The following is a 144,179-nucleotide window of genomic DNA, read 5'->3' on the forward strand; positions in this document are numbered from 1 at the left end:
AATGTGCAATATAAATAAAACTGTATTGTATTGTATTGTATTATTAACTTCACTTTTGACCTTTATAAAAATGCTTTCTGAAAACGATCCTGACTGTTATTTTCTGTTAAGATACAGATAGTTTGCTTTATATTGGTCACCCTGTTGTTCTCTTTGAAAAAGAAAACTACTGAGCAATCAGATATATTACTCTGACATAATAGTGTATGGTTGAACTCACTTAAATATACTGAATTTGACTTTATAATGGTCATTTGTCACTTCATCATTAATAAATAAATAATTCTCTACTGAATACCTGAGAACACTTCCCTATAATGTTAATTGCTAAGTCATGGATATATTCCTTTAGATCATTGAAAAAAAAATCAGATGAGTACTTACTGATTAAGATTCTTGTTGCGATACTGGCATATCTGTGGTCATATCTGACCTGAACGTCTATGGCATCTGCCCACTGTTCCTTTTCAGTTCCACAGTAATAGAGGCCCTCATCAGAATCAGAAATATTCATGATCAGCAGATCATAGGATCCAGAGGACTGATTCTTTATAAAGTGGAAGCGTAATAGAGAATTCACTGAAATTGCTCGGTCACTGATTTTTTTCCATGCATCTTCTTTTAGTTTCAGAACAAGAGGAGGCTGATTTTCATGGGTACAATTTCTGTACCACACAATATATTCCTCAGATAATGCTTCACAGTCACAATTCAGAGTGACGTTCTGTCCTGTTGTCACTGTCAAATCCACCACTGATCCAGAAATCAAATGACCTCCTGAAATACAAACACAAAACCATGCCAAATGCTTTTAACTGTTAAATACAAAATTTTATTTTGATTGTAAATATAATCAATTAAATAATGTATTGTTTAATACCTAAAAGCAGGACAAGAACAATGTGAAGTCTATCCATGTTTGATGATGATCTGCAGTAAAAAGACACTAAAGCTTGCCTGACTCTTGAATGTCATGGTCTGCGCAGACTTTTCCATTAAAGGTAATGCTTGCTGTGATTGGCTCGTTGAGTGGAACCTTTTGTTCTGTGGTTGTTTTCTGTTGACGTTACTGTTGTAACAGTATACAATTTTTTTTGTGTTCAAGATGACAGTGTGTCAGATATGTACTTTTCAGTCTTAACCGTTAGAGCATGAACAGTCTGATAACAAATTGGCAAAGAAAACATGCAAACATCTTTTAAATTCCTGATGCTGATCAACAATAAGATTAATCCACCCAATATTCAGTCTAGGAAAGAGCAAGCAAAATATATTTGTTTAGCACTGCTCAATGACATGACTCACAAAATCTTTTACCAATTCATAGTACAATTACAGATTTAAAAGCAACACAAAATTAAAAATAGAACAAATACAACATGACAAATTGTCAGTTTTTCCACTAGGGAAAAGCAGAAATCAATCAATGACATGTGATTTCATTGAGCAGTGATAATCCCAGCTCCCAGTAATTCATCTCCCAAGAGCGATTATGTGCAAAGGCCAATGCTCTCTCTCCAAAATTGCTCCACAGTTTTCCTAAACAGAAAGGAGAATGAAAGGTAAGTTTCTACCAAGGGTTGCTAAGACAAACCTTTACTCATGAACCAGGATTTTACTGAATATTGGACATTTAATGATCCAACATTGACTGAAGCTCAGCCACTCCTCTAAATATGGTTTGATGCATGCTCAATCATCCAGGTAAGGAAATCCCAAATAGTTCATTCTTTTTATCTGCAAATAGTGTTTTCATGGAAGAAATGTTTTGTCACTCATCCAAGTGGCTTCTTCAGTCTCAGCTGACTGCAGGTTTCCACAGCCTTTGTTGTAAACAGTGCATTTGCACAATGACTGAAACTACCACTGAATGAACAACTTCACCACTGAATGAACAATGGGCCATGAGGTCAGTTTCATGATCAGTAATATGCAAATTGTCATGACCACTAATCAACAACCACTGATCAAAGACTACTGATTAATGACAATTGATCAGTGGCCATGAATACCATTCATAGAGAGTTGGGGAATGGATGCAGTCAAAGCATTGTAAAATGGTGAAACAAGTAACCTTAGGTCCTCTACTCAACTCATTCGTTTTGCAGATAAGTGATCCCCTTGTTCTATGCTCAAACCAGCATTCCTCGTTGTGCAGGATGTGCACATTGTCATTACTGAAAGAGTGGCTTGTAGGTGTAAATAGACTGATAGGCTAGGACAGGATAGACTAGATGACCCCCATTACTTATAGAAATCTCATAGTCTCAGAAGGCTAACCTGCCACTTTTCATAGCCTCTCTGGTGAATTTGACGTGCTGGTTCACCGAGTTAATGTGATTAGTGAATTGCGGTATGTCCTGCGATTTGATTTTCACCCAGGTGTCATCCACATACCTGAACCAATGACCAGTGGTTTTTCAGGGTAGGATAACAGAGCCTTCTTTTCCACATCTTCCATGTACAAGTTGGCCACAATGTGTGAAACTGGGGAACCCATGGCACAACGTGCAATGCTACAGTAACTTTTATACAAGATGATTTCAAGCAGGCAACCGAAAACAGCAATCCATGTAAGCCTCTGACTCCAACAGCTATGACATCAGTAGTTTGTCAAAAAAAAGAAGAAAAAAAAAAGAACAGAGCTTATATTGCAAACAGTGCTAACCATTACATAAGATGCAATATATCTATACCTGGTGTTTAAATATGTTATACAACAGGAGGTATTTTAGTATGTACAGTATGTGTTAATTCTCAAAAACTCTGGGGCCTGTGTGTTGTAAAGTCTCATGTTAAAATGCCCAAGGTTACTGCAGAAATGACTAAGTTCTGCAGTAATATTTTTGTTTCTGTGTTGAAAGCTTTTACAAATCCAATTACCAATTTAAAATGTTTTTGTTGTCAATTCATGAACATTAGTCAACTAATTAGTGATGAAAGAAACACTGTAAATGAGACTCATTCAGAGGGAAGTGCAACCTCATTAGGTCTAATGTCTGTTTTTTCTGTATAAGCATTCAAGGCTTCATGCTTGGATAATAGTTAACTCTTGAAGAAAGTGATTTTCATGAGCCTAGTTTTTGTTTGTAGCCACAAGTGGATCTGTTTGTCAGGTAACTGATACTCATGTCGGTGTGGAATTCCTGTATAGCTTAATGATCACACAGACTACATTTCATGATGGCTGAGGTCTTTGTCGAACTTAATTTCAAATATTATTAATAATACAATATTAACAATTAAAAAAAGAAAAAAAAATATATATAGCAAAATGTATATATAATTACTATCTTGTGTAGTTAGTTCATGATTTTAATGCTAAGAAATGCTTGATACAGAGTGCCAAAGACCCTGCACCAACTGACAGAAGGAATTTTGTTATAAATAAGAACAAAAAATTCTTAAGTGTAGCATATATTTCATGTACGTGTTCCTTTTCATGTTTATTACTTATACTACTAATTATACCACAAAACAACAGACACTGCAAACAGTGTCACATCACAAATAAAATCACATTTTAGTATTCAATTCAAATTTATTTACATGGTGCCAAACAAAACAACTGTCACCTCAGGGCACTTTACATTGTAAGGTAAAGACGCTTCTATAATGCAGAGAAAACACAAAAAAATCAGATCACCTTCAATGAGCAAGCACTAATGTAGGCAGGCGAAATTCCCCTAACAGGGAAAAAGCTCCAGCAGAACCAGGTTCAGGGATGGGGAGCAATCTGGCACAACCAGTAGGATACAAGGTGAGGAAGACAGGAAAAAAGATTAATAATAACAAACGACTAAATGCAAAGTACAAACACAGAGAGTGAAAAAAGTTTAGTTAAGAAGAAACACTCCAGCAGCACAGGCCTATTGCAATGTTGCAAATAATCAAGTTCCTTCATCTTTCAGTGAGGTAACTTCTCCATAACGGCAAAAGGCCAGCGCTTGTCAATTCTTGTGGTAAAGCTAAGAATGCTGACAAATTCACAACATGAAATACTGTTAAATCTATATGCCAGAGGTGTTGATAGCAGAATAGGTGCAGATGTCAGAACTATAGGTTATCTTCTTTGATTTGTGTGCTGCTTGACGGGTTTCCACTGTAGCATAAAACACATCTTCATCCTGTGAGGGGACATTTGTTGTTTACAGTCATAATCAGATGCTTAGCACTCACTCACATTTTTCTGGTCAGAATTACGAAGGTGAAGCCTCACGTTTGTAACAACCAGCATTTTCCCTTTTAATAACAAAACCCTCGCTAGATCCCATCATTTAAAAAAATCTTGAGATCACTCTTCTATCGTTCCTTCTCTTGGATCGGTTAAGGAAAACAATATTTAATAAATTCCAATCTGGGTACTGAAAACACTGAAACAATATTACTAAAAATTACTGACAATATTCTTTTGAGTTTGGATAAAGTCAAATATTCCATTTGACTCAGGTGCACAGTTTTTCACCAATAGTCATGCTATTTTGATTGACAGATTATAAAACTGGGTTGGCATCTCTGACACTGCTCTCAAATGCTATTCATACTGATTTGATAGACATTACCAAATTTAAATAAATAGCTGTATGTTATTAATATAAACCACCCTGTATAGATGTGGTCCCTCAAGGCTCAATCCTTAGATCGCTTCTGTGCTCAGTTTATAAGTTACCCCTGTGTCATTTTCCTATCATTGCTATGCTGACGACCCTAACCCTAACCCAGACAGCTGTACTTTTCTGTTATGCTTAATAATCTCCTCCCTCCTTCCTCAGTGAGTACTTGGCTACCATTTCTAGCAGGTAGCTTTAAAGTAATCTTAACCACCTAAAATTATTCACTGTAGTTCACATCTTATGTGTGTATATAAGTATTTATGTATCATTGCTGGATTTTGTTGCTCACAGTCTAATTTCATGGCACTATACCAGGGAAGATTTTTTTAATGTCTACACAGGGTATGATGTATAGGTAAGTAGGTACAGAAGTTAATATAATGTCAAATTATTATTTGCGATTGTTGCTGCAGAAAATACATAGAATGCTGTTTATGATGAGTAATTATCAGAGATACAAAGTCTGCATATATTGCATATACATATAACTCACTGCAGACATTATACAGGGTGGGCCATTTATATGGATACACTGTAATAAAATGGGAATGGTTGGTGATATTAAAGTCCTGTTTGTGGCACATTAGTATATGTGAGGGGGCAAACTCCTCAAGATGGGTGGTGACCATGGTGGCCATTTAGAAGTCGGCCATCTTGGATACAACTTTTGTTTATTCAATAGGAAGAGGGCCATGTGACACATCAAACTTATTGGTAATGTCACAAGAAAAACAATGGTGTGCTTGGTTTCAAAGTAGCTTTATTCTTTCATGAGTTATTTACAAGTTTCTCTTTGTTTGGACTTTAATATCACCAACCATTCCCATGTTATTACGGTGTATCCATATAAATGGCCCACCCTGTACATTTGGTTTGTTTAGGGAAAGAAAAAATTGAGAGGGAATGAATTATGAAAGTGACTAAAACATAATCTAAAACAATACACATATAAAAATCAAATTTGATACTGATGTAATTTACCTGATTCCTTCTTGTTTGCCCACTGGTTTCAAATCTGGGCTGATCATCTTTTAGCCACAAAAAGGAATAAAACATTATTAAACAATAACATCTAACATTACAAATGACTTTAGTAGCAATTGTATGTGAAGCTTTATTGTGTAATTAAAAGTCCTTTTAGACTTCACAAAAAAACAATTGATATTGCATATAGAACCAATCACAAAACTAAGTCATGGAATTAAGTAAAGGATCCAGTGAATAAAACTACTTCATTTAGTATTTACCTGTTTTCTGGCAGAGGCGATGAACAAGAAGGGAGATAAGTAGAGAGGACAGAACAGCAAAAGTTGGACACAGGATGAACAGCAGCTTCCAACATATGCTGCAGTCTTGTAGAGTTGGGTGATCAGTTGAAATTTGTTCACTGGCCTCTAAATTGTTCACAAACTGTTTCAGTTAGCTCTGTGTATATTTTTATACTTCTCTTTTACACAAATCTCATACATCAGTACCAGATAACAGCTATTTAAAGAGATTAAACACATAGCAACCATTTTTTCTGCTTTTATACCACAAAGGTGTTTTTCATAAAAAGCTCTTCTTTGCTAATAATGAGTCAACATTGCCATTATGTGCACAATGCACAGCAGTGCAGCTATCCGTGGGGTATTTAACCTGCACATGTGTATAAAATTTATTTAAAATTTTAGTATTTGATGGCTTTTTAAAATTAAAATAGCAAAAATAATAAAATAATCACATAATTAGCATCGGCATTTTTCCTTCTAGCCTCCTTCATTTTATTGTCTAGCACAAGTCGTTTTGCTTTTGACTTTCAACTTGTTCAAATAAACCATATTTATATACATATTCTATTACTGTATATGTAGTTTAAGCTCGGTGCAACCTCAAGAGGGTTATGTTGCACCATCGAATATAATTTCCACTAAATACAAGAGCACACTCTCTTATTTGTCATAGGCAAAGGCATTATTTTAAAAAAAATTGAAGAATAGAAGAGTACTTACTGAATCGGATCCGTGTTGTAGCATTGCTATATCCGTAAATATATTTGTGTTTATTTCCACCAACTGATTGTGACCGCTCAGTTCCACAGTAATAGAGGCCCTCATCAGAATCAGAAGTATTCATGATCAGTAGATCATAGGAACTAGAGGACTGGTTTTCTACAAAATGGAAGCGAGGTAGCAAATTCACTAGAGTTGCACGGCCACTGGTGGGTTTGAATGGATCCTTTTCTTTTTTTAGAACAAGAGGAGGCTGATTTTCATGTGTACAGTTTCTGTACCACATAATAATTTCATCAGTCAATATTTTACAGTCACAGTACAGAGTAATGTTTTCTCCTGATCCCACTGTCACATTCACTACTGATCCAAAAATCCAACGATGTCCTGAAATACAAACACAACAGCAAATGTCGGTAGTGTTTTTTTATCATACTAAATGCTTGTAGCTGTTGAGTACAGAAGTGAATGTAGATTGCCAAATAGAATCAGTATAATAAATAGTTTATTAAAAGTACTAAAGTATTACCTAAAAGAAGGACAAGAAGGGTGTTAAGCCTCTCCATGTTTGATGACTTGCAGCAAAAAGACACTAAAACTGGCATCTTTCTTGACTCTTGGGTGTTGCCTGCACAAACTTTTCCATTTAAGGAAATGCAAGTCGTGATTGGCTAGTTGAATGAAACCTTTCATTCTGTGGTTGTTTTCTATTGGTGTGATGTTTTGTGACTGTCTAGACATCAAGAGCAAAGTTTTTTTTCCAGATGATACTTAAGTAGAGTGTCAGTCAAAAACGTCTCTGTATTAAGTTACTAGGAACATAGCGTTACCCTTGGTTGTGTTTTTTGCAGTCTTGACAGTTTCACACTTCAATTGTCTGATGTGTATTATGAAAAAATACACAACTGTAAATTTATAGCTTTCAAAAAGAATGTAGCAAGTGTAGTGTTTGGGACTTACCTGCTCACCTTTGGCATGCAGCACCTAAAAAATGCACCCTCCAAGAAATACTTGAAACTTGGGCCATTTCTCCAGCCACAACAAAGCTAGCTTTCAGTGTTGCATTATTTTGGGCTGTAGCTTTCATGAAAGTATTCTGCTGATGTTGCAGTCTACCTTTTATTTATTTATTTATTTTTTAATTAATTCACCCCCCCCCCCCCCCCCCCCCGCCTTCTACTTTCTTTAAAAGTAACACATCATCCGCATAAAGGCTGATTTTATGTTCCACGTTCTTGCATTTTATGCCCTTAATTACTGTATTCTGTCTAATTGCTGCTGCTAGTGGTTCAATAAAAATTGCAAACAGTCAAGGGGAGAGTGGGCATCCCTGCCTGGTGCCCCTCAGGAGACAGAAGCTGGAGGATGTCTGGTCATTTGTTTTGTAGTGATGGGATTTCCGGCTCTTTCGGCTCGGATCACTAAAAAGAACCGGCTCTTCAGGTTGTTTTGTTGCTTTAATTAATTTATTATTAACAATAATATAAAATTATGCACAAAAGGAATTACTAATGTAAAAAAAAGTGGTTTTATTTATATATGTTTATATATAAATATATACAGTGGCCCCTAGAGACAAAGCACGTACAAACTCCAAAACACATTTCTAGCGTTAACTGAACTTCCAAAGCAGAGCTACCTAGATCACTTATATTACAAGATTGAAAGCATATGTGTATTGTTTGTGTATTTATACACAAGCACTCATATATATATTCAAAAAATTAAAAAAAAAATTTCATTTACCTGTTACTACCACACACCAAATCCGGTCGTTGGTACTTGCTGGCTTGTGTAGCCTCTAGGTAACAAAAGCTCAACACTGGGCCTAGCATCCTGGAGCACTTCTGTTGTGTTTTGTACGTGCTTCAGGGTTTGTACGTGTTTTGAAGTTTTTACGTGTTTTGTTTCTAGGGGCCACCATAAATATACATTTATTTATTCACTCCACATAAAATGTAATAAAATAATCATATAACACAAAAACCAACTAGTCACAGTTCAACTTTCAACTATTTAAATTTTCAGCTTTTTCCTTTTAAAATGAAATAACACAAAACACTGCAAACCACAACACAATTAAATATAAATTAAAATATGAAAACAAAAAGAAGATTCATATTCTCTGTCATATGGACCTGCATGAATAAACTTTCTGAATCCTTTATCATCCGCAACTGAAAATAGTTGTGGATGATTACTATACCTTTCTAATGTGACGTTGTTGTCCCTGGCTCTCTTTCTCTCTCTCTCCCTCCTGTTCTGTTCCTGTGCTACTGAGAGTGTAACTACCGCCCCTCCCCCCTCTGCCCAGCACAAAGCACAAGGCTCGCATGTGGAGTGAAGTGGGAAAAAAGTGCGAGAGAGAGGGTGAGAGAAAGAAAAAAAACAAACCATGGCTCGCGATAAGGAGCCGGCTCGCGTCGTTCATGTCAAAGACCCGGCTCTAAGAGCCATTTCGTTTGCAACCGACACATCACTATTGTTTTGACACAAGCTGTTGGGGAATTGTATAGCCCCGTCCACCAAAACCACATTTGTGTAAAGTTGCAAATAGAAATTTCCAGTTAACTCCGTCAAACGCTTTTTCTGAATCTAAAGAAAATATTGTAGTTTCGATGTTTTTACTGTATGAGTAGTCCATCAAATTAAGTAATCTACGTGTATTTGTTGATGAGTGCCTACCTTTTATGAAACCAGTTTGGTCAGGATGAATTAATGAATTAATTACAATTCTTTGTAGAATTCTGCAGGAAAGCCGTCTGGACCTGGAGCTTTATTATTGGGCACACTTATCAAGGCTTCCTGGAGTTCACCTGGCGTCAGTGGCGAATCCAGTGCCATTGCTTGAGTGTCTAATAATTTTGGAAGCGTTATGTTGTTCAAAAACTGATCAGTTTCGTTTTTAGATGGGTTTATTTGTGGTGAATAAATGTCAAGAGATTTATTCTAAATGACACTTCTTCAGCTGAGAGTCTAAGAGTGAAGACACACACAGACGCTGCAGCTTTTACTTGCAAGGGCGATCACAGAACGCTCACACCAGAGTGGGGGACCTGTGATGTGTGTGTACACACGATCACACTCCCCAAGCGTACTCTACGAACCGGGTCTACGTACCCTTGCCCCTGGAGGGGGGAACTGCACCCAGACCCAGGTGGTGTTACCCTTTTCCCTGCGGTGGGGAGAGGCAGACCACCCCGACTCCGCAGCAGCAGGGAGGCCCCACACTCCAGACCGCAGTCGGACGGCCAACTCCTCCTAGCCCCCCCGCTCCAGCAGGCCGCAGAGAACGCGGGTGAGAGAAGAGTCCAAACCTCCCTCCACCCGCTCATTGTAGTGTTGATGCATGTGTGTTCTAAGGTGCAATTAAAACCCAGGAGGGCAGAGAGCAGCAGGTAAGCGCATAGTCCCTCCTGCTAGCCCTCAATGTCTACGTGTATTCAAAATTGAGAGGTGGGCAACGACGCCAGGGGTGAGGTGTACACCCTGATGGTAATTTGGATCATGCTTACCCCCAAGATCCTATATGTATGTGTAATGAGAGTGTGAGTAATGTGAATGTTTTAGTTGTTGGATAAAATTGAGGCAGAGGCAGCCAGAAGGGGACAGAGGGGGGGTAGCCTCCTCTGCACCCTGGTGACATACCCCTACTCCAAGGCCCTGCATGTGTGGGTGGTTGTGGTGGAGCGGGAAGAGGGAGGCAGCTGGAGATGGGGAGGGAAGGAAGGGAGGGGCAGGTGACCCCTCCCTGGGGCCAGCTCCCCCGCTGACCCCAGTAGGCACTCCCATACTCCGCGACCCGCAAGGGAAAGGGGGCCCAGGCCCATCCAGACCGGGGGCCAGCGCAGCAGCGCCCCCCGGCCCCACAGAGCCCGGGACAGTCCACCCAACCCCACCACAGAGAAAACTGCACCCACCCCACCATCCACTCATCTTCCAGACTACATAAGACAATAAACGCCCAGGCTGAGATCTTCCTCCACCTCTCCTGTATCTCCCCCTCCTGCAGAGAGAGTTCCTGAAGAGAGGAAAGTTCCTGCAAGATGTGACAATCTCCCCCACCAGTTGAAGAGCCCCCAGGTGGCTCGATGCACCGGCGGCACCCTGCTCCAGGGCTGGGTCCCCATGCACCCACCCGCCCACAACCCCGGCAACACACCAACCAGGGCCCCAGCCCAGAGATGGAGCGCCCCCAGAACCTCACGCCCATCCCGGACCCACCCAGGGGCAGACAGGCTACCAGGTCAGTAACCCACGTCCATGAGCACAGACCCTCCCCTAGCCCCGCTGCACGCAGCCACGAGGAAACAGTCACCTGAGAGCCAACAGAGCCCCCAACCGGACATGACCGCTACCCCGGGTTGAGCCCCCAAAGGAAGATGCCTCCGGGGAACCCCCCGACGCCCTAAGCCTGTCCCTACCCCCACACCAATCACAACAGTGAAGGCGGGACCAAACTATGACCCCCCACCCCCACTAGGTGATGGAGCTGATCAAAGGAGCCCAGAGCAATTGATCTGATGTGGTGGCAGAGGCTGTATCAAGACTAATGTAATCTAATAGATAATTTCTATATTGGTTAGAATTAAGATTGTTTTTATTTTTCCAGTTCATGAGGACTGTTTTCTTGGCTATGCATAGGGCAGTGAAAACCATATGGGCTATATTCTTTTCTGAAGTGACATTATCTAAGCTGCCCAACAAACACACTAAGGGGGAAGTTGGAATGTTACATTTCAGACACTTTGATAAGTCTTCACATATCTTGCGCCAAAACTGCTGCAATGGTGGACAGAACCAAAGAGCGTGAATGTAATTGTCTGGTGTATTGCCTTGACAGTGTGAGCAGTTGTTGGAAGATGTGAAGCCCATCTTGAACATCCGATGACCTGTATAGTGCACTCTATGTAGTATTTTGTATTGTATTAATTGCAGACTGGGATTTTTTACTCCTCCTTGAATCGCTACCTTATCGTGGTGGAGGGGTTTGTGTGTCACAGGGATCCCAGGGGCTATGTTGTCTGGGGGCTTTTGCCCCCTGGTAGGGTCTCCCATGGCAAATTGGCCCTGGGTGAGGGACCAGACAAAGAGCGATTCATAAGACCCTTATGAAAAGGACACCGAGGGAACAGTTTACCCTGCCCGGGATAGGGTTACCGGGGCCTCGCCCTGGAGCCAGGCCCGGGGAGGGTGCCCGAGGGCGAGCGTCTGGTGGCCGGGCCTTAGTACATGGGGCCCGGCCGGGCACAGCCCGAAGAGGAGACATGGGCCCATCCTCCCGCAGGCCCACCACCCGCAGGAGGCGCCATAGGGGTCGGGTGCATTGTGTGCCGGGTGGCGGCCAGGAGCGGAGGCCCTGGCGGACTGACCCCCGGCTGCCAAGACTGGCAATAGGGACATGGAATGTCACCTCTCTGGTGGGGAAGGAGCCTGAGTTAGTGCGTGAGGTTGAGAGGTACCGGCTAGATATAGTCGGGCTCACCTCTACACATGGCTTGGGCTCTGGAACCAGTCTCCTGGAGAGGGGCTGGACTCTGTCTCAGTCTGGAGTTGCCCTTGGTGAGAGGCGGCGGGCTGGGGTGGGTACCCTAATATCCCCTCAGCTTGCTGCCGGTACGTTGGGGTTTTTCCCGGTGGACGAGAGGGTTTGTTCCCTGCGCCTTATGGTCGGGGAACGGGTCCTGACTGTCATCTGCGCTTATGCGCCGAGTGGCAGTTCAGAGTACCCGGCCTTCTTAGAGTCCCTGGGGGGGGGGGGGGGGGGGGTGCTGGAGGATGCTCCACCTGGAGACTCTGTTGTCCTGCTGGGAGACTTCAATGCTCACGTGGGTAACGACAGCGAGACCTGGAGGGGCGTGATTGGGAGGAACGGCCTCCCTGATCTGAACCCGAGAGGTGCTCTGTTATTGGACTTCTGTGCTAATCACAGTTTGGCCATAACGAACACCCTGTTCGAACACAAGAGTGTCCATAAGTGCACGTGGCACCAGGACGCTCTAGGCCGTAGGTCGATGATCGATTTTGTAATCGTATCAGCAGACCTGCGACCATATGTTCTGGACACTCGGGTAAAGAGAGGGGCTGAGCTGTCAACTGATCACCACCTGGTGGTGAGTTGGATCAGGTGGCGGGGGAAGACGCTGGACAGACCTGGTGCACCTAAACGCGTAGTGAGGGTGTGCTGGGAACGTCTAGCAGAGGCCCCAGTCCGCGAGATCTTCAACGCACACCTCCGGCAGAGCTTCAACAGCATTCCGAGGGAGACTGGGGACATTGAGTCCGAATGGACCATGTTCAGCGTCTCCATTGCCGAAGCTGCTCATTGAGCTGCGGCCGCAAGGTGGTTGGTGCCTGCCGTGGTGGTAATCCCCGAACCAAATGGTGGACACCAGGTGAAGGGAGCCACTAGGCTGAAGAAGGAGTCCTATCGGGCTTGGTTAGCCTGTGGGACTCCGGAGGCAGCCGACAGGTATCGACAGGCCAAGCGGAATGCGGCTCGGGCAGTGGCTGAAGCAAAAACTCGGGTGTGGGAGGAGTTCGGAGAGGCCATGGAAAAAGACTTTCGGACTGCCTCGAAGAGATTCTGGCAAACCGTCAGACGTCTCAGGAGGGGAAAGCGGTGCTCTACCTGCACTGTGTATAGTGCTGGCGGAGCGCTGCTGACGTCGACTGAGAAAATTGTCAGGCGGTGGAAGGAATACTTCGAGGACCTCCTTAATCCCACTGACACGTCTTCCGAGGAGGAAGCAGAGTCTGGGGATGAGGGGAATGACCCGCCAATTTCCGGGGGCGAGGTCACTGAGGCAGTTAAACAACTCCTTGGTGGCAGAGCCCCTGGTGTTGATGAGGTCCGCCCCGAGTTCCTGAAGGCTCTGGACGTTGTAGGGCTGTCCTGGTTGACACGCCTCTGCAATGTTGCGTGGAGATCAGGGGCAGTACCTGTGGACTGGCAGACCGGGGTGGTGGTCCCCATCTTTAAGAAAGGGGACCGGAGGGTGTGTTCCAACTATAGGGGGATCACACTCCTCAGCCTCCCTGGGAAAGTCTATGCCAGGGTGCTGGAAAGGAGAGTTCGTCCGTTAGTCGAACCTCGGATACAGGAGGAACAATGCGGTTTTCGTCCTGGTCGCGGAACACTGGACCAGCTCTTTATCCTCTCCAGGATACTTGAGGGTGCATGGGAGTTTGCCCAACCAGTCTACATGTGTTTTGTGGACTTGGAGAAGGCATTCGACCGTGTCCCTCGGGGTGTCCTGTGGGAGGTGTTGCGGGAATATGGGGTGTCTGGCCCATTGCTACGGGCCATTCGATCCCTATACAACCGTTGCAAGAGCTTGGTTCGCATTGCCGGCAATAAGTCGGACTCGTTCCCGGTGGGTGATGGGCTCCGCCAGGGCTGCCCTTTGTCACCGGTTCTGTTCATAATTTTTATGGACAGGATTTCTAGGCGCAGCCAAGTGGCGGAGGGCTTTCGCTTTGGTGGCCTCAGAATCTCATCTCTGATTTTTGCAGATGATGTGGTTCTGTTGGCTTCATCGGGTGAGGGCCTCCAGCTCGCACTGGAACGGTTCGCAGCCGAGTGTGAAGCAGCGGGAATGAGGATCAGCACCTCCAAATCTGAGGCCATGGTTCTCAGCCGGAAAAGGGTGGAGTGCCCACTCCGGGTCGGGGATGAGTTCCTGCCCCAAGTGGAGGAGTTCAAGTATCTCGGGGTCTTGTTCGCGAGTGATGGGAGAAGGGAGCCGGAGATCGACAGACGGATTGTGGCTGCAGCTGCAGTAATGCGGACGCTGCACCGGTCCATCGTGGTGAAGAGGGAGCTGAGTGTAAAAGCGAAGCTCTCAATTTACCGGTCGGTCTACGTCCCTACCCTCACCTATGGCCACGAGCTGTGGGTAGTGACCGAAAGAACGAGATCGCGGATACAAGCGGCAGAAATGAGCTTCCTCCGAAGGGTGGCTGGCCTCTCCCTTAGAGATAGGGTGAGAAGTTCGGCCATCCGGGAGGGGCTCAGAGTAGAGCAGCTGCTGCTCCACATCGAAAGGAGCCAGCTGAGGTGGTTCGGGCATCTGACAAGGATGCCCCCTGCACTGCAAAAAACGATTTTCAAGAAATTAAAAAAACCCTTGTTTATGGACATTTTTTCTTATTTTTTGTCTAAAAAGAAAATATATTCTTAATAAGCAAGTTTTGCACAAGAAAATAAATCTTATTCTAGGAAAATATGTCTAACTTTTCCTTAAAAGGATATTTCAGCTCATCTTGAGCTTTATTTACCAGTTACAAGGTATGAAAACCGTTTGGTTGAAATTCCCTAATAAAAACAAGATTATTTTTCTCATTTCAAGAGTAAGGCCACTTAAACAGCTGCTCAGTTTAAGAAATGTATTTATTGACACTAAAGTGTAATAAAACTGCTGTCAAGTTTGACAAAACATGCACAAAAGCTGGAACTAAAAGCACATGATAAACATGAAATACAGGCCCATTTGAAAAACAGAAACGGCATAACTCATTCACTTTAGGCCATGTCAAACAGATTAATAGATCAGCATCAGACAAGTATCAGTACACATATCTTCACTGTGGCAATGCTACAATCGCATTCAACTGTCAGATTTGATAGAAAACCCAACAACAAAACTGTCCAAAACAATAACCTGATAATACAGTTCATGCATGTAAAGCAGTGTGCCTTTTATAAAACATCTGTTGAACTCATGTGTAGTCCAATTACATCACACAGGTAATATTTCATGACTGCATATGTCATATCTTTGTGTGTGAAACTGTAATATGGAGTGAAATCCATAAGATTATCAGCGGATATCAGCTCCGTTGCTTGTGCCATGTTTGGAATCTCTATCTTATATGACATGTAATCTTTGTCATAACAAATGGTATTGTGCTGCTGGAATTCAAAACAGTACAATGATGAATTGATCACATAGATATTTTTCACAAGCCCAAATATAGGTAAACCACTAGAACCAACAGCACAAACAATTAATGACCTATCCCTTATGTATTTGTTACCATTTAGATTAAGCCATTTAACAGTCACTGCATGGTTTACTTCATCATTTCCAAGGAAGGCCCTCATTTTTTCTTTTAAGTATGACATTATGCTTACTTCTGAGGTTGGTCCTAATGTGCATTCATTGGAAAAAATGGGGTGATCAAAACTATCCACATTCTGACAACATTCATACATTTGATTATGCTTTATTAAAGATTTGCAAATATTTTTAAAATTTATTTTTGACGCCCATTGTTTGAAAAAGCAATGTTTCGATTCAAATCTCATGCACATATGACGGACCATTGGTCCCAAACGTTTAATTTGGCTTGGTGTATGAATCAAATAATGTTGTTTTGGTGTGATGTTGTTATATGGGAATAGGGCTTTCATGTGCTTCAAGTGCTGTTCAATTAGGATTTTCAACTTGTTAATAGTCTGCAGACTGATGACAGGAGCAAGTAAAATCTGAACTATCTCAATGAGTTCAAGAATGAATGCGTAGTGTTCAGTACCTTTGGCTGCATCAATCAGAAATGGCAAAATTTTCAGAAGAACAATCATTTGCCCCGAGGACTGCTTCAACTTATTGTCACTGGAAGCTAATGTACTGTAGGTAATAACACTTGGTTTATCTCTAATATCAACTGGAGAGTATGGGAAACCAGTCACTGCAGCATTGAAGAGATCTAAGTCTAGCTCTCCCATGAGAACTAAGTGTTTCAACACACACTTTATTTCTAATGGAGCAATCCCTTCAAAAATTACATGCATCATGTCTTGGGGTGTTTGTTGGATCAAGTTGAATGCTGGGAAATTAATAAGTTTGCTTCTTCTGTTTATTCCATATGTTGTTTTTAAGCTGCTTCTTAGATACTCTGTGTTGGCCTTCTCAATTTCGCTACATTGCCGGACATGTCGTTCAAATGTCCGTTCCTCAAAGTTATCCTCATCAAAATAAATTTGCATGTCCTCAAATGAACATTCACACTGCCTGCATTTACTATGAGCAAACCCAACACCCTCTTTAAACCCGCAAAGCTCATGTTGCGCCAAAGTGTCTCCACATAATGAAACGAATGCTCCAAATATTTCACGTTCACCATTTCCAGTTTGAATTTTAACTCCATTATATAGCTTCACTAAGTCCTCATGCAGCCTTTGCAAGATTCCATCTACACCACATTCAGAAAGCGCACTCTTTTTTGCAATGGCAAGTAGACGAATAGCAGCTAGTTTTGATCGATATTTAGGATTAATGTTTCCCAAAGTATAATAGAACATTACCAACTTATTTTTGGAGGCATGAGACCCAAGTGGGTTACAAATTTCAATTTCATCTGAGTAAAGGATAATCTCTAAGGCAGAGGGGTGTGCAGAAAATAAACGGTGAGACTTCATGAGTTCTCCATCTATGATATCATATAAATACTCATTTCTGTAATTTTTCTGCTCATCTATCAATGCCAAAACTCTTGGATGGGACAATAACTGCTCCAAACTTCTGACAAGCGGAACATAATGAAAACATTTGGGCACAGTAGTGAGGAATCTTTTTTTCCCTTTTTTTCCCATGACAGCAGTATACCCAACACAAACCTCCTCGGAATCCACAAAATTGAAATTTCTCTTTATCACATCATCCTGCCTGTATGTTGTTGAAACAGAGGCAAATGGATCCTCAATCTGGTCGAAGACTGCCAAAACATCTTTTTCAAGTCCACTTCCATGATGCTGCTGGAAAACCTTTTGTACCTGACTTCTCAGATTATTGACCAACGATGCCTGATACTGTTGTAATGCTGCAACGACATCATTCACACCACTCTGAAAAACAGACAGAAAGGACAAACGACATCTTAGTTGTAAAAAAAATTTAAATTCCTTCTCGGATTTCTTGCAAAACTCAAATTTTTAGTTTAATTAAGATTACAATTTTCCTTTTTAAACTGAGACTAAGAGCTGTGGGTAGTGACCGAAAGAACGAGATCGCGGATACAAGCGGCAGAAATGAGCTTCCTCCGAAGGGTGGCTGGCCTCTCCCTTAGAGATAGGGTGAGAAGTTCGGCCATCCGGGAGGGGCTCAGAGTAGAGCAGCTGCTGCTCCACATCGAAAGGAGCCAGCTGAGGTGGTTCGGGCATCTGACAAGGATGCCCCCTGGGCGCCTCCTGGGTGAGGTGTTCCAGGCATGTCCCACCGGGAGGAGGCCCCGGGGCAGACCCAGGACACGCTGGAGAGATTATATCTCTCGGCTGGCCTGGGAACGCCTTGGTATTCCCCCGGATAAGCTGGAGGAGGTGGCTGGGGAGAGGGAGGTCTGGGCCTCTTTGCTTAGGCTGCTGCCCCCGCGACCCGGCCCCGGACAAAGCGGATGAGGATGGATGGATTTTTAATCAATTTAAAGGTTTTTAAGCAAACCTGAGACCAGAAGTTTTGGTCTAAGCTGACTGATAAATCTGCTTCCCACTTTGCAATAGGAAGGGATATTGATTCATCTAATTTAGAAAGTGTTCTGTATATTTTAGATAATAATTTGGGGGATTTAAGAGTAAGGAAATGTGCCGCACTTGGTGGTGTTTGTAATTCAACTTGACTGAGGTTAAATTTCTTTTTTACTATGGATTTAATTTGTTGATATTCTAAAAATCTTTTCTTGTTGATCCCATATTGTGCAACTAGTCTGTCAAATGGAATAAATTCTGTTCCCTCTAATATATGTTCTAAGTATTCATCTTTAAGCAGTGATGTATTCAATCTCCAGTTTTTACCTGGCGTAGTGTTATTCTTATGCATTAGTGTTAAAGATACAGGAGCATGATCGCTGACAGCTATAGGGTGAATCTCAGTGTCTGAAATGTCGCTCAGCAGTGAGCTGCTGACCAAAAAATAATCCAGACGAGAGTAGGAGTGATGGACATGTGAGAAAAAAGTATATTCCTTACTGGTGGGGTGAAGGGAGTGCCATACATCGCAAAGGCCAAAGTTGCTCATATACTGTTTGATTATATTTGTGGACTGCCAATTACGCTGAGTTCCTGCTGTATTGAGCCTATCCATTTCTTCATTTAGTCCAAGGTTGAGGTCGCCTCCAAGAACAAGTGCTCTAAGTGTTCAGAGAGTGCACTGAAAAAAACGTGAAAGAATGAGGGATCATCAACATTTGGACCATATACACTTACAATACATAGCTTTTTATCAAGTATAGATATTTTAATGATTAAGAATCTGCCCTCTGCATCTATAACTGTATCGAGTACTGTGAAATTAAAATTTTTATGTATTAAAATTGCTACTCCCCTTTGTCTAGAAGTATAACAAGCTGAGAACACATTAGATTTCTGATTTACAGAAATTGTGCAATAATTGTTTAAACAAAATCAGGCAGGTGCATAAATTTGGGCACTGTTGTCATTTTATTGATTCCAAAACCTTTAGAACTAATTATTGGAACTCAAATTAGCTTGGTAAGCTCAGTGACCCCTGACTTACATACACAGGTGAATCCAATCATGAGAAAGAGTATTTAAGGGGGTCAATTTTAAGTTTCCCTCCTCTTTTAATTTTCTCTGAAGAGTAGCAACATGGGGGTCTCAAAACAACTCTCAAATGACCTGAAGACAAAGATTGTTCACCATTATAGTTTAGGGGAAGGATACAGAAAGCTGTCTCAGAGATTCAAGCTGTCTGTTTCCACAGTTAGGAACATATTGAGGAAATGGAAGACCACAGGCTCAGTTCAAGTTAAGGCTCAAAGTGGCAGACCAAGAAAAATCTCGGATAGACAGAAGTGACGAATGGTGAGAACAGTCAGAGTCAACCCACAGACCAGCACCAAAGACCTACAACATCATCTTGCAGCAGATGGAGTCACTGTGCATCGTTCAACCATTCGGTGCACTTTACACAAGGAAATGCTGTACGTGAGAGTGATGCAGAGGAAGCCTTTTCTCCGCCTACAGCACAAACAGAGCCTCTTGAGGTATACTAAAGCACATTTGGACAAGCCAGCATCATTCTGGAATAAGGTGCTGTGGACTGATGAAACTAAGATTGAGTTATCTGGGCATAACAAGGGGCGTTATGCATGGAGGAAAAAGAACACAGCATTCCAAGAAAAACATCTGCTACCTACAGTAAAATATGGTGGTGGTTCCATCATGCTGTGGGGCTGTGTGGCCAGTGCAGGGACTGGGAATCTTGTCAAAGTTGGGGGATACATGGATTCCATTCAGTATCAGCAAATTCTGGAGACCAATGTCCAGGAATCAGTGACAAAGCTGAAGCTGCACCGGGGCTGGATCTTTCAACAAGACAACGCCCCAAAAACACTGCTCAAAATCCACTAAGGCATTCATGCAGAGGAACAAGTACAACGTTCTGGAATGGCCATCTCAGCCCAGACCTGAATATTATTGAAAACCTGTGGTGTGAGTTAAAGAGAGCTGTCCATGCTCGGAAGCCATCAAACCTGAATGAACTGGAGATGTTTTGTAAAGAGGAATGGCCCAAAATACCTTCAACCACAATCCAGACTCTCATTGAAACCTACAGGAAGCGTTTAGAGGCTGTAATTTCTGCAAAAGGCGGATCTACTAAATACTGATTTCATTTCTTTTTTTGTTGTGCCCAAATTTATGCACCTGCCTGATTTTGTTTAAACAATTATTGCACACTTTCTGTAAATCCAATAAACTTCATTTCACTTCTCAAATATCACTGTGTGTATCTCCTATATGATATATTTAACTGACATTTTTTATTGTAACAGCCAACGATTTATATAAGAAAATAATGACTATTAACAAGGTTGCCCAAACTTTTGCATCCCACTGTAATTAATACATAGTGGGCTTGGATTTACAACATTATGAATTAAATGTGCATGGGAAGCAGCCCACTCCCTCCCCTTTGTGTTGTGTATGAGCAGCAGCAGCAAGCAGGCGCACCAAATATCTGTATTTGAAACAACTGACTGCATCCCTCTGCTCGGAAATCAGTTTTGTGTGTGTTTTCGGCATCATATGCATGTGGCTTCTAAAAATAAAGAATGAAGACTGAAAAAAAGAGGGGTGCACAAATGCATTGGACCACCACCACTGGTCTGTTGTATTCGTTGTTTGGGTTGTTTGTTTCTGTGGTTTTGCTGTAAGCCTGCTGCTCACATACAAAATGGTTGTGGTTTGTGAGCTCTATTATCTTGTGACATGAAAGTGAATGTAATGTAGCTGTTTGAAATACGCACAAGAAGAAATCAACAAGAGAAAAGAATGAGATGTAAATGTATATCATGTTAAACACTGTGGATTTATGTTACCAAAATCAGGGTAGAAATATCAGATATTTTGAAAATAGATTGTAAGTGTTAAGTGGTGGTACCAGCAGTGTCTAAATAGTTAAACTAATGTTGGATGGGAAACATGCAGTGTAACTGCCAGACTACATAAAGTGGACAGGCAACCAACTTTGATAAGGTAGCATTTGGCTTCAGTCACACAATTTGATGCATCAACCCCAGTGTGTACGTGGTGGGGTTAGAAGATCAGTGTGAACTTGTTGGGAGGAGAATTAGCACATCCATGCTATGCTTCTCAGCCAGTAAAAGGTGGAGTACCTAATGTGGGTCAGGAACAAATTGTGGAGTTTAAGTATTATTGGGTCTTGTTCATATTTCAAAGGAGAGTTGATCAGGAAATTAACATACTGATTGGTGCAGTGTTAACAGTGATACAGAAAGTGTCCTGTCTGTTGTGGTAACAGAGAGCTGAGCTTAGTAATGATACTGTCGAGTTACTGGTCAATCTACATTCTTAACCTCATAACCACAAACTTTGGGACCAAAGTTGCAAGTTTTGTTAAGGAAAAGTATTGATTTTTCATCTTTAAAATATGCTATTTTTATTGTATAGTTGCAATAACAATTCAATTTGAGTAAATGAATTACATAACTAGTAATGAAGAAAGATGTTTTGATATCCATGTGGACCTGCCAATTTCCTTTTTTTTTCACTCCACCTTATAGTTTTCTGCCTCTCCTCTTTTGGTATCTGTGTGTGTGTATACAGTGGGTGATCGTGGCTTAAGAGTTGGGTGTTTGTTTTGTAATCGGAAGGTTGCCGGTTTGAGCCCTGGCTCGGACAGTCTCGGTCGTTGTGTCCTTGGGCAAGACACTTCACCTACCGCCTACTGGTGATGGCCAGAGGGGCCGATGGCGCAATATGGCAGCCTCGCCTCTGTCAGTCTGCCTTCACCAGTGTGTGAATGTGTGAGTGAATGAATAGTGGTATTGTAAAGCGCTTTGAGGGGTCCTGAAAAGCACTATATAAATGCAATCCATTATATTATTTGTGTAGTGGCAGGACTCTGCCTAGGCTGCCCAGAGTTGCAGAAAAGCAACCTGTTGTAGAGAAACAGTCTAGGAAACCTCGGTGAGAGGATTTGAGGAAACATGAGAGTCCCCTGAGGTTTAAAAGACAAAAAAAAAAACATACAAAGAAAGAAAACAATGGACGACAAAGAAAATTTATTTTGTAATGACATTTCATTAATACATATTCTGACCAGAAAAATACTTATCTGACAGGCAGACATTTTTTTGTAATTTGTAAAGGTTTTTTCCCCAAATATTAAGTACTGCAGTCCATTACAATCAATATGCAAGAGTATACAATAAAAAAAACAGACTATATTATAGTTTCTGGATGTGTGAACATTAACAACTACAACTATTTTTTTAACACTTCACAACTCATCCATCCATCCGCATCCGCTTATCCTTTTCAGGTTCGCGGGGGGTGCTGGAGCCTATCCCAGCTGTCATAGGGCGAGAGGCGGGGTACACCCTGGACAGGTTGCAGTCGCAGGTTTCTGTCGCAGGGCCAACACACAGGGACAGACAACCATTCGCACTCACATTCACTCGCACATTCACACCTATGGGCAATTTGGATTAACCAATTAACCTATCCCCACTAAGTGCATGTCTTTGGACAGTGGGAGGAAGCTGGAGTACCCGGAGAGAACCCACGCAAACACGGGGAGAACATGCAAACTCCTCACAGAAAGACCCCGGCCTGATGGTGGAATTGAACTCAGGACCTTCTTGCTGTGCGGCAACAGTGCTAACCACTGTGCCACCGTGCTGCCACTTCACAATTCATTGAAATGAAAAGCAGCAAAAAAGAAGATAGAAGCTAAAACTGCAAAACCGTCACGTGCGGCTGTGTGGCAGGCAGGATGAGGACCCAAACACAGGACTCAAGCAAAAGTTTGAACTCAAAATGGCAGCTTTATTTGCTGGGGATAACTCAGACATCTAATACAAAGACTAACTGGGAACTAGAAACAAGAAACTCAAAACTAGAAAACAAACCAAGAGCAGAAAACTAGGAATTGTCAGGTGCACAGAGGAGACACACAGCAACGAGGGTGTTCAACACAACAAAGGACAGAAGAAAACACATGGTTTAAATACACAAGGGAGTAATGAGGGAATGGGAAACAGGAGGGAAACACAATTGGGACTAATCTGTCATAATGAGACAAGGGGGAATCAGAACTCAAAACACTGAACACAGGACACAAGACTATCAAAGTAAAATAGGAAAGACAAGTCAGGCATGGAAAAACAGACTTGACAAGAAAACCATGAGAAGCACAAACATGAAAACATAACTTGACAAGACGTGAGACACAAGAGAGGCACAATGACAAAACCTAAGATCTTAAAATCATTAAAGAAAACCAGAAACTAACTAAAGAATATTAATAATCAAAAAACACAAACATGGAATCACCAGACTCCGGACCATGACAATAAGACTGGCAAGTCACAACTATTAAGTAATACACTGGGATTTTAATTTTTCTGTGAAAATGTGGAAAATTCCCACTGTTTTCTTCATCTTGTTTATTGATGTTTATATCCATCCTGAGCCCAGAACAACACTTGTGTTAAACATAAGTCTTCATCCTAAAAAAAACAATACGACATTTGTTATTTAGAATTATCACTGCTATTACAATCAATTAGTTCATGAAATTTCAAAATAGTTTTTTTTATTTAGTTAAGAAAACTTAATAGTGAGTACTAGTTAAAAATGATTTTAAAACAATTTTTAAAATAGACACGTTCTGCTTGAGTAGCATATATCATTAAAAGAATGGGGATAGACATGATACATCCATATGCGCTCATGTTAAAAAATCTAATGCTAATTAACAGATGAAGAAGAATTCATACATAAGGCGCACCGGATTATAAGGCGCACTGTCGATTTTTGAGAAAATTAGGATTTTAAGTGCGCCTTATAGTGCAGAAAATACGGTATTATAAATATTAAATATCAGTACATATAAAGACTGATGAAAGTTCTTAATTACCTCATTCCATCTTTTCTGTACTCTTTTGCTGTATCTTTTCTCATCATCCTGAGGTGTCTTAGCTATAGAAATTAACATAGTGTTATTATAATTCAGTACACCAAAAGAAAACAACTATAACCAGATCAAAGGAAAAATCATAGTAAAATTATAATATCAGAATTATAGAGAAAGTGAAAATATTTCAATTTTAGAGACAAAAACTTAATTTAATCATGATGGCAAAATGAGCACGGAAATAAAGAGATGAAAAATAATTTGGTAGACAAATTAAACGTTGAGGACTTACTTGTCTTCTGACAGTAATAAATCAAAAGAGAAGAGAGAAGTGATGAGATAACAGCAAAAGCTGGACACAAGGAATAAAGTAGAATCCAACAAGTTTCATGATGGTGCTCACTTGAAGCTGTAAAACAGCGGTTCTCACTTGAACCTGAAAAACAGAAGTTATCGAGGTTAGCTCATTGTGTAGACTGATGATACAAGAAACTGTGACAATTTTGAAACTCTGGAATGAAACAATTAAAATTCTTGATCCATGCATATGGCATCACATGTAAGAAATAGTGCACACTGTCCAGTTCTGTTTGTGAATATGTCACATAAACCTAATGATTCTGACGTGTAGAGGGATATACTTTCTACAGTTGTGGTTCACATAAACTCATCATAGGCAGCTGCATATGTCAGTCGAGCTTGAAGATGTCGATTTTGGAGCAGGGACTTCTTTACTGGTCAACACCCTCTCAGTCCATGGCAATGTAAAACTCAATTCACTGTGGGAAGTGATGCTGGCATTTGAGGAGTTTTCAGTTCATGGCATGTTTGAGCACTGAATTGCCCCTGAACATCTTAACCAGATTCCTCTTATTTCAGGGTTTGTCTGGGTCTTCTTCCTTGGCAAAATGGCAACATCCAAATAAGTTGCACTTATTTATAATTGTCTCAACTGATAATCTTGGACTCTACAGTCATTTAGAAAGGTCTCCAAGAGACCTTCCCAACTTATACAATTCTCTTTCTTAGGTCTTCACTTAGTTCCTTGGACTTTCCCATTGTTCTGAGTTTGGTCAATCCAAAGATTGCTAACAAATAAATTATTATGGTTATAATTATTGTACAAATTGTTATGTTTGCAAAAAGAAACTACCAAATGTAGTCAGTTGTGATCACTAATGAGACATTAATATGCCTTGACTTTATCGGGTTCAAAGACATTGTAGAACCTTCAGCACCTCTTTTTAATACATTACTTGTTACTTTACTTAAAAGTAATGCTATGCTTTGCATAATTACTTGCCAGGAAAAATTATTTGTTACACTACTCATATGTTACATTAAGTTAGTCATTACTCCATAAAATGACCTGAAACACATCGTTTGATAATAACCAGCTAATGTAGGCTACAGCCTCATGTACCAACACAAATCTCGATCTTAATGGGGACACAGGTACAATATTTCTTTCAGTTTTTAGATAGGAACACTAACCTGACAACACAAAGCAAAGATTAAAACCAGCTCAAAGAAACTTGAAAATGATCAACACAGTCATTCTACTTTAGAAACATGAACAGGTAGAAATGGTGACTATTAGCCTCAATGCTCATCACTGTTTTTTGTCCCTGTTGAAGATCAGTCAGTTTGTTCTCAGCTTTAAAATTTCTCTCAGTTCTTGTCTAGCTTTGTGTTAGCATGTTGTGTATGTAGATGCTTGCAAAGAGTTAATGTTGTGTTAGCAGTATAATGTGGTTGTTTCTGTCCTGGAAGCTGTTTCCGCTTGACCATCGTGCTTGTGTCCTTTTGTGCAATAAAAATGTAATTAATGTCCACTCCTCAAAAGCTGTATTGCTGTACTGCTCCACCAATTTTCTCCTCTCAGACATGAACTGAAATCACCTGATTTTAAAAATGTGCAAATTGTTTCTGTCTGCCGCACAGCAAATGAATGAACCTTTGTAACGCAAGTGACAACATAATTGTAACTGTAATGTGCTGCATTATTGAATTTGTACAGTAAAATGTTACTGGAAAATATAATGTGATTACAGTAATGTGTTATTTTTTAATGTGTCACAGCCACCACTATACATATTTGAACCTGTACATATAATTTTGACCCTGTGTGAATGAGTGAAAATCCAAACAAATGCAGGAACCCTCTGTGAATTTTTGCATCAGACCTCACCAAAATCTCAACTGCTTTCAGCTCAGATTAAGCCAAATGCTATTTAGGTTGTGGACAGTGAATCACAACACAAAATACAACTTTTAAATATAGGAGCAAGTGATATAAAATTTTTATGTTCGAAATAAACATATTAGCTCCTCTAAAAAATTGCAACCAAAGTTGCAAGAAAAACAGTTTTTAAGTAATCTCAAAATCTGAAGCTCAAGTTTATTTTTTATTCTATTGCTCTAATGCCAGCATTGAACATTACTATATATGATAGTTTCAATAGTAAAACTAATTGTCTATGAATTATCATAACAAAGTAGAAATTAGAGTACAAAAGATCATATAACCTTGCAAGATATGTGCTTTAAAACTTCAGACGAAGTTGTACAGTATAAATGTTCTCATTTTTACCTACATTCTGACACCAGGCTCATCTTTTAGCCACAAAGATGAGGGCTTTTTACAGATGTAGTTGATATTATAGAGGATAACCCAGAATGTGCTGTAACAGCATCTAGCTTGTTTTAAAGAAGTAAAATGAATAAATAAATAAATAAAATATTTAGTAACGGCCACGTCATTGACTTGATTTCAGTTTAGAATGCAGTTTGCTTACTGGCAAAAGCTTAAGACAGCTTTATTTAAGGCCAAGCAAAGCATTCTGAGGGACGGAAAGTGTTAAAACACCACAAAGAAAACATAAAAAATTTGCATTTCATTTACAACTCCGTTTGTCAAAAAATTAAAAAAAATTGCATCTTTCTTGTTTCATTTTAAATTTATTCTGGTGGCATGCAAATCATCATAATCATTCACCTACTATCTACTAAACAATCAAACTGTCCATTTTAAAATGCATCATAATGTAGGATCATATCTTCTTACTGTGGTTAGTTTTTCAAAGGGCTAAAAAACAGTGCACAGATAATGCAAGACTCACCAGAATCCTTATGAAGCAGGATCTTTGTTGTGATATTACTATATGTGCGCACATATCTTTGGATAATTATCTCTTCATCCTTAACCTTGAGCTCTTCAGTTCTGCAGTAGTAAAGGCCTTCATCAGTCTCAGTGATGTTTGTGATCAGCAGGTCATAAGATTGAGAGAAATTGTTCTTTACCAGATGAAAATCAGGAAATGGATTCAGGAGATGGAAGAAAGTAGACTCATAATCTGAGTGTGGGGCACCATATCTCCAATCCAGCCTGGTTTTTAATACCAGGGAAGGCTGCTTCTCATGAGAACAATTCCTGTACCACACTATGTATACTCCAACTGATGATTTACAATCACAGTAGAGAGTGATGTTTTCTCCTGGTCTCACTCTCATCTCTATCACTGATTCATTTCTCAGATCTTGACTCGAAGATAAAGCTCCTGGAAGATAGAAACAAAAAAATGTTCACATATGCACATTTTAAAAAAAAAAAATTCAGAATGAAAAAATGTTCATTGTTAAAATGGGACCAAAATGGATATCTTCAAAATGTTTAGACGATTTACCGAAAAGAACAACCAGAAATGCATGCACCCCGTCCATGTCTAATGACGATAACTTGGAGTTAGAAGACAGCAACACGTCCTATTAACAGATGTCATGACACATGAACATTTTCCGTTAAAGGAAATGTGAGTTGTGATTGGCCTGCTGAATGGAACATTTCTTCGTGGTTGTTTTCTATAGGTGCAACACCAAGTGAAGTTATGATGGTAACCTGAAAGCTAATTTTCCAAAAACAAAGAAAATGAAAAAACAAAACAAAAACAAAAGAAAGAAAGAAAACAACAAAACACACACAACCTATAAAATAAAATGAATAAGCCTTACCCTTTATTGAAAACTTTTATTGAAATCAATTTATAAATGCATTTTAAATATTTATACAAACCTAAACTTTCTGGTCATGCAAGAATATTATTTAACCTTGTTTTATATCAATGAAATCTGAAGAAGTTGCTCTCTATTGGGTTATAAATAAGGGAAATTTTTCCACATTAGCAAAGCTGGAGAGCACAAACAGAATGAAAAAATGAATATTACATTTTTGCTTTAAGAGCCTCCCTGAAACAGAGTGTCTATCACTATGTTATTGGTTCCCTTTAGGCGGTAACTCAGTGTTAAAATTTGGCAGCAATAATGACCAGTGCATAAGCCTTTGATTGATATTATCTATGCAAGATAGGAATATCAGGGGACTATGGGCAGTGTGAATAACTTGGGCGGTGCCTGAATCAAAATACCCTTCAAAACACTGCAGTATGAAAAGTAATGCTGAGGTTTCTTGATGCTCCTGTAATTCACTTGGTGTTGATTACGTTTCTTTGAATAACACTACACTGGATGATCTCTGTCATTCTGCAGCATGAGACAGAGCCTGTATGATGGTCAATCTTGACTTTAAGGACACAAGGAAAATGTTTACAACTTCTTTCAAATATCATTTCTTGGAAAAATAAAAAAGGTAATCTTGAAAGTGCTGGTACAAAAAATACTTCCTAATTAAGCCGTCATCACGATTAATGCGATAAAAAAAATGTAACGCTATTAACGTATCTCGAGTGCAGAATGACTCAAAATATCCCTGAAATGTTTCTGTCAACGCATTTCGGGCAGTTTGTCCAAGTAGAGTTACCTTCGCACATGTGCAAATGGGCAGTTGATCTGGTGGTGACGGACAGCTGAACCAATCAACTCAATTTGGAAGATGATAAACGCACATTGGCCCTCTCAATGGGAAATTTGAGTATTAAAAAAATAACAAAATGGAGCAGTCGACTGACGTAAAGTATTATGCACAAAGGTAAGGACAAACCACTCACGGAGCACCGGGGACTCAGTAAGACTACCTCGGAGATATTGACTCACACAGTGCCAAGTGGATTGCAACAAATTGCAGACCATATCGTTGAGAACACGCACTTTAAATAGCTTTAATTAGTTAGTGTAGGAATGTTTAGCTTATTTTAGAGTTTAGAAATGTGTTATCATAGAATGTAGAACTATTGTAGAGATACTGACACTGCCCTCAATATAATAAAGGCCTCACTGTGTCGTGAACTTAGGAGTAGATTGTAGGAGACCCCTCCCCCACTTGAACTGTGAAAGTAAAACAGAGAGGAATTAATGCTGAGTGAAAATTCCCCAGAGAATGTTTGGGTGGGGGTCTCAACATTTGTAACTGGATAACTGTGGTCTGGAAGGGAGATGGGTTTTATGACCTAGGGAGTCACCTACACCCATAGTGTTTTAACTGTCATGCACACACATCCACGCGCACACACACTCATGTGCACACACATACACACAGGTATGCGTACACAGTCACACACGAGCACTCACATAGACACGTGGGAATGCGCACATGTAGACATTCATGTGCTCGTGCACATAAACACAGACAGAGTTTGCAGCACACCGTGAGGGGTTTTATGATAGGCTCGCCCCTACAAAACTGTGTTTCACAGACAAAGGAGTGAAGATTTTTTGCAGAGGGACACACCAGCCTTGTCTTCTCTTCTAGAAGTGCATGCTTAAATGAAGATGAATAAAGATGAATAAAGGTTTTGTGAAATGACTACTGAGTTCCGGTGGCATCTCTGGAAGTTTCGACGAATAAAAGAAACGGGGTAAAACTGATTTCGTAACATTAGTTATTGACACATTTACTTATTTATTGATGTATTTATTTAATTCATTTGGCACTCCTGGCCCTGCGGCTGTGTTCATGAGTTGTGTTTATCTGTCACTCCCACCGATCAAAGGGGGAAGGGTTAAAACCTGATCGAGTGAAAACCACTGTTTCAGTGGGCATTTCTCAACACCAACAATGGACATATGAAAATCAACTAAACTATAATTTGAAATACCCTGTTTGTGTGTCACCAAATACACTTTTAATATTTCTTTAGCAGAATTTAGTGGTTTAATCTTCAGATATCTGGTCGGTTTGTCAAGAAAGAGCCTATTTGCCAAAGTGCTTACATGATTTCGGAGAGGTCTGCCCAGCCCGGTATCACAGCAAAGCATGTAATAGACTAGTTTGCTTCACAAACAGTCGAGTTGTTATACCGCTGAAAAAGCGCAGCTCCCAGAAGACAACTTGCATAAACCCCCGCTGACTGCCACCTCTCAGAGGTAGAACACTGACTTTATTTACTGAGGTTATAACTGTCAGGTCTTTGTCTCCTGACGTTCGTATGTGTCATAGTTGTTTCAGTCCAAATTTTGAATTAAAACTAACATTAAAAACATGTTTAAGGGAGAGAGCAAATACATCCTATTAATATCTCATCTTTGTTTTTGTTTTTTTGTTCAATAATCAGCATGAACTGTGTATACACGCATAATCTTTAATAAAAGAGATAACATTGGTTTTCTGTCATGTACTAACTGTTAGGTTTAATTGTACCTGACTTGGTAGATGCTACTTTAGAGCCCTGTATACCAAGTAGGAAATTCAGCATATCCAGGATATCTTTCTGTTATCTGGAATCACTGACCCTAACACTGGGACCAGGATAAATGGTCACACAAAGCTCGTTATCGGCTCTCTAAATTAACCCATGGTTTCCCAGCACAGGCGTATGAAACTCATCTATGATTGATCCGCGGATCTAATTCTTGGGTCATATCTGTCACATAACTCCTATCAACACATTATCCATGTTCTTCCACAGAAAATTATGCTTGTAGGTTAAAATGAAAGGGCATAAAAATATACCAGTCAAATGCAACAATGTCATAAAACAGGACAAGAGACGAATGGTTTGCCACAGATCAAAGTCGATTTATCGTGATGTGTGTTCTGTGCTATCTGCATTTTCATCAGTGTAAGAGACTCAGCAGCAGATTAGAATCAAGTATAATAACATTTATACATCTAATAAATCACCAAATGAATACACGCATATTCCTGTGACAATGCAACACAATGGTTGCTCTTCATTCAGTGATTTAGGTACAGCAGGCGTCACATGCTGCTCATATAAAAACAGATGCCCTCATCATATCAAATGAAATTAGGAATTGGATTCAGAAAGTGACTGAAAAACATGGTCATCATTTAAATGTTGGCCAGGAGTCCAGTCAAGCCAGGTTTTCAGTACAAGGGAAAGCTGCTTATCATGAGAGCAATTTCTGTATCACACTATGTAGCTTCCAACTGATGATTTACAGTCACAGTAGAGAGTGATGTTTTCTCCTGGTCTTACTCCTGTCTTACTCAACAAACAAAACAAAAATCGTCTGGCAAGCAGAGTTGCAAAACATTGCAAAACACCAGCTGCGGCTCCAGCAGCAGTGTCACAACAGTCCCCCAAACAAAGTTCAGGCAGCCTACCTCGGGTCCAGTGACCACAGTAACATGGAACTGGCAGCGGTGTTGCAGCTCTGGTGGGCGGCCACAGGTCCAGCGGCAGCAGCATGGCAGCTCCGTCGGTCTGCTATGGGTCCGGTGGCAACGTTGTTGCGGCTCAGGTGGCCTCCCACGGGCCCAGTGGCGGCGACGATGTTGCGGCTCTGGCGGTCTGCCACGGGTCTGGCGGCGGTGCAGCTCTGGTGAGTGAGAGTGTAGAATGGCCCATGATCCCCGATGTGCTGGCCGTGGAGGGCATGCTAGACGCGTTGGACGTGCTGGACATGGACGATGTGGAGGGCGCGCTGGACGTGGACGAAGTGGAGGGCGCATGGACGCGGGGGTCCCTTTGGCTTGCTGACCTCCAGCTTGGTTTAAGCAGGTCCACGTGGCACTGCAGCTGCAGGTGGAGGAGACGATTGTGGTGTAGTGGTTGCAGGTAGGTGAAAGGGCCGTGGTGTAGCAGCTGCAGACAGATGAGATGATGGCAGAAGCAGCCCCTCTGACCCTCCAGCGGTGACTGATGTGGGACCAGCAGGTGTATCGACCTCTGGCTGAGGGTGTAGATGAGTGGCTCACTGGACTAAAGACTGGTCTACAGGTAGCGGGGCTAGGGTTGCCAACTCCCTGAAAAATAAATAAGGGACACCTCGTGGCCAGGGCCGGGCGACCCAGTTGTCTTCACCCTTCCCAGTGTGGTGAATTTTCTAGCTCTTTTTTTGTGTGTGAAATTATTTTTTTTAACCCTTTGACTTGAATTTGATTTAAGTAGATGTGTATTCTTTGTGATATGAACACATGTGAAACAAATGATCATTTAGCCATTTATTTTTAGCTCAAAATGACAACATTAACACATAAAACAGGTCTCTTTCTTAAACAGAAGCCTGTCATGCTTAACTTTTGAGAATATAAGTAAATCTTTCTTTAAAAGAACTCTGTCCTGCTTAACTTAAAATAATAGAAAACAATAGAAAGAAAAATATTCTTGTAACAGTGCACATTTAGTGCATTTAGTACAATTGGCTTCAGCTGAGGTATTATTTCAGCTTTTCTAATGCTAATCAGCTGCTCCCGTTTGAAAACCCGCTTGTTCCCATGATTACGCATCTTAACTCATCATCATTATTCATCTATGTATTACTTTTATGTATTAGTCATCTATTTGTTGTAATCATCTATCCTTGCAGTCGTTTATTACACAAAATAAATTATATTATCACACTTCTGGCCACATAGCGCTGATATTCACTGCACATGCCCATATTAACTTTTTCCAGCCAGGTGTTTTCCTTTTCCCATTCTTTCCTTTCTCTGAGGGGAACAAACATTGCTGCTCTAATGCTGGGCTCACACTGTGCGGTTTTAGGCCCATTTTGAGCCGATTTTTGAGTGATCGGACCGATTTTGGCCTTCATCGTGCGTCGTGTAGTATACGTGGGGTAACGAGAAGTGATTAACACCTCACGACCAGCTCCCGATCATCAATCGCTCGTGAGGGTGTCACCACAGCCGCTCACACTGCACACGCGCAAACACGTAAACGCCGTGAAAAAGACGGAGCAGCACTGCTGTGCAGCGTGTGATCTGGACACAAGCGATGGAGGCACAACTTGTAGAACTTTGAAAAGCTCATCCGAGCCTTTTCGATGTGGCCTCACAAAATTATCACGACCACAACAACCGTGAAAATAGTTGGATCTACATCGCTGCTAAATCACAGCTGCCTGATCATGTTTTTCATTAGCAATTTAGCAAAGTTGATGGTGGTGGTGTGTCTGTGTGAGTGAGAGACAGAGAGAGCGAGCGACAGATTTTCTGTTATAACCTTAATTTTATGGACGCACAGTGTGAGCACTCAGGTCGCATCAGAGCATCGGGCGGTATAGTGTGAGACCTGCATCGTGACCTACCAACGTCTAACCCCTGCGAGTCAATCGTGCAGTTTGAGCAGGAGCTGAATAACGCGACTGAAAAAATCGCAGTGTCTGCCCAGCTTTAGGTGTACTGTCGTCCGAGACTTGCACCGCAGTGACAGCGTTTGTTTCCCTGTTGGCCGTGCTTCTTGTTGTGGTCATCTGTTGTCTTCCGGTATTTTCTCCGTAAGCGACCTTTCCTCGACCAATGAGATGAGCGGTAATCTGAATTGTCATACTCGAATTGTCATAAGTGTGCTGTCAGCTCATTGGTCACAAAGCAGGAGAGGGGCTGGGAATTATGTTTTCAAACAAAGCGTTAATTCCATAAACATTTATAGACTACTTTTGATTCTCACTGTATTACGGGACAAAGTGCGTCCCTTATTAGCTCAATACGGGACGTGTGCTTTTGTTTCTAAATACGGGACGATTCCGTATTTTAAGGGACGGTTGGCAACCCTAAGCGGGGCTGAAGACTGAGCTACATGCTGGACAGCTGACTGAGCTACGGCTACGGGGTTAGCATTCACACAGTCAGTGGTCGAATACCCAGATAAGGTTAGTGAAGAAGAATTGTCCATATTACTCTCCACAGCCGGCTGATAAAAGGTCTGGGATTCCGGTGAGGAGCACCGGCGGCGCGAGCGTCGCTTCTTTAACGATGCCGGGGCTGGCGTGTCAGGCTGAGGATCCACCAGCTGGTCGGGATGGAGAGCAGCTGTGTAGTTCTGTGCTGCCGGTCTTTTGTCTACTGACTCAGCAGATGCCGCGGGAGTGGAGATGTGGTGGAGTGCCGATGGCGTGGGAATGTCTCCCCCGCAATGGAGGGTCCAACAAGTGAGTCACAAGCGACGGTGGGGAAATCGTCTGCCTATGAAGAAAAAAACAGGCGGCAAGGGCTCCCAGGGAGGCAGCCGCGTCCTCCTTGCCCAGACCGCCCAAACCAAACAGCTCAAAGCTGGAGCTTGCCCTCAGCATGGTTACAATTTGAATTAGGTTGTTAATGTCCAAAAAGCTCGCCAAAAAGGTAGTGGATGACAGGAAAGTATCAAAAAACACTACCTGTATGTGTCTCTGATGCTGATTGGCAGCCTGGATTACGTTCCGGCAGTAACTCCAGAGCTGGTCGGGCAACTCCTCCTCTGAGGCGACATTTGAGTCCGCTGGGTCCATTATGTGGCTGGATCATTCTGTCATGGTCCGTGGGTGTGTGGGGAAGGAGTACCCAAAATGCAGAACTCTGTGTAATGAATGCAGTGCGTTTATTTACAGTGAAGTAAATAACACACAACAACAAAATCCCGGGCCATGTCTCCTTCTCAGTGCTCGTGCTCCGTGTCTCTGCTCCTGTGAAACTTGTGCTCGCTGCTCTCCGGTTCCCGCACTCCTGCTGGAAAATCCACAGAGGCAGCCATTAACATACAATTACAAAGCAACACACTAGCTGATTTTGCTGGAAACACTGACGGGTAGTCACTCAACGATCCAGCGTCGAGGAGCTCTCAGCCACACTGCTTTGTAGCTCCTCCGACGGTCCAAGGGGAACGTCCAGCCTTTGTCTGCCTCCGCTGGAGGGTCTAAGCCACCCAATCAGCCTTTGCTTGTTTCCAACAGTAACAAACAAAAATAACCGACAGTTATTGTTGATGGAAAGAATGTAGTACCATGAGTGAGTTCAGGCATGTAGTTATTGACCCTTTCATACACAGTGTAGTGCAGATGAAGTGTTCAATAAAGAGCTCTCGCTATCAGTTTGGGGTAGAACAGCAAGCTCGAGCTCTGTGTGGGTGCTTTGTTGTTAAGATTACTCAGCTTGCCACAATATGGTAACTTCTACCTTCCTTTTAACATGTTTACTACCGCAGGTGCCTTTGACGGTGCAACACGTTTTGTCGACATTGTTGTGTTTGTTGGAGAGAAAACTTACAATGATACACTACAGCACTTCAGAGTCACACTGCTAGCAATCAAAGATTTATGTAAATGTAACAAGCTGAAGGCATTCTGTACTGTACAGGAGACACGGAGATTGGCTGTAGACCATTGTCAATCAATCAGGACGCAGTAGAAAATGCGCTGTAAGAACCCCCAAAACAAAACAAAAAGCACGCAAGATTGAACAAAAAAATCAGCGATAATATGGATAATTTAGCGTAGACTGATCATCCAAAGCATGACCACTCATAGAAGGAATCAATAACAATGGACTTTGGGGTCAGGATAAATAAGCTTTTATAGAGGCAACAGAGGGAACCATCTTAATGGATATACTATTTACATGTATGTGTTTAAAAGAAAATATATTTCTCAAAATTATGATATCAAACCTTCTGAAGTATTTGACATAGGTGGTGGGTTTTGTATCACAGACTACATAACTTTCTGCACCGACTCCATTGTTCCAGCTCAGACTGTTCATTGTTACCCAAATAACAAGCCGTGGGTGACTAAGGACATCAAAGCCCTCCTCAACAACAAGAAGAGGGCTTTCAGAGGGGGCAACAAAGAGGAGGTGAGGAAGATCCAGGTGTTACTAAAGGACAAGATCAGAGAGGCTAAGGACAATTACAGGAGGAAGCTGGAGTGGAAACTCCAGCAGAACAGCATGAGAGAGGTGTGGAGGGGCATGAAGACCATCACTGGATTCAGGCCAACCAACAGCAGGGGAACTGAGGGAGGTGAGAATAGAGCCAATGAGTTGAATCTGTTTTTCAATAGATTCGACACCACAGTGTCTGCTCCTACCCCCACAACCTCACCTGTAGTCAGCCTGGAATCCAGAGCCACACCACTGTGCCAGCCTCTCTCTTCACATGGCGCTGTTGCCTCCTGTGAGATTCCTGACACCCCTCCCCCACCCATCACCTTCACTCAATACCAGGTTGAGATGCAAATGAGGAGACTTCACTCAGGCAAGTCTGCTGGACCAGACGGAGTGAGTCCCCTTGTCCTCAAGACCTGTGCCCCCCAGCTGTGTGGAGTCTTTCATAAACTGTTTATGCTGAGTCTGAGTCTGCAGAGGGTCCCGGTGATGTGGAAGACATCATGCCTCGTCCCTGTACCAAAGACGCCACGTCCCAGTGGCCCCCAGGATTACAGGCCCGTGGCATTGACCTCCCACATCATGAAGACCCTGGAAAGGCTCATCCTGGACCAGCTGCGACCCATAGTAACACCACACCTGGATCCCCTTCAGTTCGCTTATCAGCCTCGTCTCGGAACTGAGGACGCCATCATCTACCTGCTCAATCGTGTCTACACCCATCTGGACCAGCCGGCGAGCACTGTGAGGGTCATGTTTTTTGACTTTTCCAGTGCTTTCAACACCATCAGGCCGACCCTCCTGGGTGATAAGTTAGCAGCGATGCAGGTGGATGCTTCTCTGGTGTCCTGGATTGTTGATTACCTGACAGGAAGACCACAATATGTACGTCTCCCACAGTGTGTGTCTGACAAGGTGATCAGCAACACAGGGGCACCACAGGGGACTGTCCTCTCCCCCTTCCTCTTCACCCTCTACACCACAGACTTCAGCCACTGCACAGAGACATGCCATCTTCAGAAGTTTTCTGATGACTCTGCGGTGGTTGGATGCATCAGCAGGGATGATGAGACAGAGTACCGGGCTGTGGTCGACTCCTTTGTCACGTGGTGTGAGCAGAATCATCTGCAGCTCAACGTGGCAAAGACCAAGGAACTGATCGTGGACTTCAGGAAGACCAGGAAACACTTGACCCCTGTTTCAATTCAGGGGGTCAGTGTTGACATTGTGGAGGACTATAAATACCTTGGAGTACACATTGACAATAAACTGGACTGGGCTAAAAACACCACAGCACTTTACAGGAAGGGCCAGAGTCGTCTCTATTTTTTGAGGCGACTGAGGTCCTTCAACATCTGCCAGAAAATGCTGAGGATTTTCTATGAGTCTGTTGTGGCCAGTGCGATCCTCTATGCTGTTGCATGCTGGGGGAGCAGGCTGAGGGTCGCAGATGCCAACAGACTTAATAAACTAATCCGTAAGGCCAGCAATGTTGTGGGGATGGAGCTGGACTCCCTCAAGGTGGTGTCGGAGAGGCGGATGCTGTCCAAGATAAAGACAATGTTGGATAACACCTCCCACCCACTCCATGACATGCTGGTCAGTCACAGGAGCACGTTCAGTGAGAGACTGAGATTACCGAAAAGCACCACTGAACGACACAGGAAATCATTCCTGCCTGTGGCCATCTCCCTGTACAACGCATCCACTTAACACACTGTTTGCTGCTACAACTACACATGTTTCTTTTCCAACTATTTATTTATGAGTGACTTATGTATGTATGTATGTATATATATGTATATATTGTACTATTCTTAGTTAGTGTATTGTCTGTCTTGTCTTAATGTTGGTTTAAAAAAAATTTTAATGGAGCACTGTAACAAAAAATAATTTCCCCCAGGGATCAATAAAGTATTCTGATTCTGATTCTGATTTTAACTCTAGACTGACACAGATGTTCATGTTGAATGGACATTAATTGTTTGAAATTATCTTTATAAAGTTTAAAACACTATTCTTTATATTGGCATAAATATAGTAAGTAAAAAAAATCCTAAAAAAAAAACAGTAATATTCCGGCAGCTGGGGCACCAAAATAATACCAGAAAATAACAGAAAATAACTTTCTCATGAAAATACGGTTATTTTCAGTAATGACAATACAGTTTGTTGCCCTAATTTTACATGGGATTTTGCCTTTTTCAAGTGCTTTTAAACATTAAATTAGGTACATTTTAATGTGATCAAACAATGAAATTACCTATAAACAAGGTCAATGAATGCAGCAATATGAATAATAATACTTAAATGTACAGAAATATACAGTTAACAGTTGGTTTAAATAATAATGGATTGTATTCATATAGTGCTTTTTGAGACCCTCAAAGTGCTTTACAATTCCCCTCTGGCCATCACCAGTAGGTGAAGTGTCTTGCCCAAAGAACGTCCGAGCTGGGGCACGAACCGGCAACCTTCTGATTACAAGGCGAACTGCCAACGCTTGAGCCACGATCGCCCTAGACAACAATAATAATTGTTTATGAGAATCATTTTATATATTTTTCCATAGCATTACATTTGAATTTAACAGTTCAATCTTTCAAATAATGGACAAATATTTGTGAAATTATGATACATTTGTGAATGTGTTTTAACAATCTAAATATGCATTTGTACAGACAAATACATTTAAAAAACAAGAAAATGATGTTTTATTACATTTACAGTGATTTTACGTTAATTTACATTTGAAATGTAAAATCACAGTCTATTTATGTAAATTTAATGATATTCTAGAAGAACAGTACAAAACTGTAAAATACACAGTAAAATACTTTTATATCACTTTTTTTTTTTTACAGTGTATGGCACTTGACACTATTCACAAGGATTAAATATTAGAGGTTATCCATATGCATCTCCTACAAACAAAATCTACACACAAGAATGTCATCATACACAATCACCAATGGACTGCTGTCATTATAAATGCCATTTGTTCAATTAAAACAACTGAAAATATAATACAAATTGGATACTAATCTAATTTATCTGAGTTTTTCTCTTTTGCCCGCTGATTTCAGGTGCAGTAACAAATGCACTAAGGTTTTCACATTATACCAAATTCTTGTAAATGCTGAGTTCAGTTTGTTGGAGAAATTTTATTAAAAGTTGTTGTTGTGCTTAAAATTTGTAAACCTTGCCTTAAACTGCAGGCACACTTGCATGTAAGATTCTGGTTTCCTTATTTGCTAAGGAATGTTCACTTCCTGGCCTTTATGGGCTCACCTGTGCTTGTATATGGTTGACCATTAAAGGGTTTAAGCCATATATTGGGTGAGGGGACATGACCCTTTTATGACTAGGGATGTCGTTAAACGGTTGTAACCAGGAAGTCACATATACAGACACACATGCGCACACACATACACACACACATTCACTCACATGCTCGCATGTGCATGCACATACACACACAGTGCCGTAGCTTTTATGACACATCATATGGGTTTTTACAGTGGGGTGTTTGTGTAACTGTTTTCACTGAATAAAAGGCTGCGAGGGAAGACTGGATTTGAAGTTGGCTGGGATCAGGTGAGAAGCTTGCAGCTCTGGATCCTGACCGGACCAGCTTCCCTTGCAAGTTCAAATGGACTGAGCTCTGAGTGTCTTGCTTTGTTCATGGTGATAAGTCTCTGAGCTAGCAAGGCCTGCGGGTGCAGACCTAACACGGTTAGATGTTTAACGTTTAATAAATATACCCAAAAAATATTACCTAAAAGAAGGACAAGAACAATGTGAAATCTGACCACTTTTACTGTTTGAACTGCAGGCCATCGTCAAACATGGAGTCTCAGATGTCATGACTTGGGTAGACATTTCCATGAAAGAAAAAGTGATTTGCTTGCTAAATGCAACCTTTATTCTGTGTTGTTTTTCTATTGGTGTAATGTTATAAGATGGTCTAGTGGGTCTAGCTAGGTTTTTTTCAAGCTTACCATTTGTGATTATTACAATAAAAAAGTCTACTTTTCATTTTACAGTGACCTACCTTTTACACTCATTTGTCTCAGTCTTAGTCTTGACTGTTATAGGCTTGAAAACTGTCACATATTGTCACAAGTTTTGAAAATTGTTTAATATTTCAATGACAATTTCAATGAATTACAGAAGAATGGCTTAGCTTGTTTTGTCTGGTAAGACAATTAACTTGGAAACTACATCTGAATTTAGACTATTGTGACATATATATCTACATGTACGGTTCCACTAGAGGTCAGAAAAGCTTTGTTCTCATTTGGTTGTTCCCATTTCCGTCTCTCAATGACAAATAGTAAGATGTCCAAATTTTATGGAGGTTTTCTTGAGTGATATAAAGCACAGTATTTAGTCTGATATTTACTTGTCGCGACCACTGTCGCTCCCGACCCTTTGATTCTGACCTGTAAAGACACACACGACTCGAGACAGAATACCTCACTTCCAATGTTACTTTATTAACCCATGTGCATGCAGAGAGCACCGTGCACGGTGAAGCCTCCTGCAGATCTGAAGGGTGCACCTTCAGTCTGTTACATTTGTAACCTATGTCGCACAATACATTTACACACTTTGAACTGACCCCTCACATGTGACTATGATTATTGAATCCATATACTCCATCCCGTGTATAACTGTGTTGTCTCTTACCCTCACATGTCCTAGCTCCATACTCCTGCTATTCTTAGAAATGAAAATGTCCCTTGTCACGGCCTTTGGTCTTGCAATTTTTAGTGTTAATGTAAATGGCTGTTTCTGGTTTGTGCCACAAATTTATTGTTACGCTCTTGAAGAAAGGGCAGAAATCATCTTTAGCATCGCAAAATGGTGTCTCCTCACTGAGAATTTCTATTCAAAAGACATTATTCAAAAATATACAGAGTATTCAAATGACCCTATAAAATGCAAGTATGTATACATCTCTGAATTATATTGTTGTTACCTAAGTCTAATAATGAATGAAGTGTTGAGTCTGTTTAAAAAAAACAAACAATCAAATAAACCAACTTCATTTTAATAGACTTAAATGCAGAATTAGATAAAAAGTTTGAGAAATCAGAAATAAAATCTGGTAAACAGGCTAAGAGGAAGCAAAACCATTAAACACTGAGAATGATAAGGACCAGTCTAGGAAAATAAGTTCAAATGTCAACTTTGCTTTAGAAAAGATCAATTCATTAGTGGTACAAATGCAAGAAGTTTAATCACTTTCAGAATTAATCATCTCTTATCACAACCTACATAAATGCTTCCAAAGCAGTGGGGCCCCATCATGCCAAACAAGGCAAGCAGTGGTTGTCTAGTGAAATCTAAAAATAGACATAAATTAAAAATGTACAAAAGTGAAAGCAAACTCTTTCCTTTCATCTCCAACAGTGTTCTGTCAGAAAAACTTCTCGCCTATTTGCACCATGCTCTAAATGAGTGCCCCTGCTTGACAGCAAACCACTGAAATCTGTTTGCGGTTAGCATTTTTAATGGGCATTTCCATGTATTGTCAACAGTGGCTTAAGCTTTTCAAGCTGAGACTACTGGTCTTGAGTAAACCTTCTGGTCTTTGATGGGACACTGTTGGGAAACTAGAGTGCTAGACAAGCTCCCATTAGCTCTGATTTAACTTCTCTGAGATAAGTACCATTGGTTTATGGAAACAGAGGTAGTATTAGCAAGCCCCCCTGCATTTATCACAAACTGATAAGTTTCTTTGTACTGTATGCTCTTCACTTGAAATAGAGACGTGAAGTGATCTTGAAGACGTGAAGTTGTTGGGGGTGGGGATGGGTAGATGTCTTTTCTGATAATGCTGCAGAAAACTTATGTAGGCACCATTTACCAGCATGTCTACCACAATGATTTGCAGTGGCATTCAGTTGTGGTATGCAGCTAGTGTGATACTAAACAACATGTCAAGGCCTAATCTAAGTGGGACATCAGAGTGCTACAACCTGTTAGCCAATAAATGTTTTCATTTAAATTTTTGAATTTTTATTAACAGTGTCTAAACCTGAGAGTAAACTTCTATAAAATAGGTTTGGATTTAGGTGTTTTAGGTCACTTATTGACAATATTCAAGAAAACAGAAACTTTTTTTTCCAGCTTCAGTTTGTCAGCATTCTGCACTTTGTAATGTACGAATGCCTGTTGCTGCTGTGGATTTGGTGTACGCTTTACAGGTTATTAAAGGGTACCCTTCTCAGGCTCAAGACTCATTTTAAACACAAGTCCTCACCCTGAGAAGCATACCCTGCTTTATCGTCCATTTTAGACAGACAGTCCTATATTAGTAAATTTTGAATATTTGCACCGGCAAATAGGTAGCAGCATAAGCAAAAGCATAAAAAGCCATGTGTAAAAAAACATAGCAGTAAAAAATAATTAGAAGAAAACTCACAGTATTAAAGGTAGACAAAACGTCTTATCACAATGGTTTACGTTATTTAGGCCTAGAGACTCAAGCAACCAAAAAAGGTAAAAAAAACATACGTATTCTGTCACCAGTTGGCGAGTGGTTTCTGGAGGTTAATGGCAACTGCTAGTTTGAAATTGTGCCAATGTGGTGCTGTACTAAAAAAAAAACCTCCTTCTGATTGCTCTACTAGTTTGACACTGTAGTTTGCGCCACAAATTTGTGTCAGATTTCCAAGCTGGGATTCTATGGGGATCGACTTTTTTTTGGAGTCAGTTCTCCACTGGCTTCATGCTTTTTTGGCAAAACAGATCACTATTAACACATGCACACAGAAACTTAAAGGTGAAACTAAATTACTTTTTGCTGTGTAGTTCTATTATCTTATTTCAGTTGCAGTCATTATATTGATTCTATCTGGGCAACAAATGTATATCTACATTATCTGTTTTGTATTGAGCAGGGTGGAGTCAACATATGTATTTGCTTGGTTGTCATATTGATTTAGTAGGTGTTTCTTGCAGTACAAATGAGTTTCTGGATCAGTGCCGAAAGTGACAATAAGACCAAGAGACGACAGAATTCTTTATTTGAACTGCAAATATCAGCTAGGATGATGTGGTTATGATGTGGCACAAAAATTGTGCTAAAAAAATAGCTCAACTTTTTGATCATCTCAAAGAAAGACCAATAGGTTCATCCAGATATTCAAGTACTTGCTGGCATGATATGGAGTAAAAACTTACCTTTAATGGAGTCTAAGCAAATCTCCAAGTGGTGCAAAAATCACAGGAAACAATCGCAGACTTGACACATAGGAGACAGGATAACGCAGACAAGGAAAATAAATTAAATGAACAGAAACTAGATTGGAAAAGTAATTGAATTTCAACTGCAAGATTGGAAATCCACAACTCAAAAACACTGGGTTAAAAACTGCTGGACCAGGAGATAAATAAAGATTCAAATAAAACAAGAAAAAAGCTTAAACATAAAGTTATTCATTTTCAAAAGGAAATTAATAGAATAGAATAGAATAGAATAGAATAGAATTCAACTTTATTGTCATTGCACATGCACAGGTACAGGGCAACGAAATGCAGTAAGAAAATGTGTGATACTTGGACGGACTGTGACATTTGGATTTTCAATGTCCCATCATATTTTTGTAACCTTGTTACAATGAGAAACACTTCTCTTGTTCTAACACTGACCTTTGTTGCATGGTGGCAAATCCTACAAAAATATATACAAAAGGTTAACATATCCTTTAACCCTTTAGAGCCGGTCGGAGCGGGCACGCTCTGATTTGCGTAACTATTTTTAAATCCCGGTAGCTCTGCAACCACGTAAGCTAGCGCAATAATTTTTTTTGCATATGAAACTGGAGGAGTTGTACTTACATCTTATGCCATCAGCTTGTCCTCGGTCACAGTTTCCTTCCACATAAAGCTTTGCAAAAACTGCATAAAAAGCACTTGCAGCAACAAAAACATAATATTCCAGAAACACGCTTTGCCGATCCGATCAGCTGTTCATAACACTTCCTACGTTGGAATAGACATCAGCACGAACTTTTGCATGTCCGCCATTACGTGCCCGAAACCGGAAGTGACGTCATTTTCGCGGAAATGTAGTCTTTTTACCATCAGGGCCTGAGGGCCTATACTGGTCTTTTTAAAAGTTATCTTTGACTTTATGACTTTCTGTGTCGTTTCTGGGATGCTTAGGACTCATATTGCACTGCTGGAAATAGTTTATTTTGATGCATATGCTGCTTTTTTTGCAAATTTGCAGTATAATATTTATTTTCGTTTTTCCTGCAGTATATAAAAATTGGTATATTTCAAAAATAAAACTATGAAGACACTCAAAATAAATTTCCTGTGGTAGGAAACTATTTTGTGCAACTTTTTTGTATTTACAGTTTTGAGGGATAAGCCTCTTAAATTTCTCTAACTAGAAATATATGTTAAAAAAGCGAAAACGATTTTCAGTTTTTTTGTACTTTATTGCACTTTTTTGCAATTTATGTAATTACTATGCACTTAATGAATACATATTATTAAAATCTGGGCTATAATTGTTGTATTGATGTATAGCAACTTGAAATGCTCCCAAAAATGGCACCACACCATGTAAAAATATAATATAAGCTCTGGCGGACTTGGTTCTATGGTAGGTCTTAAAGGGTTAAACCAGAGGAGTGTAAGTGCGTTAAACCTCCAGTTATTCTATTGGTCAGCATGGGGTGACTACTCTGGCTGCAAAAAAGCCTGAATTTTCAAAAGTATATTAATGGTTTCAGTCCTCTGAGAGGAGATTGATGGCTAGGCTATCAACTCTCATGGAAATCCCACACCATGTACAAAACAGTGACAACGCTGGGCAGTTCCTTCAGTGACAGACTGATTCACCTGCAAAATCCAAAAAAGGTACAGTCCCGATCAAAAAGTTTAAGATATTTTGCATGGATCTTAACAAGGTTACAAGTAGAGTTTCAACATGCAACGAGAAGAAATGGGAGTGAAAACATTTTCTGAGCACACAATTTATTGGAAACAACACTGAAACTGAACAAAAGGTTTTGACTGTATGCCAAAAGGCCAAATCTGTGCAAAAATGTGGATTCATTGTCATTTTCGTTCAGGTAGTTACACTGTCATGATGTCCTGATGGCAAAGGCAAAAAAACGTTCCCTTTTTGAACGTGTTGGGTTGTTGAACTGCATAAGCAGGGTCTCTTGCAGCGTGCCTTTGCTGCTGAGGTGGGATGCAGTAAGCGAGTCATTTGGAATTTCTTAAAAGATCCTGAGGGTTGTGGAACAAAAAAGTCAAGTGGAAGACCCCCAAAAAATTCACCAGCACTCAGCTGGAGCTCAAGATACTGGACGATCCTCGACTTAAATTAAGACCATTACTGGTGCCGACTGCAGCCCCATAACCATCGGATGGCATCTGAGACTGAAAGGCTTCAAAAATAAAATTGTCTTCAAAGGCCTCGTCTCCATGAACGCCAGAGAACTGACCGTTTGGACTTTGCAAGAGAGCACCAAACATGCAACACTGAAAGGTGGAAGAAAGTTTTATTCTCTGATAAGAAAAAAAAGTAACCTTGATGGTCATGATGGTTCCCAACTTTATTGGCATGACAATCAGATCCCACCTGAGATGTTTTCTACATGCCACAGTGGAGGCGGGGCCTTAATGGTCTGGGGTGCCTTTTCCTTCAGTGGAACAATGGAGCTTCAGGAGGTGCCGGGGCATCAAACGACCGCTGGCTATGTCCAGATGTTGCAGAGACCATCCCTCACGACTGAAGGCCTTCGTCTGGATTTTTCAACAGGACAGTGCTACAGTATTCAATGCCTGCAGGACAAGGGACTTCTTCCTAGAGAATAACATCATTTGGACCATCCTGCTTGTTCCCCTGATCTAAATTGAATTGAGAACCTTTGGGGATGGATGGCAAGAGAAGTTTACAAAAATGGACAACAGTTCCAGAAAGTAGATGCCCTTCGTGCGGCCGTCTTTACCACTTGGAGAAATGTTCCCACTCACCTCATGGAAATGCTTGCATCAAGCGTGCCACAATGAACTTTTGAAGTGATCAGCAATAACGGTGGAGCTACTCATTACAGAGTTCATGTTTGGAACTTTGAATTCTGTTTTGGGGGAGTTTATGGGTTTTTTTTGGAGGTGTAGCCCATAGAATCCTAGCTTGAACCAATCTGGCCATTCTCCTTTGACCTCCAGCAGTATGGTTTTTTTTTGTTCTGTCTGCCTCCAGAAACTATATGCAGCATGGATTTTGATAAATACCACTCTACTGCTTATTGCTTGCTTAATTACACTTTATTTATTACAATACTAAACAAAGAAACAAAAGAAAACAAACAGTTAAACATTTTACACAGGAAGAAGCAGATATGTAATTTATAAGGCAGTAGAAATAGACCTGTGTAAGTGTAAAGAGCATTACAGCTGGGTTTTATATCAGAAGGCACCATCAGAGGACGTGAACAGCCAACGATTCATCACTAAGGTATTTGTGATGTAATTGACACTGATGTTATTGGTATTTACTCAGTTTTACTTTGTATAATATCAGTATAGATTTATGTATCAAATGGAAAGATATTTAATCATGCCATGAGACATACATTAGTACTTAGTACTGAAGACGTAAACCATAGAGATGGGAAAATCCTAATGAAATAAGTGAGTGTCTACTTCCATTGTGTTATATGCAGTTATAGGGGCTGCATAGTGAATTGGTTTAAACAGTCATGTAACAACCAAGATCCCTGGGTTTGAGACCTAAACGAGAAAGCAGGCAACTTCAGTATCACTGGTGCCAGTGTTTACTTTCTCTTTATCCCAGTGTTGGTCATGTTGTCTCTTTTCTTTGTGTATTTGCTTCTTTGATGAATGGGACCCCTACTCAAATGAAAAAACACAGACATGATGAAACAAGCCGAAATTGAAATTTGTCTCCACACAAATGCCTGTGAGGTGTCCTGTCTTCTGTTTTTGGCATACAGGATATGAGACCAGTCTCTAGCCACATACATAAAATGTGATTAGGCAGAAAGGTGATTTTCATCACAGGCACTATTCATGATGGCAGGGCAACATGGGAGCTTTCACAAGCACTCATGTATTTTCATATGTATTTTTAATGGATTAATGATGATACATCAGTCTGTCGGAAATTACAAGAACAATATTTTTTGCATAAAATAATAAAAAAAAATGTCTGACTATATACCTTTAAATATCATCTAAACCAAGCAGCTCACTGAAGAAGAAATAGACGATTATAATTATTACTAAGCTTGATAGGTAGAGGAAAAATGGCAAAAGCAAAAAACTTAATGACTTCTGATTAATTCATAATGCACTTTTGAATGTAAAATCTAGACCCCAGAGGTCTTGACAGTAGAATAGGTGCATAAGTCAGAACTATAGGTTATCTTCTTCTTGGATCGCTCTGTTGCTTGACGTGTTTCCACTGTAGCATAAAGCACATCTTCATCCTGTGAATGAATTTGTTTGTAATTATGAATATGATTGGTTTTCTATAAATAATTCATTTTGTTAGAATTAATTATTAATTATGACAAGCGCTGAAAAAATACGGATTGAATATTAATGTAATTTACCTGAGTTCTTCTTGTTTTCCCACTGGTTTCTGGTCTTTGTTGATCAACTTCTGGCCACAGAAATGAATACATCATTAAAAAATAAAATCCACCATTATACTGACTTAGATGTAGTAACCTCATTGCCTGGAATTTTCTTATGTTAGCAAAATGCTTTTAAATTTTGCACAAATTGTTAAGTTTACAAATTGAGCTGATGAAAAAACTAAGTAATATACTAATTTGATGATAAGAGGATTGATTGAAAAAAGTACCATATTTAGCAATTACCTGTTTTCTGGCAGAGGTAATGAACAAGAAGAGAGACAAGAAGAGAGGAGAGAGCTGCAAAAGTTGGACACAGGATGAAGAGCAGTTTCCAACACAAGCCGCAGTCTTGTGGAGATGTTTGACCAGTTAAAATTGAAGAATGTGGATCACTGAAATCTAAATTGTTCACAAACATGTTTCAGTTAGGTCTCTGTGTATATTTTTTTTTTATCATTCTAATGTTTGAGATGTTGAATCTCAGTCATCAGAAAACTAGAAAAACTCATTTGAAAAGAAAACATGCATGGCAATCAAAATATTTGTTTCGTTTAAAAATAGTTAATCTTGCTTTTCATTATTAATGGTCTGACACTTCATATTAAATATGTCAGCAATGCACAATGTTACTGATAGAATATTTAAACTGCAATTCATATAAAATGCATTTTGACAATTTTAACCTAAAAAGTTTCAAATAATTGTGTAATCATGTAATGGTTTCAGAATATGTCATTTTTAAAATTGTTTTTGACAATTAACCTGAGTCTAAGTTACAGTTACATTTTTTAAATATTGATACTAATGTTTAATGTTAAAAAAAAAATCACATGAGCACTTACTGATTTTAATCCTTGTCACCACACTGCCATAACTCTGAACAAATTCAAGGTTAATATCCTTTTTATCCTGTAGCTGTTTCTGCTCAGTTCCACAGTAATAGAGGCCCTCATCAGAATCAGAAATATTCACAATCAGCAGGTCATACGATCCAGAGGACTGGTTGTTTACAAAGTGGAAGCGAGGTAGAGAATTCACTAAAGTTGCTCGGTTACAGATGGGTTTCCACGAATCCTTTGTTAGTTTTAGGACAAGAGGAGGCTGATTTTCATGGGTACAATTTCTGTACCACACAATATATTCCTCAGGTGGTTTTGTAGAGTCACAATACAGAGTTATGTTTTCACCCAATCTCACTGTCAGATCCACCACTGATCCAGAAATCCAATCACCTCCTGAAATACAAAACACAATAACACATTTTGCCAGTGTTTCACATTGTACAACATAGTTGTAAGTGTTGACTAAAGAAGTAGATTTAGATGATGTCAAATATAATCAGTAGAACAGGTAAATGTTAAATAAAATGAATGTTTCATAAAAGCTCCTTCCAAAATATTACCTAAAAAAAGGACAAAAATGATGTGAAGTCTGTCCATGTTTGACGACGACTTGCAGTTAAAAGATATCAAAAATGGTCTCACTCTTGAGTGTCCCCTTCACAGACGTTTCCTTTTAAGGAAATTCAAGTTCTGATTGGCTTGTTGAATGGAACCTTTTATTCTGTGGCTGTTTTCTGTTCGTTTGATTTTATGTGAATGAAAATAACACATGGACACAATTGCACTGCATGCATAGATCCATAATAAAATCAGGAAGCATGAATGAAATTATGTATTAGACTTGAAGTGTGCAAAATATGTTTTAGTTTGTGCTTGGTAGGGCTGCCACAAACGATTATTTTGATAGTCGACTAGTCACCGATTATTTATGCGATTAGTCGACTAATCAGATCATCATCCACTGGACGTAAAATGCACAGCTTATTGCACCAGCAGCATCTGCTCTTATATAACTATCATTAGCTTACAGCTTTAAGCTTTTAAGGCGCTAACTAAAAATAAAGCTAAGATGATAGTTTATTAAATTTTAATGAAATTTGCAGATTGTTTCGGTAAAGTTTAATAAACTCCTTGCTATCTAAAATATAACAGGACACCGGAGTATATTCTCCAGCATCTCACACTTCTGATAATCAGCTGTCTGCTTGACGTTTATTCAGCTGTGTAAAAACTATAACTTTAATCTCAGCCAAACCGATTTACTCAGGAACAAATAAAATACTAAAAAAAAGCCAAACAATAACATTTTTAATTTATCTAAGTGACTCATATATATTTAACCTGAGTCGCGAAAGACGGCGGTGGGTTTGAAAACAATTTGCCGGGAGTCCGGTGTTCTCACGGCGCTAGTGACCTAGCCCCCGGCTAGCTATCGAGCTAGTGGGTAACAGACGTCTCCGAAAACGTCGGAGCGCTTTTGAAAATATGTGGTGTCCTGATAAACTGAGCAGATATTTGAGGTTTACACAGCTACATTCTCGCCTGAAAATATGTTAAACGTTTATTTTTTGACCCAGAAAGAATAATAAGAGTAATATTAAAACTAACTAGCTACCGCCATTGTTGGAAACTAAGCTGGGCCGCGCTATGAATTCTGGGACACAGCTGCTTCTTCTTCTTCGGGGTTTAACGGCAGCTGGCATCCTTGTACATGCTGTGCTGCCATCTTCTCTTTCAGTCCGTTATTACACTCTTAAATCCTGCTATTATTCCTGCGTCTTTTGCGATCTTACAAAGCTTCAAACGACACGTCGACTATTAAATCAGTCGTCGACGATTTTGATAGTCGACGTAATCGTGACTAGTCGACAAATCGTGGCAGCCCTAGTGCTTGGAACATATTAAAAACTAGATTTGGATTTAGAAAACATGTAATGCTAATGTCACATTTTCACAAGCAGTCAGGACAGTTTAACCCAGTTCCATCCCTCCATTTTTACCTCCAAAGAGATCACTTAAGCAGCAGTTCAGTAGCCCATGTCCATATAAGTGAGGTGAGGAATGTTTATTCACCAGCACTGAATCAAGAAAAAAAGCAAGTAAAACTTGTGACACTTTTCACTGATGCCAGTCACAATGATCTTTATAAAGGTCATGCATAACACAAAATTGGAAATTAAACCAACACAACTCTAAAGAAGAAAAATCAGGACAAAAGTTGAAGAATTTAAACAATTAATTAAGTCTCTGCATTAAAACAGACCTATTCAGCTTGTATATCGTTGCAGATGGTTCATTGATCAGCATGTCAGTATCTTGCTCATTTCTTCCTACACTTGTGACCAAGACTCTAAACTGTGCGTAAAATGGACTGAACCGAACAGGCTATAGCTGGAAGACATAAAAAATGCGAATTCTTGTATTGTGTAACATAGACAAAGAGAGAGAGGGTTAAATAGAGACTTGATTTCATCATAACCCGTTTAGTTTGGAGAGGGATTTTTCTTAGATTCAAACTGTAAAGGGAGATTTTTAGTGGATAACCAGAACTGACTTGGAAGGTAGCTCAGTGAAGGTTTTTGGTGGAAGTCAGCCAGATACTTGTTCTTCCGCTTGATTCTAAGAAAGAGGGGACAGATTTTCTCAATTTCTCACCACACCAGGGAAAAGCAGAGGTTAGTAGCCCGTTGAAGACTTGAATGGGAGGAAGTCATTAGTAGTGGTATTCACCTGATCCAGGACAACGGAGAGCTCCAGGTTGACGGGTAGACTCATCGAGAACCTGGTTAGTTCTCTCCACTTGCCTGTTGATCTGGAGATGGAAGCCAGAAGAGAGACTAGCCCAGGGGTGGGCAACTCCAGGCCTCGAGGGCCGGTGTCCCTGCAGGTTTTAGATGTGTCCTTGATCCAACACAGCTGATTTAAATGGCTAAATTACCTCCTCAACATGTCCTGAAGTTCTCCAGAGGCTGGTAATGAAGTAATCATTTGATTCAGGTGTGTTGACCCAAGGTGAGATTTAAAACCTGCAGGACACCGGCCCTCGAGGCCTGGAATTGCCCACCCCTGGACTAGTCTGAGCTCCCAGTGCTGGACACAGCTCCTTCCAAAGAAATGAGGTTAACTGAGGTTCATGGGAAGAAACAATGTCCCGTGGGCAATCACATAGTCAGAAGAAAGGTGAGAAACTGGGCTGTTTTTACAACCAAGGAGAGTTTGAGAGGAGCAACAAAATGGACAGACTTAGAAAACTCTTCAATGATTTTCAAGATGACTGTGTTACCTGAGGAACATCAAAGACCAGTGACAAAATCTGGAGGATCAGCGTGTTTCTTGAGAGAGAAAGGCTTCCTGAGTAGTGGAGTTCTGGGAGATGTCAGTTTAGTAGCGGCTAAGCAAGCTTGCTGAAATTCCAGATGAAACAGCAATAAAACTTTTTAAAACCAAGGAAGTGTTGATGCTGACCATACACACAAATCAGACCACACAATTTTCTTGTTATGGGTTTCTTTTTCTTTTATTCGGTTTGTGCACCGTTTTCTGTTTGGCACCAATGTCGTGTTGGACTCCCCTAACCCATCACAGCTCCCAGTGTCACTAAAAAGGGAGAAACCTAATTACTGCAAATGAGCTGGTGCTGGTCCATCAGCCTCCCTGGCATTGCCCCTTGAGCCTGTTGCACCACGCCTCCCCCTCCTAAAGACCTCACACCACCACAGACACCAATCAATACTGGGGTTAAAAGTACTGAGCCAGGGATGACCAAAGGCCAAGGTAGTGCGAGATGCTTCAAAAACAACTCACCTGATCTGCTTGATATGATTGCCAGATAGTGAGAGTGATAAAGGTTGTGTTTTCTCTAGCGCTCAGAGAGAATTTGTGAAGTTCTTGAGAGAGAACTTAGCTGAAATCATAAGTCTGGGTAGGGATAGAAAAGTTATAGAAAAGTTCATATTTCCAGAGCTGAGTGTAAAAGAAAAGCTCTCAATTTACAGGTCGATCTACGCCCCTACCCTCACCTATGGTCACAAGCGTTGGGTAGTGACCGAAAGAATGAGATTGTGAATACAAGCGGCAGAAATGGGCTTCTGGCTGGCCTCTCCCTTAGAGATAGGGTGAGAAGTTCGGCCATTCGGGAGGGGCTCAGAGTAGAGCCGCTGCTTCTCCACATTGAAAGAAGCCAGTTGAGGTGGTTCAGGCATCTGACAAGGATGCCCCCTGGGCGAGGTTTTCCTGGCATGTCCCACCGGGAGGAGGCCCCGGGGCAGACCCAGGACACGCCGGAGAGATTATATCTTTCGGCTGGCCTGGGAACGCCGTGGTGTTCCCCGGATAAGCTGGAGGAGGTGGCTGGGGAGAGGGAGGTCTGGGCTTCTCTGCTTGGGCTGCTGCCCATGCGACCCGGCCCTGGATAAGCGGAAGAAGATGGATGGATAGATGGAAGTTGTAGAAAATTCTCCAAATGAAAACTGACTTTGATGAGAACAATACCACTGAAGGGCTAAGTCTCACGTCTGTTGTTCATAATAAATTCGTTAAAGTTAGAAGTCTCAGAATTTACACCTCCTGTCACTAGATGTTCTATCAGTGCTTCCAGTATCCTAACCAGAAACACCTTTTGATGTTCACTTTTTTATAGGGTCTTCGCTATGGGGAGTAGATTTCATCACAGTGGATGACTTTCTTAAAGTGCTGTAACTAAGTTTAAGAACATAATTCACCCACTGTTAACATCTTCAATGCGTTGCACCAACACAGAGCAGAGCAGCTACCTGAATGCTACTCCAACAGAGATCGATTATCTTGTTAATAATTTTAGCTCCTCACTACACATAACTCTGGATACTGTAGCTCCTGTAAAAAGAGAGCCTCAGATGAGAAGTACTTTATTCAGTATAACTCTCAAAAACGTAGCTTAAAGCAGATAACTCATAAGCTGGAGAGGAAATGACAAAACAAATTTAGAAGATCATCATTTAGCCTGGAGAAATAGTTTGCTGCTTTATAAGAAAGTCCTCCGGAAAGCTAGAATATCTTACTATTGATCACTGATTGAAGAAAACAACCAACTTTCCTCCAAACCATTGACGTGCCTTTTAGACTCCATTCCTACAAGACTGCTCAAGGATGTCCTACCATTGATTTATGCTTCTTAAATATGATCAGCCTATCTTCTATGTACCACAGGCCTTCAAGCTGGTAATAGTTAACCCTTTACTTAAAAAGCCATCTCTTGATCCAGCTATCTTAGCTAATCAGGCCAATCTCCAACCTTCCTTTCATATTAAAAAATCTTGAAAGAGTAATTGTCAAACAGCTAACAGGTCATCTGCAGAGGAATAGCTTATTTGAAGTGCCCCTGACAGTGGACACATCTCTGTGATTGTCATGTTAGACCTCAGTCCAGCATTCGATACTGTCGACCATAATATCCTATTAGCGCAATTAGAGCACACTGTAGGTATTACAGGTACTGCGCTGCAGTGGTTTGTATCATATCTAACAGACTTCAATTTGTTCATGTAAATGGAGAGTTTTCTTCATACACTTCATACAAGGTTAATTATGGAGTTCCATAGGGTTCAGTACTAGGACCAATTCTGTTGACTTTATACATGCTTCCCTTAGGTAGTATCATCAGAAGGCAAAACATTTATTTTCATTGCTTTGCAGATGTTACCGGCACCAGACCTAGGGGAATCTGGACCGGCAGCAAGCGGCACACAGGCTAGAGAGCACTGCGTAGCCAAATATGAGCAAACTGTGGCTTAATAGAGAGGACACCGAAGTTAGCGTCTTGCTCAGGCCGGAGCTCATTTATTTCTCTACATATACACAATACAAATCACACTAGACCATGCATTCTTCCCATAAAATAACAGAGTTCATAAACAAAAATGAAGTTACAAAAAGCATTCTCTCAAAAGCAAAATAAATACAAACTAATTCAAAATGACTTTACATACTCACAACTTAAACAAAACACTCACGGTTAAAGCATAACAACATACCAAAATAACCCATCTCACATTCACACAACCTTTCCCCACATTCGCGCCATATACGCTATTACTTTTGAACATGGCGTCCCTTGAACGCAACATAACATGGCGGCAGACGACTGCAACGTTGTTTCACCAACAAAAGGCTTTCCTCTTAATACATGTACTCAGTACTGCTTGGCTAACACTAAAACAAACACTACAACACATTTTCGGAAGTCGCAGGTTGCCACTGTCATAGCATATACTTATAGTGCTACGTAGCATTATAGCATTATGCCGATGATACACTAATACTCATTACAACAAAATACCACAAAACAACATCATCACTCTCATCTCAAAATATAGCCGAACAGTTGTTACTCAACTTACATGACATTTAGAACCAGTTCGGTAACATAAAAGTTTGTTTGTCAGTACCTGTGGATTAATAGAGAGGACACCGAAGTTAGCGTCTTGCTCAGGCCGGAGCTCATTTATTTCTGAGCTGCGCATGCGCAGAGCCTATAGCTAGAGTCTCTGGTAGTTCCACAGCAGTGCAAGAGCACCATCTACTGGCATAATGAAATATAACCAATATAACAACACATAACAATGTCAAAATAAGTCACAATAATAAACAAAAAATAAGGGGGTAATTGGTTTTCTTACAAAAATAAACATGTAGCTTTTTTCAACCTGCTACACAGATGATACCCAACTTTATCTTTCCTTGAAGTCAGATAACACACACCAATGAATGGGAGGCAGAGCCTTCAGTTTTCAGGCCCCTCTTCTATGGAACCAGCTTCCAGTTTGGATTCGGGAGGCAGACACTATCTCTACTTTTAAGATTAGGCTTAAAGCTTTCCGTTTTGCTAAAGCATATAGTTAGGGCTGGATCAGGTGACCCTGTATACTCACTTAGTTACACTTCAATAGGCGTAGGCTGCTGGGGGGATTCCAATGATGCATTGAGTATTTCTTCTTCAGTCACCTTTCTCACTTAATAGACCTCTCTGCATTGAATCATACTTGTTATTAATCTCTGGCTCTCTTCCACAGCATGTCTTTTATCCTGTCTTCCTTCTCTCACCCCAACCGGTCACGGCAGATGGCCGCCCCTCCCTGAGCCTGGTTCTGTCAGAGGTTTTTTCCTGTTAAAAGGGAGTTTTTAACTGTCGCCAAAGTGCTCTCTCATAGGGGGTCATATGATTGTTGGGTTTTTCTCTGTAATTATTATTGAAAGGTCTGCCTTAAAATATAAACTGCCTTGATGTAACTGATGTTGTGATTTGGCGCTGTATAAATAAAATTGAATTGAATTGAATTTGTAAATTGTTCCTTCTTGGTTTAAACCTGCGCAGAAGACCAATATTGAAAGAGACTGATACAAATAAAACAAGTCAGAAAAAAAATGGATAGACGAGGGGAATTTTATATATTTAAGTTTGGTATGTCCACATTTCAATTTTTTGATTCTGGCCTTTTTGCAGAGAAGGTGAACAAATATCTGTATCTGTGTTCCCGCTGCGTGAGTGTGAGTGGGGTAACTTTGCATTTGGTGCAAAGTTACCCCACCTTCATGTTTCCCAACATGAAGGTGAACTGCCTTGAAAAAGCACAAAGGGAGATTGAGACAGGAGGGTGATTAGGGTAAGTGGAGACACAAGGGGAAAACCACATAACTGAAGTGAATCAAAACTAAAGCAAAACTTAAGACAACAAATAAGGAACACAACCTCCCAAAATAAAACAGGAAGTGAGTGAGTTATATTTAACACACCCGTGACTTCCTGCCAAACAGCAGCTCAAAGGGAGAATATCCAATGCAGCCCTTGGGTACCTCCCATACAAACAACAGAAGGTCTAACAATCAGTCCCAATTAGATTCATTACAAATCAAGTACTTTAAAGTCTTGTTCCGTTTGGTCTACCAACCCGTCAGTCTGACGGTGATAGATGCTTGTTGGAACTGATTTAATGCACAATAGTTCTTTTAAAGTGTGAGACATGAACGAGTTCCCCGATCAGTCAGGATCTCTTTTGGGATGCTGACTCAGAAGATGACCTGAAACACTGCTTGCACCACAGTCTGCAGAAATGCTGCACAGGGGCAATACTTCAGGATATTGTGTTGCATAATCCCTAGAACTAATGTGAAATGGTGCACTCTGGTGAAATGGCCCAATGAGCTCAAATGGGACCTCACTTAAAGGTTACTGTATTAGATCCACAGAAGATCAGACCACATTTTCATGCTTTCCATCATATTTTATTCACAGTTTCTGTTTTCCAGACACGGCTGCAGCTGAACATACACACCAACAACAACCCCAATCACAGAACCCTACACAAATTTTAAGCTGGCGTGCTCAACCTAAACTCTGGTTAATTTTTATTCCTATTTATTTCTGTTATGTGACGGCTGTGTGCAGGCAAGAAAAGGACCCAAGGTGCAGACTCCAGAGACAAACGTAAACTGAAACAGCTTTAATGCTGAACTCAAACAGAACAAAAGTAAGAATCCAAATAACTTACACAGGCAGCCAAAACACACAGCAAAATAAACGGTAGATCACGACAATGACAAACTGCAACAGAGGGCTTAAATACATAGAGGGAGCAATCAGGGAATGGACAACAGGAGGGAAACACAGCTGGGGCAATCAGAACTGACGAGAGAAGGAAGCGTAAACTGAACACACTGAGATAAGACAGAGACCTTCAAAACAGGAAACACATAACACAGACTGAACAAAGACACAGACTCACATGCAGGCACTACAACAGAGGGAACAGAGACGTGGGACCAGGGCAGACACAGACACTAACTGGACACGGGGAATAGTGGACAGGGGAGACAGCAACTAAGGATTACACAGAGACAAACCATAAGACATGACTCTAACAAAAACCCAAAGACTAGAAATTATAAATAAGATAATAAACTCAAAAACCCTGGGTCAACGACCCAGGCATCCTAACAATTTCCACTGGCACCATGGGATATTTGTCAGTGTCACCATGAACGTACCACCGAAAACTAGCTTTACTAGTGGATGCTTGCAACATGGCGCCTGTGTTCGGCTTGGCCGCTGTTGCTGCTCCGTGTTTTTGTCGACTGCTTCAGGATATTGTTTTTTATCTTGTCATCTCATCTGTGATATATCATGAAGGTCTAATTGCTACTCGGATCTACAGTTCACATACATTGTTGAGTATCAAAATATGTATGGAAAAAACTTTTGACAGCTGGCAGAGCTACCACCAGGCTTTCCCTCCGCCATTTGTCTGCCCTCCTCCCTCTCCCGACTACCGGTACCTGTTCTTAGCTCCAAACAATAACCCAGGAGCAAAAACAAGGTTAAGGAGATCGTCTAGAAGGGGCTGTAGGTCTGGTGTCAAGACTAAAAGGAAACGTGCCCGACAGAGGGGATTTCTTCCGCTCCATGGTAGAGAACGTCTCCGGTATTTGGTACCGGTTCCCCTCTAGGACGCGGATAAGGCCGATCGGTTACCACCTACCCGGCTTTTCATCACGGGCGAACAGAACGATTACCTGGATCGGCGTCTTGTCTGGAGATGCGGGATGTTTTCACTTTGGCCTATCATTCTACAAGACCACAGTTCCACAGCTAGAAGTACCGGGAGACTACGTCCTCTTTCCAGGTGTCTGCTGTCAATTCCCCGTCAATCAGCTGTTGATAACGTCAGCCTGTCACCTCCGCTTCAGATCGCTCTCCTGAACGCTCGCTCCATAGCCAACAAATCATTTGTACTGAATGACTTTTTTAGCAGTAATAATCTGGACTTCATGTTTCTCTTGGCAGCGGGAGAATGAATTTATCCACCTTAATGAGCTCTGCTCGGTCGGCTGTCGCTTCATTGGGACTCCGCGTTTGGACCGTCGTGGTGGTGGTCTGGTCACTGTTCACCGAGACAATTTCGCTTGCAGGACTATGGACTCTGAGTTTTTCCCTTCCTTTGAGTCACAACTTCTTAAGGTTGGTTCTTCAGATATATTTTATTGTGTTTTAATTTACCGCCCTCCCGGCCCCGCTGGTGTTTTTATTAAAGATTTTACAGACTTTTTATCTTCCATTATTAAACTGGAGAAAGTCTTAATGATTGGGGATTTCAACCTCCACGTGGATGATCTTAGCTGTAGCATGGCCTCTGACTTTTTATCTATTACAGACTCTTTTAGTTATATTCAGCATGTCTCTGGACCCACCCACATTAAAGGCCACACCTTGGACCTTGTGTTTTCTCTTGGCTTAGACATAACTAATGTCTGTGTTAAAGACGTACAAGTGAGTGACCATTCCTGTGTTACTTTTAGTCTTAGCTTCCCACTGTACGCACCACCTTCTAATCTCATGTTCCATAAGCGGTTCATAAATCAGGATGTTGCTTTGAAGTTTTCTAATATGTTGGACCCTCATGTGATCAGTGGCTGCACTGATGCTGATGTTGCTACACAGTATTTTAATAATCAGTGCTTGGAGATTTTAAATTCAGTGGCACCTATGAAATCTGTCACTGCTGCCCCAAAAAGAGCTCATCCGTGGATAAATGATGATGTAAGGAAGGTCAAAAGAATCTGTAGAAAAGTAGAACGCCTTTGGAAATCAACCAAACTCGAAGTTCACAGGCTCCACCTTAGGGTTTCCTTTCATGAAACCATAAAAACAGCCAGATCAGGATATTTTTCTCAGTTAATATCATCAAGCAAGAGAAATTCCAAGGTACTGTTTGACTCCATAAACTCTATTGTTTCCCCCGTGGTTCACCGAGTACCTGTGACATCTATATCTGAGAGTGATGAGTTTCTGAATTTCTTTGTGGATAAAGTTGATCATGTCCGTATGAGCATTGGTTCTTCAATACCATCTGTTTTTGTCTCTGGGCCACCTCCCCCTCATTTACTGTCAGTGTTTAACCCAATGACCATACATGACCTTTCACTCCTGCTGGATAAAATGAAAATTACCACTTGTGCAAATGACATTCTACCTGCTGGGCTGTTTAAAAATGCTCTCTCTGTCATTGGCCCCTCTATTGTAGAGATATGCAATGCCTCTCTTTTAACAGGTGTGGTCCCTACGTTCTGTAAGCATGCTGTTGTTGAGCCGATATTAAAAAAGAGCAGTTTGGATCCAACTCAGCTTAAGAATTATAGGCCTATCTCTAAGCTTCCATTATTATCGAAAATTCTGGAAAAAGTAGTTGCAGATCAACTTACCACAGTTTTAGAAAAACATGAAATTTATGACAAATTTCAGTCAGGTTTCCGTAAAAGTCACTCAACAGAAACCTGCATTACTTAAAGTCTCTAGTGACATTATGATGTCAGCTGACTCCGGAGCATCCTCAGTCATGGTTTTGTTGGACTTGACATCTGCCTTTGACACCATTGACCATAACATCCTGATTAACAGGAGTATCCGGGTTGTCTGTACTTCCAACATTTCCTCCCTGATATCTGGGTACCTCGATGTGAGTTGGAAGCAGCGCTTATAGCAAGTGGGACCTGAGAAGACCAAAGTAGAGAGAACAGGGTTGTTAGGATGTTCCCCCAGCAAACACTCAACAGTGGTTGGTAGCACTGGAGAGGATCCGATGAGCTTCCTCTTCTAAGCTGGAACTGGCTTGTCCTTCACAGCTAGGAGTGTGCAGGCAGGAGGTCCAGGGAGGTGGTCCTTTGAAAGCATAATTAAAAGCGCCTTCTGGCAACAGTTGTTGTGATTTGGCACTATATTAATAACATTTAATTGAATGGAATAACTGCTGCCTCCAGGCTTGCTGGCCAGTGGTAGCAGACCCATTCTTTCGTCTTCGCTCCCCACAAACTACTTAAAACCACAAACTACTCAAAGATGACCAGCTCCAGCAGCTGCAGTTCCCCCTTTCAATAGGCACCATGTCCCTGAACATTTGGGCATAGGCAAAGGTATGATCCTTCTTTGTTGATTTCAACAAGTGTAAAACAAAGCACTGACAAACACTAAGTAGGAAAAAAAACCTAAACTTCTAGGGAACACAGGAAATGCTGAGCAACAAGTATGAGCAAAGATGTGATAATGAGCAGTGAGAGTGAGCGGATCCAAATATCAACAATACCAGTACCAACACTGGCATTAGTAATGGATCGATATGAGTGTGATAGGATTGATACTTTAGTTTTTTCTCTCTTCTAAGTTCAGTAAGTTGCTCTCATTCATCAGAAAGTAGAAATATATGTACAAACATCACTCCCCTCATGCAGGCATACTTTGCTCCGCCCCCTCCTCAATGCTCTACTGTATTTAGTGGTCTTGCTGTCACCTGACTCAATAGCACTGAGCAGATTGACTCAGGCCATAGTGAGTAATAAAGCAGACAAATGAGTAGAGGTACACTGCGAAAAGCATCTTACAAAGAAATCATCTACTGTGAAACACCACCAACTCATATACAGACTTAAAAGACCACAAAAAGAAAAAAGCTTTAGCCTGGAACAAACTGCAAGAGAAACAAAGCGAGGAGGAAGGAAATCCCTCAGAGAGACCTAGACCACCAGCACAGAGACAGAGATCACTGTCGCAGTCCCTTCAGCTAGGCAAAGAATAACCACATATCTCTCATATACGGGAAGAGCAATGTTTCAGTCATGAAGTATTGTTTGCTTCTTAGTGGTCATCATACACAGCAAATCCAGCATGTCCAAATTAACACTGTCGGATTTGATTTCAACACTATTAAAGTGTCTATATGGGTCCACACCAGAGAGTGTTAATTTAACTCTTTTTGGAGAGTTAGTACGTTAACTCTGATTTAGTGTTAAACACCAAATCTGTCTGGAGTTGATAATTTAACACTTGGTGTTAAGAGTTTATATATTAACTCTCAAAGAGTATTTTAGTTTAACTACGTAAGAGTTATCTTCTAATTCATTCTAAAAAGCAGGAATTTTACTGTTCTGAACTTCTAGAAATTTCTTTTGGAAATAAACATTTACTAAAAAGACGCAATGGTTTTTGAAAAACATTTATTCTGAACTGTGCACCACAATTTCAAAACATTTTCTGAAAGATGTAACAGTATACATGTTCTCACTTTCATTAGAATTTTGTTTATCAAAAGGTCTGACATAGATGAGCTGGTAAATGCAAATAACAGCATTCTCATCACTTATTTCTTCAATACAATATGCATGTCCTTCATTCATCCCTTTGTGGAACTTCAACGCACTTCTGCTCTCCCCCATATTCCATCTTCACAAGCATATCCTGTGCGGAGATTGAATAAAAATTAGTTGACATTAATTAATGGCACAAATAATCCAGTAAACAATTGCAGCACAGTAAAAAAAAAAAAAAGGAATCCTCTTTGAGCCATTACTTGTGTAAAGTATTTTCCCAAAAGACAAAGACACAGGCAACAGGTAATACTGAACTAAATGTAAAACCTCAACCTTTTTCATTTTTACCTAAACCGTGTGCACAAAACTCTGGAGGGATCTATGCTAACGTAGAACCCAGTCAGGACGTCTGCTACTGCTGTTTGCTCGTTTTTTTTTTTGTTTTTTTTTTATGGGCGATCGTTTTCAGGCTTCAAGTAGCACCATTATACCAACATTTCACATTCTAGACATTGTTTTAGGTGTATTTGACCAAAAGTTTGACTGAAAATTCACATGCAAGCTTTTTTTCAAGGCTGTGGTATTTGCCCGCAAATAATACCTTTCAGCTAGCTAAAACAGAATATTATGCTATCACCGAGCAACATGGCTAATGCCTTTCACACAGCTTTGTCTCAACTCCAAAGAGCCACAGAAGTAAAAGCTCATAATAATAATTGAAACAATCTTTGAAAAAATGACTTACCAAGCATGGCAAACAACTCAAATATGTAGAGCAAAATGTTCTGAAACGGCTTCACTTCAGCTTCGATTGGAGCCGTGCTGGGGGCGGAGTCTGTGAATTTACTCTATTGGTGTCATAGCCCCTGTAGGAGTTCAGAGTTAAGAGGTCAAGAGTTAATGTTTCCATTGTAACACCTCCAGATTTGACAGAGAAACACTCATTTTTAACACTCGATTTTAACTACTATCATTTTACGCCTCAGAGTTACATTAAAAGAATGTGATTCTGCTTAGAGTGAAATTAACTCTACTTTTGCAAGAAGACTATTAACACCAAAACATTTAACACTTTTGAATTTGCTGTGTAGTTGTAACTTCAGCTGAATAATTACCTATAGACTATTTTCAGACATTCAAACGCAACCTACTTAACCATATAAAATAAATTCCTTTTTTTGAGGTGAAAAAATATGCCTCAGACATGCACTATGAATAAATTATATCTGAATTTATTTTTGTTTTTGTATTGACTCTATTTTATTTATATAGGATATTTAAAAAACTGAAAAAAGCTGACCCAAAGTACTTTAAAGACAGGCACATTTACAATCCAGTTCTCCTAAAAAAAAACCAGTTTTGAAATACATGAAAAGGTGAAAGGTCTGTTTTGTTGTGTTAAACAATTATTACGAAAAATATATAATGGTGATTTAGAGCCCATTATCCCATATTTGAAAATTAATGAGGAATAATCTCATAAGTCATTACAAAATACCCTTAAAATGGCCAGCAATACCCTGGACCCCAGAGGACTAAAGCACAAGAGACAAAGGTTACCAAAATAAAATAAGAATTAAAGGAAACAACTCCCAGTCCTATGTAAGCCAAAGAAAAACGGATGGAGATTGAACCATTTATTGCCTGTGGTCAGTCATGCCAAAGAAACTAGTCAACCCAGTATCATGGCAAAATGTGTAACAGACACGGCCGTATGTTCATGCTGGCTTGAAATAAAATATTTCCCTCTGCTGTTATTGCAGCTTAATGCAACTTATTGCAGCTTCTGCATGTTCATTTCACATTTTGGAGGGGCAAAGCATGAAATGGACACAGTGGACCGGCGTGTCTATTACAGGCTTTGCCATGATATTGGGTCGTTCACATGATAATAGTTCCTGTATCACAATAAAGACAAATGTCCAGTTTATTTTTTACACTCAGTCAAGAGTTGTACTGTCTTCTGGTCTGACTGTGACTTTCAGCACTAATCCACTGATTATGTGATGACTGTAGGAAACAGCTCCTGAAATATAAACATAATCACAAACCAGGTAGAAATGCTGAAATGGTTGATGATCAGAATTAAGGCAGAATTAACATAATAATTGTATATTACAACCTGCTCTCTATCTAAAGGTGAAAGTTCTTTCTAATATTCAACAAAGACTTATTCAAATGACCAATTGGAGTCACTTCACATAAAAAGTATAACTGTAGGGCTTCTTAAATTGTTTGCCCTATGACACATCAGTCTGTTCTCTAGGGGAGGGCAGTGGCCCAGCTGTGGCTTATGTGCTCACAGCTATGCATTTGCACACATACAGGTGTGATCTGCTCAGCAACCACTGCCGAGCTGTTGTTCTAAAACAATCCACTTCCCACACATGTGTGGCTCAGCGTTAGCAACATTTTAATGAGAACAAATGTTTGTCAGTCTGAAGTGTGAATCAGTGTGACAAATTTTAAACATTAAACTGTTAGGGCTGCATGACTTAGAGGTTTTCAAAAGATGTACAGGAACCTGTTTGTTTTCCGAATGAATGTGTGAACAGCCAAGTATCTTTTGCACAAAGTTTACATAAAAAAAATGTAATATGTCAGCTCTGAGTCAAAAAAAATTCAGTGCTTACTTTTTTTCTTTAATTTTCACTCAGGGAGAGAGTCAGTGGATGTTTACTTATGGCTAGTGTGATAAAGAAAGTGATGTGATTTTGGGTGCAGACCAAGTGTTCAAAAGGAGCTAAAAAAAAAGCTTAAAAAACATTTAATGCAGCAATACAGATATCTACTCTGCAAAGTCTCTGAGAAAAGGTCTTAAGGTCAACAGTGTGCAGCGTGAAGTCTGAATGTTGCATTCAGTTGTCCGAGAGATGTTTGTTTCTGTGGTTTTCCTGTGAGCCTGCTGTTCACTACATGGCCTACATAATGGTTGCGGTTTGTGAATTTTTATCTTGTGACATCTTTGAGGCACAGTTTAAAGTTGAAGTGGAAATTTAAAGTGCAGTTATCTGAAATCAAAAATGACTGCTACTATAACTTCCAAAACACTAACCCTCTAGAGTTTGCGTCCAGATTACGTAAAAGTAAATTAAAAAAACAGCAAATAGCAATTTAATTATAAATATTCAAAAAGTCAGACAATATAACTAATAAAAAAAACAAATAAATGTGGATTTTTAGGTCACTCTCTTCTAAGTCACTATATATATTACGGAGCCTCACAGGGGACATGGGAGAAAAAAAATTAAGACGGACTTTTGCGAGATCTTCCAAAACTTTTGCGAGATCTCACAAAACTAACTCGGGATCTCACAAAACTTTTGCGAGATCTCGCAAAGCAAACTCGGGATCTCGCAAAAGCTTTGCGAGATCTCGCAAAAGATTTAGCCGCATTCTTCGGACACCGGCTCGAAGCCGACTGGGAGGTCGAGGCACGATGTGCCGGGAAAGCGGTGTTAGCTTCGAGCTAACGGGAGGTCGAAGGCCGAAGAATGCGGCTAAAACTTTTGCGAGATCTCGCAAAAGCCCGTCTTAATTTTTTTTTTCTCCCATGTCCCCTGCGGGGCTCCGTAATATGTGCAACCTACAGTGGCTTGCAAAAGTATTCGGCCCCCTTGAACTTTTCCACATTTTGTCACATTAGAGCCACAAACATGAATCAATTTTATTGGAATTCCACGTGAAATACCAATACAAAGTGGTGTACACGTGAGAAGTGGAACGAAAATCATACATTATTCCAAACATTTTTTACAAATAAATAACTGAAAAGTGGGGTGTGCGTAATTATTCAGCCCCCTTTGGTCCGAGTGCAGTCAGTTGCCCATAGACTTTGCCTGATGAGTGCTAATGACTAAATAGAGTGCACCTGTGTAATCTAATGTCAGTACAAATACAGCTGCTCTGTGACGGCCTCAGAGGTTGTCTAAGAGAATATTGGGAGCAACAACACCATGATGTCCAAAGAACAGCTCCAGCTCAGTCAGATTAGATGGACAGCATTTGTGAACAGCAGTTTTCAGATCTTGCCACAGATTCTCAATTGGATTTAGACACCAGACAGGTCAGGGATAAAGTTATTGAGAAATGTAAAGCAGGCTTAGACTACAAAAAGATTTCCCAAACCTTGAACATCCCACGGAGCACTGTTCAAGCGATCATTCAGAAATGGAAGGAGTATGGCACAACTGTAAACCTACCACGACAAGGCCGTCCACCTAAACTCACAGGCCGAACAAGGAGAGCGCTGATCAGTAATGCAGCCAAGAGGTCCATGGTGACTCTGGACGAGCTGCAGAGATCTACAGCTCAGGTGGGGGAATCTGTCCATAGGACAGCGATTAGTCGTGCACTGCACAAAGTTGGCCTTTATGGAAGAGTGGCAAGACGAAAGCCATTGTTAACAGAAAACCATAAGACGTCCCATTTGCAGTTTGCCACAAGACATGTGGGGGACACAGCAAACATGTGGAAGAAGGTGCTCTGGTCAGATGAGACCAAAATGGAACTTTTTGGCCAAAATATGGTGGTGGCACTATCATGCTCTGGGGGGGGGGCTTCTCTTCAGCAGGGACAGGGAAGCTGGTCAGAGTTGATGGGAAGACGGATGGAGCCAAATACAGGGCAATCTTGGAAGGAAACCTCTTGGAGTCTGCAAAAGACTTGAGACTGGGGCGGAGGTTCACCTTCCAGCAGGACAACGACCCTAAACATAAAGCCAGGGCAACAATGGAATGGTTTAAAACAAAACATATCCATGTGTTAGAATGACCCAGTCAAAGTCCAGATCTAAATGCAATCAAGAATCTGTGGCAAGATCTGAAAACTGCTGTTCACAAACGCTGTCCATCTAATCTGACTGAGCTGGAGCTGTTTTGCAAAGAAGAATGGGCAAGGATTTCAGTCCGTAGATGTGCAAAGCTGGTAGAGACATACCCTAAAAAACTGGCAGCTGTAATTGCAGCAAAAGGTGGTTCTACAAAGTATTGACTCAGGGGGCTGAATAATTACGCACACCCCACTTTGCAGTTATTTATTTGTAAAAAATGTTTGGAATCATGCATGATTTTTGTTCCACTTCTCACGTGTACACCACTTTGTATTGGTCTTTCACGCAGAATTCCAATAAAATTGATTCATGTTTGTGGCTCTAATGTGACAAAATGTGGAAAAGTTCAAGGGGGCCGAATATTTTTGCAAGCCACTGTATCTATCATTCACTTGGCCGGTATTCAGAGTTTTTGTCTTATTTCTCAGACTTTTAATCTGTTTTGGTGCTCAGTTCAAATAAAATAATTATAGTAGGTACTTTAAATATCATATATATGTTGAAAATAACAGGCTTGACATTGGACACTGTGGCTCCTCTGAAAAGGAAAACAAATCAGGGAGGCTTGTTGCTTTCTCACAAATGCACACCAGAGGTATTGATGGCAGAATAGGTGCAAGTCTGAACTATAGGTTTGCTCTCCGTGTGTCCTGATGGATTTCCACTATATGCATTCTCAATCATCCAGGTAAGTAAATCTCCAAAAGTTGATTCTGTTCATCTGGATGTAGTGCTTTTTCAGTGGGAGAAAACGTTTCATCACTTATCCAAGTGACTTCTTCAGTCTCAGCTGACTCCAGGTTTCCCCAATCTTATAAACATCCAATCCTATAACATCTCCAAGTTTCTGGCTTCGATCCTCAACCCGCTGGTAGGCAGCTCAGAACACCACATCCAGAACACCTTGGATTTTGTTGAGAAGGTGAGAGATGTCATTATGGAGGCAGATGAAACCATGGTCTCGTATATTGTTAAATCTCTCTTCACTTGCATCTCAGTCACAGAAGCATTGGAGGTAGTTCGTAAGAGATTACAGGATGACCCCAACCTCAGCAACAGGACCACTCTCAGCATCGACCAAGTGTGTTTGCTGTTGGAACTGTGTTTTCATTCCACATATTTCACATACAAGGGTCAGTTCTACAGGCAGGAACATGGGTGTGCCATGGGTTCCCCAGTTTCACCCATCGTGGCCAATTTGCACACGGAAGAAGTGGAAAAGAGGGCTTTGTTATCCTACCCTGGAACACCACCAAGTCATTGGTTCAGGTATGTGGATGACACCTGGATGAAAATAAAATCTCATGACGTACCACAACTCACGGATCACATTAACTTGGTGGACCGACACATCAAATTCACCAGGGAGGATATGAAAAGTGGCAGGTTAGCCTTCTTAGACTGTGAGATTTCCATCAGTAATGGGGAACATCTAAAAGCTGATGTGTACCGTAAACCTACGCATACAGATCAGTATTTAAGGTTTGACTCTCATCATCCACTGGAGCATAAACTGGTTGTCATCAGGACGCCACAACATAGAGCCAACACCATCGCCACAGGCACAGCCGCCAGGGAAGCAGTAGAACAGCACATCAAGAAGGCCCTGAGTAAATGGAGTTATCCCAGCTGGACTTTTGTCAAAGCTGGAAAGGCGCCTAAAGAAAGCTCCAGCTGATCCAGGAGAGAAGGACAACCGCTGACTAAGTGAAAACCTGTAGCGATCCCATATGTGTCAGGAGTATCGGAGCAGTTGAGACGCATTTTTTCTAAACATTGTGTCTCTGTGGCTTTTAAACCCCAAAACACGCTGCGCCAAAAATTGGTTCACCCCAAGGATCTGGTCCCCCGACATAAACAGAGTAACATAGTGTACAATGTTAAGTGCCAGGAGGATTGCCAGGATTTATACATCGGGGAAAGCAAACAACTTCTGGCGAAGCGGATGGCACAACACAGAAGAGCTTCCTCGTCAAGCCAGGATTCTGCAGTCTATTTACACCTACAGGCCAGTGGACATTCTTTCAATGATGAGGATGTACACATCCTGGACAGGGCGGAACGCTGGTTCGAGCAAAGAGTCAAGGAGGCTATTTATGTGAAAAGAGAAAGACCATCTCTGAATCGAGGAGAGGGCCTAAGGATACATCTTTCACCATCTTACAATGCTGTGATTGCAGCCATTCCCCAACTCTCTGTGAATGGTAATCATGGCCATTGATCAGTGGTCTTTGATCAGTGGTTGTTGATCAATGGTCATGAGAATTTGCATAATTATGATGAAGGAACTGACCTCCCAGCCCATTGTTCCTCAGTGGGCTGGTTTCAGGCATTATGCAAATTTACTATTTATAAGATTGGGGAAACCTGCAGTCAGCTGAGACTGAAGAAGTCACTTGAATGAGTGACGAAACATTTCTCCCACTGAAAACGTTACATCCAGATGAACAGAATCAACTTTTGGAGATTTCCACTGTACCATAAAATGTATCTTCATCCTGTGAAGGGACATTTGTTGTTGCTATAAGTCTTTTTAATGGCACTGTAAGCATTTTCTGCGTGTCTATCTTAGGTAACAAAAGGCCATGCATCAGATGTGGTAGGCTTAATCTTGCTCAATGAAAGAAGCTCATTCAACACACCTCTGAGCTACAGTATAGATTTGTGGTAAATGTACTATGAGTAAGTTCAATTTTGAGATTTTGTCAGTTCTTAATGGTTTTGCATTTGCTGTAGTAGGTGCTGGGTGTTAAAGGAAAGATAAACAAAATATGAAACAAATCACTTTATTTATAAGCAATCACAAAACAAACTAGTGTTAATGATGTAATACAAAATTAAGTATGTTATGTGTGATTCTAATTGTCCTTTGTTTCTCTTTGAAATTCCAGTCAAGGGTCAATTATTATTCACTAGTGTTTTTAATTTTTTGTACTTTTAAAATATAACCTTTTTGCTTACTAGTGCTTTTTAAGATGTGGTGCTAGTGATTTCTACCCTGGTTCCTCTGTTTTCATTAGGGATTCCTGGTGGCAGCCACTGTACTCACTGTACTCACTGTTTGTGGTGACCCTTGGTTTTAAAGTTGAATTGTGTGGATTGGAGGCGATCACTGAGTGTTACAGCTGTGGTTGTGTGTGTGGCTTTCTCTCTCTCCCCTTGTCCTCCTCCCTCTGACCACAGGTGTTTCCCCTCATATCATGGGTGCGGTTTATAAAGAGGAAAAGGAGGAGAGCAAATTGAGCTCTTGGGCCATTTGAGGCAATGTGACTCACCCTAACACTTAGTTTGGGTGAGTCATAATTTTAATAGTGCTTCCCACTGTGCTGCATCCTCTGCTTATCATCTTGTTTTCTAACTGAATCCCTAATAGGACCAGTGGATGCATTTCTTTATTAAATTCAGTTTTCAGTTTTCAGTTTTATTTGTCATATGCAAGTTAGCACAGGGTCAACATTGCAATGAAATGTGTTTGACGAGCAGCAGTCACTCAGCAGCATGATACAGTAGGAGAAAATATAATAAAATAAAATAAAATAATAAAAAAACTAGAAAAATAGTAAGGAGCAAAATATTAGAGAGACATGGTAAAAGAGAAAAGATGACTAAATATATATGTATCTAAAAATATAAATATATGTACACTAGTGATTAACTAAGAAAATCTTGAAAAGAAATATGACGGGAGGGCAGATGGGATATTTCACAGGCAGAAAATTACAGTATTGCACTTTTAAATATAAATATCAATAACAATAAAGTGAAGTGACCAGTGCAGATTAAACAGAGTACTTGTGAAGCTGCAGGGTAGCTTCTGAGTGCTGTGTTGTGTGTGTTTAAGTGTTGTGGTTGAGGTGTCGTATGGCTTGGTGGTAAAAACTGTTTTTAAGTCTTGTAGTCCGAGCAGACAGACTCCTGTAACATCTGCCAGATGGTAACAAGGAGAACAGCTGATGTGCTGGGTGGCTGTGGTCCTTGATGATGCTGTGTGCTTTACAGAGGCATCGCTGGAGATAAATATCCTGAATGGCAGGAAGCCTTGTGCCAGTGATGTGCTCTGCTGCCTTCACCACCCTCTGTAGTGATTTACGGCTGCTGGCAGAGCAGCTACCGTACCAAACTGTGATGCAGTTCGTCAGCAAGCTCTCAGTTGCACACCTGTAAAAATTTGAGGTGATGTTGGCATTCATGCTAAACTTCCTCAGCCTCCTCAGGAAGTAAAGCCACTGGCGAGCTTTCCTGATAGCAGTGTCTGTGTGAAGGGTCCAGGAGAAGTCCTTAGTGATGTTGACTCCAAGGAATTTGAAGCTGCTGACCCTTTTGACCTTGACACCGTTGACGTGGATGGGCTGGTGTTCTCTGACTGGTCGTTTCCGGTAGTCCACTATCATCTCTAGTTTTGCTGATGTTGAGAGTCAGGTTATTTTCCAGGCACCACTCGTACAGTGCCATCACCTCCTCTCTATAGGCCGTCTCATCATTGTCTGTGATGAGGCCTATGATGGTTGTGTCATCCGCAAACTTGATGATGATGTTGGACTCTTGTTTAGCAACACAGTCGTGTGTGAACAGGGAATAGGAGGGGGCTAAGCACACAACCCTGTGGTGTACCTGTGTTTAGGATGAGTGATGAGGAGGTGTGCTTACCAACTCTCACCACCTCGGGCCTGTTTGTGAGGAAGTTTAGAATCCATCTGCAGATCGATTGATTTACATTTTTCTGTATAATCAATAAAGTTGCTTGTAACAGTTCTTGTACTCGACATTTTCAACTGTTCGATTTGTTTCTAATGTATTCAACATTTTAGAAATTACGTTTTAAAATAAAAATGGCGATCCTGACTATTACTAATTGTAAAATCCAAATGTGGAAAACAATTTCAGCTGAGCGCTTTGATTCTTCTTAAATCTTTAATTTCTATTTATTTATAGGTAATAAGTTTTTTTTGTTTTAATAATAAAACAGAAAAATTAAATTAAAGAGCACAACAACATTGTGCAACCAACATGTATAGAGATGTTACTGACAAATACAATATATCGAAGGCTGAGTCACAGTTATTTTGTGAAACTGGCTTGGCCAGTAATCTTTCGTTGCACAATATTAGTCTGTGAGTATGTGTATGATCAATAAATAATGAAGACGCAAATGTTTACTTATACTATTGTTGTGTATATATAGTTTAATGTTGATGTAACCTCATGATGGTCATCATCCAGTTCATCACCACAGTAAATTCTTATAACCCGTATAACTCTACATTGTCTGAGGAGTTTGGAAAGAAAAGCGTCTGGACTTCTTTAAGTTGCTTGAAGACGTTTCACCTCTCATCCGAGAAGCTTCTTCAGTTCTATGGTCAAATGGTGGAGAGTCCCAGATTTAAACCCTGTGGGAGTTTTTCCCCCAAGAGGGACAATGGACCCCTGATCATCCTCTACCTAATCACACGAACCAAGGTGTGAAAATGGGTGTAGGTCACAATCAACCAAGCTTTTATGGTGAGCTCATTGTGAAACCTAGCCCCAGCCTATAATGTGATTTTCTGAGGTTAAATGGCCCAGGTTTGAGTGGGCATTAAGGCATCTGGGAAGGGATCTCAGAACTGGCAGTTGGTGTCGTAAGCCACCGCCGCTGTTCAAAGACGGTCATTCACAGTGGACATAGATGGCTTCTTTCACTCCTCTTTGAAGCCACCTGTCTTCTCTGTCCAAAATGTGAACATTGGCATCCTCGAAAGAGTGACCTTTGTCTTTTAGATGCAGATGGACAGCCAAGTTTTGCCCCGTGGAGGTGGCTCTTCTATGTTGTGCCATACGTTCATGAAGTGGCTATTTGGTCTCTCCAATGTAGAGGTCTGGGCATTCCTTGCTACACTGTACACCATACACTACATTGTTAAGTTTGTGTTTAGGAGTTTTATCTTTGGGATGAACCAGTTTTTGTCCGTGTCACGGTTAGCCAGGCAAACCGTGTGGAATTATTAAAGGACCCAAGATGCGGCACAACTGAGGTGAGGAATCAAATCAAATCAAATCAAATCACTTTTATTGTCACATCACATGTGCAGGCACACTGGCACAGCACATGCGAGTGAAATTCTTGTGTGCGAGCCCCACAAGCAACAGAGATGTGCAAACACAACAACACAAACGAGCAAAATACAAGAATGACCAACCTGAAACTAATAAATATATGTACAATATATAATAGTGTATGCATTTCTGGATGTGTATACTAAATATTTTCCTACGTGTGTGTGTGTGTGTGTATACACATTTTTACAAATTAAATAGTAAAAAAAATAAAAATATAATAATAATAATAATAATAATAATAATAATAATAATAATAAAATATACAGAGTTGAATATGTGCAAAACAAGTGGCATTTATATACAGTATGGAGTGCATAATGTTAAAGTTCCAGTAGTGAAGCTGAGGTGTCTATGACGTGTTCAGCAGTCTGATGGCCTGGTGGAAGAAGCTGTCTCTCAGTCTGCTGGTACGGGACCGGATGCTGCAGAACCTCCTTCCTGATGGAAGCAGTCTGAACAGTTTATGGCTGGGGTGACTGGAGTCCTTGATGATCCTCCCCGCTTTCCTCAGGCAGCGCTTCCTGTAGATGTCTTGGAGGGAGGGAAGCTCACCTCCAATTATCCGTTCAGAGCACCGCACTACTCTCTGGAGAGCTTTGCAGTTGTAGGCGGTGCTGTTGCCATACCAGGTGGTGATGCATCCAGTGAGGATGCTCTCAATGGCACAGTGATAGAAGGTCCTGAGGATGCGGGGGCTCATGCTGAATCTTTTCAGTCTCCTGAGAAAGAAGAAGCTCTATTTATGGAGCGTGCACATACAACAAAGGCGAGGGTGTTGAAAACAGAACAGAGAAAACCTAAACTGGGAAAACTAAGCAAAAACAAACCTGAAAACAGAGAGGGGAAGACACAGAAATTGATGCAGAGTGGACACAGAATGCCGGACAGCGATTACGCATTCTGTAATCTCAACTAACAGAGGCAGACACAAGGCTTAAATACACAGAAGGATAACAAGGGAATGAGACACAGAAGGAGGGCACAGCTGGGAGTAATCAGACATGACGGGACAGGGGAAACGTAAACCGAACACACTGAGATCAGACACAGACCTTCAAAGTAAAACAGGAAAAGCACACACACATGCAAAGACACAGACTCAGAGACGCGGGCTTAACACAGAGACCTGACTACACTAGTGGGGAAACAGGCAGGGATGACACCAAACAGAGGGAGCACAGACTAAACACTGGGAAACCAAAACACAAACAGTCATAATACATAAACGTATCAAAGGTAAAAGTACAAAAACCAAAAACACTGGGTCACCGACCCAGGACCGTAACAGTCCGAGTGTGTGGCTGGGTCTGAAGTACACTGGGATGACGTGTTTGGAGAAGACTGTCACGAGTTTTTTTTTTTTTTACACCGGCTACATAGGGGATAACAATGTCCTTGCGTTTGTCTTTCTGATCCTCCCTAGTTGTTGTCTAATCTTCTTTTCTGTGCATCTTTGCTGACTTGGTGAAAGCCCAATTGGGATAGCCACATTTTAAGAGCTTCCTTTACATGTGTGTGTTCTCTCTTTTTCCCTTCAGGCTTAGAGGGGCAAAAAATGTTCCCTCCTACACCCGTTTTCACACCTTGGCTCATGTGATTAGGTAGAAGATCATTAGTAGGGCTGGGTATCATCACTGATTTCTAGAATCGCTTCGATTCTGATTCACAAGGTTCCGATTTGATTTGATCCAGTATTCGATTCCATTTGAATCAGGGAAATTTTGCCACCAACAGTCAGAAATATTATAATTCTGATCACTTATCAGTACATATCCATATTTTTATATCTATAAAAAGAAAGCTGACACTTGCAAGACTTTATCAAGCAGATGCCTTTGTGTCAAAGTAACTGAGGATAAAACACAGAAAAACATGAGATTTTCCTGGCCTGGGCTGTTATAGCAGATAACTTTAAAAATATTCTGCAGTAGATCAAAAATGAAAGAACACCATTAATCAACATGTAGTGACGTAGATTTTGGGTAGGATTTTACGTGCTCATTTTAGTACTGCCCTTTAGAGAGTGGTAAGTGGGACTCTTGCTTTTGTTACAGGATTGTGCCACATTGCTGCCGTCTTGTTTTGTCTTGTTGTAGCCTTGTTGTCATTTTACAAAGGTTTATGGACTGGCCTTGACCGACTCCTGGTTTTATGGTCTTTTACTCGGAATTTTTTGATATTTTAATCATGCTTTTATAAAGAACTGTACCTTACGGTGTATTTGTTTTATTTATATCTCTTTTACTGTTTTCTTTAATGTTTTATGTTTCGTTGCTTTAGTGCAGGTGCGGCTGCTTGTTTTTTTTTTTTTTTTTTGCCTGTCCCGTTTGGCTCTTTTGCCATCAGAATTATTGTCTAAAGGCAAACAAAGATGCCCAACGGATTTACTTTACCAAATTGACCATCCCAGCCTTGCCGTAATGGTCCATTTGATTCACCTTTTATTGTTTATTTTATTTTCACTTACTGAATACGGGACAGACTTGACTGGGGGAAAGAAGGGGAGAAAGAAAGAGGGAAAGAAAAACAGCTGAGAACGGGGGAGAAGGGCAAAAGACAAAAACCAACAGAATGAGCAGAAAAAAAAATACATATATTGATCACCTGGATCACCTGTTGAGAAAGAAAAAAGAAAACAAGCAGAAGAAAACGAGAGTAATAGAATAAACAACATCACAATGATATATGGGAATATGACAGTAAATACTAAATATTAAACATTATTGTGCAGCACATAAGATCAACAGAACACAGTGTGCTTTGAGGTAGGAGCCAAAAAGGGTGTAGTTTGTGGGTGTGATCACCCGTGTGTACACCTGTGTACACCTGTGAGCATGGACGCGCTTGATTTTTAAAAGGTTCCTTCATGTAATGATCTGCTAGAGGGTGTGGGGGGGCCACAGCCCCGTCCTCCAGGGCATGAAGCAGGTATGGAGGAGATCAAAACTCCAGACATCCAGAGGCCCCCAGAACACAAGAGACCAAGGAAGACCAACAGAGGGGCAGCCGCGCCACTGTCCCAGAAAGAGCTGAGGAGAGTCCCAGATGAGGGCTCACTCAGCACCTGCGGAGCAGAAGCCAGGGGGGGTTGCAGTGACGTGCCCGTGAGCTCCGCCGGCAGCCAGCTGTGCCTGAGTGACCGAGCCCCAGGCCGAGAGGCCGGGGGCACCCCACCTCCGAAGTGGCCTGAGCGAGCCCCAGGCTCCAGGCCCCGATAAGCGGCCGCCAAGGAGTGAGCCGGTGTGTACCTGGACGCCCATCCCCGGACACAAAGAACCACCAACGCACCGATATCTGAGGGAGTCCGCCACCGGCAGGGGAAGTGGTGGTAGGGGGAGATAGGCCTCCAAACCTTGGAGGGCCTGAGATGTCCCCAGAGAGGTGGCGTCTGACATCCAACCTGACATATAGACACAGACATACAGGCACACACAGACACAAACATCCATTCCCACCCTCATGCTCTCATATGCACTTACTCCACACTCAACCAACGTGGAGACAGACATAAAGAGACGCTGTACACACAATCACACTCCCCAAGCATACTCTACGAACCGGGTCTAGGTACCCTTGCCCCTGGAGGGGGGAACTGCACCCAGACCCAGGTGGTGTTACCCTTTTCCCTGCGGTGGGGAGAGGCAGACCACCCCGACTCCGCAGCAGCAGGGAGGCCCCACACTCCAGATGCCAGTCGGACGGCCAACTCCTCCTCCTAGCCCCCCCGCTCCAGCAGGCCACAGAGAATGGGGGTGAGAGAAGACTCCAAACCTCCCTCCACCTGCTCATTGTAGTGTTGATGTATGTGTGTTCTAAGGTGCATTTAAAACCCAGGAGGGCATAGAGCTACCTGCCAGAGAGCAGCAGGTAAGCGCAAAGCCCCTCCTGCTAGCCCTCAATGTCTACGTGTATTTAAAATTGAGAGGTGGGCAACGATGCCAGGGGTGAGGTGTACACCCTGATGGTAATTTGGATTCCTATATGTATATGTAATGAGAGTGTGAGTAATGTGAATGTCTAAGTTGTGGGATAAAATTGAGGCAGAGGCAGCCAGAAGGGGACGGGGGTGTGTGGCTGCTTGTTGCACCATTTAGATTGCAGTGTGAGTGACAGTGACAGCTCGTGAACAGCCGTCGTAGCCACTGCGTTGTGTACCTGGATGACCTGTCCAATAAGTATTGGATCAGTGTTCTAGATCAGATGTCTTGACCTTAAAACAGTCTCCCAGCTGACATGGTTTTGGAGCAGATAAACTCCAAAAATGAGAGAAATAATTATTTTATTATTTTCATTTACACAGTATATAACACAATAAGCAATTTCCATGAAACAGAGTTGGATTTAATTCTTCAATTCCCTGATTATCACAAGTTGAGAAAGTTAAAAATTCTGTCATTTTAGCATCAGTCTGCCTCCATGTTACAGTTTGTAGAGTATGATGGACTGTTTGTCACTGAGGTTTTCCTGTTTGCTTTGGGCCAAGTGTTGATAGTTGCATTGTCCAGTAACTTCTTTTAGCTATCTATTTTTATCAAACACCTTTTGTAATACTTATTGCATTGAAGGATACATAACTAGAGCTTGACTACAGAAAAGCAAGAAAGAAAAACAGGAAATCACATGAGGACAAATGCCATGTCCTATCACAAGCAGGCTTCAACACAAGAAGAGAACTTTACTTAAACACAGTCAAATTAAGTCACTTTATTTATAAGCAAGCACATTTAAAAACAACAGCTTCTTTACTGTTTAAAACATAATAAAAGATGACAGTAAAGGAAAACAGAACTTCAAAGAATTAAAAAAACAACAACAGCTAAATAAACCATGTCAGAAGTCAAATTTTAAAATGTACAGACTCAGCATTCAGAGAGATAAAAAAGACACATACTCATGCAAATCCTTTAATATAGAAAACCAGAAATTTCAAACTCAACTGTAAAACTAACCGAGAGGCAAGTGTGGTCTTGGAATCAAAGTCTGTTTTGTATTATTAAGACAAATCACAAAGCCTGCATTGTTTGCCTTACAGTTCTTAATTTTTGCACTCCTCTTATTTGTTCAGGCATGCTAATATTGTATGAATACAAGTTGACCACAGCCAGGCTTTATTTGCATTAAGTGACTTGAATAAACATAAAACCTGGGGATCAAAATGGTTGCTATCAACTTTCACCTTTAACCCAAACTTCAGGCTCTATGTATACTCACATAAAAGGGGTATTTGACTATTGTTGCTCACAAAATGAACAGACTGAATACCGTCTACTTTAGATGGGACATTATAAGAGAAACAGGCGATAGAAATCTATAAAGAAAAAATATAATAGCGAACACAGCACTGGTGATCTGAAGAAGGCAAATTATGCATACTGCAGAAACCTGTCACTTAGCAAATTCAAAGTTAATGCATTAATTTACCACTCAGCAGACTGTGAGTGCTGCTTATCATTTCACCGACTCTTATTAAAATGTTAAACTTTCGACTACATCAAATGATATATAATAAAGTCATTTTGATATACTAATGAAGCACATTCAGGTCAGACATTACACCAAAATGAGGGAAATGTGAAATTCATGTTAGTTTTTGACAAATAAAGTTAATTTTACACATTGAATAATCTCTCTACAAATAGACTATAAGATTTCTTATTCAATATTACAAAAACAGTTACCATCAGTCAGTTACACAATCAATCATTTACTGTATCACCATTTAAAGTCATGCACATTTTTCTCTCACAATGCCACAAATACATTTTGCACTGTTCCTTTATTTAGGCTTAACACTCCTTCCTACATAAGTAATCTTCCTTCATAATACTACTTCATGGAGTTTTGAACCAAACCGTATTCTCTTTTTATGCCACTATAAATTCAACACAGTTTACTTCTGGAAATATCAGCGTCTATTGTGAGGAATCTATTAAGCAGTACAACAATGTCAAGTCATCAAAGGTCTTCATTTAGTATCAGCCAAAGAGACTGAAAACAAGATAGAATCAGGAGTTTGTGAACAGCATGTCAAAGTTGGTGTGAAAAGCTGATTAAACAAGAAGGGACAAATCTATCACCTGCTTTTCATCTTAAATGTGGTAGAAAACTGCTGTATTATCATTTTTGTTTTTAATGTGAATGTTCTTATATCTGGGAAGTATTGATGGAGGAATATGTGCTAAAATCTGAACTTTGAATTTTCTTCTTATTTGGTCTCTGTGATGCTTGACGAATTTCCAGGGCAGCATAACACACATCTTCATCCTGAGATTTCAAAATTGTTGTTAATATAGTATTAGAGTTTGTAAGTAAACAGCAAACCCAAAAAAAAAACCCCCACCTCACTCTGTAACTTAAAATGAAAATTGTAACTGTAACACCAAGATAGTCTGTTAATTACTGCCGCTGGTGATTACCTGCTTTATGTGACTTTGGCTTTCAGTTGTCTTCATGTCATCTTGAGATGTATTATTTTCTACAGAAAACAGAGGAGAGGACAAATTTTACATCAAAGATGGAACATAACAAATACAATAATACAATAAATTGAGGATGGAAATTAAGTACAAAGTTGTTCAGCTGGAACAGATGGAAGTTACAAATACAGCAGGTACCTATTTTTTGGCGAAGCTGGTAAAACAGTACAGAGGATAAAAGAGAGAAGAGAGCGACAATAAAAGGACACAGAGTGAAAAGCAGCTTCCAGCACACGCTACAGTCCTCCTGAGGTTTGTGGATGTCATGACGAGTCACGGTGGAGGCTGTCTCAAACACAAATTGCAATAATTAGTTTGTATAATTTATTTGTATGCATTTTCATGGTTCATGTTTAAAAATACAGATTTTTCCCCATGTGTTAATTGCAATAATATTTTTTTAAATATAGGTGGATACATAAATATAGATCTCAAATGACTAAAAAGAAAAAAAACAACAATTAAATGACCTATATAGTACATGACCACTGGCAATTACATTTAAAAAATAACGACAAATCAGCTCATTTTGTGGATAACTTTAGGCTCTTTTGTTTTAAGTGCCTTAACTTCTTTAATTAAATCATAAACTGAAATTGGTTATTTATCAGGAGCAATTTACAGTATGAATACTAGAGCTAGAATATTCTTTGAACACCCCAAGATGAAGTTATGGAGGCTGTTCTTATTCTGAGTATTCAGATTATATTCTTTGAATGAATTTCACTCAACTTAAGCTATTTCAAACAGAAATAAGATTCAAACACTTACTCAACAGAATCCTGGTTGTGATGTTGCCATATTTGTAAATATATTTCTGAGAAAATGTTGCGTCAATCTCCTTCTGTTCAGTTCCACAGTAGTAGAGACCCTCATCAGAATCAGTAGTGTTCATGATCAACAGGTCATAGGAGTCAGAAGACTGGTTTTCCACTAAATGCAAACGAGGGAATGGATTGAGAATGTCTACTTTGTCCTCAAGGTATGATGGATCATATTTGTAGTTTGTCCTCAGAATGAGTGAAGGCTGGTTCTCATGAGAACAGTTCCTGAACCAAACTATGAAATTGCGGCTTGATTTTCGGCAGTCGCAGTGAAGAGTGATGTTATCGGCGGGTCTGACTCTTAGCACTAACTCTGGTCCAGACAGCTTGCCATGACTACAGAAAACAACTCCTGAAAGACAAACACAAAATCAGATCAAAAACTAAACAATTTCATCAGAACTAACGTTACAATATTGTTCAAACACTCAGAAACTAAATATCGATTATTACACAAAAAGAAAAATATGAAGTGCAAATGCAATCTTTCAGATTTAACTAAATAATATACCTAAGAGAGCAGTGAGAAGAAAAAGCGTCCTGCCCATGTTTGTCGATGACCTGTAGATGTAAGAGAATCAAGTAAGGCTTACTGCCGGATGTTATGAAAGGAGGAGATTTTTCCATTAAAGGAAATGTAAGTTGTGACTGGTTAGTTGAGCGTAACATTCTTTTGTGGTCATGTGTCACTTTCTTTTTGTACTGATGTAAAGAAAAGATAAAGTTTCTTAAAACTACAGCTGACCAACATTTAAACCGGGACAGTTTAAATGTAAACAAGTCAAAATTGTCAGAAAATTTAATCTCACTTATTAACAATACTGATGCATCTGAAAATTTTCTACTTTAGTTGAAAAATCATGTGTTGTCAATCTATAATGTCAAACATCTCAAGGTAACATTGCTCTTAGTTTTTGGGGTGTCTTCTGTCACAATGGGTCATCAGTGTCTAATCACCAAATTGATTAATTTCTCTATCTAAAATCATGTTAAATTCTTACAGATGATCTCTCCTTATTGAAATGAACCTTATGCGTAAGTTCAATAATGAAGACGTGTAATCATTCATCTGACTGCATTCCTGGGTGTTCGGCTCCAAGTCTATTTCATCTCGACCACTTTCCCACGCTGTCAGTCTCAATACTGATATCATTATTCTAGTCCACCCACCTTCTTTGAGGCAGTCAGCCTCTACTCTGCATGGTTTAAATCTGTGCTCGCCATCATTCTCATTTTCAGACTCTCATTCATGTGACTGCGTCTATATCTTTCTTAATTTGCGTGCTAGCTGCCTTTTCAATCATTTTGATTTCAGGCGGTGTCATCCCAAGAATTCAACAATCTGCAAATAAAAATATGTTTAACTTGTTTCTTGCTGTCTTCCCTAGGACATGATTTGAGGGATGGGAAGTTAAAAATAAATAAATAAATAAATAAATAAATAAATAAATAAATCCTCATGCTCATAATTTTACCTGTCAACTGTGCACTGCTGCATCTGTTATCTCCATTAAGAATCAAGACTTGAATTTTCTTTTGTTTTCCGTTTTCAGCTGTTTTCCGTTAGTCTCAGAGGCTCACCGTTGGTTAAATCTCTCCGGCTCTTCCCCTGTTGGCTGATTCTCTGGTTATTGATTCTTCACTAGTTAATCAGAATCAGAATTGTGTTTATTGGCCATGTATATGCGCAGACACATACAAGGAATCTGGTTCCGGTAGATGGTGACTCTCAAACACAGCAATGTAAATCACAACAATATGTAACAAAGATGACAGAAATTAAATGAGGTGAAATTAATACCACAGAATGTACATAAGGTGCAGTTGCAGTCTGGCAGTGGGAGCAGTGTGACAGGTCAGCTGTTTAGGAGGGAGATGGCAAAGGGAAAGAAACTGTTCCTATGTCGGGTGGTCCTGGTCTTCAGGCTTCTATACCGTCTGCCGGAGGGCAGCAGATCAAAAAGTCTGTGTCCAGGGTGTGAGGGGTCTGTGATGATTTTCCCTGCCCATTTCCTGGTTCGTGAAAGGTTCAGGTCCTGGATGAATGGCAGGGGGGCACCGATGATGCCCGTACAGTCTGCTGAAGTCTGCTCCTGTCCTGTTTAGTGGCTGCACCATACCAGACTGTGATGGAGGAGCACAGGACAGACTCAGTGACTGCGGCGTAGAACTGGATTAGCAGCTCCTGTGGAAGACTGTATATGATGTAGGCGACACACACGTCGTTTTTGCTCATGAAAACATTTTATTTATAATAACAATGCGCCGTGACAACTCGTCCCGGTCCCGCTCGACTCTGCCGTCACTATATAGACACACAGAAGGAAAACACTCATGACACAATCGCCACCACCTGTGGCTCACCTGCCTCCCGGTACCACCCCCCTGAGCTCACCGCTCCACCCCTCCCCTGCAGCTATGCCAGGGAAGACACCTCCGCCACACTGTACTTGTATGCAGACTCATCACCATCCTGAATGAGGCCAATGACGGTGGTGTCTTCTGCAAACTTTAAGAGTTTAACAGCCAAGCTCTTGGAGGTGCAGTCATTAGTGTAGAGGGAGAACAATAGCGGTGAGAGGAACATCCTTGAGGGGCACCAATAGAGATTGAAAACGTGATGTAATTTCCAGGTTAAAACCACAAAGGATTGTAGGTGCAAGTGGTACTAGCCCACACGGGCTATTACAAGACAACAGTCACACAGAGATAAACAGAGACCCAAAGAATGGCAAGAAGCAGTTGTATTATTAACTGCCATAATCTGTAGCATGACAGACACGGGAAACCGACGGGTAAAGACAACGATTTTTATTGGATTCCTTCGTGGAAGAAAAATTGTTCCAGTCATGTTTCCAAAGTCACGAAGAGGCGACAGATGGCCTAGATTGCAGCTATTCGAAGACCAAATATAACGTTCCAGAACACTCCAGCTCACGTTAGTCTGCTCCAAGCAATTCCACAAAGGTAAGTTTTTTGTTGTGTTTAACAAGTAATTTATCATAACATAATTGTTGATGCAGGTTACAAATAAGTCTATGCTGCGCTATGCTGCTTTGTTTACTGTGGCTTTGCGGGCTAATGTTTGTTGTGTTTTTTGGCAAACCAGCCTACAAAATGCTGGAATGCAATCCAGACTGGGCACCCTCTATCAACCTGGGTCATACCGAGTTGAAAGCTGCTATCACAGTGAGATTTGATTGGTTAAGAGGGACAGCGACATCAAAACAGCCACGAAAAGTCCCGCATTCCTCTTGGCCACAGACGGATAATATGGGCGAAATACATGCAGGTAAAATTGTTATTTTATATTCTACTTTACGCACTGTGTTTACCTGTGTTTAGCTTAACTATTTTTCTCTTTGGCAACTATGTCACTTACTGTTTTTGATGTCTATGTTGTACTAAGATTTTTCATCACGGTCATTTGTTTTAAAATGATCCCTTAGGTACCCGTACGTGAAAAGGGAAAGACCATCTCTGAATCGAGGAGGGGGCCTAAGGGTACATCTTACGTCATCTTACAATGCTGTGATTGCGGCCATTGCCAAACTCTCTGTGAGTGGTACTCATGGCCATTGATCAGTGATTTTTGATCAATGGTCATAAGAATTTGCATAATTAAGATGAAGGATAAAGGAACTGACCTCCCAGCCCATTGTTCCTTCAGTGGGCAGGTTTCAGTCATTATGCAAATTTACTGTGTTAAAGTGAATTGTTAAATGTTGTCATTTTTATGCTTACCATCTCTACATTGTTTTAACTCTGTGATGAAAGGAATTCTTTGTCCCCCTCCCCAGATTCTCGAGGTTCTGGGTGGGGGGGCTGTAGTGTCTTATTGCAGATACATCCTATCTGGAAGATCTGTTTCTTGTGATGTTGCTTCCTGCTTTTATAACCCTTTTGGTCAGCAGGAGGACACACACACACACACACACACACACACACACACACACACACACACACACACCAGATGATTTGCACCAGAGGTACACTTCAACTGTGAGAGACAGAATGTGGAAAAAAAATCCATGAATTCACATGGTAGGATTTGTAAAGAATTTATTCGTAAATTAGGGTGGAAAATAAGTATTTGGTCACCTCAAACAAGGAAAATCTCTGGCTCTCACAGACCTGTAACGTCTTCTGTAAGAAGCTTTTCTGTCCCCCACTCATTACCTGTATGAATGGCACCTGTTTGAACTCATCATCTGTATAAAAGACACCTGTCCACAGCCTCAAACAGTCAGACTTCAAACTCTGCCATGGCCAAGACCAAAGAGCTTTCGAAGGACACCAGGAAAAGTATTGTAGACCTGCACCAGACTGGGAAGAGTGAATCTACAATAGGCAAGCAGCTTGGTGTGAAAAAATCAACTGTGGGAGCAATCATCAGAAAATGGAAGACATACAAGACCACGGATAATCTCCCTCGATCTGGGGCTCCACGCAAGATCTCATCCCGTGGGGTCAAAATGATCATGAGAACGGTGAGCAAAGATCCCAGAACCACACGGGGGGACCTGGTGAATGACCTGCAGAGAGCTGGGACCAAAGTAACAAAGGTCACCATCAGTAACACACTACAACGGCAGGGAATCAAATCCCGCAGTGCCAGACGTGTTCCGCTGCTGAAGCCAGTGCATGTCCAAGCCCGTCTGAAGTTTGCCAGAGAGCACATGGATGATACAGCAGAGGATTGGGAGAATGTCATGTGGTCAGATAAACCAAAGTAGAACTTTTTGGTATAAACTCAACTCGTCGTGTTTGGAGGAAGAAGAATACTGAGTTGCATCCCAAGAACACCATACCTACTGTGAAGCATGGGGGTGGAAACATCATGCTATGGGGCTGTTTTTCTGCCAAGGGGACAGGACGACTGATCCGTGTTAAGGACAGAATGAATGGGGCCATGTATCATGAGATTTTGAGCCAAAACCTCCTTCCATCAGTGAGAACTTTGAAGATGAAACGAGGCTGGGTCTTCCAACATGACAATGATCCAAAACACACCGCCCGGGCAACAAAGGAGTGGCTCCGTAAGAAGCATTTGAAAGTCCTGGAGTGGCCTAGCCAGTCTCCAAACCTCAACCCCATAGAAAATCTGTGGCGGGAGTTGAAAGTCTGTGTTGCTCGGTGACAGCCCCAAAACATCACTGCTCTCGAGAAGATCTGCATGGAGGAATGGGCCAAAATACCAGCTACTGTGTGTGCAAACCTGGTAAAGACCTATAGTAAACGTTTGACCTCTGTTATTGCCAACAAAGGTTATGTTACAAAGTATTGAGTTGTATTTTTGTTATTGACCAAATACTTATTTTCCACCCTGATTCACAAATAAATTCTTTACAAATCCTACCATGTGGATTCATGGATTTTTTTTTTTTTCACATTCTGTCTCTCACAGTTGAAGTGTACCTCTGGTGCAAATTACTGACCTCTGTCATCAAGGTTCAAGGTTCAAGGTTCTTTATTTGTCACATGCATAGTTATACTTGTATAACTATGCATGTGACATAGGGGGGGGGGGTGTAGAGGAAGAACATTATATATATATATATATATATATATATATATATATATATATATATATATATACATACATACATATAGTATATACACTGGGTGAATGTGCAGTAGTAGCAGCAAGCAGGTGAATTCTGTACATTAATATGAATAGACATCTGACTATTTTACAGGATAGACAATATAAACATATTTAAAATTAAAGGAATTGAAATGTACATTGTGCCTTGGTTTAGAGTGTCTGGAAGAGTCCTGTCTCAGTCAATTATAGATGATGTGAGAGGGCGGGTGTGTGTGTTTAGGGCACGGATGGCTTGGGGATAGAAGCTCCTCTTGAGTCTCTCTGTCCTTGCCCGGAAGATGCGGAACCTTCTACCAGATTGCAGAAGTTGGAACAGTTTGTTGCCAGGATGGGACGGGTCCTTCAGTATCTGCGCTGCTCTAGTCCGGCATCTCCTGGTGTAGGTGTCCTGAAGCGGGGGGAGAGCAATCCTGCAGCAGCGTTCTGCTGTACGGATCACTCTCTGGAGAGCTTTTTGGTCCTTCACACAGCTGTTCCCAAACCACGATGTCATGTTCTGTGTGAGGATGCTCTCCACAGCGCCTGTATAGAAAATCCTGAGGATCTTTGGAGAGACCCTGAACTTCCTCAGTTGTCGTAGGTGATACAGGCGCTGCCTAGCCTTTTTGGCAGCGCCTGTCATCATTTTAGGTGGGGGAACTTGCACAATCGGTGGCTGACTAAATACTTGTTTGCCCCACTGTACATACAGTGCCTTGTCTTAGAACCATGTGGGTGTTGCTTTTGCTGTGATGTGTATTGTGTGAACTGTTTTCCCAATAAAAGGCAGCGAGAGGAGGCCGTCATTGGGGTCATTGTGCGGTAGACACCGACGAGGCCTCCCTTGCAAGTAAATCGATCGATCGCTGACTGTCTTGTTTTCTTCATGATGAATAAGTCTCTAAACCAGCGGGGCTTGTGGAAACACAGACCCAACATACTGTTTATAACGTTGGGGAAACCTGCAGTCAACTGAGACTGAAGAAGTCACTTGGATGAGTGACGAAACGTTTCTCCCACTGAAAACGTTACGTACAGATGAACAGAATCAACTTTTGGAAATTCAGATAAGACAGTTACTGATAGATGATGAGCAGGTAGACACAGAGTAGACGTTGAGTAATCCAGAGATTGTGCCAAAAATTAGGCCAGCTTACATGAGAAAGAGGAATCAAGGTTTTTCCTGATTACCACACTTAGGAGGTAGATTATCTGGCAGAGACTGGAAGGCGCAGCTGGTCCATTTGTACTGAGGATGATGTTGTACATGACAAACAGCTTGTCTGGCTGAAGAATGGAAAAAATCAGAACTCCGACCCAAAAGGGTGCTTTTAGAGTTTAACATTTTAGTTTTGTTTGATATTCTGTTCTTAACTTAGTCTTTTTTGGTTCTTCTGAGAGTTTCATATTCTTTTTTTCATTCATGTTTGAATTTCCATTCCTTTAATTTGAGCTTAGATTGCGGTTTCTTTCACATTTTGTAACTACTTTATGAATTGTCGTTAAGCCCCCCGAGTTTCAGTTTTCCCTACCCTGATATCCCCACTTTAGTTACTTCATGTTTTATTTTGTTAGTCTCATGTCTGGTGTGTGTTGCAGTTTTCCTTCCCCATCTGGTTTTCCCCCATTAGATTTAGACATGTTCCCTAGTGTTGTAAGGGATCACATGCGTATTTAATAGGGCTGGGTATTAATAATAATAATAATAATGGACTGCATTTATATTAGAGATGGACCGATGCGATATTACGTATCGGTATCGGTCCGATACTGATGTAAATTACTGGATCGGATATTGGAGAGAAATAAAAAATGTAATCCGATACATTAAATATCAAAAAAAGCACCTCACAAAACTTGCTACATGGTGTAACTCGGCTCATAACCGTAGCATATCGGAGCAGTGTGCGTCACGTGACAGAGCGGCTGTGTGTATTTGTAGCCTCGCTATCAATCCGGCATTTCATCCGGCGAAGTTATCCCAGAGAGAAGTAAAGCAAATGTGTAAGTTCATCTCTGAATGTTTGTAAAGCATTCCCGCGTTAAGCTTAACAACCATATATGGAGCGACTGCCTCTCTCTCTCTCGCTCCCTCGCTTGCTGCTACTTCAATCGTGAAACTGATCAATGATCAGCTGATCGGCTTTTCTGTCGCGAGTCCGTCTCTCTTGTTTGTTTTTGGCCCACTTCGCGCCAGAAAGAGGAAACCAGCAGATGAACAACAGCAGCACGTTTAAGCCTGATAAGCTGTTGTTAGAATTTATTTAATATTACTTTCTACACCAGGATCTTTTTTTACATAGCTGATGGCTGGTAACTGTGCAGGGGCGGATCTAGCAAAGTTTAGCCAGGGGTCCGGTAGGGCATTAACAGGGAAAAGGGGGGCACAAAGACATACCTTTCTTTCTTATTCTCATTTAAAATGTCTAGCTTTTAATAAATAATTATCCGAATCTTACACCCAAAGTTTTAATCTGATGTAAAATGTATAGAAGTCCATTACTGTATATGGTAACTATTAAGTCTAATATACCCTAGTAAGCTATACTACTTTTTCCTTTGGGAAGGTACCATCTGTGCAGTCTGCAATTCTGTTGAAGAAAGATGTTGAATCTATTTAATTATTCTTGAAAAATAATTTATTTCTGGGCATTTTTTTTCACACTGCATCAAATTGAAGTTGATTACGTCAATTAAGCATCATGAGGTGGAGGGTGGTTCCTTATGTTTTTATTTTTTTTTTTTTTCCTGGGAGTTTTAGAGCCCTATTAGTTAGGTTGCTTACTCTTTAAAATACCAGAATAGGGAGGATGGACTAGGTTTAAGTTTATTAGATTGATCAGTATTGCTGAACTATGAAATATTTTGGGCGCAGTGTATTTTTTGCATACAGGTATAACAGAATAGCTTTAGTGTTTTTTTTTTGTTGTTTTTTTTTTACTTGAGTGTGAACTTATACAAAAAGCAGCAAAATATTAAAAAAAAACATTTTATTGATTAAAAAACACTATAGCGGTTTCATATCGGTATCGACCGATATCCAAATTTATGATATCGGTATCGGACATAAAAAAAAAGTGGTATCGTGCCATCTCTAATTTATTTATTTAATTTTCGAGACCCTCAAATCGCTTTACAATTCCACTATTCATTCACTCTCACATTCACACACTGGTGGAGGCAAGCTACAGTTGTAGCCACAGCTGCCCTGGGGCAGACTGACAGAAGCGAAGCTGCCATATTGCGCCATCGGCCCCTCTGGTCAACACCAGTAGGTGGTAGGTGAAGTGTCTTGCCCAAGGACACAACGACCGAGACTGTCCGAGCTGGGGCTCAAACCGACAACCTTCTGATTACAGGACGAACTCCCAACTCTTGAGCCACGATCGTATTGTCACTGATTTCTGTAATTGATTTGATTCCAATTCACAAGGTTCTGATTCGATCCCGATTTGATTACATTTTGACTCAGACAGTCAGAAATATTATAATTCTGATCATTTATCAGTACTGACACTTCTGAGACTTTAGAGGTTTAAGCATCACAGCAGATGCCAATGTGTCAAAGTAACTGAGGATAAAACACAAAAAAAAACATGAAAGAGATTTTCCTGGCCTGGGTCTTTAGAAGATAACTTTAAAATATCCTGCAATAGTACAAAAACTGAAGAAAGCCTGATTCTGATGCGTCGTGTACACGCTTTGTGTTTGTGTTTTTTGCGGAATCCCTGTACTTGCTCTCATTTGCTGTTTTTAGGTGTTTGGTGGCTGTTGAAAGAAAAAAAAAAGATATCTATCCATCCATCCTAAATTTTAGGCCAACAGCACTTTGGCACATGCACTTTTTAGGCAACAATGCTATTTATGCCTTTTAAACTATTGTATCCTTTGCAATTTTTGTATGTTTAACAAAAGAAATGTGAACAAATAGGTGTTTTTGTCATGGTCCTGGGTCACTGACCCTGTGTTTTGTGGCTGTTTTATTTGTGTTTATTTGTTATTCTGGGTTGTCACTGTTAATATTTTGGTTTCTGTCCTAGTATTTGTATTTCTCAGGTGATATATAGATAGGTCTATCTTTTTTTTTTTTTGTGCCTGTCCTGTTTGGTTCTTTAGCCGTCACAATTGTTGTCTGAAGGCCAACAAGTATATCCAATGGATTTACTTTACCAAGTGTTTACCAAGTGGATCATCATGGCTTTGCCGTATTGGTCCATTTGATCGACCTTTGTTGTTATTAGTTATTTTATTTTATTTTCAGTTGTTACAGACGGGACAGACATGGCTGGGAGATAGGAAAAGGAGAAAGAAAGACGAAGGAAAAGAAAAACAGAGGGGAAGAGCGACAGTGAGAAAGGTCTCCCAGATCACCTGTTGAGAGGAAAAAAGAGAGAGCAACATAATAAACACAACACCATTGCATTAATCTAGCTAAGTGTAAATAACAGTAAATATTGAATGTTGTTGTGCAGCACACAGGACCGACAGTGCACAATGTGCTTTGAGATCGCAGCCAAGAAATGTGTAGTTTGTGTTTATGAACAGTGAACACCAGCGTGCACACCTGTGTGGATGAGAGTGCTTGTATTCAAAAGGTTTCTCTATGTAACGGTCTGCTAGAGGGTGTAGGAGGCCATAGCCCTGTCCCCCAGGGCATGAAGCAGGCATGGAGGAGATCCAGGCCCTAGACATCCAGAGGTCCCAGAGTGTAAGAGCCCAAGGAGGTACACCGGAGGGGCATCAGTGCCACCCTCCTGGGAAGAGCTGAGGAGAGCCCCAGATGAGGGGTCACCCAGCAGCCACAGAGCAGAAGCCAGAGGGGGCTGCAGTGGCATGCCCACGGGCTCTGCCGGCAGCCAGCTGTGCACCGAGCCACTGGCCCAGAGGCCTGAGGGCCCCCCACCCCCAGGAAGAGGCCCGAACGAGCAACGGGCAGCAGGCCCCGCCAAGCAGCCATCAGAAGTGAGCCGGTACATACCTGAGTGCCCAGGCCCGGACACCAAGAACCACCAACACACCAACCCCTGAGGGCATCAGCCACCGGCAGAGAGTGTGGTGAAGGGAGATAGGCCTCCAGGTTTTGTATTTTGAGCTCCTTCTGTTCTGTGCCTCTGTGCCTGCCCTGGTCCCACATCTCTGAGTTCCTTCCCTGCTGCCATGTCTGATATCTTAGTGTTAAGCTCGTGTAACCCCTGACTCACTTTAAATAGTTTAGAACAGACAAAAGTACAGACCAGTTGCTATGTTCGGCAAGATTACAATAGAAAGTGAGGTGAATGCAAAATGAAATGGCTGTACATACCTGTTGTATTTCCTGTTTTACTTTGATAGCCCCTGTCCTTTGTGTAGTGTGTTTGGTTTTGCTTCACCTTGTCTCATCAGGTCTGATTTCTCCCAGCTGTGTTTTTCTCCTGTCTCCCATTCCTTGATTCCTCCTGTGTGTATTTAAGCCCTGTGTTTTCTTCTGCTTGTTACTGGTCCGTCCTTGTTACCTCTTCTTGTTATATTGTGTTTCACCCTGCGCATTATCCTGCATATCAATCTGCAAGTCATGGTTTCAAGTTTGTTTAATTAGTTTTTCCGAGTTTAGGTTTATCTTAGTTTCTGTCATTCCCATCTCTGCTCAGTCTGTTTTCTCACCATTTTGAAAATAAAGCTCATTTTCATCAAAGCCAGTGCCTGCATTTGGGTCTCTTGTTCAACACTCTACATGTCTGCTGCCGCAGCCGTGATTGAGCTCACTTCACCCACTCGTCTGGATTTCTTCCTCAATGAATTACATCTTCACCCAGCTGCTACTGCTTACCTGCGGAGCCCAGCAGAGGATGTTCCACCTAGCCCACCGGATTTGGTGTTGCCCGGCCCGTCAGAGCCATCTCAGAGGAGGAAGCATTGGCCACTCCACTGACATTTCACTGCACAGCCAGGCTTCGGGACCTCAGCAGCCAGCTGTGCTGAGTAAAAAGGACACCTTTTGTTGTTTTGGACAATGGGACTGTTTATTCTGGGGTTGTTACCTGTGTGGCAAATGAGGATAGCGGCGGTGTCCCTGCTTCATCTATGTCTCTTGTCACAAAGGGTGCCTTTTCTGAGCCTACATTGAGTGTGAAGGACTATATTCACTCTGCTCCTTCCAGGTCTGGAGTTAAAATTACCAGGACTATTAATTTTAAAACTGAGAATGATAAGGACGGTTTTTCATCTGGCCCTGCTTTTCTCCCATTACAAACACCACCCATTCATGCTTCAGCCCTGTCATCCGTTCAGCCTTCAGCCCAGCCGTTAGCTCAGCCTGCAGCCCAGCCTCTAGCACTGTTGCCTGCTGCCCAACCATTAGCACTGTTGCCTGCTGCCCAGCCATTAGCTCTGTTGCCTGCTGCCCAGCCTCTAGCTCTGTTGCCTGCTGCCCAGTCGACAGTTCAGTTACCTGCTCATTTTGTAACTCCACCACCTTTACCACCACCACCACAACAACCTGAGGCTCAGTTCAGTTTAGTTCAACCACCTATTCAGCCACCACCTTCACCAACTCTTTCTGTGCTTGGAACTATGTCTACATAACTGTAAATCCCTACTCTGAAAGAATAAGCACATTATGAATTTGCGGCTTGATCTTTTGCAGTCACAGTGAAGAGAGATGTTATCGCCAGATCTGACTCTTAGCACTAACTCTGGTCCAGACAGCTTGCCATGACTACAGAAGATAACTCCTGAAAGACAAACACAAAACACAAAAATTAAACTATTTCAATGGAATTGACATTACAAGAAAGTTTAAACACTCAGAAACTAAATATGGAAATTTAAATAATATAATACATTTTAATAATATATTAAATAATATACCTAAGAGAGTAGTGAGACGAAAAAGCATCCTGACGTGTTTGTTGATGACCTCTAGATACTGTAAACTAGTGATGGGTCGGTCGCGAACGAAATGGCTCTTAGAGACGGATCTTTGAAGTGAACGGTGCGAGCCGTGTTATGTTTTTTTCTTTTGTTTTTTTTCTTTCTCCTGCCCTCTCTTTCACTTTTTTTTTGCTTCACGCTGCAAGTCACCCTTGTGTTTGCGCCCCCCACCCCCTTTTTTTCCCATATTTTAATTTATATTTAATTGTGTTGTGGTTTGCAGTGTTTTGTGTTGTTTCACTCTAAATTTGTTTAAAAGGAAAAAGCTGAAAATTTAAGTAGTTAAAAGTTGAAATGTAAATAGTTGGTTTCTGTATTTTATAATTTATTTATTACATTTTATGTGGAGTGAATAAATAAAAGTATATTTACAGTGGCCCCTAGAGACAAAGCACAAACAAACTTCAAAACACAACGGAAGTGCTCCAGGATGCTAGGGGCCGTGTTGAGCTTTTGCTACCTTGTGGCTACACAAGCCAGGAAGTACCAACAATCGGATTGGGTGTGTGTTAGTAACAGGTAAATTGTTTTTTTTCTAAATTATTTGAATATATATATATGAGTGTTTGTGTATTAATACAAAAACAATAAACATATGAATTCGATTGTGTAATTTAAGTGATCTAGGTAGCTCTGTCTTGGAAGTTCAGTTAATGCTAGAAATGTGTTTTGGAGTTTGTACGTGTTTCGTCTCTAGGGGCCCCCATAAATATTTATATATAAACATACATAAAGAAAACCACATTTTTTTTACATTACTAATTCCTTTTGTGCATAATTTTATATTGTTGTTGATAATTAATTAATTAAAGCAACAAAACAACCTGAAGAGCCGGTTGGGAGCCGAAAGAGCCGGCTCTTTTTAGTGAGCCAAGCCGAAAGAGCTGGTTCTTTAAAAAGAGCCGGAAATCCCATCACTACTGTAAACTATGCAAAGCTTACTGCCGGCTATCATGAAAGGAGAGGATTTTTCCATTAAAGGAAATGCATGTTGTGATTGGTTAGTTGAGCGTAACATTTCCTTTCGTGGTCGTGTGTCTCTTTTTGTATTGATGTAAAAACGAGATAAAGTTTCTTCAAACTACCTGGCCAACATTTAAACTGTTCCAGCTGAACCTCAATTATTAACCGTACTTTTGTATCTGAGGTTTTTGATATAGAACAAACATAAGTGATATTATAAAACAAATAAAACATTAGCATTGTATTGAATGGGTATTGTTTTTGTTAAACACAATAGAAGAAAAGAGTAGTTGGACAAGTTCCATCTTACAATGATGATATATCTCCTCCTTAACCAGTGGGCCAATTTCAGCCAAACTTTGTACAAAAATCCCTATACATAGAGCAATCCTTAGCATATTTTTAAATATTTTAAAGTATGTTCTGTATGCAGTTATATTTAACTTCTTTGTAATCAACAAACTAGTCTTTAAAGACCAATTAGCTTTGGAAGCAGCGGGACCTTTGGAACCTCTACTAAAGGGGAGGGCCTTCAATGACAGGCAGGGTGACATGCCAAACAGAGCCCCTAATGGTTGCATCTCATGGCAACATGAATTCAAAATTTGGGAAGAACTATGATGCATCCCATTGGCAAGATATCATTGATGCATGTCTTTGTTAAAAATCATTCAGATTATGCCCAGTCAGTTTCGTCAAAGGGTGATTTCAACATTGCATGGGAAGATGGAGAGAAAATATATCCATTTATCCAGGGTGTTTCTCATTAATAGTTCTTTTTTTTTCTTTCCATGTGGGATATTAGTATATGAATACAGGAATTTCAACAAAACAGTCAAGATGTACATTGTTGGAGAGTTGAAGTCCAAGCCAAGACGATGAAGGAGGTTAATTTGAATCAAAAAGTGTTTGCAGAGTCCCAGCTCACTCAGTCCTTAACTCACAAGTATCAAATATTCGATAGCAGACAATGGGCTAGTCCTCTGCCGCCTGCTCCCGCTGGGTGGCCGCCATTTCAGCCACTATCTGGGCCAGCTCCTCCCTTCCCTTGTTCGGGTGTGGACCCGTCATGCCACTTCCTGGGTTTCGGTACCACTGTGGCAAGGATGACGCGTGACGGGTTCAGAGATTTGATTTGAGAGCCAACTTTATTCACACAGTGCGATTGCAGCTCTCAGCTAGTGTTATGGCCTGACAGAGAATCCCTAAGACAATCTTTGCTATATGCATTTCAGAACAGCAGCTTTGAGAAGACTGTTTGCATTATGGATTGTTTAGAAATATATCTAGAGAAACTGAGTAGATTGCTAGCCAGTGCTCAGTGTTACTTCTCGTACAAGTCGAATGGGGAGGTCGCACAAGTGATAAGTTTATTACAGAACAAAGTCATTTTTTTAATCTCATTTGCTCCCAGGTGATGCAGTAGATTCCAGCATTTACTTGTGGAAAGAAACAGTTGGATCCTGTTGATTTGGAGAACACCAGATGTCTTGCTTCTCTCAGGATACATATAAAAGAGTAATAGGAGTTCTCCGTCAAAAGTACACAATCTTGCAAAGCACTGTCGCCATAACTTTCACAGACAGACAGAGAAAATGATGTGACCTGTCTTGACAAGATTGTGGGTGTATGTTGTGAGCTTACAAATGTATCTGAATCTGTGGTGCCCTTCCAGTGATGTAAATGAAAATGATGTGACTGATGTGCTCAACCAACAAATACACTCTCACTTTTTGTTTGCTTATTGTGACTTGACTTTTGAAGGGAAAGCTTTCTTACTTGTCCTACAAATATCAGAATAAGAGAATGGCAGACCTGGGCTCACTATTTTTGGATCTTCACATCCATCTCAAATGATTTCCACTAACTGCGTTTCATATTCCTGATTGACAGATACAGATCAGAATCAAAATCAGAAAAAAAATTTATTGCCTTTGTCAGTGAACAAAAATCTACAAACTAGCCACTTGCTTCATAACAAAAATAGCATTAATTTAGAATTTTAATTTAGCTTTGATGATCTTCCCCTCTTGTGTGCGGCATTGGGAGAGGTTGTGATACAGTTGGTCTTGCTCAGCAGCAGTCAGAGGTGGGAAAGCTGGGAGGCCAGGATGATCTTTTGCAGATTTCTCTTTTTTATTTTGTTTAGAGTTGTTAAAAATGATGTCCTTGCATTGCTAATACTCCACTTTCTTTAAAGACTCCTCACTTGGAATGGCCCACTTGCACTTCTTAGATGTAACAGCTATCTCTTCTTTTTTTTTCCACTGGTATGCTGCCATGTCCTGAACAAAGCAGCTGACACATGTGAGCAGCTCTCACCAAGGCCAGCTGTGCAGTTACAGTGTGCTCCCAAGACAACCCCGTCTTTTCTCACTACTACCCATGGCTTTAACAGCGGGTCATTAAGCCTTTGGGAATGTTGAACCTATAAATACAATTACAAATGTTAAGTACACCAAAAACACAAAATAGCTACTGACAACCAGACGTGTTTTAGCAAACGACAACGCTAACGATGTCACACCGCCTCGGATAATATGACACTTACCTTTCCAGTGATGATGCAGAATTTTTTTTTGCTTGAAGATTCCACAGCTGTTGCAAAGCCAGATTGAGTCCATTTGTAACCCTCCAGGCTTTTGTAAGCTTTTAAAGAGTCCCCCGAGTAGTAGGATGGGAAGTTTATAAGGTAGTTATGTATGTCCAGATAGCATAGATCTGGGACGCTGAAATACTTTTGCTCTGTTCTCAAAATATATTTTCAATATAAAATGTCAAGCAAATCAAACTGTACATTATAATGCATGTCAAACTCTCTGCAAGGGAATTTTTGTAACTCTGTAAGGGGCTTTTTGATGTTGTGGGTTTCCTGTTTGACGGCTGATGAGGAGGCTGAAGTTGACTTTACTGTCAGAGTTGTATTGTTGTAGCTTCAAGACAGAGAAAGTATTATTTATTCTTTGTATTATGTCCTTGAAACAAACTTTGCTCATTATAAACTTAGCTACAGTGTTTCATTCTGTTAAAGATAATAGCTGATTGGTAACATGAGACAAAACACAGAAAATTAGTTAAAAATAGGCATCATGAATTGTTGTAAACAAAAAGCCATCCTAACCACTGTTTTAGATGGATTTAAGTAATATATTCATATATATCTTGCTGCCAAGGATGGCACAACCAGTTATTAGGTTAAGGGGAAAATGACTTTTTGAGTTAGGGCCTGATAGTATTTGAATAACTTTTTCACATTGCATTTTGACTGTAGACTGACGAAACGTTTCTCCCACTGAAAATGTTACATCCAGATGAACAGAATCAACTTTTGGAGATTTACTTACCTGGATGATTGAGCATGCATCAAGACATTGCATTTTGAATTCACTCGTGCTAGCTTTCTGTAGTATTCAAATGGATTTGATCATCTGAAATATGTGTTGACATAAGTTTTAGTCTGTTTTTGTAAAGCACACATAAAAATACTTGAAAAACTAATACTATAACATTGTCCTGTAATCGTTATTATAATAAAATGTCCTTTGTTCCTATGTGGTAGGTCTGTAATGTTAAACTCACTTCAGGGCCACATAACCTGCAATTTCCAAACCTACTTTGCATTTCCCTGATGAATCATGAGACATATAAATTCTTAAAAAACAACTTAATTTTTACATTTTTTAACATTACTGTTGGCTGAAAGCAATTTTAAAAACAATTTTATTGTTCTATAACCATAAATATAGGATCCTAAAACAGAGGAGCTATTTTTACTTGCTGACTTTACATCAAATTTACATGCAGACTAAGCATACATTTGTTTTTATAATAATATTAATCAATATGTGCTCTCAGACCAACAAAGAGCAGTGAGGTTGACGCTGAAAGAATAACAACTAAGCCTGTCTTTTAAATATTAATTTAACAAAATATTAATTATAGTGCTTCAGAATTTCTTGTGTCTTAATGATAGAGTTGTTGTTATTAAATGTTACAGTATGTTTTTCTTGCTATCAATCCTAAATTAGCTAAACTTCATCAATATACCAACTCTTTTCCAGTCTGCAACATACACTCAAGTCACTAATTTATCTACAGCAGCAGTGCTAATTTAAATTGGTGTTATGTGCTTCATATTTTTCTCATAGTATAGTTTTATCTTTCTTTGTAAAATCAGCCACTTTGTTGCCAGCACACTTATCAACACCACCTATTTCATGTGAATGTGTATGGGAAACCCTGGGTTAAGTTAACGAGTTATTAAACTGCTTCATGTGACCAGTTATCCTGACTGCCAATATCAGGGTAAGTGAATCCAGAAAACGAAAAAATAAGTTAGCTGTGCTGAACTTCCTTTCTAGTACATGGTTCTGGAGCAGCATGTTTGAGATTAGACTAAGAGCAAGATCTTATAACTTTGGATGTCCTATCAGCTTAACTGTCCATCTCCCTATCCTTGTTAGTCTAGAGGATGTTGTGTTCATGTTTTCCAATTGCAAACTTTGATTCGTCTGACTATAGAAGAATTTTGCATCAGTTAATATTAAATGAGCTTTGATATAGAGAAGATGGTGGCATTTCTGCATCATGTTCACATTTGGCTTTTTCTTGTAATGATAAAGTTTATTCTGCATTTGTGGATGGCACTGCGAATTGTGCTAATAAATGCTAAAGATCATTGGCAATCAATATTTATTTTAAGCCTTTTCATGTGTGTATAGAACTTTCCACATATTCTTAGACTCTCTGGGTGATATTATGGACTTGTGCACAATTTAACATTGAGGAAATTGTTCCACAATTTGTAGATGCAGATTTTTTTTAGATTGGTGAACCTCCCCCAGTCATTACTTCTGAGAAGCTCTGCCTTTCAAAGTTAGTTGACAATCAAATGTTATTGCTTTGCACAACATTTGACTGAAAGTGCTTGAAAAACTATTTCATCTAGAGTACAGATCTTGCTATCATACTATGACCATTTAAGACATAATGTTTGTAGTTGAACCATGTTTGCCAAGGGCCATCCTGTCCCCAACCACATCATAACCACAAGGTAGGCCAACAAAGCCACTTGGACAAATCTTAAAGCAACACTATCAAGCAGATAGGTGCGGATGAGGACAGATGTGGTGCTTAATGCAGTGCAAGATGGTGGTTCAGCACATCTCCCTCTATACGCACAGCACCAAATGGTAGAGTTGGATATGAAATGTTAAATTAACATCGATATCTATTAGTCTTCAAAATGACACAAAAATGTCCAAAAACTGTAGGTTTTCTGAGTAGTATATATGAATCTGTAAAAGAACCATTTAGAAATTAATACAACTGGTATGATAGTATGTTAAATTGCTTTTGGCCTGGGCCTTTTTGTTTTATACTCTTTTTTGTGTGAGTCAAACCATTCACGGTAGGCTGTCGATCAGTAAGGGGAATGCAAAATATTCACAATTAAAATAGGTTACATTTTAATGAACTTTATTAGGTTTAAAAAATATTGTAGCCTACAGTGTATCTGAAAATTCACTGTTTTAAAGCACAGCACACAGATGTATTACAATGATCACATAAATACTAAGGGTTTGTTATAGGAGGATTAAGAAGTTAAAATGATATTTCCAAGTTAAGGTGACTTTAACACCAAGTCGCAATTTTAAAAACTTTGCTAACACAGTAAATATTTATTATTTTTAAATATCTAAGCATTAGAATTCTTGTGGAGGTAATCACTTCCTTACATTGATTTTTTTGGGGGAAAAAAGACCATAATCTTACATAATCTTTCCTTATCAGATCTGGTAGCACAGACTACTTATCAACAATACTTAGTAACCATACTGAGGGGAAAAAAAAGTTCATTACATGTGAAAACTATTCATGGTTGTGTTGGCACTGAAATCTGAACTCTGGGCAATCCTCTTCTTTGGTCTCTGAGATACTGGCTGGATTTCCAGTGCTGCATAACACACATCTTCATTCTAAAATTTCATAATTATTTAGAATTATCATCAAGCACTGACAAATGATAAATGCATTTTAGAGCTAAATAGCTTTGTGTCATTACTATTAAAAAATCAAGCTGTAGCAAAGACAATAAATATGATATATGACCTGATTTCTTCTCATCTGGTCTCTGCTCTCATATCTTTTCTCATCAGCCGGAGGTTTCTTAGCTACGAACATTTAAAACATTTTTTAAATGTACAAAGGCTCTTTTCTTTTACTAGACAAAACTCTGTGATGGTCAAATGATCATGGAACTAAAGTGATGAAAAATCTTGTACAAATGAAACAGAGCGGTTACCTGTCTTGTGATGGTAATATATCAAAAGAGAACATAGCAGAGATGAGAGGGCCACAAAAGCTGGACACAGAGAGAAGAGAAGCATCCAGCATATACCACAGTCTTTTTGCGTGGTTTGAGGCTCACGGGGGTCTGAGTAAAAAAAGCTTTGAAATTAGTCTTTTTTCCCCCTAAATTATTCAGGTAAAAGATCTGGGGATAATTAGTGTGAATGCTTGAAAAGCATTCACAGTATTGTTGTTGTAATCTTTATTGTGTGGATGCTTAAGCATCCACACTATTGAGTTCCTGTTTCTCTTTATTCTTTATTGTGTGGATGCTTTAAGCATCCACACTATTGAGTTCCTGTTTCTCTTTATTCTTTATTGTGTGGATGCTTTAAGCATCCACACTATTGAGTTCCTGTTTCTCTTTATTCTTTATTGTGTGGATGCTTTAAGCATCCACACTATTGAGTTCCTGTTTCTCTTTATTCTTTATTATTATTCTAGTTGCTTCCGTACACTTTTTGGCACTTAACTACTTCCACAATTTTCAGCCGATTTTCACCGTTCAAATTTTAAACTATTCTGCTATTTCTGCTAATTTACGCTACGATTTTTGCTATTTTTAACTATTATACTTTTTAAAATATTAAGCTTTTTTCCTTTAATTTGTCCCATTGAAATGAATGGGAAACTTCTGCAATTCTGCTAAAATTTGCTTGTTTTTGAAACTTAACTACTTCCTCATATTTTCACCTAGAACAACCATTCAAACTTTAAAATGTTCATAAATTATTGGGCTATTCAGGTATGATTCAGCTTTTTCAAATCTTTTACTGTTTTACTTTTATGCCTCTTAAAGTTTTGAGTTGCAAAATTGTGATTTTTCACAAAATACATGCGTTGTTATGGTTGCTATGCTCTTGGCTTCCAGTGTGCCACTGAAGGTTTTGCAATTTTCACTTCATGTCCGAACAACTTCTTGCTACTTGCTCAATTTTCACTCAACTTCCACAAATTATACATCAAAACGTAGGTATTTTTGCTGGCTTTCAGAAAATGTCACTATCATTGTTGTGGGATTTATAGAATTTTTGCAAATCTCCTCAGACCAACACAAGGTCTCAAAACTCTCCATATAAAGTCAATGGAGAGCTTGTTCAAAATCATCGCTGGATTTCTGTAATGAGAGGCATATTCGAATCGTCATATCTCCTTAACGAAGCGACTTTAAGACATGAGGCTTGTCCCCGAATATCTTCAGACACCCCTGACGCTCACAATTCAAGAATTTCTTTCTCACCTATTACCGTTCTGAAATGAGTTGGACTTGTTTGAGGGTAGGAAATTCGTCCTTCGCTCAGATTTCTTCAGATTTCAAACTGTGGAAATGAACCACTTTTTTCTCTCGTCATAACTTTTTGTTGGATTTCCACAGAGACCTGAAAATTTCCATGATTGTTCACCAAAGCCTGCTGTCTCTTACGGTGAAAGAATGATATCGATACTCCAAATAGATTTCGAGTTACAAAGCGTTGTTTGAGGGCAAGTCAAGGCAGTTTTTGCTTCGCTCTACTCAGTTATGGTGCATTACAAGTCAAATATCTTTAATAATTCATATTTTAATGAAAAATTGTAAACACTGGAAGATTCCCCCATCTCTTCTGAACAAAACGGTGTAAGAATGACCGCTCTAGCCCCTACGGTTTGGAAATTATGGTCATTTGTTTGAGGGGAGTCCTCACTATGAGAAATAGGCTGCAATAATCCTGTGCCTCTCTGTGCTGCGTGTGTAAAAAGAGGCACATGTTTTGGCGGGAAAAAGTACACAGGCTCTCTGATTGGTGGATTCAAATTCAGCAGCTCCCAGGCTGACCTAGAAACTTACTTCTCTCTCCCTGTGCATTTTTTTGCTGATTTTTTCATTTAACAAGTATATTTGAGGGACCCTCAGCATGTTCAGCATTTTTTCAGCTGTCCATTTTGCTTTTCCAATTTTTCTGTTTAACTTATTACTATTGTGCTAAATAATACTATTTCTGCTATTTTATAAGATTTGTGCCTAATATAGTATTTCTGCTAAATTACAATATTTCTGCTTTTTATACTATTTGTGCTAAAACATAGTATTTCTACTAAATGTAGTATTTATGCTTAATCATAGTATTTCTATATATTTCTGCCAGGTCCCCAGGCAGCCAATCCTCTGTGAGGACTGAGAAATTCAAATTTTCAAATCAAGGCCTGCACGGCTTCCCAGCCAATCATATATGTGTCCTGAGGCATTCAAATTTGCATATTGGGGCCTTCATGGCTTCTAAGCCAGCCAATCATATCTGAGGGCTGAGGAATTCAAATCCACAAATCAGGGCCTGCACGGCTTCCCAGCCAGCCAATCATATATGTGGTCTCAGGCATTCATATTTGCATATTGGGGAATTCGTGGCTTCTAAGTCAACAAGTCATCCATGTCATATATCTCTAAAAATTCACATTTTAATGATAAATTGTTAACACTGGAAGATTCCCCCATCTCTTCTGAACAAAACAGTGTAAGAATGACCGCTCTAGCCCCTACGGTTAGGAAATTATGGTCATTTGTTTGAGGGGAGTCCTCACTATGAGAAATAGGCTGCAATAATCCTGTGCCTCTCTGTGCTGCTGCGTGTGTAAAAAGATGCACCTGTTTTGGCGGGAAAACGTAAACAGCCACTCTGATTGGTGGATTTAAATTCGGCAGCTCTCTCCCTCTGTGTGTGTGTGTGTGTGTGTGTGTGTGTGTGTGTGTGTGTGTGTGTGTGTGTTTAGTGGGAGAGAGAGGACCCTGCCCTTATTTGGCAGCATGTCATTGTAGGATTTAAATTGAATATAGTTAGACTGGTTGACTGGATTAGAGCCTGTGTTTGTGTGTCCCTCTGTGCATTTGTGTTTCAATAAGTTATTACTATTCTGCTAAATCATAGTATTTCTGGTACTTTTCGGTACTTGTGCTAAATACAGTATTTCTGCTAAATTATAGTATTTCTGCTTTTTATAGGATTTGTGCCTAACATAGTATTTCTGCTAAATTATAGTATTTCTGCTTTTTATAGGATTTGTGCTTAACATAGTATTTCTGCTAAATTATAGTATTTCTGCTTTTTATAGGATTTGTGCTTAATATAGTATTTCTGCTAAATTATAGTTTTTCTTCTTTTTATAATATTTGTGCTAAAACATAGTATTTCTACTAAATGTAGTATTTATGCTTAATAATAGTATTTCTATATATTTCTGCCAGGTCCCCAGGCAGCCAATCCTCTGTGAGGACTGAGACATTCAAATTTTCAAATCAGGGCCTGCACAGTTTCCCAGCCAATCAAATAAGTGTCCTGAGGCATTCAAATTTGCATATTGGGGCCTTCATGGCTTCTAAGCCAGCCAATCATATCTGAGGGCTGAGGAATTCAAATCCACAAATCAGGGCCTGCACGGCTTCCCAGCCAGCCAATCACATATGTGGTCTCAGGCATTCAAATTTGCATATTGGGGAATTCGTGGCTTCTAAGTCAACAAGTCATCCATGTCATATATCTCTAAAAATTCATATTTTAATATTAAATTGTCAACACTTGAAGATTCCCCCATCTCTTCTGAACAAAACGGTGTAAGAATGACCGTTCTAGCCCCTACGGTTAGGAAATTATGGTCATTTGTTTGAGGGGAGTCGTCACTATGAGAAATAGACTGCAAAAATCCTGTGTCTCTCTGTGCTGCTGCGTGTGTAAACAGATGCACCTGTTTTGGTGGGGAAAAGTGCACAGCCTCTCTGATTGGTGGATTCAAATTCACCAGCTCCCAGGCTGACCTAGAAACTTACTTCTCTCTCCCTGTGTGTGTGTGTGTGTGTGTGTTTGTGTGTGTGTGTGACAGAGAGAGAGAGAGAGAGAGAGAGAGAGAAAGCCTTTTAATGGGATGATCCCATTGTAAGATTCAAATTCAATATATTTAGACTGGTTGACTGAATTGGATCGTGTGTGTGTGTCTCTCTGTGCATGTGTGTTTCCTCATGTGTACATATTTGTAATTGTGTGGCAGTCATAAATTTTTTTGCTGATTTTTGTCATTTAACAAGTATATTTGAGGGAACCTCAGCATGTTCAGCATTTTTTCAGCTGTCCATTTTGCTTTTCCAATTTTTCTGTTTAACTTATTACTATTGTGCTAAATCACACTATTTCTGCTATTTTATAAGATTTGTGCTTAATATACTATTTCTGCTTTTATAGGATTTGTGCTTAATATAGTATTTCTGCTTTTTATAAGATTTGTGCTTAATATAGTATTTCTGCTAAATGTAGTATTTATGCTTAATCATACTATTTCTGCTTTTCATAGGATTTGTGCTTAATATAGTATTTCTGCTAAATTTAGTATTTCTGATTAATTATAGTCTTTCTACTAAATCATAGTACAGTATTTCTGCTTTTTATGGGATTTGTGCTAAAACAAAGTATTTCTACTAAATGTAGTATTTATGCTTAATCATACCATTTCTGCTTTTTATAGGATTTGTGCTTAATATAGTATTTCTGCTAAATTATAGTATTTCTGCCAAATTATAATATTTGTGCTAAAACATAGTCTTAATTTAAAATTACAATATTCATAGTTCATCACAGTGTCTCTGGTAAATCACAATATTTCTGCTCTGTTGTACTATTTTTCTAAATCATAGTGTTTCTGTAATGTTTAAGTATTTTTGGCTAAATATATTCTTTCTGTTATCTTATACTATTTCTCCTAAATTCTTTTATTTTTGAGAAGTTATCATGTTTCTGGTAAGTTACAATATTTCTGCTAAATTCTGCTATGCTATTGTATTTCTGCCAAGTATTATGTTTCCTCTAAGATATTGCAGTTCTGCTAAGTTATTCCATTTTAGCAAACTTCTTTTGCTTCTGCAAAGTTTTTACAATTTCTGCAACTTTTCAGCTTTTTCAGCTACTTTTTGCATACAGCTTCAGCTTTAAGCATCCACACTGCATTTTCGCAGGAAATGCAAATTTTTCTAGTTGTGTGGATGCTTTAAGCATCCACACTATTGAGTTCCTGTTTCTCTTTATTCTTTATTGTGTGGATGCTTTAAGCATCCACACTATTGAGTTCCTGTTTCTCTTTATTCTTTATTATTATTCTAGTTGCTTCCGTACACTTTTTGGCACTTAACTACTTCCACAATTTTCAGCCGATTTTCACCGTTCAAATTTTAAACTATTCTGCTATTTCTGCTAATTTACGCTACGATTTTTGCTATTTTTAACTATTATACTTTTTAAAATATTAAGCTTTTTTCCTTTAATTTGTCCCATTGAAATGAATGGGAAACTTCTGCAATTCTGCTAAAATTTGCTTGTTTTTGAAACTTAACTACTTCCTCATATTTTCACCTAGAACAACCATTCAAACTTTAAAATGTTCATAAATTATTGGGCTATTCAGGTATGATTCAGCTTTTTCAAATCTTTTACTGTTTTACTTTTATGCCTCTTAAAGTTTTGAGTTGCAAAATTGTGATTTTTCACAAAATACATGCGTTGTTATGGTTGCTATGCTCTTGGCTTCCAGTGTGCCACTGAAGGTTTTGCAATTTTCACTTCATGTCCGAACAACTTCTTGCTACTTGCTCAATTTTCACTCAACTTCCACAAATTATACATCAAAACGTAGGTATTTTTGCTGGCTTTCAGAAAATGTCACTATCATTGTTGTGGGATTTATAGAATTTTTGCAAATCTCCTCAGACCAACACAAGGTCTCAAAACTCTCCATATAAAGTCAATGGAGAGCTTGTTCAAAATCATCGCTGGATTTCTGTAATGAGAGGCATATTCGAATCGTCATATCTCCTTAACGAAGCGACTTTAAGACATGAGGCTTGTCCCCGAATATCTTCAGACACCCCTGACGCTCACAATTCAAGAATTTCTTTCTCACCTATTACCGTTCTGAAATGAGTTGGACTTGTTTGAGGGTAGGAAATTCGTCCTTCGCTCAGATTTCTTCAGATTTCAAACTGTGGAAATGAACCACTTTTTTCTCTCGTCATAACTTTTTGTTGGATTTCCACAGAGACCTGAAAATTTCCATGATTGTTCACCAAAGCCTGCTGTCTCTTACGGTGAAAGAATGATATCGATACTCCAAATAGATTTCGAGTTACAAAGCGTTGTTTGAGGGCAAGTCAAGGCAGTTTTTGCTTCGCTCTACTCAGTTATGGTGCATTAGAAGTCAAATATCTTTAATAATTCATATTTTAATGATAAATTGTAAACACTGGAAGATTCCCCCATCTCTTCTGAACAAAACGGTGTAAGAATGACCGCTCTAGCCCCTACGGTTTGGAAATTATGGTCATTTGTTTGAGGGGAGTCCTCACTATGAGAAATAGGCTGCAATAATCCTGTGCATCTCTGTGCTGCGTGTGTAAAAAGAGGCACCTGTTTTGGCGGGAAAACGTAAACAGCCACTCTGATTGGTGGATTTAAATTCGGCAGCTCTCTCCCTCTGTGTGTGTGTGTGTGTGTGTGTGTGTGTGTGTGTGTGTGTGTTTAGTGGGAGAGAGAGGACCCTGCCCTTATTTGGCAGCATGTCATTGTAGGATTTAAATTGAATATAGTTAGACTGGTTGACTGGATTAGAGCCTGTGTTTGTGTGTCCCTCTGTGCATTTGTGTTTCAATAAGTTATTACTATTCTGCTAAATCATAGTATTTCTGGTACTTTTCGGTACTTGTGCTAAATACAGTGTTTCTGCTAAATCATACTATTTCTGCTTTTCATAGGATTTGTGCCTAACATAGTATTTCTGCTAAATTATAGTATTTCTGCTTTTTATCGGATTTGTGCCTAACATAGTATTTCTGCTAAATTATAGTATTTCTGCTTTTTATACTATTTGTTCTAAATTATAGTATTTCTGCTTTTTATAGGATTTTTGCCTAATATAGTATTTCTGCTTTTTATAGGATTTGTACCTAATATAGTATTTCTGCTTTTTATACTATTTGTGCCTAATATAGTATTTCTGCTAAATTACAGTATTTCTGCTTTTTATACGATTTGTGCTAAAACATAGTATTTCTACTAAATGTAGTATTTATGCTTAATCATACTATTTCTGCTTTTTATGGGATTTGTGCCTAATATAGTATTTCTGCTTTTTATAGGATTTTTGCTCAAACATAATATTTCTACTAAATGTAGTGTTTATGCTTAATCATCCTATTTCTGCTTTTTATAGGATTTGTGCTTAATATAGTATTTCTGCTAAATTATAGTATTTCTGCTTTTTATAGTATTTGTGCTAAAACATAGTATTTCTACTAAATGTAGTATTTATGCTTAATCATAGTATTTCTATATATTTCTATATATTTCTGCCAGGTCCCCAGGCAGCCAATCCTCTGTGAGGACTTAGACATTCAAATTTTCAAATCAGGGCCTGCACGGTTTCCCAGCCAATCATATATGTGTCCTGAGGCATTCAAATTTGCATATTGGGGCCTTCATGGCTTCTAAGCCAGCCAATCATATCTGAGGGCTGAGGAATTCAAATCCACAAATCAGGGCCTGCACAGCTTCCCAGCCAGCCAATCATGTATGTGGGCTCCAGGTATTCAAATTTGCATATTGGGGAATTCGTGGCTTCTAAGTCAACAAGTCATCCATGTCATATATCTCTAAAAATTCATATTTTAATGATAAATTGTCAACACTTGAAGATTCCCCCATCTCTTCTGAACAAAACGGTGTAAGAATGACCGCTCTAGCCCCTATGGTTAGGAAATTATGGTCATTTGTTTGAGGGGAATCCTCACTATGTGAAATAAACTGAAAGAAGCAGGTCTATGTCTCTGTGCTGCGTGTGTAAAAAGATGCACCTGTTTTGGCGGGAAAACGTAAACAGCCTCTCTGATTGGTGGATTCAAATTCAGCAGCTCCCAGGCTGACCTAGAAACTTAGTCCTCTCTCCCTGTGTGTGTGTGTGTGTGTGTGTGTGTGTGTGTGTTTAGTGGGAGAGAGAGGACCCTGCCCTTATTTGGCAGCATGTCATTGTAGGATTTAAATTGAACATAGTTAGACTGGTTGACTGGATTAGAGCCTGTGTTTGTGTGTCCCTCTGTGCATTTGTGTTTCAATAAGTTATTACTATTCTGCTAAATCATAGTATTTCTGGTACTTTTCGGTACTTGTGCTAAATACAGTATTTCTGCTAAATCATACTATTTCTGCTTTTCAAAGGATTTATGCCTAATATAGTATTTCTGCTAAATTATAGTATTTCTGCTTTTTATAGGATTTGTGCCTAACATAGTATTTCTGCTAAATTATAGTATTTCTGCTTTTTATACTATTTGTTCTAAATTATAGTATTTCTGCTTTTTATAGGGTTTGTGCTTAATATAGTATTTCTGCTAAATTATAGTTTTTCTTCTTTTTATAGTATTTGTGCTAAAACATAGTATTTCTACTAAATGTAGTATTTATGCTTAATAATAGTATTTCTATATATTTCTGCCAGGTCCCCAGGCAGCCAATCCTCTGTGAGGACTGAGACATTCAAATTTTCAAATCAGGGCCTGCACAGTTTCCCAGCCAATCAAATAAGTGTCCTGAGGCATTCAAATTTGCATATTGGGGCCTTCGTGGCTTCTAAGCCAGCCAATCATATCTGAGGGCTGAGGAATTCAAATCCACAAATCAGGGCCTGCACGGCTTCCCAGCCAGCCAATCACATATGTGGTCTCAGGCATTCAAATTTGCATATTGGGGAATTCGTGGCTTCTAAGTCAACAAGTCATCCATGTCATATATCTCTAAAAATTCATATTTTAATATTAAATTGTCAACACTTGAAGATTCCCCCATCTCTTCTGAACAAAACGGTGTAAGAATGACCGTTCTAGCCCCTACGGTTAGGAAATTACGGTCATTTGTTTGAGGGGAGTCGTCACTATGAGAAATAGACTGCAAAAATCCTGTGTCTCTCTGTGCTGCTGCGTGTGTAAACAGATGCACCTGTTTTGGTGGGGAAAAGTGCACAGCCTCTCTGATTGGTGGATTCAAATTCACCAGCTCCCAGGCTGACCTAGAAACTTACTTCTCTCTCCCTGTGTGTGTGTGTGTGTGTGTGTGTGTGTGTGTGTGTGTGTGTGTGTGTGTGTGTGTGTGTGTGTGTGTGTGTGTGTGTTTGTGTGTGTGTGTGTGACAGAGAGAGAGAGAGAGAGAAAGCCTTTTAATGGGATGATCCCATTGTAAGATTCAAATTCAATATATTTAGACTGGTTGACTGAATTGGATCTTGTGTGTGTGTGTCTCTGTGCATGTGTGTTTCCTCATGTGTACATATTTGTAATTGTGTGGCAGTCATAAATTTTTTTGCTGATTTTTGTCATTTAACAAGTATATTTGCGGGAACCTCAGCATGTTCAGCATTTTTTCAGCTGTCCATTTTGCTTTTCCAATTTTTCTGTTTAACTTATTACTATTGTGCTAAATCACACTATTTCTGCTTTTATAGGATTTGTGCTTAATATAGTATTTCTGCTTTTTATAAGATTTGTGCTTAATATAGTATTTCTGCTAAATTTAGTATTTCTGATTAATTATAGTCTTTCTACTAAATCATAGTACAGTATTTCTGCTTTTTATGGGATTTGTGCTAAAACAAAGTATTTCTACTAAATGTAGTATTTATGCTTAATCATAACATTTCTGCTTTTTATAGGATTTGTGCTTAATATAGTATTTCTGCTAAATTATAGTATTTCTGCCAAATTATAATATTTGTGCTAAAACATAGTCTTAATTTAAAATTACAATATTCATAGTTCATCACAGTGTCTCTGGTAAATCACAATATTTCTGCTCTGTTGTACTATTTTTCTAAATCATAGTGTTTCTGTAATGTTTAAGTATTTTTGGCTAAATATATTCTTTCTGTTATCTTATACTATTTCTCCTAAATTCTTGTATTTTTGAGAAGTTATCATGTTTCTGGTAAGTTACAATATTTCTGCTAAATTCTGCTATGCTATTGTATTTCTGCCAAGTATTATGTTTCCTCTAAGATATTGCAGTTCTGCTAAGTTATTCCATTTTAGCAAACTTCTTTTGCTTCTGCAAAGTTTTTACAATTTCTGCAACTTTTCAGCTTTTTCAGCTACTTTTTGCATACAGCTTCAGCTTTAAGCATCCACACTGCATTTTCGCAGGAAATGCAAATTTTTCTAGTTATTATTATTATTCTAGTTGCTTCCGTACACTTTTTGGCACTTAACTACTTCCACAATTTTCAGCCGATTTTCACCGTTCAAATTTTAAACTATTCTGCTATTTCTGCTCATTTACGCTACGATTTTTGCTATTTTTAACTATTATACTTTTTAAAATATTCCACTTTTTTCCTTTAATTTGTCCCATTGAAATGAATGGGAAACTTCTGCAATTCTGCTAAAATTTGCTTGTTTTTGAAACTTAACTACTTCCTCATATTTTCACCTAGAACAACCATTCAAACTTTAAAATGTTCACAAATTATTGGGCTATTCAGGTATGATTCAGCTTTTTCAAATCTTTTACTGTTTTACTTTTATGCCTCTTAAAGTTTTGAGTTGCAAAATTGTGATTTTTCACAAAATACATGTGTTGTTATGGTTGCTATGCTCTTGGCTTCCAGTGTGCCACTGAAGGTTTTGCAATTTTCACTTCATGTCCGAACAACTTCCTGCTACTTGCTCAATTTTCACTCAACTTCCACAAATTATACATCAAAACGTAGGTATTTTTGCTGGCTTTCAGAAAATGTCACCATCATTGTTGTGGGATTTATAGAATTTTTGCAAATCTCCTCAGACTAACACAAGGTCAGAAAACTCTCCATATAAAGTGAATGGAGAGCTTGTTCAAAATCACCGCTGGATTTCTGTAATGAGAGGCATATTCGAATCGTCATATCTCCTTAACGAAGCAAAGTTAAGACATGAGGCTTGTCCCCGAATATCTTCAGACACCCCTGACGCTCACAATTCAAGAATTTCTTTCTCACCTATTACCGTTCTGAAATGAGTTGGACTTGTTTGAGGGTAGGAAATTCGTCCTTCGCTCAGATTTCTTCAGATTTCAAACTGTGGAAATGAACCACTTTTTTCTCTCGTCATAACTTTTTGTTGGATTTCCACAGAGACCTGAAAATTTCCATGATTGTTCACCAAAGCCTGCTGTCTCTTACGGTGAAAGAATGATATCGATACTCCAAATAGATTTCAAGTCACAAAGCGTTGTTTGAGGGCAAGTCAAGGCAGTTTTTGCTTCGCTCTACTCAGTTATGGTGCATTAGAAGTCAAATATCTTTAATAATTCATATTTTAATGATAAATTGTAAACACTGGAAGATTCCCCCATCTCTTCTGAACAAAACGGTGTAAGAATGACCGCTCTAGCCCCTACGGTTTGGAAATTATGGTCATTTGTTTGAGGGGAGTCCTCACTATGAGAAATAGGCTGCAATAATCCTGTGCCTCTCTGTGCTGCGTGTGTAAAAAGAGGCACATGTTTTGGCGGGAAAAAGTACACAGGCTCTCTGATTGGTGGATTCAAATTCAGCAGCTCCCAGGCTGACCTAGAAACTTACTTCTCTCTCCCTGTGCATTTTTTTGCTGATTTTTTCATTTAACAAGTATATTTGAGGGACCCTCAGCATGTTCAGCATTTTTTCAGCTGTCCATTTTGCTTTTCCAATTTTTCTGTTTAACTTATTACTATTGTGCTAAATAATACTATTTCTGCTATTTTATAGGATTTGTGCCTAATATAGAATTTCTGCTAAATTACAATATTTCTGCTTTTTATACTATTTGTGCTAAAACATAGTATTTCTGCTAAATGTAGTATTTATGCTTAATCATACTATTTATGCTTTTTATGGGATTTGTGCCTAATATAGTATTTCTGCTTTTTATAGGATTTTTGCTCAAACATAGTATTTCTACTAAATGTAGTGTTTATGCTTAATCATCCTATTTCTGCTTTTTATAGGATTTGTGCTTAATATAGTATTTCTGCTAAATTATAGTATTTCTGCTTTTTATAGTATTTGTGCTAAAACATAGTATTTCTACTAAATGTAGTATTTATGCTTAATCATAGTATTTCTATATATTTCTGCCAGGTCCCCAGGCAGCCAATCCTCTGTGAGGACTGAGAAATTCAAATTTTCAAATCAGGGCCTGCACGGCTTCCCAGCCAATCATATATGTGTCCTGAGGCATTCAAATTTGCATATTGGGGCCTTCATGGCTTCTAAGCCAGCCAATCATATCTGAGGGCTGAGGAATTCAAATCCACAAATCAGGGCCTGCACAGCTTCCCAGCCAGCCAATCATGTATGTGGGCTCCAGGTATTCAAATTTGCATATTGGGGAATTCGTGGCTTCTAAGTCAACAAGTCATCCATGTCATATATCTCTAAAAATTCATATTTTAATATTAAATTGTCAACACTTGAAGATTCCCCCATCTCTTCTGAACAAAACGGTGTAAGAATGACCGCTCTAGCCCCTATGGTTAGGAAATTATGGTCATTTGTTTGAGGGGAATCCTCACTATGTGAAATAAACTGAAAGAAGCAGGTCTATGTCTCTGTGCTGCGTGTGTAAAAAGATGCACCTGTTTTGGCGGGAAAACGTAAACAGCCTCTCTGATTGGTGGATTCAAATTCAGCAGCTCCCAGGCTGACCTAGAAACTTAGTCCTCTCTCCCTGTGTGTGTGTGTGTGTGTGTGTGTGTGTTTAGTGGGAGAGAGAGGACCCTGCCCTTATTTGGCAGCATGTCATTGTAGGATTTAAATTGAACATAGTTAGACTGGTTGACTGGATTAGAGCCTGTGTTTGTGTGTCCCTCTCTTCATTTGTGTTTCAATAAGTTATTACTATTCTGCTAAATCATAGTATTTCTGGTACTTTTCGGTACTTGTGCTAAATACAGTATTTCTGCTAAATCATACTATTTCTGCTTTTCATAGGATTTATGCCTAATATAGTATTTCTGCTAAATTATAGTATTTCTGCTTTTTATAGGATTTGTGCCTAACATAGTATTTCTGCTAAATTATAGTATTTCTGCTTTTTATAGGATTTGTGCCTAACATAGTATTTCTGCTAAATTATAGTATTTCTGCTTTTTATACTATTTGTTCTAAATTATAGTATTTCTGCTTTTTATAGGATTTGTGCTTAATATAGTATTTCTGCTAAATTATAGTTTTTCTTCTTTTTATAGTATTTGTGCTAAAACATAGTATTTCTACTAAATGTAGTATTTATGCTTAATAATAGTATTTCTATATATTTCTGCCAGGTCCCCAGGCAGCCAATCCTCTGTGAGGACTGAGACATTCAAATTTTCAAATCAGGGCCTGCACAGTTTCCCAGCCAATCAAATAAGTGTCCTGAGGCATTCAAATTTGCATATTGGGGCCTTCGTGGCTTCTAAGCCAGCCAATCATATCTGAGGGCTGAGGAATTCAAATCCACAAATCAGGGCCTGCACGGCTTCCCAGCCAGCCAATCACATATGTGGTCTCAGGCATTCAAATTTGCATATTGGGGAATTCGTGGCTTCTAAGTCAACAAGTCATCCATGTCATATATCTCTAAAAATTCATATTTTAATATTAAATTGTCAACACTTGAAGATTCCCCCATCTCTTCTGAACAAAACGGTGTAAGAATGACCGTTCTAGCCCCTACGGTTAGGAAATTACGGTCATTTGTTTGAGGGGAGTCGTCACTATGAGAAATAGACTGCAAAAATCCTGTGTCTCTCTGTGCTGCTGCGTGTGTAAACAGATGCACCTGTTTTGGTGGGGAAAAGTGCACAGCCTCTCTGATTGGTGGATTCAAATTCACCAGCTCCCAGGCTGACCTAGAAACTTACTTCTCTCTCCCTGTGTGTGCATGTGTGTGTGTGTGTGTGTGTGTGTGTGTGTGTGTGTGTGTGTGACAGAGATAGAGAGAGAGAGAAAGCCTTTTAATGGGATGATCCCATTGTAAGATTCAAATTCAATATATTTAGACTGGTTGACTGAATTGGATCTTGTGTGTGTGTCTCTCTGTGCATGTGTGTTTCCTCATGTGTACATATTTGTAATTGTGTGGCAGTCATAAATTTTTTTGCTGATTTTTGTCATTTAACAAGTATATTTGAGGGAACCTCAGCATGTTCAGCATTTTTTCAGCTGTCCATTTTGCTTTTCCAATTTTTCTGTTTAACTTATTACTATTGTGCTAAATCACACTATTTCTGCTATTTTATAAGATTTGTGCTTAATATACTATTTCTGCTTTTATAGGATTTGTGCTTAATATAGTATTTCTGCTTTTTATAAGATTTGTGCTTAATATAGTATTTCTGCTAAATGTAGTATTTATGCTTAATCATACCATTTCTGCTTTTCATAGGATTTGTGCTTAGTATAGTATTTCTGCTAAATTTAGTATTTCTGATTAATTATAGTCTTTCTACTAAATCATAGTACAGTATTTCTGCTTTTTATGGGATTTGTGCTAAAACAAAGTATTTCTACTAAATGTAGTATTTATGCTTAATCATACCATTTCTGCTTTTTATAGGATTTGTGCTTAATATAGTATTTCTGCTAAATTATAGTATTTCTGCCAAATTATAATATTTGTGCTAAAACATAGTCTTAATTTAAAATTACAATATTCATAGTTCATCACAGTGTCTCTGGTAAATCACAATATTTCTGCTCTGTTGTACTATTTTTCTAAATCATAGTGTTTCTGTAATGTTTAAGTATTTTTGGCTAAATATATTCTTTCTGTTATCTTATACTATTTCTCCTAAATTCTTGTATTTTTGAGAAGTTATCATGTTTCTGGTAAGTTACAATATTTCTGCTAAATTCTGCTATGCTATTGTATTTCTGCCAAGTATTATGTTTCCTCTAAGATATTGCAGTTCTGCTAAGTTATTCCATTTTAGCAAACTTCTTTTGCTTCTGCAAAGTTTTTACAATTTCTGCAACTTTTCAGCTTTTTCAGCTACTTTTTGCATACAGCTTCAGCTTTAAGCATCCACACTGCATTTTCGCAGGAAATGCAAATTTTTCTAGTTATTATTCTAGTTGCTTCCGTACACTTTTTGGCACTTAACTACTTCCACAATTTTCAGCCGATTTTCACCGTTCAAATTTTAAACTATTCTGCTATTTCTGCTAATGTGCGCTATGACTTTTGCTATTTTTTGCTATTATACTTTTTAAAATATTAAGCTTTTTTCCTTTAATTTGTCCCATTGAAATGAATGGGAAACTTCAGCAATTCTGCTAAAATTTGCTTGTTTTTGAAACTTAACTACTTCCTCATATTTTCACCTAGAACAACCATTCAAACTTTAAAATGTTCACAAATTATTGGGCTATTCAGGTATGATTCAGCTTTTTCAAATCTTTTACTGTTTTACTTTTATGCCTCTTAAAGTTTTGAGTTGCAAAATTGTGATTTTTCACAAAATACATGTGTTGTTATGGTTGCTATGCTCTTGGCTTCCAGTGTGCCACTGAAGGTTTTGCAATTTTCACTTCATGTCCGAACAACTTCCTGCTACTTGCTCAATTTTCACTCAACTTCCACAAATTATACATCAAAACGTAGGTATTTTTGCTGGCTTTCAGAAAATGTCACCATCATTGTTGTGGGATTTATAGAATTTTTGCAAATCTCCTCAGACTAACACAAGGTCAGAAAACTCTCCATATAAAGTGAATGGAGAGCTTGTTCAAAATCACCGCTGGATTTCTGTAATGAGAGGCATATTCGAATCGTCATATCTCCTTAACGAAGCAAAGTTAAGACATGAGGCTTGTCCCCGAATATCTTCAGACACCCCTGACGCTCACAATTCAAGAATTTCTTTCTCACCTATTACCGTTCTGAAATGAGTTGGACTTGTTTGAGGGTAGGAAATTCGTCCTTCGCTCAGATTTCTTCAGATTTCAAACTGTGGAAATGAACCACTTTTTTCTCTCGTCATAACTTTTTGTTGGATTTCCACAGAGACCTGAAAATTTCCATGATTGTTCACCAAAGCCTGCTGTCTCTTACGGTGAAAGAATGATATCGATACTCCAAATAGATTTCGAGTTAGAAAGCGTTGTTTGAGGGCAAGTCAAGGCAGTTTTTGCTTCGCTCTACTCAGTTATGGTGCATTACAAGTCAAATATCTTTAATAATTCATATTTTAATGATAAATTGTAAACACTGGAAGATTCCCCCATCTCTTCTGAACAAAACGGTGTAAGAATGACCGCTCTAGCCCCTACGGTTTGGAAATTATGGTCATTTGTTTGAGGGGAGTCCTCACTATGAGAAATAGGCTGCAATAATCCTGTGCCTCTCTGTGCTGCGTGTGTAAAAAGAGGCACATGTTTTGGCGGGAAAAAGTACACAGGCTCTCTGATTGGTGGATTCAAATTCAGCAGCTCCCAGGCTGGCCTAGAAACTTACTTCTCTCTCCCTGTGCATTTTTTTGCTGATTTTTTCATTTAACAAGTATATTTGAGGGACCCTCAGCATGTTCAGCATTTTTTCAGCTGTCCATTTTGCTTTTCCAATTTTTCTGTTTAACTTATTACTATTGTGCTAAATAATACTATTTCTGCTATTTTATAAGATTTGTGCCTAATATAGTATTTCTGCTAAATTACAATATTTCTGCTTTTTATACTATTTGTGCTAAAACATAGTATTTCTACTAAATGTAGTATTTATGCTTAATCATACTATTTCTGCTTTTTATGGGATTTGTGCCTAATATAGTATTTCTGCTTTTTATAGGATTTTTGCTCAAACATAGTATTTCTGCTAAATGTAGTGTTTATGCTTAATCATCCTATTTCTGCTTTTTATAAGATTTGTGCTTAATATAGTATTTCTGCTAAATTATAGTATTTCTGCTTTTTATAGTATTTGTGCTAAAACATAGTATTTCTACTAAATGTAGTATTTATGCTTAATCATAGTATTTCTATATATTTCTGCCAGGTCCCCAGGCAGCCAATCCTCTGTGAGGACTGAGACATTCAAATTTTCAAATCAGGGCCTGCACGGCTTCCCAGCCAATCATATATGTGTCCTGAGGCATTCAAATTTGCATATTGGGGCCTTCATGGCTTCTAAGCCAGCCAATCATATCTGAGGGCTGAGGAATTCAAATCCACAAATCAGGGCCTGCACAGCTTCCCAGCCAGCCAATCATGTATGTGGGCTCCAGGTATTCAAATTTGCATATTGGGGAATTCGTGGCTTCTAAGTCAACAAGTCATCCATGTCATATATCTCTAAAAATTCATATTTTAATGATAAATTGTCAACACTTGAAGATTCCCCCATCTCTTCTGAACAAAACGGTGTAAGAATGACCGCTCTAGCCCCTATGGTTAGGAAATTATGGTCATTTGTTTGAGGGGAATCCTCACTATGTGAAATAAACTGAAAGAAGCAGGTCTATGTCTCTGTGCTGCGTGTGTAAAAAGATGCACCTGTTTTGGCGGGAAAACGTAAACAGGCTCTCTGATTGGTGGATTCAAATTCAGCAGCTCCCAGGCTGACCTAGAAACTTAGTCCTCTCTCCCTGTGTGTGTGTGTGTGTGTGTTTAGTGGGAGAGAGAGGACCCTGCCCTTATTTGATAGCATGTCATTGTAGGATTTAAATTGAACATAGTTAGACTGGTTGACTGGATTAGAGCCTGTGTTTGTGTGTCCCTCTGTGCATTTGTGTTTCAATAAGTTATTACTATTCTGCTAAATCATAGTATTTCTGGTACTTTTCGGTACTTGTGCTAAATACAGTATTTCTGCTAAATCATACTATTTCTGCTTTTCATAGGATTTATGCCTAATATAGTATTTCTGCTAAATTATAGTATTTCTGCTATTTTATAGAATTTGTGCCTAACATAGTATTTCTGCTAAATTATAGTATTTCTGCTTTTTATAGGATTTGTGCCTAACATAGTATTTCTGCTAAATTATAGTATTTCTGCTTTTTATACTATTTGTTCTAAATTATAGTATTTCTGCTTTTTATAGGATTTGTGCTTAATATAGTATTTCTGCTAAATTATAGTTTTTCTTCTTTTTATAGTATTTGTGCTAAAACATAGTATTTCTACTAAATGTAGTATTTATGCTTAATAATAGTATTTCTATATATTTCTGCCAGGTCCCCAGGCAGCCAATCCTCTGTGAGGACTGAGACATTCAAATTTTCAAATCAGGGCCTGCACAGTTTCCCAGCCAATCAAATAAGTGTCCTGAGGCATTCAAATTTGCATATTGGGGCCTTCGTGGCTTCTAAGCCAGCCAATCATATCTGAGGGCTGAGGAATTCAAATCCACAAATCAGGGCCTGCACGGCTTCCCAGCCAGCCAATCACATATGTGGTCTCAGGCATTCAAATTTGCATATTTGGGAATTCGTGGCTTCTAAGTCAACAAGTCATCCATGTCATATATCTCTAAAAATTCATATTTTAATATTAAATTGTCAACACTTGAAGATTCCCCCATCTCTTCTGAACAAAACGGTGTAAGAATGACCGTTCTAGCCCCTACGGTTAGGAAATTACGGTCATTTGTTTGAGGGGAGTCCTAACTATGAGAAATAGGCTGCAATAATCCTGTGCCTCTCTCTGCTGCGTGTGTAAAAAGATGCACCTGTTTTGGCGGGAAAAAGTACACAGGCTCTCTGATTGGTGGATTCAAATTCAGCAGCTCCCAGGCTGACCTAGAAACTTACTTCTCTCTCCCTGTGTGTGTGTGTGTGTGTGTGTGTGTGTGTGTGTGTGTGTGTGTGTGTGTGACAGAGAGAGAGAGAGAGAGAGAGAGAAAGGCTTTTAATGGGATGATCTCATTCTAAGATTTAAATTCAATATATTTAGACTGGTTGACTGAATTGGATCTTGTGTGTGGGTCTCTCTGTGCATGTGTGTTTCCTCATGTGTACATATTTGTGATTGTGTGGCTGTAATAAATTTTTTTGCAGATTTTTGTCATTTAACAAGTATATTTGAGGGACCCTCAGCATGTTCAGCATTTTTTCAGCTGTCCATTTTGCTTTTCCAATTTTTCTGTTTAACTTATTACTATTGTGCTAAATCATACTGTTTCTGCTATTTTATAAGATTTGTGCTTAATATACTATTTCTGCTTTTATAGGATTTGTGCTTAATATAGTATTTCTGCTAAATGTAGTATTTATGCTTAATCATACTATTTCTGCTTTTCATAGTATTTGTGCTTAATATAGTATTTCTGCTAAATTTAGTATTTCTGATTAATTATAGTTTTTCTACTAAATCATAGTACAGTATTTCTGCTTTTTATGGGATTTGTGCTAAAACAAAGTATTTCTACTAAATGTAGTATTTGTGCTTAATCATACCATTTCTGCTTTTTATAGGATTTGTGCTTAATATAGTATTTCTGCTAAATTATAGTATTTCTGCCAAATTATAATATTTGTGCTAAAACATAGTCTCAATTTAAAATTACAATATTCATAGTTCATCACAGTGTCTCTGGTAAATCACAATATTTCTGCTCTGTTGTACTATTTTTCTAAATCATAGTGTTTCTGTAATGTTTAAGTATTTTTGGCTAAATATATTCTTTCTGTTATCTTATACTATTTCTCCTAAATTCTTGTATTTTTGAGAAGTTATCATGTTTCTGGTAAGTTACAATATTTCTGCTAAATTCTGCTATGCTATTGTATTTCTGCCAAGTATTATGTTTCCTCTAAGATATTGCAGTTCTGCTAAGTTATTCCATTTTAGCAAACTTCTTTTGCTTCTGCAAAGTTTTTACAATTTCTGCAACTTTTCAGCTTTTTCAGCTAGTTTTTGCATACAGCTTCAGCTTTAAGCATCCACACTGCATTTTCGCAGGAAATGCAAATTTTTCTAGTTATTATTATTATTAGTGTGAATGCTTGAAAAGCATTCACAGTATTGTTCTTCGAATCTTTATTAGTGTGAATGCTTGAAAAGCATTCACAGTATTGTTCTTCTAATCTTTATTATTATTATATTTTATCTATTCCGTACGTTTTTTGTAATCCTACTCCTTCAAAACCGTTCAACTTAGAAAAACCATTCAAACACCGTTAGATTCCTATTCTTTTGGACAACACTGCTTCTATTTTTCTCATTTTTAACATTTATATTTTTAATTTTATTCAACTTTATTCAACAAAAATTTCCCATGTATTTCAATGGGGAGACCCTTCAAATTCTCATTCAACTTACTCATTTTTAAACTCTTACTACTTCCACATACATTGACATAGAGCCACCATTCAAACTTTAAAACGAAGACAAGACATTCAACTATTCAACTTGTATTTATCTTTTCAATATCTATGATACTTTTTCTTCAGTTCCAGTTTAAGTTTCATGATGTTTTTTCACCCGTTTCAGAGTTTATAATGGGTGTGTATGGGACGGAATGTTGGGGCTAGAGTGAGGCAGCTCAACTGCTAGAGTGAGAGGAGCAAAAAAATTAATCTTAAAATCTTTTTTAAAACTGCTGCTGTGTCCGCAGCGTTTGCTCTACAGGTATGATTTTACCCTCAAAACGTAGCCATCGCTGTCCTCTTTCATCCAATGTGTTTACTATTGTACTAGGTGTTATGGTTCTTTCATAAATGTCACCAATGCACAGCCTCCTCCCTCCAACTCTTCCATAGACTCTAATGTTAAAATGGCTCAGAAGGTTCGTTTGAAAATCAGAAGAGCATGGTGTCTTTCCACTGTCACCACGTCCATATAATAAACTCCACAGGCATGAAAACTGAGAATTCAGTAGACTAGACATTGCTGTCACTCACGGTGAAAGAATTTTGTCAATACGACTTTTACTTTTCATTTGGGAACGATTTGTTTCGGCCTGACTTTTCTGTTCATTTTAAGCAGCAAAAGTGAGGTGCATGTCTGTGTACGTGTGTATGGAGCCATTGGGTGCGGTCACTATAGCAACCAGGCTCACACCTGCCTGCTTAACGAGCTCTGCCTGCCACTGTACCAAGATTCATCTTAAGCACTTCTCTTTCAACTGCTGCTGTGTCCACAGTGTTACAGCCATCATTTTACCCTCAAAACGTCGCCATCGTTGTTCTTTTTCCAACATCTTGTCTTTCAAAGCTCAGAGATGTAAACTTTTTAAACTGTGTGGGTCCAAGTGGAGGGATCACATTTTAGTCATTCAGTGATTCAAAGAATATGACCTTTTAATATTCTTTCAGATGTTTTCTGACTCTAAATGTTCTTTTCTCATTTCTTAGGTTTTTCTAATTTACAATTAAAACATTTTCAGCTTTTTTCCAACTTCTTCTTCTGTGTAACCTTCAGCTTTTAGCAGTTCAGCACTTTTGTTTTCAGGTTAAATTCGGGTTTTTTTTTTTTTTTATCTCATTCAAGATTTTTAACTTAAATTCAGTAATTAATTCATTTCAGTGCATACATTCAGATTCAAGCATTCACACTGCAGTTTCTTCAGAAAATGCACTTTCTAGTTCTATTTTATTATTATCTATTCCGTACGTTTTTTGTAATCTATCTCCTTCAAAACCGTTCAACTTAGAAAAACCATTCAAACACCATTAGATTCCTATTCTTTTGGACATGACTGCTTCTACTTTTCTCATTTTTAACATTTATATTTTTAATTTTATTCAACTTTATTCAACAAAAATTTCCCATGTATTTCAATGGGGAGACCCTTCAAATTCTCATTCAACTTACTCATTTTTAAACTCCTACTACTTCCACATACGTTGACATAGAGCCACCATTCAAACTTTAAAACGAAGACAAGACATTCAACTATTCAACTTGTATTTATCTTTTCAATATCTATTATACTTTTTCTTCAGTTCCAGTTTAAGTTTCATGACGTTTTTTCACCCGTTTCAGAGTTTATAATGGGTGTGTATGGGACGGAATGTTGGGGCTAGAGTGAGGCAGCTCAACTGCTAGAGTGAGAGGAGCAAAAAAATTAATCTTAAAATCTTTTTTAAAACTGCTGCTGTGTCCGCAGCGTTTGCTCTACAGGTATGATTTTACCCTCAAAACGTAGCCATCGCTGTCCTCTTTCATCCAATGTGTTTACTATTGTCCTAGGTGTTATGGTTCTTTCATAAATGTCACCAATGCACAGCCTCCTCCCTCCAACTGTTCCATAGACTCTAATGTTAAAATGGCTCAGAAGGTTCGTTTGAAAATCAGAAGAGCATGGTGTCTTTCCACTGTCACCACGTCCATATAATAAACTCCACAGACATGAAAACTGAGAATTTGGTAGACTAGACATTGCTGTCGCTCACGGTGAAAGAATTTTGTCAATACGACTTTTACTTTTCATTTGGGAACGATTTGTTTCGGCCTGACTTTTCTGTTCATTTTAAGCAGCAAAAGTGAGGTGCATGTCTGTGTGCGTGTGTATGGAGCCATTGGGTGCGGTCACTATAGCAACCAGGCTCACACCTGCCTGCTTAACGAGCTCTCTCTGCCACTCTGCCAAAATTCATCTTAAAAACTTCTCTTTCAACTGCTGCTGTGTCCACAGTGTTAAAGCCATCATTTTACCCTCAAAACGTCGCCATCGTTGTTCTTTTTCCAACATCTTGTCTTTCAAAGCTCAGAGATGTAAACTTTTTAAACTGTGTGGGTCCAAGTGGAGGGATCACATTTTAGTCATTCAGTGATTCAAAGAATATGACCTTTTAATATTCTTTCAGATGTTTTCTGACTCTAAATGTTCTCTTCTCATTTCTTAGGTTTTTCTAATTTACAATTAAAACATTTTCAGCTTTTTTCCAACTTCTTCTTCTGTGTAACCTTCAGCTTTTAGCAGTTCAGCACCTTTGTTTTCAGGTTAAATTTGGTTGGTTTTTTTTTGTTTTTTTTTTTAATTTCATTCAATATTTTTAACTCAAAATTCATTTCAGTGCATACATTCAGATTCAAGCATTCACACTGCAGTTTCTTCAGAAAATGCACTTTCTAGTTAGTGTGAATGCTTGAAAAGCATTCACAGTATTGTTATTCGAATCTTTATTATTATTCCATTTTATTAGTGTGAATGCTTGAAAAGCATTCACAGTATTGTTCTTCTAATCTTTATTATTAGTGTGAATGCTTGAAAAGCATTCACAGTATTGTTATTCTAATCTTTATTATTATTATTATTATTATTATTATATTTTATTCTGTATTCCGTACGTTTTTTGTAATCCTATAACTTCAAAACCGTTCAACTTAGAAAAACCATTCAAACACCGTTAGATTCCTATTCTTTTGGACAACACTGCTTCTATTTTTCATATTTTTAACATTTATATTTTTAATTTTATTCAACTTTATTCAACAAAAATTTATAATGTATTTCAATGGGGAGACCCTTCAAATCCTCATTCAACTTACTCATTTTTAAACTCTTACTACTTCCACATACATTGACATAGAGCCACCATTCAAACTTTAAAACGAAGACAAGACATTCAACTATTCAACTTGTATTTATCTTTTCAATATCTATTATACTTTTTCTTCAGTTCCAGTTTAAGTTTCATGATGTTTTTTCACCCGTTTCAGAGTTTATAATGGGTGTGTATGGGACGGAATGTTGGGGCTAGAGTGAGGCAGCTCAACTGCTAGAGTGAGAGGAGCAAAAAAATTAATCTTAAAATCTTTTTTAAAACTGCTGCTGTGTCCGCAGCGTTTGCTCTACAGGTATGATTTTACCCTCAAAACGTAGCCATCGCTGTCCTCTTTCATCCAATGTGTTTACTATTGTCCTAGGTGTTATGGTTCTTTCATAAATGTCACCAATGCACAGCCTCCTCCCTCCAACTCTTCCATAGACTCTAATGTTAAAATGTCTCAGAAGGTTCGTTTGAAAATCAGAAGAGCATGGTGTCTTTCCACTGTCACCACGTCCATATAATAAACTCCACAGGCATGAAAACTGAGAATTCAGTAGACTAGAAGCTGCTGTCGCTCACGGTGAAAGAATTTTGTCAATACGACTTTTACTTTTCATTTGGGAACGATTTGTTTCGGCCTGACTTTTCTGTTCATTTTAAGCAGCAAAAGTGAGGCGCATGTCTGTGTACGTGTGTATGGAGCCATTGGGTGCGGTCACTATAGCAACCAGGCTCACACCTGCCTGCTTAACGAGCTCTGCCTGCCACTGTACCAAGATTCATCTTTAGCACTTCTCTTTCAACTGCTGCTGTGTCCACAGTGTTACAGCCATCATTTTACCCTCAAAACGTGGCCATCGTTGTTCTTTTTCCAACATCTTGTCTTTCAAAGCTCAGAGATGTAAACTTTTTAAACTGTGTGGGTCCAAGTGGAGGGATCACATTTTAGTCATTCAGTGATTCAAAGAATATGACCTTTTAATATTCTTTCAGATGTTTTCTGACTCTAAATGTTCTTTTCTCATTTCTTAGGTTTTTCTAATTTACAATTAAAACATTTTCAGCTTTTTTCCAACTTCTTCTTCTGTGTAACCTTCAGCTTTTAGCAGTTCAGCACTTTTGTTTTCAGGTTAAATTCGGGTTTTTTTTTTATCTCATTCAAGATTTTTAACTTAAATTCAGTAATTAATTCATTTCAGTGCATACATTCAGATTCAAGCATTCACACTGCAGTTTCTTCAGAAAATGCACTTTCTAGTTATATTTTATTATTTTTCCGTACGTTTTTTGAAAGCCTACTCCTTCAAAACCGTTCAACTTAGAAAAACCATTCAAACACCGTTAGATTCCTATTCTTTTGGACAACACTGCTTCTATTTTTCATATTTTTAACATTTATATTTTTAATTTTATTCAACTTTATTCAACAAAAATTTATAATGTATTTCAATGGGGAGACCCTTCAAATCCTCATTCAACTTACTCATTTTTAAACTCTTACTACTTCCACATACATTGACATAGAGCCACCATTCAAACTTTAAAACGAAGACAAGACATTCAACTATTCAACTTGTATTTATCTTTTCAATATCTATTATACTTTTTCTTCAGTTCCAGTTTAAGTTTCATGATGTTTTTTCACCCGTTTCAGAGTTTATAATGGGTGTGTATGGGACGGAATGTTGGGGCTAGAGTGAGGCAGCTCAACTGCTAGAGTGAGAGGAGCAAAAAAATTAATCTTAAAATCTTTTTTAAAACTGCTGCTGTGTCCACAGCGTTTGCTCTACAGGTATGATTTTACCCTCAAAACGTAGCCATGGCTGTCCTCTTTCATCCAATGTGTTTACTATTGTACTAGGTGTTATGGTTCTTTCATAAATGTCACCAATGCACAGCCTCCTCCCTCCAACTCTTCCATAGACTCCAATGTTAAAATGTCTCAGAAGGTTGGTTTGAAAATCAGAAGAGCATGGTGTCTTTCCACTGTCACCACGTCCATATAATAAGCTCCACAGGCATGAAAACTGAGAATTAGGTAGACTAGACATTGCTGTCGCTCACGGTGAAAGAATTTTGTCAATACGACTTTTACTTTTCATTTGGGAGCGATTTGTTTCGGCCTGACTTTTCTGTTCATTTTAAGCAGCAAAAGTGAGGCGCATGTCTGTGTACGTGTGTATGGAGCCATTGGGTGCGGTCACTATAGCAACCAGGCTCACACCTGCCTGCTTAACGAGCTCTGCCTGCCACTGTACCAAGATTCATCTTAAGCACTTCTCTTTCAACTGCTGCTGTGTCCACAGTGTTACAGCCATCATTTTACCCTCAAATTGTCGCCATTATTGTTCTCTTTCCAACACCATATCTTTCAAAGCTCAGGCATTTAAACTTTTTAAACTGTGTGGATCAAAGTGGAGGGATCACATTTGAGTCATTCAGTGATTCAAAGAATATGACCTTTTAATATTCATTCAGATGTTTTCTGACTCTAAATGTTCTTTTCTCATTTCTTAGGGTTTTCTAATTTACATTTAAAACATTTTCAGTTTTTTTCCAACTCCTTCTTCTGTGTAACCTTCAGCTTTTAGCAGTTCAGCACCTTTGTTTTCAGGTTAAATTCGGTTTTTTTTTTTTGGTTTTTTTTATCTCATTCAATATTTTTAACTCAAAATTCAGCAATTAATTCATTTCAGTGCATACATTCAGATTCAAGCATTCACACTGCAGTTTCTTCAGAAAATGCACTTTCTAGTTATTATTATATTTTATTCTGTATTCCGTACGTTTTTTGTAATCCTACTCCTTCAAAACCGTTCAACTTAGAAAAACCATTCCAACACCGTTAGATTCCTATTCTTTTGGACAACACTGCTTCCATTTTTCATATTTTTAACATTTATATTTTTAATTTTATTCAACTTTATTCAACAAAAATTTATAATGTATTTCAATGGGGAGACCCTTCAAATCCTCATTCAACTTACTCATTTTTAAACTCTTACTACTTCCACATACATTGACATAGAGCCACCATTCAAACTTTAAAACGAAGACAAGACATTCAACTATTCAACTTGCATTTATCTTTTCAATATCTATTATACTTTTTCTTCAGTTCCAGTTTAAGTTTCATGATGTTTTTTCACCCGTTTCAGAGTTTATAATGGGTGTGTATGGGACGGAATGTTGGGGCTAGAGTGAGACAGCTCAACTGCTAGAGTGAGAGGAGCAAAAAAATTAATCTTAAAATCTTTTTTAAAACTGCTGCTGTGTCCACAGCGTTTGCTCTACAGGTATGATTTTACCCTCAAAACGTAGCCATGGCGGTCCTCTTTCATCCAATGTGTTTACTATTGTACTAGGTGTTATGGTTCTTTCATAAATGTCACCAATGCACAGCCTCCTCCCTCCAACTCTTCCATAGACTCTAATGTTAAAATGGCTCAGAAGGTTGGTTTGAAAATCAGAAGAGCATGGTGTCTTTACACTGTCACCACGTCCATATAATAAACTCCACAGGCATGAAAACTGAGAATTCAGTAGACTAGAAGCTGCTGTCGCTCACGGTGAAAGAATTTCGTCAATACGACCTGTACTTTTCATATGGGAACGATTTGTTTCGGCCTGACTTTTCTGTTCATTTTAAGCAGCAAAAGTGAGGTGCATGTCTGTGCAGGCTCACACCTGCCTGCTTAACGAGCTCTCTCTCACTCTGCCAAGGTTAAACCTAAAAATGTTAGATTGTAGTAAGATTAACTTTTTCAAAAGTACAATAAGACAGATTTGACAGGGTTTTGCCACAGATTAATTAGTATATGCCAACTAAGTAGAGCATTGTGATTGGCACAAAGGTTTTTCAGATCTGGGCAGTTGGAGTCAGTTGATGACTTCAAAATCATCCTTTCTGACTGGATAATTAAAGCTCTCAGCATCTATCGGTCTGTAGTTAATTTCCCCACCTTTTAACTAACGTTTAACTAACCTAATCTCATTTAATGTCTCTGTTTATAGTCTGTATAGTTTATCTCCCCACGAATACACTCAAAGTAGTCTTAAAATAAAACCCACAAAACAGTTCAAGATTTAATACTTTTTATTTGCTCATTTAATGCCAGTTGCCCTGTTTTTCTGTATGTCACTCATTCGCTTATACTTGGGCAAAAAGGACCAATTTGTACACTAGTATAGTGTATTTTTTCCCTCTATCTCTCTATGTCTGTCACACACAGAGACCAACACACAGACATGTATATGCTCATTATTGCTGTTCAAACTGATGGTCAAATTTCCAAGCACCACCTGAACGCCTCATCTGTTTTTAACCTATCACTGGACCAACTGTCGTCATTCCGCTTTGCTCTCTGCTGTGGTAAGTACAGTACACTCAGTACTGCAGTGTTTTATTTTTATGATGGAAAAAATACATGTTTGACATTTAAACTCACATATCAAGTCCAACAGAGTTAAAAACAATTCAAAGAAGAAAGAAAGAAAAAAGAATAACCTTCGCTATCATTTATATACGTTTATTACGTTTTGCTGTTAGCAGCAGTGCTAACGCTAGCTTCAATGCTAATGCTAGCAACAATGCTAATGCTAGCAACAATGCTAACGCTAGCTATAGTGCTAACACTAGCCTTAGCAGTTGTTAACTGACAAAAATAATATTCCTGTGATATTTCTTGCTGGTCAGTGAGACAAAAGTAAGAAATTAGCTTTATTATTGCCATTGTGGCTCAGTTTTAACAGTAAGAGTGCTAGCGCTAGCAGCATTGCTAGCGCTAGCAGCATTGCTAATGCTAGCTGCAATGCTAACACTAACTGAAGTGCTAATGCTAGCCGGAATGCTAGCGCTAGCAGCAATGCTAAGGCTAGTAACAGTCTAACAGTAGCCTTACATAAGTGGCAATACTTCAGTTAACTAGTTTGAATTGTAAAATGACTGCTGTATCAGTTGGTGTGCTATATTACTCTATAATTACCCTGCTGACTAGAAGTTCAGTGTATCATGTCGTGTGGGCTTTGTATTTCTGTTAGTCTGATAACACTGTACAGACAACTAACGTATTATTTCTCGTTTCTTTCAGGAACCTGACTGACACTGTGCTTTGCCTGGTAGGTGTGCACATACTGTAAGAGAAGTAGACCATAATAAAAAAATAATATGACTAATATAAGCTGTAAAGTGATGGGTTCAAACTTTGTGCTAGACCTTTTAAACACAATTTTATAATAAATACACATAAGTGCAGCTTAACAATTGGGCTAAAATATTTTTTTCGTACATTTTTGTAGTCACACTACATGTGATTAATTAATGATTCACTCAATCATATTTGTATTTAAAAATATTATTGCTGAATTTAATTAAATATTTATTCTTTTAAAAAGTGCCCAATTATGCAACTTTTTGCACATGGCAGCCGACAACAGTTTAGCTTGAATATTTGTTTTGTCCTTTTGCAGTAGTCACATTTAGTTCATACAATTACCATGTGATATAATTTTAATAAAATTATTATTTTTTTCTTGTTTTTTGTTCAGAGTGTGTAGAAGAAGAAGAACAAGGACCAGATCTCCAGTCTTCTCTCTCACATCCCAACCCCCCAACCCCTCTATCCTCTGTCCTGCTCCACCTATTGTCTCTGCCTTCTTTCCATCTGTATTTCACTCTGTGGTTTGTGAGAAATTTTGCCAAACCAACAATCCTTTTGCGGTTTGATTTAAAGCCGTGTCTCTCCTGCTCTGTCTGTTCTCTCTGCTAAATTTTCTCTCTACCTGTTTTTCACTCTTGGCTTGCTGCTGAAAAACGCCAAGCCAACAAAGCAATAAAGAGTGCATATTTTGCCTCAACCTATGAACAAACTGAACAAACAAAGAAAAATCTGCGGTTTGATTTAAAGCCGTGTCTCTCCTGCTCTGTCTGTTCTCACTGCTAAATTTTCTCTCTACCTGTTTTTCACTCTTGGCTTGCTGCTGAAAAACGCCAAGCCATTAAAGCAATAAAGAGTGCATATATTGCCTCTACCTGAGAACAAACTGAACAAACAAAGAAAACTAATTCACGGTTTGATTGTGATTTCCCAGCCGTGTCTCTCCTGCTCTGCCTGTTCTCTCTTCTAAATTTTCTCTCTACCTGTTTTTCACTCTTGGCTTGCTGCTGAAAAATGCCAAGCCAATAAAGAGAGTGCATAATATTCTCTCAACTGAAGAACAAACTGTCAAACGAAAGACAACTGTTTAAGACAAATAAAAACTGAAATATAAAAACAAAGACAACATCTCCTGGTGTGTGCCACTCTTATCTTGTGAACATATTTTCTAAAGACTAAGAAACACTTGCAGGTGTGTGAAAATGCCAAGGAAGCAGAAAAAGTCACAAGCTGCAAAACAACACTGGAAGAAGTTTCATGAGTTTCACAAAGTACCAACATGTGAACAAGCTGAGTTTGATTTTCCTCAGAGCTCTGCAGAAGACAGTGTGTCTACAAAGACCAATTCTGACAGTGTCAAACAGGCAGGTCAACATGTTCCTGCACATGTACAACAGGTATCTTATGCTGATGCTGTAAAGAGTGGACTGCAGCATAAAGTTAATGAACAACATGAGGTGTCAAGTGCCCCACAGGTGGGTTATGCTGACTTTTTGAAAAGAGGCTGTCACAGTGATGTGGCAGGACCATCTCATGCAGAAAGAGTGAACCTTGAAAACCAGCCCTCTATTACACTTGTCTGTGCATCTCACAGCCAGGCACATCCTAAATATGGAGACTCCAGAAACAAGCAGTGCACATGCAACTCACTCACATTTCTTGCATTCCTTCATGAGAATGAAAACATGACTACAGCTGACCTTAATCTGGTCTTGGATAAAGGTGATGTGATGTACAAAGAGGCCAAGAAAAGATTTCCTAAAAATATTCATTTGGCAACCGATGAGCTGCCAGACAAAGTTGATGCTCGCTGGTCTATGTATGATGTCGACATGACACAGCCTTCCCGGTATGGGACATTTGAAGAACCTCCAGAGGAGGCAGTAGATACCTTTCTCAGCTTAGAAGCAGGACTGAGCTGCCTGTTGTCAGATGTGCAGTATGCCTTATTGATTATGAGTGGATTGTGTATCGCAGTGTTCAGATCCACATCAGGCAAATATGGTTTCTTTGATCCACACTCCAGAACACCCAGTGGTCTTCCTCTATTACTACAGTCACGTAATCGTGGTACAGCAGTGATGCTGAAATTCACACTCCTCAGTGACATGATTAAGAGGATCCAAGATTCTTATGAAATGATGGAGATATCACCCTCTTGTAACTATGAACTGAAGCCTGTGCAGTTCTACAGTATGAGCACAGTCAACCTGAGTGATACTATCACAGACACAGTCTGCAGACCAACAGCTGCCACTGCTGTGGCATCTGCTCACTCTGATACAACTGTTGATGAAGCAAACTCCTCTACTCCAAGGAGAAACACAACGACTGATCTGACTGAGAACATCTTTTGTCAAATGTCCATTTGTACGCCACCGGTGAAACAAAAAGAAGTTCACGTGACTCAGTTCACATCATATGAAGATCAGAATGAACCTCCTAATATACCAACTGAAGAACTATGCAGTGAATTAAGTTTCCTTCCATCAAGGGATGCTTTTTTATGTCAATCAAATGCTGCAATAACAAATGTTGCTTCCTGTGATCTTTCTGATATAGTTTTACAAAAACTGAAAAAAGTTAATAAACAACAAAGGCACAAAATGAAAAGAAGATTAATGGCATCAGAGAAACCCAGAAATCAGAGAAAAGAAAACCAAAAAAGGAAAGAACGACAAAAGTATGCTTCAAACAAAGAGTACAAAGAAAAGAAAAAATCTTGCACAAGCGAGGCATATAAAAACAATCCTGAAGTCAGACAGAAAAAACAACAGTATATGAAAAGACGTTATTGTGAGAATGATGAATTGAGACAGAAACAACAGAGATATATTAGAAGACGTTACTGTGAAAATGATGAATTCAGAAAGAAACAAAAACAATATGTTAAAAAACGTTTTTCTGAGAATGCTACAGTTAGAAAGAAACAACAACAATATATTAAAAGACGCTACTGTGAGAACGATGAATTCAGAAAGAAACAACAACAATATATTAAAAGACGCTACTGTGAGAACGATGAATTCAGAAAGAAACAACAACAATATATTAAAAGACGCTACTGTGAGAACGATGAATTCAGAAAGAAACAACAACAATATATTAAAAGACGCTACTGTGAGAACGATGAATTCAGAAAGAAACAACAACAATATATTAAAAGACGCTACTGTGAGAACGATGAATTCAGAAAGAAACAACAACAATATATTAAAAGACGCTACTGTGACAATGCTGAATTTAGACAAAAACAAAAAAACTATATAACTAAAAGGTATCAAGAAAACCCAGAATTCAGAGAGAGACAGAGATCTCGAGTGACTCAGCGTTATGCACGTGACAATGCATTCAGAGTAAGACACAGACAACTAATGAAACAACTAATGCGAGACAGGTATCAAAGTAATCTTGCATTCAGGATTATGCACAACATGAGATGTGCAATGAAAATAAAAAGGAAATACAGATGGGTGAACAGACAAACCCAAGAGAGTGACAACAGTGTGATCAACGAGGCCATATCTGTGTTCAAATCACAAATCAAAGCTGGACCATCATACCCATGTACTGTATGCTTCAAGGCTTCATTTCCAAACCAAGTGCGACCCTGCACAAGGTCAAAGTATGTCAAAAACCCACATGTAGTTACAACATGTTTGACTGGAAGATTTGTTCATGTTTGTGATGAAAACTGCAGAAATGAGCAGTGCAATGTTCCCGATGAGAGAAAGAGAGAGTGGATTTGTCACACCTGCCACAATCATCTTAAAAATGGATCCATGCCAGCGCTTGCTGTTGCCAATAAACTGGATCTTGCTGATACTCCACCTGAACTGTCTGATCTCAACATACTGGAGAGACATCTCATAGCCAAGTGCATACCATTTGCCAAGATCATTCCTCTTCCCAAAGGCAGACAAAGAGCAATTAGAGGAAATGTGGTCTGTGTCCCATCAGAGGTACAGGAAACTGTTGAAACACTACCTCGATTGAGAATTAATTCTCAGGTCATGAGAGTAAAACTGAAGAGACGCTTGTCTTACAAAGGTCATCAGCTGTTTCAGACTGTAAGCTGGTCTAAACTTGTGCAAGCACTGCATAAACTCAAGCAGATTCATCCACAGTATAAGGATGTGAGCATCAGAGATGATGCTGAGCTGTGTGATCCAACTCTTCCTGATGAAGATGATGAGGATGATGATGATGAAAACATGAATGAGGACGATTATGATGAGGCTGATTTAATGGAAATTGACAGCTGTGAGAAAAATGCACTGAGTGAAGCACAAAATATAAATGAACAGGACATTGACATGTTACCCTGTGATGGTGAACAATCGCATGAACAGATGAGAGATGATTCAGAGCAAGAAGATGGACTGACTAATGGTGGTTTTGCACTCGAGTCCTGTTTGCAGCCCCCTGATGTGGCTGAGGAGATATTATGTTTCAGTGAAGGAATCTACTCTGTTGCTCCTGCAGAGAGAAACAATCCAATAAGTTTTTTCAAAACACCTAAACTGGAGGCCATGGCCTTCCCTGTGCAGTTTCCTACAGGCCAAAACACACTTGATGAAAGAAGGCTGATCAAAGTATCCCCCAGTGGGTATTTCAAATCAAGACTTTTCTGCATTGATGATCGTTTTGCCAAAGACACAAACTATTTATTCTTTGCACAGTTTGTGACTGAAATACACTTGGCTACATCCAGCATGACAGTACAGTTAAGGAAGGCAAAGCCTCTGACCAGAGATGGTAGAAAAATAACCTCAGGCATGTTACAAGATAAACATGAGGTGGAGAAACTGGTGCGAAATAAAGATGCAGTGAGATTCATGCAGCCTCTGAGAGGAACCCCAGCCTATTGGGAGAAAACAACAAGAGATCTTTTTGCCATGATCAGACAGTTGGGAACTCCCACGTTCTTTTGCACATTTTCAGCTGCTGAAATGCGCTGGCCTGAAGTGATCGAGGCAATAACAAGGCAGCAAGGTGAACAAGTGAATTTTGAAGGACTCGACTGGTCAGCAAAGTGTGACATCCTGAGAAGCAATCCTGTCACAACAATGCGCATGTTTGACAAGAGAGTTGAAGCATTATTCAGAGATTTACTCTTATCTCCCGCAGAGCCACTTGGCAAAGTCATTGACTACTTTTACAGAGTTGAGTTTCAGCACAGAGGAAGCCCACACATACACTGCCTCCTGTGGGTAGAAGGTGCTCCTGTGTTTGAGGAGGATGATGAGCAAACTGTTCTTGATTTTATAAACAAATACATCACAGCTCAGCTGCCTGATCCACATAAACAACCTGAACTGTACAAAAAAGTAACAGAAGTGCAAAAACACAGTAAGAACCACACAAAGACGTGCTTTAGGAGTTTAAGCTCCGGGTGCCGTTTTGGTTTTCCCAAACCACCCTGCAATGAGACAATGATCACAAGACCCAGTGAGGATGATGCACTGGAAGTAGAAACGGCAAAGAACAAGCTCAGACCACTGAACCAGCTGCTGAATGAACCTGAAACTGCTTCCATGAGTTTAGAGCAGCTCTTGGAAAGATGCAAGTTGACACATGCAGAATATGAGAGATACCTGAATAAAATGAACATGAGGAGTACGATCATACTAAAGCGTGATCCAAAAGACTCTTGGATAAACGGCTATAATCCACATCTGCTTGAAGCCTGGAACAGTAATATCGACATAAGCTTTGTTTTAGATGCTTTTGGTGCTGCAAATTATTTAATGAAATATATATCAAAAAAAGAGGGCGGGCTATCTGAGTACCTGAAAACTGTCATTGAGAACTCCCATAAGGACAGTGTAAATGAGTGCGATGAAATGAGAGCCGTCATGCAGGCATATTCAAAGAAGCGAGAGATCAGTGCACAGGAGTGTGTTGCTCGTGCATGTGGTCTTCACATGAAGCAATGTTCACGTGCTGTAATATTCATTCCAACTGATGATAATCCTGTGAAAATGAGTCGTCCCCTGTCAGTTCTGGACAACACAACACCTGAGTCTTCCAATGTTTGGATGACATCTTTGAATGACAAATACAAAGCCAGACCTGAAACACCAGAGTATGAGGAGATGTGCATGGCAGACTTTGCTGCTACTTGCAGGATTGTCTATGGCCAACAGAAAAAAGGTAAAGATGTTTTGCCCCTTCTCAATGAGATGGGGTTTGTGCAAAGGCGCAAAAACAATAAGCCTGCTATCATCAGATTTCACCGCTGCTCACAAGAAAAACATCCAGAGCAATATTACGGAAGACTGCTTAAACTGTACCTTCCTCATCGTTCAGACCACGAACTGAAAACACCATCGTTGCCAACCTATCAGGCTTTCTATGGTGCTGGCTGTGTACAGCTACCAGGTACTGACCATCTTGAGTACGTGCAACACATTGTCAAAAGAAACAGAGAAAAATATGAGAAAAACAGTGAGGAGATCGAGAGCGCTGTTGAGGAATATGAGCAGAACAGAGGTGTGACTGACGAATGGTGTAATCTGGCACCTGAATCAGATCTCGTAAGGTTGCCACTTGTCGAACAAGAAAGAGAGCGAGACAATGAAAATGAACAGGAAGATGTGCCCGACTACAGCCGTCAGGCTGATGCTTCAACAGAAGTCAGAGCCATCAGGGAACCCCCTGCTATTGATCCCACATTGTTACGTCAGATGTTTCAGAATCTGAACAAGAAGCAAGCCTGCATATTTTATGCAGTTAGAGACTGGTGCATTAAAAGAGTCTGTGCTCTAAATCCAGAGCAGTTTTTCTTTTATATTAATGGTGGTGCTGGAACAGGAAAATCACATCTTATCAAATGCATCTACTCAGAAGCATCTAAGATACTGAGCAAAGTGCCCAGATATGCAGACGACGTTGACATATCAAAACCCACTGTCCTGTTAACTGCTTTCACTGGGACTGCAGCATTTAACATTTCTGGAACAACACTGCATTCTCTACTCAAGCTCCCGAGAAGCTTAAAACCTCCCATTCAGGGACTTGGCAATCAGCTGGATGAAGTCAGATCAGAACTTTTGAATGCTGAAATAATCGTCATTGACGAAGTGTCTATGGTGTCAAGACATCTGTTTGCATATGTAGATGCAAGACTCAAACAGATCAAAGGGACTCGGAGACCCTTTGGAGGCATGTCAGTCATTGCTGTCGGAGACTTCTATCAGCTACCCCCAGTGCGACAGTCTAAACCTCTCTGTGTGCACGACCCGTCTGAGATCGACCTGTGGCGGGAGCATTTTCAGATGATCACTCTGACTGAGATTATGCGTCAGAAAGATGATGTTGTCTTTGCAGAGATGCTGAACAGAATTCGTGTGAAAGGAAAGTTGGATGAGCTTTGCGAAGCAGATAGAAATTTGTTGTCACAGGCCATAACTGAACCAGCCCTTTGTCCAACTGATGCGTTGCACATTTTTGCAACTAATAAAGAAGTGGATGCACACAACTCTGCAACACTGGCTCTGCTCCACACTCATATCATTGACATCCATGCAGATGATTATAGAAAAGATCCTAGAACTGGCAGAATGGCACTTCAAGACAGACCATTGAAAGGAGGTAAAAACGAGTTACCAGACACACTGAAAGTTGCAGAAGGAGCTCGTGTCATGCTCACCAGAAACATTGACATACAAAATGGTTTGGTTAATGGAGCTTTTGGAAAACTACTTAGAGTAGTTCACTCTGAAAACGACCAACACATCATCAAGCTTGGACTTAAAATGGATAATGAGACATCTGGAAAGAATAACCGCACACCAGCAGACGACATGGTGTACATTGAGAGAGCAGAGGAGAATCTGAAGCAGAAAGGAGTGGTACGAAGACAGTTCCCAGTGAAGCTGGCCTTTGCATGTACAATACATAAGGTACAGGGTATGACAACTACATCAGCTGTTGTCTCTCTTAAGAGCATTTTTGAGCCCGGCATGGCCTACGTAGCTGTCAGTAGAGTGACGTCTCTCAGTGGACTGTATCTTCTTGATATGGAGGAGAAAAAAATATTCACCAACCCAGAAATCACTGCAGCGCTTGAGAACATGAGACAAGCCAACCTTGATGACATGATGCCTCTTCTACACGTGAGGCAAACACTGAGCAGGTCAGAGGTTTTCACCATTGTTCATCATAATACAGAGGGACTGCCAGCTCACATTAATGACATCAAAAGTCACCATGAATTGTGTCTAGCAGATGTTTTGTGCCTAACAGAAACACACCTGCGGGGCTCTTTTGTCGCAGAGAGTCTCCACTTGGAAAATTACAATTTGTTCAAACGCAACAGACACCTGTCCTACACAAACTTTCCCCAGATGGCAAACAGAAGTGGTGGTGGAGTTGCTGTTTATGTGAAAAGTGACATTCAAGTGCATGAAAAACAGTACATCCATAATGTAACTGACCTTGAATTTCTGGCTTTAAAGGTTGAAGCACCAGTCAGTGCTCTGATTGCAGTTGTATACAGACCTCCAGACTACACTCTGAGGCCATTCCTGAAAAACCTGGTAAGCCTATTAGACTCATTGGAGATCATGGACTGTCATCCCATCATAGTTTGTGGTGATTTTAATGAGAATGTTTTATCCAGTGCAAACAAACCAATCCTGGAGCTGTTTGAGTCTAGGGGATACGCACAGGTCATCACTGCCCCTACCACAGAGAAGAACACACTGCTTGACCTAATTTTCATTTCTCAGTCAGATCGATGTCTCCATTCTGGAGTCATGAAGACATACCATAGTTACCATGACCCAGTATACTGTGTATTGTCCTGTGATGATTCATGATCTAGATCTTTGAATACAGTAAGTAATTTCTATATTTTTGAATGACTTAAGAAAGTAGAGCGATATTTAAAAGTTGACGCCCTGCATTGCAGTATAATGGTTGAATTGTTTACATAAAATACAATTACATGAATTAAGTAATGATATCAGTAAAAGATGACAATTTTATTTATTACAGAAAATCTAAAATTCACTAACAGTAACCTATAAATGTCAGAAAAATCAAATATAGCAGTTTGAAACGAACAGTGTAGGCATATCCTCTCTGCAGCCAGGCTTCAACATCCTGCCAGGCTGCCCCAGTCTCACTGTGGCTGGGAGGGAGGGAGGGTGGACCAGAGGATTGCCTACACAACACATAAATGTTCAACAGCTTCTTCATTGTTTCTGAGAGAACAATAATGACTAAAGGTTGCTTTTTAAAAAAACAAACAAACAAACAAACAAACAAACAAACAAACCTAATTACAGCAATAATGACAGTTAAGCCACTTTATGTGTGCCTCTATTTTGAAATTTTGGTTTGTTATAAACTTTAAACTTTTTCAAAAGTATACGATTATATTTTTGGACAAATCTTTCGATGAAACATAAATTTTTATGAGCTTTTATCATGTTTCTGGCCAGTGCAATCATCAGGGTGGGTCTGGGTTGATAACTGCACATTTCTGGCCAGAAATGTTTCAGCAGTGTTACATATGTAGTGCATATGTAACACTTGCTTTCTGTTACCAGCTGATACCCTACATTTATATAGACATTGGATGGTGTGAGGTTGGGGAGTTGAGTGGGGGGGGGGGGGGGGGGGGTTACGGTGGGAGCTGGGGGGGGGGGGGGGGGGTGTTAGGTTTCCTTTTTTCTTTTTCTTTTTTAAGAGAGACACAGTCCTCCTGTGTCTTCTCCAAGCTTCACATGTAAGATCCAACAGTGTGAAGCACATAGCAGCTAGAAACTGTAATGCCACAGATCAGAGAAACTTCATCATCACCATCTTCATCGCCGTACGATCAGAGCGTGAGACTTCACATCTGGAGCACAGGAGACATTCTGTGATAAGTCCTCCTTCTAGCTTGTCCCACAAGCAGTCGGTGAGATTTACTCACAACAAAAAGGGTTAATGACATAATTTCCATGAAAACATGTATTCATTCTTTGTAAAGTGTTTAAATTGTGTTTTCACTTGACCTTAGGAGTGTTAGAGTGTATTGTAATGTCTGTACTCAGGTGTTTCCCTCTGTGATCCATCCCCATCAGAGCTGAGACACTCAGGACTGAACAGACTGCACAGTTTCTGTGACCGAGCCTCCAAAACACCTTCTTTGAAACCACTCATGATAGAAGGGCTTCATATTTGCAGCAGCACTACTACAGGTATTCAGTTTATTACAGGATGTGTTTGTTTCTTAGGACCAGCTCTGAGTGCACACTACCTAACATATACACCTTTCTGTTCATTACAAACCAACTACTCTGGATCATATGGCCAGTTGGCAGGAATGTTGCTGCAGGAAAACATCCCTGGAGATCACCATCATTGTCAGACTGACTGTGCCTCCTCTGTGCAGTGTCAAGATCCTCTCTAAATGAGTGTGTAAGTTAACATTTTCATTATTTTATTCCCTTTGACAAGACAAGTATCACTGATATTTACATTTACAACTACATATGTTCCCGTTTTCTGCTCTTCTTTTAAAGTCCTCAGCTATCCTGCTTCTGTGCTGCTTGCCACACATCAAACACTGGCCGGATGACAGGGAGGATCCACTCTGAAGTCACTGGACATGATGAGGATCATATGGGACTTCATAGTTTCACAGAAACATTGTGCTCTGTGATTACAGGTTTTAAATGGACATAATGACTGCCTCTCTCTGATCAACAGGCTAAAGGATTGTTTTCATTGTTAGTGCTCTGTACAATGTATGCTTATTTAATATTTCATCACAGAGCAAACCTTTATTTATTTAACATTTTTTTATTTTGTTTTAATGTTGAATTAACTGTGGGGATTTTTTTAAGTGGGCACTTGGGATGTCATATGACCAGAAATGTGGTAACTGGAATTCAACAGTATGGAAGAAAAAATCTGCTGAGAACGAAACACATACAAAAACCCCCAAGAAAATTCAAATTCATTCCATGTAATCCAATCTAAAACATTTTAAACTGCTGAACAGCAACACAAACAGTGTTAAAAAACAGTGTTAACAGAATGATTATGATGATCTTGTACCAAAGTTTCAGGTCACATGGCACACCTAGTGTGTAGTGTGGGGTATCAGCTGGTAAGTATAGGTTTTTTCATATTTGTGTCCTTAGAGTTTAGATAGATAAAGCCTTGTGTATAATAATTAGTCATAACCACAACTCAAAGTCAGGGACTAACTAAATTTGGGACTTTGTGTCTGAGCCCAGGTTAAAACAATGTGTAAAAAAGCATTTAGTGGCATGGCTGAACAATGCTGTAAACTATTGATACTTATTTATCCATGTTCACAAAAAGGACTAATGTGTTTATTTGATTATTTGCATGTGTTAAACTGTGTCACCACCTTAGGCTTTCATTTGAGTTTACTCACAAATCTCTATACAGTTCTCTTTTACCACTGTGTGGATTCTGTTTACATTAAAACATAAAAAAGAATGAGTAATAAAAAGATGTGTAGACAGATCAGAAGATTAAGTAGACCGATAGAAACAGCTGTTCAGCCATGTTCTAAGAAACCAACACAATTTAAAGGTTCAGGATTGTGGTTTTAAAAGTTGAATTTTCATGTATTTCATATGTTGCTCATTATTTTTTATTTAGTTATTTAATTTAGTTATTTTTCTTTATTCTACCAGTCCTTTTCAGAAAGAAGCTGTAAAATATGACTTAAGATTTTTATGTTATTTTCTATGACATACAAAACAAATTGATGTATGTAATACTATTAAACATGATATACACATGTGTATATGTCTGAAAAACATCATGCTGTATATTAAAGTTTGTATTTTCTGCAGAATGTTTGTTCATCTTTTAAGTTCATTTCAATTAGAAGAATATGAACTTTTAATATTCATTCAGAGGTTTTCTGACTCTAAATTTTCTTTTGTCATTACTCATCTTTTTATTATTTACATTTTAAACATGCTTAGCTTTTTCCAACTTCTTCTGTGTGAACATCAGCTTTCAAAGGTTCTGCACTTTTATTTTCAGGTTAAAAATTCTGTATTTTCCAGCTCATTCAGATTTTTAACTTAACATTCAGCAATTAATTCATTTCAGTGCATACATTCAGATTCAAGCATTCACACTGCAGTTTCTTCAGAAAATGCACTTTCTAGTTTTAAGTATGATGTTGTTAGTTGCATTACAAAGACCAACCTGTACCAGAATGACAAACATGTGAAACATATAGCAATGAACTTTCTGCTCAGATTCAGCCAAAGGTAGTACAGAAGGAAAATGAACCATAACATATAATAATAGGCACCCAGTAGTTTTTGAAAATTAAGAAAAAGAATATCCTGCAGTGTCTGTTTCAGTCACCTGCATACCTATTTTGCTTACAATAAAGCAAGCAAAATAGATGAAGCTGTAGTAAAAGCCTGGCAAATTATTCTGAAGGAAGAATATATCTTAAAAAATTATTAAACATAAACATTTGTTTTATTTCTATGTTTATTTATTTCTGTATTTGTATTTTTACCATTATATTCATGTCAAATTGTTGTAATAAGCAGACAGATCATTTATTGATGACTCACACTAGAATACTTACGAAGTAGGATCTTTGTGGTGAGGTTTCCATATCTATAAAGGCATTCAAGATTAATTGTTTCTTTGTCCTTCACCTTAGATTGTTCAGTTCCACAGTAGTAGAAGCCCTCATCTGAATCAGTGATGTTTGTGATCAGCAGGTCATAGGATTGAGAGGAATGATTTTTCACAAGATGGAAATTAGGGAGTGGATTCAGAAGGTTTTGGTAATCAATACCTGGTTTATATTGTCTTTGCTCAAGCTTTGTTTTTAGAACAAGAGAAGGTTGTTTCTCATGAGAGCAATTCCTGTACCACACTATGAATTCTCCAGTTGAAGTTTTACAGTCACAGTAGAGAGTTATGTTTTCTCCTGGTCTGACCATCATCTCCAACACTGTTCCACTGGTCAAATTATGACTAGAAGTTAAAGCTCCTACGGGACCTATACACAAAAACATTAGAAGAGGTTAAAACACGCACAGCTTTATACAAAATCACAATAAAACAGATATTTTTTTACAACATTAGTTCAATGTCAAATAGGACGAAATATCAATAAATCTTGAAAATGATCACAATAATTACCGAAAAGAACAATGAGAAAAACATGCATCATATCCGTGTGTGATAATGAACAGGAGTTAAAAGGCAGCTCAACAAGTCTTACTGACAGATGCAACGACCCAAGCAGATTTTTCCATTAAAGGAAGTGGAAGTTATGATTGGTCGACTGAATGGAACATTTTCTTTGTGGTTGTTTTCTATTGGTGCAATAACAAGTGATGTTTTTGGAATGAATGTAAAAGATAATTTTGACAGATAGTACAGAAAGTGCACTTCAAATATAATTTTCCGAGCCTTGCATAAAATAATTTTTCTGCTTTGCTCAAAACCATTACAGACATGCATGTTAGGATATATAAAAGACCGTTGAGTTAAGCACAAGTATTATATAATTTTGTTTGAATTGCTTAAAGTATGTAGAAAACCATACAGATGTAATCCACCATAAAAGACAAAAGCAAATAGAAACTCTTCTAACAAGGAGCATTTGCATCTGTGCTGATTTTGGTTGTTCTGTTCATGGCAGGAGATGATGATTGCCTCTCCATGATCTCAACGTTCTGTATAAAGCCTTCTCTTTGCTAACATTTTGTCTTTTTTCCCCCTGCACTCTAATGCCTTTGCATCAAACACATTGATCAGGCTGATTAGACAGTGAAGGCCTTAGTCACACCGGCCATGAAATCTGTCAGGTGAAATGTGTATTCCCCCATCTGGTCGATGAGTGGGTGCTGACTGTTGCTAGGTGAAATCAGTCACAAAGAGGTGTTTCTCCAGAGACTTCTTCGTGATTGCTTTACTTACACGCAAATTGCCGCAAACCTTTGTACTTTGCATGGAAGATGCAGACTTGCAAACATTTACCAACTATTCATTAAGTAGTGGTAACTGTGAAAAGGAAAATGAAAGGAAATGGAGAACATTTAGGTTTCCATTTTGTGGTCCACTCTTATCAGTTTCACCACCACTTGGGGATTTCTTTTCCCATAAAGAGGGCATCTTTCACAGCAACCTACAAGCAACCAAAGTAAGGAGGTTTTTGGTTTTAGATCAGCTAGCAACTACTCAGCAACCAGTTGGGATTCAATAAATGGACCCCAGGCCTCTATGACTGGAGATTAAGATAATAAATTGGTGTGTTGTATTAAGTGCTTTGAATACTCAGGGAGAGTAAAAAAGCGCTATATAAGAATCAGTCCATTTACCATTAATCCCTTTAAGACCTAGCATAGAACCAAGTCCGCCAGAGCATTTCAAGTCGCTATACATCAATACAACTGTTATAGCCCAAATTTTAATAATATGTATGCATTAAGTCTATAGTAACTACATAAATTGCAAAAAAGCGCAATAAACTACAAAAAATTGAAAATCGTTTTTGTTTTTTTTACATATATTTCTACTTAGAGACATTTCAGAGGTTTATCCCTCAAAACTTTAAATATAAAAAAGTTGCAAAAAAGAGTTTACAACAACAAATTTATTTTGAGTGTCGTCATAATTTTATTTTTGAGATACACCAATTTTTATATACAGCAGAAAAAACTAAATAAATTCTATAATGCAAATTTACAAAGAAAACAGCATGTGCATCAAAATAAACTATGTAAAGTAGTGCAATTTGAGTTCTGAGTATCCCAGAAACTATTCAGAAAACCATGAAGTCAAACATGACTTTTAAAAACACCAGTATAGGCTTATAAGGCCTATAAGTAAAAAAAAAAAAACTACATTGGTCCTGGGTGAGGGACCAGATGAAGAGTGATTCAGGAGACCCTTATGAGAAAAACATTGAGGGAACAGTTTACTCTGCCCTGGACAGGGTGGCAGGGTTACCGGGGCCCCACCCTGGAGCCAGGCCCGGGGAGGGTGCCCGAGGGCGAGCGTCTGGTGGCCGGGCTTAGTCCAAGGGGCCTGGCCGGGCACAGCCCGAAAAGGGGACATGGGCCCATCCTCCCACAGGCCCACCACCTGCAGGAGGCGCCGTAGGGGTCAGGTGGATTGTGTGCCGGGCGGCGGCCAGAAGCGGAGGCCCTGGAGGACTCCCCAGCTACAAAGACTGGCAATTGGGACATGGAATGTCACCTCTCTGGTGGGGAAGGAGCCTGAGTTAGTGCGTGAGGTTGTGAGGTACCGGCTAGATATAGTCAGGCTCACCTCTACGCATGGCTTGGGCTCTGGAACCAGTCTCCTGGAGAGGGGCTGGAATCTGTCTCAGTCTGGAGTTACTCCTGGTGAGAGGCAGCGGGCTGGGGTGGGTATTCTAATATCCCCTCGGGTTGCTGCCAGTACATTGAGGTTCTTCCAGGTGGATGAGAGGGTTTGTTCCCTGCGCCCTGCGTTCCCCGACCCAGGGTGTCCTGACTGTCATCTGCGCTCATGCGCCGAGTGGCAGTTCAGAGTACTGATTGGTTATTGGACTTCTGTGCAAATCACAGTTTGGCCATAACGAACACCTTGTTTGAATGTGGCACCAGGACGCTCTAGGCCGGAGGTCAATGATCGATTTTGTAATCGTATCACCAGACCTGCGACCATATGTTCTGGACACCACCAGGCTGCAGAAGGAGTCCTATTGGGCTTGGTTAGCCTGTGGGACTTTGGAGGTAGCTGACAGGTAATGACAGGCCAAGCGGAATGCGGCTCGGGCAGTGGCTGAAGCAAAAACCCGGGTGTGGGAGGAATTTGGAGAGGCCATAGAAAAAGACTTTTGGACTGCCTTGAAGAGATTCTGGCAAACCGTTAGGCGTCTCAGGAGGGGAAAGCAGTGC

The 144,179-nt window shown here is 39.5% G+C and overlaps 3 protein-coding genes and 3 long non-coding RNA genes across 16 annotated transcripts in view; all 6 read right to left on the reverse strand.

Moving 5' to 3' along the window:
* LOC309708545 overlaps window positions 1–1,534 on the reverse strand; it is a 2,421-nt gene extending 887 nt beyond the window's left edge. The window contains exons 1-2 of the long non-coding RNA XR_014277291.1: window positions 881–1,534; window positions 385–777 (exon numbers count right to left, since the gene is read on the reverse strand). This is a non-coding gene — a long non-coding RNA (uncharacterized lncRNA). The remainder of the gene's footprint in view (window positions 1–384; window positions 778–880) is intronic.
* A 1,907-nt stretch (window positions 1,535–3,441) lies between these two features.
* Window positions 3,442–7,451, reverse strand: LOC309708031. The gene is made up of 5 exons (XR_014277155.1): window positions 7,134–7,451; window positions 6,605–6,991; window positions 5,861–6,007; window positions 5,595–5,641; window positions 3,442–4,127 (listed from the first exon to the last, which is right to left on the reverse strand). It is a non-coding gene; the product is annotated as an uncharacterized lncRNA (long non-coding RNA).
* Window positions 7,452–22,873: 15,422 nt separating this feature from the next.
* Window positions 22,874–33,908, reverse strand: LOC309709033 (uncharacterized protein). 3 transcript variants are annotated; one of them, XM_082537452.1, is made up of 5 exons: window positions 31,526–33,908; window positions 27,126–27,563; window positions 24,407–24,439; window positions 24,007–24,068; window positions 22,874–23,596 (listed from the first exon to the last, which is right to left on the reverse strand). In XM_082537452.1, exons 1-5 carry the CDS (start codon window positions 31,608–31,610, stop codon window positions 23,534–23,536), a joined length of 681 nt encoding a protein of 226 aa, XP_082393578.1. In that variant the 5' UTR covers window positions 31,611–33,908; the 3' UTR covers window positions 22,874–23,533. The 3 variants fall into 3 exon arrangements, with proteins under 3 accessions (XP_082393578.1, XP_082393576.1, XP_082393577.1); XM_082537450.1 differs by having other exon boundaries at window positions 24,296–24,439; XM_082537451.1 differs by lacking the exon at window positions 31,526–33,908 and adding an exon at window positions 27,690–27,867 and having other exon boundaries at window positions 24,296–24,439.
* A 12,015-nt stretch (window positions 33,909–45,923) lies between these two features.
* On the reverse strand, window positions 45,924–55,787 carry LOC309708388 (uncharacterized protein). 8 transcript variants are annotated; one of them, XR_014277258.1, is made up of 9 exons: window positions 54,908–55,787; window positions 51,213–51,886; window positions 51,037–51,101; window positions 50,746–50,873; window positions 50,483–50,560; window positions 48,483–48,875; window positions 47,884–48,039; window positions 47,614–47,663; window positions 45,924–47,487 (listed from the first exon to the last, which is right to left on the reverse strand). XR_014277258.1 is itself a non-coding variant. In XM_082536375.1 (9 exons), coding segments are annotated over exons 4-9 (798 nt in total). In that variant the 5' UTR covers window positions 51,038–51,101; window positions 51,213–51,294; window positions 51,766–51,886; window positions 54,908–55,787; the 3' UTR covers window positions 45,924–47,367. The 8 variants fall into 8 exon arrangements, 5 of the variants coding, with proteins under 5 accessions (XP_082392501.1, XP_082392498.1, XP_082392500.1 ...); XM_082536375.1 differs by lacking the exon at window positions 50,746–50,873 and having other exon boundaries at window positions 51,213–51,294; window positions 51,766–51,886; XM_082536372.1 differs by lacking the exon at window positions 50,746–50,873 and having other exon boundaries at window positions 51,213–51,585; window positions 51,766–51,886.
* A 21,515-nt stretch (window positions 55,788–77,302) lies between these two features.
* LOC309707641 (uncharacterized protein) lies at window positions 77,303–82,031 on the reverse strand. Of its 2 annotated transcripts, XM_082535062.1 has the most exons (7): window positions 81,621–82,031; window positions 81,295–81,461; window positions 80,331–80,380; window positions 79,767–80,171; window positions 79,134–79,280; window positions 78,936–78,994; window positions 77,303–78,783 (listed from the first exon to the last, which is right to left on the reverse strand). In XM_082535062.1, exons 2-7 carry the CDS (start codon window positions 81,315–81,317, stop codon window positions 78,664–78,666), a joined length of 804 nt encoding a protein of 267 aa, XP_082391188.1. In that variant the 5' UTR covers window positions 81,318–81,461; window positions 81,621–82,031; the 3' UTR covers window positions 77,303–78,663. The 2 variants fall into 2 exon arrangements, with proteins under 2 accessions (XP_082391188.1, XP_082391187.1); XM_082535061.1 differs by having other exon boundaries at window positions 81,295–82,031.
* A 16,903-nt stretch (window positions 82,032–98,934) lies between these two features.
* Window positions 98,935–141,499, reverse strand: LOC309708032. Its single transcript, XR_014277156.1, has 5 exons — window positions 141,430–141,499; window positions 140,864–141,286; window positions 99,583–99,714; window positions 99,390–99,451; window positions 98,935–99,256 (listed from the first exon to the last, which is right to left on the reverse strand). It is a non-coding gene; the product is annotated as an uncharacterized lncRNA (long non-coding RNA).
* Window positions 141,500–144,179: the final 2,680 nt, after the last annotated feature.

This window comes from Aulonocara stuartgranti, assembly GCF_965226115.1.
Source record: "Aulonocara stuartgranti genome assembly, chromosome: 6".
NCBI classification, from domain to species: domain Eukaryota; kingdom Metazoa; phylum Chordata; class Actinopteri; order Cichliformes; family Cichlidae; genus Aulonocara; species Aulonocara stuartgranti.

Bases quoted from the DNA above. Each gene is read 5' to 3' on its own strand.
- LOC309708388 (XM_082536375.1), bottom strand. The intron at 48,040-48,482 runs GTAAGTGCTCAT...TGAACAATTTAG, and splicing joins GGTGACAAGGATTAAAATCA to ATTTCAGTGATCCACATTCT. The intron at 47,488-47,613 runs GTAAATTACATT...ATTCATTCACAG, and splicing joins GGAAAACAAGAAGAACTCAG to GATGAAGATGTGCTTTATGC.
- LOC309707641 (XM_082535062.1), bottom strand. From the start codon at position 81,317: ATGCAGCAGTGCACAGTTGACAG. The intron at 79,281-79,766 runs GTAAGTGTTTGA...TGTTTGAGACAG, and splicing joins CACAACCAGGATTCTGTTGA to CCTCCACCGTGACTCGTCAT. The intron at 78,784-78,935 runs GTAATCACCAGC...TTGAAATCTCAG, and splicing joins GCCAAAGTCACATAAAGCAG to GATGAAGATGTGTGTTATGC.
- LOC309709033 (XM_082537450.1), bottom strand. From the start codon at position 31,610: ATGCTGCTGCCGCTGGACCTGTGGCCGCCCACCAGAGCTGCAACACCG. The intron at 27,564-31,525 runs GTAGGCTGCCTG...TCTATCTTCCAG, and splicing joins CTGTGGTCACTGGACCCGAG to GAGCTTTATCTTCGAGTCAA. The intron at 23,597-24,006 runs GTAATTAAGAAC...TGTTTTTTTTAG, and splicing joins TACAGAAAAGATGGAATGAG to GATGAAGACTTATGTTTAAC.